Here is a 139,622-nt window from a genome sequence, read left to right as displayed (position 1 = left end):
AGCCCACCTCCACATCACTGTTCATATCTGCCTCTTGAGCAACTTCGGAATAAAGGCTGATTTTCTTCCTGCTTTCCGACGGCGGGATTTCGGAGGAGACAGTGCTTTCACTGCTCGGATGCTGGAGATTGAATAAAGTGTCTATTTCAAATTTGCCTTTGGCGGAGATGTCCCCTATAGCGCTGTGCAGGGAGGCGGCAGTCAGTCTCGGGCTGAGGCGACCACTGTGCGGAGAATTTTCAAGGGCCTCCAACATCGCATTTCCAGCTGAGTCTGACAAATTCGAGAGCCTTTTGCCAGCTGTAGGGCTGTGCAGCCCTCTCTCCATCAGGATCATCTCTTTTCTTATTCTTTCCATCATCTCAGCTTTATAAAAAATGTCAAAGTTGCAGGGCTGGTCCTGTGCTAATGATGAGCTGCAGCAGGGGCTAATTCACATTCAGCCCGGCAAGTGTCTCTAAATATTATTATCTGTTTTTGAGGGAGGTGTAAAAATTGTGGGATGCCAAAGCGAGGGAATGACTGGTCAAAATGACCCATACATCCTTTCTAGCCCGAAATGTCATTCATCAAAAAGTGGTGCTCGTCATTAAGGTACGAATGACGCTGTTCGAATAATCATTTATTGTAACAGGTTTATAAGCAAATAAATACAAGCTCCTGTCAGTGGATAATGAAGGCGGCTTCAGAGCAGACAAATATATCCAGGTGGAAAGAAAGAAAGACAAGAAGTGAGGAGTAAAGCTCCTGTCCTTAGCTTGATCAGATCCTGCTTGAATTGCTCTGGGGTTTGGCCTCTGGGGTGGAATTGACAGTCTGATTAATAAAATGAGCTGTGCAACATTTCCCCCTTCATTTAGGTGCATCATTATGCTCTGATTTTTGTTTTGTTGCCTTTTAGGTCCTAATGATGCAGCTTCTTTCTCATTTGTCCTCGGACAGAACTACATGCTAAATATTAGATAATACTTTTCTTTATTATTATTTCTGAGGCGAATTTTAGATCACAAGGCAGCGAAATGCTCAATAGGACCAGAGGATCGAGAACATCCTGCCGCTGATATCTCTTTACTTTTCCCTCCCATTTCCAGACCACTTTAGTACTTTTATTTAGGAATTTACAGTGACACCCCCACGCACCCCCTCACACGCGCGAACCTTATGGCCAGACTTTACAAGTTTGCTGCCCGGATTTAAGTGTACATACAGCAGCTACTTGGAGATTAAAATATTTGTTACAATGTAGTATATTACAACTCCATTATCTTTGTCTTCTTTGCATCCTTAAATATGATCTCATTTTTACTTTCTATAATCCTGCTTATCGACAAAGCTAGCCCGGGATTTTTCTTCCCTCTGGGAAAATACTGACTGTTTTACGGTATGATAGGGGAAGGAAATAACTGGAGAACATTAAATACGTTCGTGATTTAAAACACTCCGTGGGCATCCATTTCATTCTCCCTGCAGGTTTCACTCCAGCCCTTTGCTTCTTTCCTCCCCACCACCAATAAAACCCAAGCATTTGAAAATTTAAAAATAATCATAGAATTAAATGATGGATGGGGGGTTATTGCCTACAGGCTCCGTCCTATCAGAAACATCACCTTAACAACCTCTCGCCAAAGTTACCTGTGGCTCAGTTAGCTCATCCCTCCGCTCTTTGCCGCTGCCGCGGGGCGAAGCGTGGCCGCGCTGCTGGAGACACGGGCTGCCGCGCTCGGCAGACGTGACAGTCGGAAAGTCTCCCTTCAGTGGTAACTTTGCTAGTAATAATGACGCTGATGGCAACCATTTAAACGAAGATAAATCCTTTGTCGTTAGCATCTCTGGAGTGCGCTTCGATAGCTGCCCAACCTTTTTTCTCGCCGTGATTTTTTTTTTTCACCTACATCATCTAATGTTTAGACCCTGGGAATACGTGTTTCATCTCTCGGAGAAACACCCGAATGTTTCCTGTGATTAAACGCGGGTCTGATTTTTTTTCCTTTTTTTTTCTTTTTTTTTTTTTTTTAATGAGAGCTGCTCCTGCTAATCTTGGTCACACGCATCTCCTAAGTTCTTGTGCTCTTGCGCATGATGCATAGTTCGAAAATGGGATGCTTGTCAGTTTTTTTTTCAATAGCCTGTTAAAGTCCCCCTAAACGTTCCACCAAATATTTAAGAATCATTCTAGGCGTTGTTTGCAAAATCCAGCCTTCTATTAATGAGAGTTTTATGTCAGCCCTTTGAAATGTGAATTTAGACTGCAGCGTGGTGTTCTGCGTTTTACAGCCCCCAAACCAGACAAGAGTAAATGTCAACTTTTCCTCGCCCGCGGACGCGGCGGAGGAGCGGGCCGATGCGGAGGGGAGAGGAGCGGTGACACCTGCGGGGTCCCGGCCGGGCCGGGGCTGCGGCTCCGCGGGGCGCTCCCGGAGGGACGGAGCGTGTCCCCGGGGTGCCCCCGCAGAGCCCGGCCGGGCCCGCGCCCCGGCGGCGGCAGCGGCACCGCCCCCGCCCGCCCGGGGCTCCCGCAGCCCTCGCTTCCCCGCCGTGCCCGGCTCCGCTGCAGGCGGCGGCGCGGCCGCCGGCCCCGGCGGGGCGGAGGCGGAGCGGAAACCTGCGGCCGGGTTTATTGCTGTCGTTTGGCGCCCTCGTCTGTTTTCTTACATGCTGTAACCCGGCAAGCATCTTTCCCCCTGCTCTCTCGAAAACCGCAGCCGAGATACCACATCTCGGAGGCAATCGTATGTGTACACCACCAGAACCGGCACAGCTTTAGACTCAAAAAATGTTACTGCGCCACTAAAAAGGAGAGAACGGGTTTTATGTTATTCGGAGCGGATGAAAAAGACTATGTGAAAAGCCCCACTGTGAGAAAAATAAGTTACACTCAAGTGCGGCTATGAATGATCTTTACTAGGGTTATATTTTGCACCTTTTAAATAATACTGATTCCTTAGGTTATGTACAGAGTATCTTAAAATACAGCTAGATTCATATGCAAGGGTGATAAAATGTTATATAAGACGTTAATAATCTTCCACTAGGTAGGAGTGAGGTTACAAAACTGGTCCCTGCAATGCAGTTAATGAGTTCACCCCAGACCGTCAACCCCTAATAAACTAGTTGTCTGTTGTTTAAAATCCCAGAAAAGTAGAGGTATTTACTGCACTGATATTTATCTCTTTGCTTGTTGCTTGTGTGCATCCAGGAGAGCTTATGTTTTGGGATTGTTGTTTTGTTTATCTTGCTTTTTTTTGTTTGTTTTATTGTTATTGTTGCTTTTCTTTTGTGGTGTTCAGTTGGGGGTTTTGTTCGGTTGGGGTAGCTTTTTTCCAAAATCTTTCAGAATGTTTGTAGTTGTTCAAAACCAATAGCTAAGCCTGAAAAACCACGGACATTGAAGGGGCATTAGTGGGCAAAGAGGGAGGAAGTTACAGAGACCGCCGAGAAACTGCCGAAATATGTGAGCTTTTGTTAGACTCTGTTTACTCAGTTGTTCTTGTAAGTTTAAATAGCTGCTTAGGCCTTTGGCCAGATTTTTACCTTGAAAGTTATTGCTGGAGGCATCAAAGAATATTTCAGTACTTATTTATTAAATCTTACCCGGGGAAAAGAGGTCACATAGTTTAATTGAAGTGAAGTTTGTATTAAATGAGACAAACATCTCGGGCAACTTTTCACCGGTCGGAGCGTTCTTGGGAAGACGAGCGGGAATAAATGCTTCCCATCCCGCAGCGGGGCAGGCTGCCAGCAAGGCCCCAGGGCAGCGCGCAGGACACATCCGAGGTAGCGCAGGGACGCGGCCCGCGGGGTGGGAGAAGGCGGCGGTGCGGGGGTCGTGGGGATGCGGTGGCCGTGGGAAGTGCGTGGGCGCGGGGAGCCGGTCCCGGCGGGGCCGCCCCGAGGGACCCGCGGCGCGGGGGGCGCGCTCGGCCCGCGGCGGCACCGGCGGCAGGCACGGCGGCGACACCTGGCGGCGTCTCGGCGGCACTGGCGGCACTGCCCGGCCCTGCCGGCCCTGCCCTGCCAGCTCTGCCCTGCCCTGCCCCTCCTGCCCTGCCAGCTCTGCCAGCTCTGCCCTGCCCTGCCCCTCCTGCCCTGCCCTGCCAGCTCTGCCAGCTCTGCCCTGCTCTGCCCTGCCCTGCCCGTCCTGCCCTGCCAGCTCTGCCGGCTCTGCCCTGCCCTGCCCTGCCTTCCTGTCCTGCCAGCCCTGCCCGTCCTGTCCGACCAGCCCGGCTTCTCCTTCTGCCTGTCATGCCCGCCGGCCCTACCTGATCTTACCGCCGGCCCTTCCCTCCCTGCTCGCCGGTCCTGCCCGCAGGGGCTGCCAGCCTTTCGTCCAGCCCTGCCCGCTGGCCCTGCCCTCCCCTCCCACCAGCCGGAGGCCTCCTGGCAGGGCAGCTCCGCGCCCGCGCAGGGGCTGTCGTGGTGTCTGAGCGCGCAGCACACTCCTGTCCAGCCCCGACTGTCCCCTCTGCCTCAGGCCGCCATATCAGCACAGGGCCAGTCCCGGGGCGTGTTCAGTCTATATTGTCTGTGAAATGTCACTGGCGAATGAAGGACACGAGCTCAGCGTGTCCCCGAGTCCCGCGGGCCCTGCACACCGTCTCTCCCCGCGCTGCCCAGGCAGAAACCCACGGGACGCTGGGCGAGTGTCGCAGTTACATGGCTCTGAGTTTCACAGTGTCACAGTTCCACGGTGCCTTCTGAGGCTGCCTCTGCACACAGACGGGATTTCACTGAAACGGTAAAGCCCACGTCCGGTCACAAAGGGGCTCGGCCGGTGGTTCAGTTTATGCTGCAGCTGCGGCTGGCTGCAGAGCTGGTCCAAGGTCAGGGTCCCGAGGTCCCCGCGTTGCTTCAGAGTGGCCGGGGCAGGCAGAGAGCGGCCAGAACCAGCCCGTGACCCCAGAGCTCAAGTTCAACGCCCGCAGTGTTCAGCCGCCCGTGGCCGCTGCACCGAGACCATGCGGGCAGCCCCGAGAAAACTTTCTCCGTCTCGAAACGGATTATTTAAGGTTGAAGTAAATAAAGAAGTGAGAGGCTATGGGCATTGATCTGGAGGGGAAAATAGTTAAATAATTCTCTACGTGTTGCTGTTCAATCTATTCGTTATCATAACTGGCTATTTTTTAAAGGCATGGGGGAAAATGAAAGTTCTTCTGTTATGTTTAGCTATTAAAAGTTCATACAAATTAAAAGGTAACAACGGAACGCAGTGAAAATGGCATAAAGTTTGGGAGACATATAAATCGAGTGGTTTTGTTTGTGTTCTCTGTTTGTCCTGGATGAGAATTTTTTTCTTATACCGGACACTAACATAAGAAGCAACTTCCCATCGACAAAATTACCATCGGCAAATTCTGGCGATGGGACGAGATAAAAAATCGGGGGGGTTCCTGTAAGAGATGGATACTAGACAGATACTAAAAGCCTGTACTAAAAGTTTGAGTGGAATCCTAGCTGTATTAAATCATGGTAAATGCACTTGTCTAAATGAGATGATTTCAGGATTGTAAAAAAAAAAAAAAAAAAACAACAAAACAAACCCACAAGTTTTTCTTCTGGGGAAGCAAAAGCACGACTGCAGCGTTGCTTTCTAGCTCATGAATTCTGCGGATTCCCATGCAATTTGTCAATGGAAAATGCGACGCGACTCCTCGGGGCGCTGGCCACTCGTGGAAGCGCTGCCCAGAGAGGCCAAGGACGGCCTGGCAGGGACAGGGACCCGGCCAGCGCGGCAGGTCCTCCTGCCCCGCCCGACACGGCTGAGCCCCGATGGGAGCTGCTCTCCCTGGGCAAAGAAAGCTCGGGGCTGCTCGGGGCCTCCGCCCGGCCCTCCGGCCCGGGGGTGCGGGACCCATCCTGCTACTTGTAAACTGGGTGGGTGCTCTCCGAGAACCGACCTTTGCTCATGAGATCATTTATTCCTGTGTATAATATCCTGCCGTGCAAGGCGATGCTGTTTTCTACACCCTTCACAAAGCAGCTCATTATAGAATTGAAGTTGTTGGTCAGGAACCCGCCCAAAGAGGTTTTTGGTACACCGAGGGGCTCTTTCTGGAGCAGAGGTCTCGACAGGGCTGAAGACCTCTATGGGAGCCGCTGCGGCTGCACTGTGGTTTCCTTTGATGCAATCGACCTCAAAAAGCTCTGAAATCCTGCTCTTTAGATGTTCCTTTCTTTCGCGGTCTTATTTAAAGGTGCTGACACGAGAGAAATTTTTACTGCACTTATTGATAGGGGATACACAACAGAACGTGGGAATACACATAGAAAGATGTCCGGAAAAATAAAGTCCTTCGTTTCTCTGGGCTTCTTTTTATAGCAGCGTTTTCGGTAGAAAGTTGCTTGCAGCGACATAAAAGAGTGAGAAAGTTGTTCTTCGACAAAACTTCCTTCTAATTACGGAGCGTTTAATGTCCTGAGAGTAAATACTGATTCGGCTTTTAACTGAGAGAAACATGTAATCACGCCTGGCTCTCTCCTCAGCTGATTACGAAAGATTAATTGCAAATACGCGGTCAGAGCTAATGATCATGAACTCGTCTATGACATTCAGCTGTTCCGTAATTATGGGCACCCGTTTGTCATTCCAAACCCGCTTCCAGGTACCGCCGGCGATTATTAGACCGGCTACAAAGTCGGGCTGCGTGACGGGCGCTGCTGCGGGACCTGCGGCTGTCCCGCACAGCCCAGCGTCCGGGGAGCCCCGCCACCACCTGCCCGGGCTGCTCGGCAAGGGCACCCCCAGAGCCCCGCGATGGTGCTGGCACAGAGTTTCACCTCCATGGCGGCTGCCTCTCCTCTCATGCGCCTGAGCCTCCGCAGGGACAGTAAACACAGCCCCAGCCCTATGGTTTTCGGTGGCGCGGAGCTTCCCTGTCCTTCCCCGCCAAGCTGACACTTTTCTCAGCAACTTCTTGCCCTTCGCGCCCAAGAGAGAGCAAAGTGTGCAATACACAACTGCGGAGCGGCTGGACTCGGTCCAGAGAGGTAGGGATTGGAGTTGTGGTTGAGGCTGTGGTTGGGGCTGGAGCTGGAGCTGGGAGTCGTCTTCGGAGCTTTCTCCATTTCCAGTACTTCGCGCTCCTGCATTTCCATCCCGACTCGGTGTGAGAGTCGAGGGAGACGACAGAAGGATTTGCCACCGTCTTGGGAAGTGACCACGAGAACAGCCGTCAGCGTAAGAAAACTGTGCGTTTTAACTAGGCTGCCTTACCACGACATGAACTGACACTGCACGGGATAAAAAGCCACATCTAATGAGTGCCAGGTTCACCATCTTGCGCTGCGCACAGCCCCAGTGCATTTTCCCAGCCCGTAGCGATATCGGGGGGGGGTTGGGGGCGGTAAAGGGGGCGTAAAAGGAAGGTTCTCCCAGGGACCGACAGCTCAGTGAAGCCAGGGGACCCCTTTTCCCATAGAACAAAGCCCATTTACTCCATATATCGCCGGGAAGAAGGGAGGTGGGGAGGATGGAATACAAAGATCGTGTTGGGGTTTCCCCTCTCTTGCAGAGGCAACAATGAACTGGAGAAGGTCTCGCTGTGGATCCGGTGAGACCCCTGTCCGTGGCTGTAAAAAGGCCCCTGCCGGCGGCCTCAAAAGGTCCAGTGGTACTCGGCTGGCCTTTTTGAAGCCGCGAGCAGGAGGAAGGGGGAGATGAAGCAACGGGGGCCTAGGCTAGTCAGGAGGGGCATCACCGCTGCTCGCCCGCCCAATCTCCCCCCGCTCCAGCGCCGGGGCCGTGGCGGGGCGGGAGCGCGGCGGCGGGGCGGGGGTGGGAGTGGAGGGTGGGGGTGCCGTCGGTGCCGACCGGGGGGCTGCGAGGCGAAAGGGGCAGTGCGGGCAGCGGGAGGGTCACATGTTCCGACGGCAGCCTATGAGCAGCCCCCCGGGCTGAGGCAAACTAATCTGGGGCCGGCCGCCCCCGCCCCGGTCCCCCCTCCCAACCTGGACTTCGTTTTTATAAACGTACCGCCAGGATCCAACCTGTTGGAGGCAAATAACCATTCGCATCATGCCCGGCCGGGGACCGACGCCGCCGCCGCCGCCGCCCGCGATGTGCAAGGCCATGAGCAAAGCAGCGAGCTGGGAGATGGACGGACTGCGCGGCGACAGCAGCGGCGGCAGCGGCGGCGGCGGAGCCCCCGGGCAGTGCCGTAACTTTCTCTCCTCGCCTGTTTTCGGGGCGGCGCACACGGGCCGAGCGGCCGCCGCCGCCGCTGCCGCCGCCGCCGCCTCGGGTTTTGCCTACGCCGGCGGAGGGGAGCGCTCGGGGGCGGCGGCGAGGCCCGACCCCCCGACCAAGGACTGCCCGGGCTCCACCACGCCGGCCGCCGCCCCCGCGCTGGGCTATGGGTATCACTTTGGCAATGGATACTATAGCTGCAGGATGTCCCACGGGGTCGGGATACAGCAAAACGCCCTGAAGTCTCCCCCCCACGCCTCCATTGGCGGCTTTCCCGTGGAAAAGTACATGGACGTCTCCAGCTTGACCAGCACGAGTGTCCCCGCCAATGAAGTCTCCTCCAGGGCAAAGGAAGTGTCCTTCTACCAGGGCTATACAACCCCCTACCAGCACGTTCCTGGGTACATAGACATGGTCTCAACGTTTGGCTCTGGGGAACCGAGACACGAAACATACATATCAATGGAGGGCTATCAGTCTTGGACTCTGGCTAATGGCTGGAATAGTCAGGTTTACTGTGCCAAAGATCAGACACAGAGCTCGCACTTCTGGAAATCGTCCTTTCCAGGTACGAGAGGGGGAGAAATGGTCTGAGCAGAGCACCCCCGCGCCTCCTCCGCCTTCCCGTCCCCTCCCCCGCCCCCGGGCTGCAGGGGCGGCCTGCCGAGCTGGACACGCCGCACAGACACGCATAGAGCAGGGTGGGGGCGGTGGATACTCACTTTTTCTCGCTCCCTCCTCAGCCGTCTACCCCCGAGAGAATCCTCACCCTCCGCTTTCCATACCCGCGGGACTGACCCCAGAACCTCCCCGCCACCAGGGCCAGGGCACCCGACCCCCGGGCCGTGAGCGCCGGGGCGGCCCCGGGCTCCTTCTCCCGCTGCTTCCCTCGGTGGCCGGGTTTAGAGTCGCGTTTGAAGTTTGCAGGACGGTGGCTCGAAAGCTTGCTCTCCTCTGCCTTTCCGGCTGGCGACTGATCCGGCGGCCCCAGAGCACTTAAAGACCGCGAGCAGTGAGGGCGCAGAGGCACAAACCACATGCAAACAAACCCGGGGAACTCTCAGCAAAGCGATTTCTGTGTGTGCGCTGCCAGCAGCGAGCCGCTCTCAGCCCCCCAGCCAATGCCCCGCCGCCCTGCGTGCTCGGTTAGCGATGCATGCCTGAAAAGTGATGACAGTCCATCAAAGTTTTGGTGGGGCTTTACTAGAGTGCAAATAATGTGGCAGTGTAAATAATAATAAACTGTAAACAACCCTGCATTATTTATTTGGCCATGGGAACCAGTGCCCAACAAGTATCGGTTAAGCTTTAAAAGCCTGTAATAAAATTCTGATTTTTCACATAATGTCTTTTTCAATAGGGGACGTTGCACTAAACCAGCCCGATATGTGCGTCTACCGGCGTGGGAGGAAGAAGCGAGTGCCGTACACAAAACTGCAGCTTAAAGAACTCGAGAATGAATATGCCATTAACAAGTTCATTAACAAGGACAAGAGGCGAAGGATATCCGCAGCCACAAACCTGTCTGAGAGACAAGTTACCATTTGGTTTCAGAACAGGAGGGTGAAGGATAAGAAAATAGTCTCCAAACTGAAAGACAACGTATCCTGATACATTAATTGCGGACAGTGATGAAAATATAAACTCAATTTACCACCAGCTAAAGACTTTAGAAAAGACTTGAAAATATATTTAATTTTTTTGTCCTTCCAGGGGTGGCGAAATTTCGGGAATTGTTTTCCGTGAAAGTCAGCTTTTTTCTCTCAGTGTAAGGGAGTGTTGACAAGTCTTGAATTGAATTATAGTCTCTTCTTTTTGAAAATAATAATAATATTAATATTAATTATATTTTCTGTTCTTCCCTCTAGGCCAGTATAAACGAATTTAAATATGTTGAACGGTAAAAGCTATAATTTTTTTGTAATGCTTAAGTCTTTGGGGGGTACTCTGTGATTTTTTTTTTTTTTTTTTTTATTTTTTTTATTTCCTCTGAGCAACAGCCAGTGCCAGAAAGTGTCAGTTTTGATTTGGTATCGTAAACTTCAAAACACACCGAGTGAAAAAAAAAATCAATCGGAAATACAAGAAAGCCGGAATACAGACCCGTGGCAGCACCCGGCTTCTGCCAAACTTGCCTGGTCCACTGGGACCCGGAGAGAATTGAGTGGAGGGTTCCTGGCTGCAGCAGAATTTTGAATTACTTTGTCGAGGAAGGGAGAACCTCTCCGAGCAGTTGTGGGGCGCAGAATCGCAGGCGCGTCCCACCGCGCTCCCCGCTCCTGCAGGTTTGGGGTTGAGCTTGGGTTTGTGCGTTTTGTCCGCCGCAGTTTCGTTTTCAGTGCAAGGAGTCCGCGCTGCCCGGCTGCAAAAGGAGCCCCGGCCGGAAAAGGGAATCTCTCGTGTCCCGGGCAGGGCTGCGAGGCTGAGTGCTCCGCGGAGGCGCAGATCGCGGTGCCCCGGGGCAGCGCTTTGGGCAGGACGGCTTGGGCAGCTCGGCCTGCAGCCAGAGGAGAGGCTGCCCCTGCAGAGGTGTGTATCGACCTGCACAGACCTGGCGGGGAATGTCCCCTCTGCCCCGTTTGTCTGGACCAGCTCAAGATTCTTCTACTTCCTCACGCCCAAAAACTCCTTGATGGACAAGCGCAGGTCACTGCTAGGGTTTTAATTTACAAAACTAAACGGGTGTTTATGACAGAAGCAATAAATAAGGAAATCCAAAAGATGCCATAATTTATATGGGCCGAAAGGCTAAGATTTTGTCAATTTTTTTATTATTTTAAACCTAGTGTGCATGTTATGATATACACAGGGTGATCAGACACGCTAATCAACAACTAGGAGAGAGAAGGGGTGTCCTCTCTGTTAATGTGCCTCATCTAATTATTAAAATGTGTTCCAAACTAGTATTATTTATTATAATATACTATTGCTCTAAACATTTTGATTACCCTTGTATGTGGTAAGACATACGATAAACCTATTTCTCCATAAACGATTTTTTAAAAATTTGTCTTAAAGTCAGCTTTTACTTTGTGTTGGAAATACAATCTGAATTTCCAAACTGTTAACGATGTTGCAAATCTTTTCCTGAACCATCTTTAATAAAACGATTTCTTTTCGCTGTATATAAAGAGAGAGAAAGAAATTCGCCTTCTTTTGCCGCAGGGGGTTTCACGGGCTCCGGGTTTGCCTGGAATTCTCAGGGACACAGGATGCCGTTCCTGGCAAATGAGAGGTAGATAGACGGGTATTAAAGGATGAGGAAGAGCATCCGAGGGTGCCTTGTCGGCAGGGAAGGGTTTTAGTGAGAAAGAAATGCTGCCGGTGAGAAGCACAGGGCATGGGAAGCAGGCGAAGGGCTGTGTGTCCCCTGTCCCTCCGAGCCCCGCTCCGCCTGCCCTCGGCAGCCCCTTTGTTCTCCCTTTCCAAAACGTCCCGGCACTTGCCGCTTCCCCGGGCCAGCCCGGAGGGATGCTCTCCGTTTTCTCCGCAGCCGCCTGGCTCCATCGGGAGGTTATCTTCCGCCTCCTCCGCCCTCTTCCTTCCCCTTTCTACTCCGCTCGCACGTTCGTGGCGTTTGTTTTCCCTGAAAGGACGAAAAAAGTCAATTTCTGAGCAGTTCCGATTTTATCGCAAAGCGCATTTTTGTTGAATTCTAGTGTGAAAGGACACTTGTGCTGTTCTTCATTTACGTGCCTGGAACAGCCCGCTCTGCTGATGCAACCTTCTTTTCTCCGAATGTTTTAAATTCTTGTCTTCTCCCCCTTGGCACCCCCACTCACCCACACATACTGCCATTAATTCTTCCGAGTTTTCCTCCCACCGAGTCTCCCTGCAGACGGCCGGCCGGGCACTGCCAGACCTGTTTTGTTTCCCGGCCGCGGAGCCATCGCGGGCTGCTCTCTTCCTCCTTCCAGGCTTAACCTTTGGCTTTGCCGGGCTCCGCGCTTTCAGAAGGCGCAGTTTGCCGAGCCAAAGCCGCCTTCCTCGGGCAGAATGAAACCCGAACTCTCTGGCAAATCGGTACCAGATGGAGAGAAGTCGCCTTTTAGTTTCCTAAGAAGGTGCAGAATCATTAAGAAGCCAGCAGCTACAGGCAGGAGGAAGATGAGGCGCATATCTGCCCCCCTACCTACCGGCTGAAATTAAAAGGGTTTTCTAAGCCTGGAGCTGGGGCATTGGTGAGCCTTGTTCAAAACCTCCTCGGCCACAGCTTGGGCTCTTCAGGACATCAGCTGCACGTGGGCCGGGGCCGGGCTGCAGCCGCGCAGCCCCAGCCGCCCATGTTCAGAGAAGAGGATATGAAGGTTCCTCTGAAATGCAGCGCACGTTATTGCAGATAATTAACATGTACCTCGACAAAGCGAATTGCGAATGCACAGTGGCGCAGTGATGCATTGCTCGGCTCCTGTCAGGCAGCGCTGTTTCCCAGCCATGTCTGAGGCAATCCTGCCATCTCCTGGACAACCCCTGGCATAGGCAGGGGAAGCCTTCCCCTCACTCCGGGCGCCGCGTTTCCGAGTGATAAATGAGCGAGGGAGGCTGCTCGGTCACACGCAGAGCACCCTTCGTCGGTAAACGGGAAGACTTTGCCAGTGAAATTATAGTGTGTGGTCAGCTCTGATGTCCAGGCCTATCCGGACGCCTGGTTAAAAACCAGGGAAAAAAAAGAGCGGAAAAGAGGAAAGGAGCGTGTGAAAGCAGGCCTCCGGGTCGCCCTGTTCCTCCGTGGTGATATTTCCTGTACAGACGCAGGCGGGGGGACACCCGAGGCATTAACACGCCGCCCCCAAACCAGCAGCCGGCTGTGGCTGGAAAAAGCAGTACAAGCCCATACGAGGCTCTCCTTCCACTCCACCCCGCTCCCCTCGGCTCCGAGGCCAGCTGCCTCTGGAACATGATGTTTCTCTAAATGTTTTTCCATGTAGATTTAAACACTTTCCGTGAATGTGAGCTTCTCCGGCTATTTCAGGTTTTTATTATGTTATCTTTTTTTTTTTTTTTTTTTTTTTATTAATTAGCAATTACAAATGAGTTGAATATTAATTGAAAGCTCTGTTTTCTCTAACCCCATAAAAGTTAGTTTGAAGTGTCACCTTTCTTTCCGGTAACTGGGAACTCACATCCATTCCTTGTGTTTATTGCAGACAAAAATATAGCCTTTGAACTGAATGTTCCTTTCCTCTTCCAAGAACCGAAAATCGGCTCTTTCGTAAAATACGATCATGAAAAAAAATATTTCCCATCTTCTTAGGGAGCACAAAGTTAGAATACAAGTCAGCTAATAAGAGGGAGATTCAATTGGTAGACATAATTCAAACAATAAAAATTAAAGGCAGTGGTCAGCAATATCCTCCAGCGGTGCTTGTGTGGTCCTGTGTGGTCTAGGAGAGAGCAATCATTTAAAGATTTTTTTCCAGGCAATGAAATTACTGCAGAATTTCCCTCAATTTCCCATTAAACAGAAAGATGAATTTGATTAGGACAATGTCAAGAAGGGCAGCGTCTCTGATCTCGCCTTAGAAATAAAACCAAGATTAAAACTGTGATTAAGAGGATAATAACAGGGAAAATTAACCTGACATGCTAACTAGGTTCAAGTTTTTAAGCGAGGCAATGAAAGTGGCAAAGTCCGGGCATTACGGCTTCGCTTGACGCCGGACTCGCACACACCGGGGAGATCTTGGAAGAGAGGCCGGGGACAGAAACGCCCGCTCCTGGTGGCGGATCGGCCTCCAGAGTGTCCCGCGGATTTGTGGGTGGCGGGGCTGGGAGCGGCCGGGAGCGCGGAGCCCATGGGTACCCCGCTCCTTCCCCGGCCCCCCAGCTCGCTGCCAGGCTTCGGGCGCAGCTCACGGGGCCTTGCCTGTTCTCTGCCTCCCTAACCGCACGGTCTGGGAAAGGACACGAGCAATGTCCTGTGAGGATGCTCTCAGATATGATTTTAATAACTCTGGGGCTGTGGTGAAAGGAGTGAGATAATGGAATAAATGGACTCTTGTTTGATCAATCAAAAATATCAAAATATGTGTAACTCCCGAAAATAATACAGTAATAAAACAAATTTTATTTGTGAGGGATGATTTTCTTCTCATGAGAGAAAAGCTCCTCACACACAACCTGAGAGATGAGGCTGACTCTCCCCTCCCTCTGTCCGCTGCTGCATTCATACCCTCTCTGCTGAAGAGCAGACCCTGGCATTTTCTTTCTTGAAGTCTTCCGATTTTATTTATTTGTTTATTTATTTATTTAATCTCAGAGGGTTGCCCAAGTAATTCCGTGTTGTTGCTGTTGTTATTGTCTGTTTGTTGATGTTTGTTTGATTGTATTTCAAAGAAAAAACAAATTCCGAGTTTTAGAAGCGTTGTTTGCCTAGAAGCGCTTCCAAGTGAAGATGAAAGGCAAAAGGGGTAAAAAGGGCAGACGTGCGGACCTGAGAGAATGCTGGTCATTAGTGTGCCAGAACGACGATCTCGGTAATATCCCATCGATTAACACTTTATTTGCACGCATATGCAGATGCATATCATGCGGTTAGGGGCAGAAGTACACACGTATGCCCTAAAGATCCGCATCTCACAGACATCGCAAGTTATTTCCAGCCCTCGGTGCTCACTCTTACCGTGGGTATCAGGGTTCTGGCCCAGAGGGTGCTGCCAGCCGGTGAGCACGGCCAGCCGGGGGGCACGGCCGGCACGGGCTGCGCCGGGGCTGCCCTGTCCTCTCGGCAAATGTTTGTTTTCCGCTCATCCCTCTGGCGCCGCAGCTCTGCCAACCAACCCCGGCCACTTTCATAGAAGCAGAGACCGTGGTTTCCCCTCCCCCTTGCGAGCTCGATATTTTCATATTTCAAGTGTTATCATAAGACTTTTTAAAAGTGGGGGTGAAGAGAAAGGAAAAAAAAAAGGGTGGGGAGGGGGGGACTCTGTGGCTCGGTCGCTGGAGGCGGTGCTGAAATTACCGGCTTTGAAGAACCTGTCTGCAAAGTTTCGTCCAATCGTTTCAGGCTTTCCGCTTATTCCCTGTTGTAACTAAATACCGCTGTAAGAACAGCTGAAGTCCTTTGTTGGAAATGTGCGATCGCAGTCTCTACAGATCTGGCTACGTTGGTTCTCTCTTGAATTTGCAATCGCCAGATTCCTTTTATTTTCCTAATTTGCGGGCTAATGGCAGTCAATTGGCGGCTCTGCCCACCATTTCCTACCCCCGGAGCTCGATCCCCTGGACTTGCTCAAGTTCGTGCGCAGCCCAGCCGCAGAGCCACGCGTTCGGCGGCGCGGCGCAGCCTTACCTCCCCGGCTCCGTTCCAATCAACATCAGCTCCAACGGCAACAAGGAGTGCCTGGAAGACAACAATAAATACTACGCCCACGATACGAGCTCCAAACAAGAGGAGAGATGCAGGCAGAGGCAATCTTTTGCAAATGACCCAACTGTTACTCACACAGCCAACTTAAAGCCCGTAAAGTATGACCACTCGAGCCTGCAGAGAAGTCTGCATGGCTCGGCTACTCTTTTTGAAGTGAATTCCTGCAATTCAAGCTTAAAGGAGGACATCAAGAATCCCGTCAACTTGAACCTGACAGTTCAGCCCGCAGCAGTCCAGTCATGCCTCAGACCTTCAGTGCAGGATGGTATGCCTTAAATATCTCGCTTTAGTTAGAAGCGACCTAGCTATACGTTCTTTTTAAGAGATGCCTGTAATTACTCTGTAAACCTCCATGTAACTCTTTCGGAGCAAAAATCGCTTAATCTGACTCGAAGGTTAGATACAAATTGTGCTGTCAGATGTGCTTTGCCCAGTTTTCCGACCTAGTTTAGCTCTGATATCTTGCGGGTTTGGAGTTTTTTCTTCTTTTTTGGTTGGTTTGGGGTTCTTTTGGTTTTGGTGGCTTTTTTTTTTTTTTTCCTTCATATTCCTATCTTTTCATACCCAGACTTAATCCACTAAATTATCGACGTGTTTGTTGTAGGTTTGCCTTGGTGCCCCACCCAGGGGAGATCAAGAAAGAAACGGAAACCATACACAAAACAACAAATTGCTGAATTGGAAAACGAGTTTCTCCTCAATGAGTTTATTAACCGACAGAAGAGGAAAGAACTATCAAACAGACTGAATTTAAGCGATCAGCAAGTTAAAATTTGGTTTCAGAACCGGAGGATGAAAAAGAAAAGAGTAGTTATGCGAGAGCAGGCTCTTTCTATGTACTAGAGCAGAGTCCACCCGTTCCTGCATGAACTTGTGCCCGGAGTGTTCACCCCTAGAGTAGAGCGTACGCGCCAGTGAATCGCGGGGAGTGTGTCTTTTTACCATTTAAACCAAATTCTCGAAACGCGTAGGATCCCTCCTAAATAGGCAGCGCTGAGTTCTTAACCAAGATGAAGAAGACGAGCCGGACCAGCACGGAAACATGTATTATCAGCTTTTTACCTTTCTTTCTCCATTTATATAGATTTTGTCTTGCATCCCACCCTCTCTTTCCCCGGAGAACAAGCGGTGCTAAACTAAGATCGATTTCTTTTATCTGTATGTAAACACCATTTTGCAGCAAAATAAAGGAATAACGCCTAGTAAAGACGTCAGCTCTGTGAGTCCCGGCCGCTCCCTTCATCTGCTGCCCTGCACGCCGGGGCGAGCCTGCGGCGCCGGCTTGTTTTGTGGTTTGGAGTAACCTGCTCGAGCAGCGATGGGGAAAGTGGTTAGCAAATAAACCTTTTTCTTTAGTCTTTTTTTTTTTTTTTTCTCCCTTTTCCACCCTCCCCCCGCCAGCCCCCGGAGCCGCAGATCCGACCGCAGCCCGGCGGAGCGCGCACGTGACAGCCGCGCAGGGCCGCGCGTAACCTGAGCGCGCAACCGGCCCGGCCGCTCCGCTCCGCCGCCCGCGGCCCGCCCCGACGGCACAGCGCGGCCGGGAGGGCCCTCTGTGCCCGCCGCCCCGGGCGCGGCCGAGGGTTCCTGTCCCGGGAGAAAGCGCCCCTCTGCCCCCCGCCGTGTGCCAGCGCCTCCCGGGCAGCGCGGGGTCCCGCGGCGGCGCGGGGGCCGCGGAGTCGGGCGCGGTGCCTCCCCCGGGGCCGGGCCGGGCCCTGCCCTTGCGGCGCTCCTGACTTTGGCCTTGTCCAAGCGCTGCCCCGACAGAAGCACGGCGGGCGGTGCCCGGACAGAGGCCCAGGCTCAGAGCGGCTCAGGGGAGGCTGGGGCCCACGTCTCACCCCGAGGTGCTGCAGGCATAGGAACAAAGCGGAGGTTTTGGTGGGACTGATTGTTTCACCAGCCAGCCCCCATGGCCGTTTCTGCATAGATTTGTATGAGGGAAAAGTGAGAGAACGGGTTCGGGGTTTTGCCCAGATATAGTCCTCAGAGGATAACCCAACCAGAGGGGCTGGTAGCGGTGTCTAAGCCGTTTGATCACTGTTTTGGGACGAGAATGAGATCGATTTTTCCCGCATCTTGATGGGAGGCTTTCACTGCCGAGAGCCGCCGGTCTCTGCAACACCCGAGCAGTCAGACTGGCCAGAGCCCCAAGGCCTGAGGAAAATATGCATTGCCCTTAGTCTGATACCTCAGAATATGAATTCTAAAAGAAAGATCCCACGGATTTTTAGGTCCGTACTAAAATGCCTTTTGGCTGCAGTTTCAACCTAAGTCTTCGTTTCTTAACGAAGAGCGTTTCCACGGCTCCCAACAGTAACAATAATTAGGCTGGCAGAGGCTGCCTTCTTTTCTGGCATGTGAAATAGGCTCAGATATGGTTGGCTGTGGCATATACAAAAAGCCTAAACAACAGCAAGGAACGGCACAGAGCTGCTACCTTCCTACACAGGGCGATAGCCTTCCCAAAGGCAATAAACTAATTTATTTCATAAAGAATCATATTTGAACATTCCTCCTACTCACTCCTGTGCGTGCTCAGGAGGGCACGGTAGTCCAGATGAATTTGGAGCTAAATCCCGGATTCCTAGGCGGGCAGAGACGCAGCCATTTTCCCGAAAGCTTTCCAGGGAGCCCCAAAGGTAACGCTTGGGTGGTGTTTCGGGGGGAGAAGGAAAACCAGCCCAAAGCATTTGTCGCCACTCTTACCGCCCGCAGTGCCCAATGCAGACAAAACCCTACCTCGCTCATGGCTGCCAGTGGGAAAGCGGGGACGAAGCCTCGCCGGGTGACAGCTCCCCGGGGGCAAGGGATGCACACCCAGCCATCCACAGCCACAGGAACCACTCCTGGGTCCCTCCAAATCTTCGATACGTTCAGCCTCTGTGCTGGGAGTTGACGCATTGCGGACAATGATGGTCTCTTCATCCAGTGGCATTCCCTAATTAAAAAAGCTAGAAGCAACCCCAATGATGCAAGCCAGGAGAAGAGCAAAAACCAGATAAAGTCCCTTTTCTTACCCTCTCCTGGAATACTACTCAGACGGCTACAGTCCATGAGAAATTGACCCATTGCTGTTCTTCCCCATCCTAGTCCTGCCCAGTACAACCCGTCCCTTTATTGCATGGGTGATATGAAATCCGAAGAGGAACCTTGGATGAAAATACGTGAAAGGCAATATATTATTTATTAAACGCATCTGATCCACGATGATGGCTTATTGTGAAGCTCCTAGTCTAAATCGCCTACGGAAAGAGAAAAGGCAGAGGAGGTAGGATCTAAATAGCTGTTTGTTGAGAAAGTCTGTGTATAATGTGTCTCTGTGTGTGCTTGTGTATCCATAGATGCACTCCTTTCAGCGGTGCCCGTTGTGTGTAACCGCGTGTGCACACTCAGACGTGCGTGTTTGTGGGCTCATACTGCGCACAGACCCATCGGCGGTAGAAAATGGTGCACAATTTCACTGGTGCCCACACTCCAGGGTTCATCCCCTCCTCGGCAGCAGTGGGGGAGGACAGCGGTTCGGTGTGGGGAGGCACACACGCGTGGCAGAGCCGCAGCCGCGGGCGAGCCCTGCCTGTGCGGCTCTGGCTGCGCACACCCACCCACCCGCCCGGGCTGTCCCCTGGGCACACGTGTGCACAAGCGTGTGCGACACGCCGGCTGGGCGCGCAGGAGATGCGCCCGGGTGAGGGGGATGTACTCCACGCCCTTCCACTGGATTACTTCGGGTGTCTCATCAGGTGCCCCCTGTACTGGCTTTGCGGGTGTGTGCGGGGCGGGATGGAGCGGCGGGCACCCGCTTGCTGCGCCCACGTCCGCGCCCCTCCGCAGCACGCAGACGACGGTTCATCCCTTTATTTACTCAAACATAAACATCTTTGCATTTCCACCGCAGCCTAAACGTGATAAAGCCCTTCGAGGAGGCTCTCCATCCCTCCTCTTTTGATAAGGCTGCAAACGCAACTTGGTTTGTTGGGAATGGCTCTGGATGCCTTTGTGCTTCCTAAAAGAGCATAAATAATTAAAGTTTGGCAGAGAGGAAAAGCTTTCTTGCAGAACTGTAGTGGCAATAAATGAAATGACTCAGAATCTCTTCTCCAGTCGGTTTTTACGAGAGCTGCCAGACAGTGTCTGTTCACGTTCTCCAGATACTAGGGGCGCCATAACAAAGTTAAGGTCAAGTTAGTGTCTTATCTTGGGTGGCACAAAAATACCGCATCTTCTCCAGCCGGACCGGGTATATTTTTAAGCCCAAACGTTACGCAAGTCGCCTTAATTTCCACGGAGAGCATTTGGAAATGTCTCTTGGACCTGAATACTTGGTGATTCCAGGCAACGATTGCAGATGTTTCAAGACGCCTAACGGTAAAGTATTCGCCTGATTGTGTACATGATGTGCATTTATGTTTCTATGCTATTTAATCTGCGTAAGGGAAAAGAAAAAAAAGGGGGGGAAGTGTGTGTGGATGTTATTGTGATGTTCAGAGCTGGGCTGGTACCGACTCCGGGGTGAAAACGCTCTGGCAGGCGAGGACCCCCAGCTCTGCCTTATTCCAGCGGGGTCTCTGCCGTGATATTGGTCTCACATTTCTCAAATTAGATCGTTTCTTAAAGGACTGCTTCCTAAAAGAGCTTTGTACTAACAAATCGTCGCCATGTCTTTGAACTTGAATTAGTTGAAACCGGTTGGCTCCTGCGCCAAAATTTAACTGATGCTAGGCTTGTTGCACCGAAAAGAAGGTGAAAGATTCTGGCTAAGGAGCAATTAGTTGTTTGAACGGTAAAGAAAATGAAGCTCCATAGGTTTCCAGAACCATCTCTCTTGACGAGATGGGCGATCAGAAACCTTGGGGGGGGCACAACCCGAACGGAGTCCTGCCCTGCTTTGCTGCAAGGTTCAGGGTAATTAGTGACACAGGAGCCATTTTAACTGCGCAGACATCATTTTTGGGAGGCTGTTTTTTTCTGTTGCAGCAGAACGGAGAGGGCTCGGAAGCCGATTAAGGGAGGGAGTGGTGGTTCTGTGCTTTGATTTCTAGTGATAACTTACAACTTGCAAGAGTCTATCTGCTGGGAGCAATATGTGGCGTTTGAGGTGTTTTGCGAGTGAGACACCAAAGCAAAAAAAACCAAAAAACCCAAAAAACCCCCAAAAGCCCCAGAAAAACCAGAAAACAACTGTACAAAGAAAAGAGAAAAGGAAAGAAAGAGGCGGCGGTGGGGGGATGTTAAGAATGAGCTCCATAATATCTGCCTAGCTTTGGTCTTTGTATTTTTAGAAAGGGCTAGCTGGGCTGCGGCATGGAAGCCCTTGGGTAGCCCTGGACGGCTCTGGGGAGCCCGGGGATGCAGGAGGGGCAGTGCCGGTGGCGGTGGCGGCGGCGGGGCGGAGGGCAGGCTGCGGGGCACAGCCCGGGCTGCGGGGCTCCCGCCCCCGGAGCCTCTCCGCATGGCGTAGCCGAGGGCGAGCAGGAGGCTCCTGGAGCAGCGGAGCCGAGTCCTCGGCGGGCACGGCCGCCTCGAGGAGCCGGGGAGCCCACGGGCCTCGTCCCCGCTTGCCCGGAGCTCTGTGGGGCCGGCTCCCCACCTGCCGGGCTCTCCGCCGGCTGTGGGAGCAGGAGGTGCCTTTGCGGAGGTGACACGGAGGTGACACGGGCCCTGCCGCCTACCGGAGCCTCCGCCCGGGCATTGCTGGGGTGTCCGGAGGCGGCCGTGCTCGGCCTGGGGAGCTCGCCCAGATATCGGGGTTATTTGGGGAGCGCCATGCGATGGAGCTGACCTGGCTATGCGGTACAGTGGCGGAAAAAACCCATTCCCATGGAGAGCTGGCAAATGTTTCTGGAATGAGGAACTGGTCGAGTATAGGGCGATTGCTGGCGCGTATTCGCTATTCTCCTCTGTTTTCAACCTTTGCGGCCCTGTTTGTGCTTGTCTGTATAAAATAATATTTTAAGGAAAAAAGAAAAATTGGCAAAAATGAGCCCTCGAAGACAGGGCGGGAGCGGGGCTGGCGGCTGCTGTGCGTGCCGCCAGCTCCCAAGTCTTGCTTTTCCCTTCCAATGAAAATGAACATTTTGGTGGGAGTTGGAGGCAGGAGAACAGAGGTCACTTTGTCTGCTGCTCTGCTTCCCAAGGAAACCGTGCTTGGTGGACTTCTTTTCCTGCCATAGCCCTCTGCTTTACATAGAGCCCGAAAGTATCTCCCTTTCGTAAATGCGGCTGCTGAGAGATGTTCTGTTTGCGTATTTCTCATTTCAGTTTGGCGCCCTGACACAAGTGCGCAGTGTTTGGGCTTATAAGCGAGGGAAAACGAGGTGTTCGAAACTCAGGCTTTGAATTTCGTGACCGGTTTTGATGCCAACTGTGGATTGCAGGAGCCGGGCGGGCAGATCCGGTCGTACACTCGAATGTGTGAATGGGACTTGGCTTTCCTGAGTGAACCACCACCCACCCGCTCATCATCTGCTTGAGCGGCGGCCGGAGAGTATCGCTCCCTCTAAGGAGGCAGCGATCACGTTTCCGAGCCGGGGGTGCCGGTCCGTGAGCCCCCAAGGCTCGCTCCGGGGGCTGCCTTCCCCGGTGGTGGCAGAGCTCCCCCCTGGCTGCCCGGGAGGCCGGGCGGAGATGCGGGCGGGGGGCTCCGCGCCGGGCTCGGGCGGTGGGCAGGCGCCTGCCCGGGCGGCGCGGCCCCAGGTGATCCGCACCACCTACGTGTGTCTCGCATCGCCTGCTGAAAGGATGAGACTTAAAACCGGCTATATTTGTACAAACGGCGCGCTCGCCTCCCCGTGCTGGGAGGGCTCTTTGGAGAGATCTTAGGAGCCTTTCCGAGGGGCTGATATAGATATAAGGACATTTCTACATCGCGTCACGTGACATAATTACCACTAGAATCAATCAAGATGAATTGCACGTCAGCACACGGTGGGGATTTTTTCTTAGTTGATCCTGTCCAAACCCTCTTGTGCAATAGATGGATCTTGTTCAATGCATTGAAGCCTCCTGGTTGCTTGCAATCGCAAAAAGGAAGACATGACTGAGTTTGACGATTGCAGTCACGGCACATCCAATATGTATCTGCCAGGGTGCGCTTATTACGTCTCACCCTCAGATTTCTCGACGAAACCCTCTTTTTTGTCTCAATCGTCATCCTGTCAAATGACTTTTCCTTATTCTTCTAATTTACCTCATGTTCAACCTGTGCGCGAAGTGGCATTCAGGGAATACGGATTAGAGCGCAGCAAATGGCAGTATAGGGGCAGTTATGCTCCTTATTACTCAGCTGAAGAGGTGATGCACAGAGACTTTCTGCAGCCTGCGAACAGGAGGACGGAAATGTTGTTCAAAACGGACCCTGTCTGCGGCCACCACGGACCGTCTCCCGCCGCCTCCAACTTCTACAGCTCGGTGGGGAGGAACGGCATCCTGCCGCAAGGCTTCGACCAGTTTTACGAGACAGCCCCCGGACCCCCGTACCAGCAGCACTCCGAGAGCGAGGGGGACGCCGAGAAGGGCGACTTGAAAGCCCAGAACAGCACTTGCAGTAAAACACCTTCCAGCCAGGAGAAGAAAGTGACACCAGCAAACAGCGCCGATTCCCCTTCTGGTGAGGCTGTTGCAGAGAAGAGCAACAGTTCAGGTAGGTATCAGTAGTAAATTGGGGGCAAGAGTACAAGGCCAACACTTTGTCAAGCCGCATTTTATGTGCAATTTTATAAGCATCCAAAGGATTTTATATATCCTATAAGATTTCCTTTACCGTTGTAAAGCGTGTTTACGATAGGAAACCAATTTAGGTGGGCTTAAGGTATTCTTGGAAGAGGATATTAATTGTTATTAAATTGTTGATTCATCGGGGGGAGACGGAGAGATTTCACAGGTAGTGCTCAGAGCTGCCTTCGGTTTAGAGCTTAAGATCTTCGTTTGTTTGGGGCGGGGGGTGTGTGTGAGAGGAGTTTGAGAAACTTGGAATTTTTCCAGCCCATTTAAATATCTCTCTGTATTGCTCGAAGAGCTCTCTTTTAAGGAGAAGTTGGGAAATATTAGCTTTTCTTGCTAAGTCACCCGGAGATTATAAGAGTCCGGAATATTTTTTGAAGTGCTAGAGGGCTGCTTTGCAAGAAATGGGATATTATCAAAGTCTCTGATCAAACCCTAGCTGAGCATGTTCGTAGCAACAGCGTGAATCAGTTTCTTCTCTCTTGAATTTCAGCAATTCCCCAGCGATCGAGGAAAAAGAGGTGCCCCTATACCAAATATCAGATAAGAGAACTGGAACGGGAATTTTTCTTCAACGTGTACATAAACAAAGAGAAGAGACTGCAGCTGTCCAGAATGCTCAACCTCACTGACCGGCAAGTTAAAATCTGGTTCCAGAACCGAAGGATGAAAGAAAAGAAACTGAACAGAGATCGACTCCAATATTTCACAGGGAATCCCTTGTTTTGAAAAACAAAAAATTTAAAAAAAAAAAAAAAAAAGGAAAAAGAAAAAATAAAGAAAAAATAATATTAAAAAGCAAGAGAACAGAAAGAAAGAAGAAAAACAAAGAAAACGTCGGTCTCTCTGACCTACCATCTGAATGCAAAAGTTCATTTGTTTACTTGACACATCCACCCTGCGGAACTCAAAGTTTCATTTTCATGTGCAACTCCCCACACTGAATGGCCACAGGAGATTTCGGGGCTTGGCGGAGCAGATTCCTGATAAGGGGAAACTAGGGTAAATCCAACTGTCCACTCTCGAGTGTTTTTCGCCAAAGGTGCTTTTTTTCCTCTCCCACAGTGCCAGCAATGGACCTGCAGTGTGTCTGGTAGTTGTTGCTTACAATTCATTGAGTTCGGGGGGGGGCTCTGTTGTTGCTTTTGAGCTAGGATAACACTTTCCTCCCTTTAAGTGAATGCGGTTTATTTAAGAGATGGTAAATGTACGCTCGCTATATATAAAATATATATATATATGTTTCTATTGTCATCCAAAAGCATGGGCCACTGTCTTTTTCATGTGAATAAATGGTTTCTAGTAAAGTTAAGGTTATAACTTCCGTGCACTGTATGGATTTCCATCTCTGAAGGATCCTAGCGTTTTCCGGGCTAGAGCCAAGTTCAGTTAAATAATAATCTGAGGAAGCCTAGCCGGTTTTTTTAAAAAGCATTTTAATTAAGGAATAGTTCAGATGCCTAACTCTCCTTTGTAGGTATGCGTACCTTCCCGTTCGCTGTGAGACAGAGCCAACATGGCTGTCTGCAGACCATCACTTCTGATGGTGCTACCATTACTATAAACAACGAAAAAGGCTTTTCGTTTGACTGGTCAGGCTCCGAATAAGCCCAGAATCCCCAAAGCCCAGAATCCCCAAAGCCAATGACTGTTTACTTGTTAGTGAAGAGCAAGGCAGAAAGACTGAGGGCTCCGAGCGAGTCAGACAAGAGGGAGCTATAAACAATTGGCACTAGTTGGGAAAAAAAAAAAAAGAAAATTTAATTAAAAAAAAAAAAAAAAGAAAAAAAAAAGGAAAAAGAAAAACCCACCCTAAACCAAAACCACAAACCACCCCCAGCACTTTTGGGAGCAGAGGGGTGGTTCTAAACGTGCTTGCCGGGCAGGGCGAGCGGAGCGCGGCGCTGGCGGAGCGGGGCTCAGCGCGCTGCCGTTCGCGGCGGGCCCCGCCGGGGGCCGGCACCCGGAGGAGATCCCGCTCCGCTCCTCGCCGCTTTATCTTGCGTGACCTGGCTGGGCTGTTTACAAAACCTTGAACTGTCTAGACAACACCATAAAACCCGAGGTTCTAAACAGCTTAATTGGGTTATATTATACACCTTCTGGTGGGCGAAAAAGAGATTTCCGCAATGTGCAATAAAGGCGACGAGTGAGAAAAGAATTTGGCTTTTTTGAATAGGACGAGGTGGCTCTCGCTACTCTCGCAGGCAGGGAAGGCAAAAGTGCCAACTAAGTCAGGAAAAAACGGAGAATTCAAAAAATAGAGAAATAGAAGAGGAGGGAGGCATGACTAAAAAAAAATTTAAAACACTTTAGCAAGAAAAACATAAGTGTATGCCTTTGAACTTCCAAAATGTCAAGGTCATCACCTTTAACCTTTCTGAATAATTAGGCGCCTTAAGGTTCCTCTGTTATTTTCAACCACCACCCACTCTCTCTCTGTCTCAGTCTCTCCCTCCCTCCCTCGCTCTCTCTCACACACACGCACAGCCACACACACACTTTTTACCGCATAGCTGGCCATATTAGCAAATGCATCATAACGCAAAGAAAATCCCGGCTGGGTCGAGGTGAGCTCTCGGCGTCGTGCAGTGAGCGTGCCCTGCCCCAGTCCCTGCCAGCTGGAGCACAGGGGGCTCCTCACCTCCCTCTCTTTCTCTTCCGCGCCCTGGGAATTCGACCCCAAAAAAATTTCTCTTTTCCTCTTTTCCTTTTTCTAATTTTTTTTTTTTTTTTTTTAAGCTCATAAGAAAAAGAGAGGTTTGCTTAGAAAAAAAATAGTAGGAAATGTCTCGTAATTTAGGCACAAAGACCATATTTCTATGCGGTCTCCCCACAAAGCCCATTAATTAGAAATGCGCGAAGTCGCGGGGAATTCCTCACGGCATTTTGCCTGACCTTATAGCCAAATTCTCGCGTGTCTCCCGATCCTTAATCCACAGGGCGAGAACGAGCCGTTTGGTTTTCTGTTCCCTGCAGTGCTTTGACAGTCTATCTCAGCCTATTAATACGTCTTCAAAATGCCAAGACACCGCAAAAGCGGGCCGCGGAAACCGAGACACCCCAGCACTAATCTCGCATAAATGCTCAATGATAGCGGTGTTAAGTTTCTATTAAAAAGGAAAGGAAGAAGCCCATGACTGGGAAGGAATTGAGCGGAGGAGAAAGACCGGGAGAGGAGGAAATTCCCGGTGTGTGGCGGGCAGCGGCCACAGGAGGGCGCGCCCAGGCGCTGCAATGCCGCAGCTCTGCTGCTCCAGCTCTTTCCCCCTAATAATAATTCCACTGCTAATAAAATATCTAATATATAAGTAACGATAAGATTTCAGGGCCTTCCAAATGAGAAAATAAAGCATCAAAAAGATTTATTAAACAAATAACCCATAACCGTGACGTGCCGGAGAAATATGCCACTTTAAAAGAATTTTTTTTTTGGTCGTAATCTTTTATAATGCATCCGAGCTTTAAAAAAAATCCCATAATTTTAAGAAAGGAAAAAAATCAAACCCCAAAGATATTCAGAATTCGTTCCCTAGAACGAAAATCTGTCTACTCCTTTAAGGACAGCCGTAACGCGGGTGGAACAAAAGTAATATAAAAAACATACATTTCCACAATTTATCTTTGATTCCTACTCGCGGATTTTCTTAGATAAACCTCTAGGTACGGAAAACATAATGTTAAAAATGTATTTTATTTAAAGGCGAAATTAACATTAGCTCCTGAGTGTGCTTATTTTTAAAAGAAAGACAGACAGACTAAAGAGAAAAGATATTTTTAATATCCTAACATCACCTTTCCAAGACATTGCTGAATGAAGTCCCTCTCTTTAAAAGTGCTATGGAGATCTATTAAAATGAAAGTAGAGCTTACAGAATTAAAGTTATTCTTATGAATTTCTTGGACGTTCTCCAGCGACAGAGCATGTTCTGTCTTTCTGAGATTTTTTTGTTTTGTTTTAAGATTTTTTTCCTTACAGTGCGGACTTCTGGTTAGAACCTCAGGAAATAAAGGGTTTCGCTGCTTTCTGTTTATTTGCAGAATTCATAGAAATCTATTTCGTGTTGGCTTAGCCATATTCCGCATTTTTTAGAGCCCAGTCTCTCGCGAACGCATTTGTTGGCACTTTGTCTGCTGGATTGTTGGTGTGTGGTTTATTTTTCTCTTTCTTTTTTCTTTTCTTTTTTTTTTTTTCCTTTTTAGAAGTTCATTGTTAACACTTTCCTAGAAATAGCCTTTCCGGCAGTAATAAAACGGCATTGTACAATCCAAAATCCTTGGGATCCCTGACGCCAGAGGTAGCCCTTGCAGGCAGAGCCGTATCCCGGAGGAAAATGCCCTGGTCTCTCGGTGGACCTACACTTTCCTAGGGGAAAATGTTTAGCGAAGTTTTGGTGTTTGTTTTTCTTGGCATGAGAGGGCTCCTTGCGAGAGCCCGCAACAACCCCGAGCCCATCAGGCTTCATACGAGGTGCTTGAAACCCTCGCAATTACAGTGAGGCCGAAGTCAGGGAATGTGAACGGGTGATGGGAACCTGGGTGCACTGTTAATTTTGGAAAATTATATCTATACGAGTGAACATGGAAATGCCGCTTTCTTCCTTCTTTTTTTTTTTTTTTGGAACCATTGTGTAAATGTGATTATTCTGTGCGAGTCTGTAACCTCTTCTATTTTCCCTTTTTACCCTTTTCTCAGTTAAATTCCTCTAGATAGAAAAGATTGTGAGCTATTTCCAGATGTCCTTGGGCTTGTCCTTTACATAGAACGAAAAGGGCATTTGCTTATTTTCCGATTAAAATATAAATGCGGCAGGAATCCGCCGAAAGATAAATATGCAGCACAAATACCGAGGGTGAAGGCTGAAATGGCCACCAATATACACGCTAAAATCTCATCACACTCAGGCACCTTTGTGTGCACAAAAATATGGAATTTCAATAGGAGAAGGGCTGGGGTTTAGGGCGAAGCTGAGCGTACGGTCAGCACTAGTGTGTGATCCTTAAGCTCAGAATTAACACCTTTGAAGAGAAGATCAGCGTGCTGTTTTGTTTATTTTATAGGATTTCATATTTAGGAAAAACCATAATGTCATCAGTATGTCGTGTCTCTGCCCTTACCTCGGTCAAAAAAATCTAGATAATCTGAGCCCAGACGCCGACTCTTTCTATGAAAATACGGCACAGAGAAATCTGGGCAACGTGACAGTTGCTTTATTAAAAGAAGAAAGATCACAATATCGTACCCATTTTTTATTTTCTTAAATAAAACTATTCTTCAATGTCCCTGCAATTTAACAGCGTGGCATAAAATATACAGTCAGCGCGTTTAAAGACATCCTAAATAAAATGGTGAAATCAAGTAAATCAAAGGAAATTTACTAAAAGCTTCCGGGGTTCCAGCCTATTTTAAAAATAAGACATTTCTCGCAATACCTTTGTAACTGAAGGCATCTGCAAAATATCTGGCTTCTTTCGTACCCCTCTCCCATCCCCCTCACATAATGGGACACAAACACAGCAAATTGCAACTATGAGAATGCTCGGCACAGCCGAGACAAAAACATAATCATATCACCAGTAATAAGGTTCGGGGAGATAAGGCAGTGAAAATTAAGCCCTGCTGCCACGTCTGGTAACCTCCAGTTTTTAGCCCTGACATTTGCTAGAGGAGAAAACTGTAATGTCCACCTATGCTTTATTACAAACAGTAATTTACATCTGCATGGACCCATTGGTTGGGGCATTTTTTCACCCTCGTTCTAAAAAATATGGGGCTCTGAGAGCAAAACCTTTATATTAATGTAGATTGTATATCTCATTTATTGCACAATATTGATTTATTTATTAATGTTAATTACTTTATTCCATTTTAATATGATTTAAAACAATAGTGACATTAAATGCTCAGAGCCTAAGTCCCCAGTTCCCCAATGGCTCTCGCATGTTTATTCAACTTCTATTTACATCAAACTTAAACTTTCTACTGTTCATTTTCAATAAAAAATTGCTGCCCGTTTTTAAATCCCTCATGATTTACCGTGAGCGAAGGGTCTTATGGAGCCGTGTGCCAGTCCTGAACGCAATATTTAAATTACTATAATCACAACAGTCATCTGAGTTTCCGTGTAGTGACATGCATGAAATTAATATTTTCAATTACAAAAAATCAAAGAGCCCTCATGTCTAATCAGGAGCCCAGAATTCAGCTCCTCCAGCAGCAGCAGCAGCAGCAACAGCAGCAGCAGCAGCAGCAGCAGCAGCAACGAGGCCGGCGTGGAAAGCAGCTCAGCATTTGCTTATTGTTTTAACTTTACTGTTGGGCGAAACCCGCCGCAAACCTCTGGGCTGATACTTTCAGCCGGGATATTTCTGGGACCCCTTTTCTTACAGTGTAAATAAAGATTATGAAAGAACCATTTGATGGGCATAAAATTCCTGATTAGATTTAATAGTCAAGTCTTAAACTGCGTCAAGGAAAATAGTATTTTGTTTCTTTAAACTCTGTGGGTTGTCCAGGCTGTTGTTGAAGAGGAGGAAATTGCTAGAAGGCGAGGAGGGGGGGGACGCGGCGCTCGGAGGGAGCGTCGTGGGCTCCGCCGCGGCTTCTCCCCGGCGCAGGCGAGTCTTAGCCATGGCTCTGATCATGATCTTACGTGGCCACCGCGCCCGCGCTCGGCTCAGCCCGCGGCGCCGGCCAAGCGTGCCCGGGGCGGGCAGGGGCTGCGCCAGGCGCAGGGGATGCTGCCGAAACAGCCTGCGAGCAGCGAATATTACGAAGGTAATATTTAAACTCTCCGGCAACCCAGGAGCTGGAGACCGCAGCTATAAAAGACACTGGCTCTTAACCTGACAATGATGTTGTATTTGAACAGCTGCGATAAGGTTTTAAAAGGTCTGTCTCATTGCCACCACCGCGAAATTTTAAATAGGGTTATTGTTTCCAGCGGTCTAAAGTGTACGGTAAAGTACAAAAACCATCCAAATGCCAGGAAACAGAGGAAAATTCAAACCCACGCGTGTGGAAAATGCATGTTTGTAAGTGTGCGAAAGACGCATTTAAATTTTTAAAAATCCTTTCACGTGCTGCCTGCTCTTGGGGATCTGAAAGGGTGTTTTGATGGTAGAAAGGCCCAAAATAAACAGGCGAACGAGTCCCAAACAAAAATTATCAACAAGTTCACTTTGTGTGGATGAGGGTTCTTGACAACATTAGTCCCAGATAAGAAATACCCCAGTTTGGAAAAAAAAAAAAAAAAAAAAGAAAAAGGAAAGAGAAAGGAAAGTAAAACGATAAAGAGTAATAAACAGTTTCTACCGCCACTATTTAAAATGTAGTAGCTGCGGGTGCAAATACGGCTAAGGAGTGGGAGGAAAAACAATAAAACACGTTCAAAATGTTGGGACGGAAAACTCTGATCTGCCATGTAGACAGTTACTGTTGCCTTCTGTTGGTTGCTTTCTTTGCTGTTTGTTTGCTTTATGATACAGATGCATTCATCATTCTTATAAAAAAAGACAGAAAAAGTTGCTTAAAGGAGTTAAAGGAGTTGCAGTGAGGATATGGCTTTCTGCATGCTTTTTTGATGAGCAACACTACAGAAGGAGAAATTTCCTTTTTGATGCTTTCGATTTGCAGGGCAAGAGAAAAACCCACTTTTGTTTTCTTTTTCTTTTTTTTTTTTTTTTTTTTTTTTTTTTTTTTTTCCCAGGCGGTCGGGAGAGAGCATAGTAAAATAATTTTAGGAATGTGGCTTCCCTATAAAATTCGAGTTATGACAAAAGTCCACCTTTTAATATTTGACGATTTGTGTTAAAACAAAAATTGACCTTCTCGGTTAGCAGCTAGGAAAAAAATCAATAGTATAATTTTCAATAATTCATAACGCGAACGCCATTATGCTAAATCTTAACTATTAATCTTATCCTTTACAAAGTCTCGATTGATTTGTTAATAAAATATCTTCCCGTGCGCGGCAACAGAGGGTATAACTCTTGAAAAAGCTTCAGAAGCAAGAAAATTACCGAGTAGCCCGAGAATGTAGATGAGGGTTTTATTGATCGCCCCTGATTCTCCTTAATACGCATTAATAAATCCCGCAACCTTTTGTCCCCGCACTTGTCAGCGGCGGGGCTTTTACAGGAGCCATGGCGGGCGGGCGCGGTTCCGCTCCGCGCCGGGGGTTCCGCGGGCGGCCGGGCGGGCGGGCGCGGAGGGTGCGCGGCCGGCGGCGCAGCGCGGGGGGCGCGGTGCGGGCCGGTGCCGCAGCGCGGGGCGCGGCGCGGTGCGGTGCCGGCGCGGCGGCGCAGGGGGCGCTGTTGACCGCGGCGGGGCGCGGCGGGGGCGGCGCGGCGGGGCGCGTCAGCGGCGGGGCGGCGGCGCGCGGGGCGGCGGGCGCTGCCATTGGCCCGCCTGTCATGTGGTCGCGCGGAGGCATCCGCAATTACACGGGAATGTTTTCCTAGAGATGTCAGCCTACAAAGGACACAATCTCTCTTCCTCAAATTCCGCCCCAAAATGTCCTTTCCCAACAGCTCTCCTGCCGCTAATACTTTTTTAGTAGATTCTCTCATCAGTGCGTGCAGGAGTGACAGTTTCTACTCCAACAGCGCCAGCATGTATATGCCACCTAGCACAGACATTGGGACGTATGGGATGCAAACCTGTGGACTCCTTCCGTCTCTGGCTAAGAGAGAAGTTAATCACCAAAATATGGGTATGAATGTACATCCTTATATACCTCAAGTAGACACTTGGACAGACCCGAACAGATCTTGTCGAATAGAGCAACCTGTTACACAGCAGGTCCCCACTTGTTCCTTCACTACAAATATTAAAGAAGAAAGCAATTGCTGCATGTATTCCGATAAGAGATCCAAACTCATTTCTGCAGACGTCCCTTCCTACCAGAGGCTGGTGTCTGAATCATGCCCCATTGAGAACCCCGAGGTTCCTGTCCCAGGATATTTTAGACTGAGCCAGACCTACGCCACTGGGAAAACCCAAGAGTACAATAATAGCCCTGAAACGAGTTCAACTGTAATGTTACAGTTAAACCCTCGCGGCAGCTCCAAACCGCAGATATCTGCTCAACTTCAGCTGGAAAAGAAAATGAATGAGAACCCGAACAACCAAGACAGCACCGCTAAAGTCTCTCAAGTGGAAAGTCCCGAGCCCAAGTCCACGTTGCAAGAGGAGCGGAGCTGTCTGCCCGAAGGCTCCGTGTCCAGCCCAGAAGTCCAGGAGAAGGAGAGTAAAGGTCTGTATTACCGAGTTTAAGCCGTGCCGTGGTGTAACTCCAACACGCCAGCACCATAAAGCACGCTCGAATATACTAACGAGCATCACAGCCATCACATTTAATGCTAAGGAGTATCGGGCTGCAGGTGCTGTCTCTCTGAAGATTTTGGCAGGCAAAAATGCTACACAAAACGGTCCAAAGATTTTCCGTAGAGATCTGCCTCTCCCGTGCACGCAGACAGCCTCTGTGATGCGGGGAATATAGCCGTGTGCTCCGTAATGCGCTGCAGCAGCCAAAAGCAGCCCCATACCTCTAAAAAAAGCGGGTCTGGAGGTTGTAAAATACAAGCAGCTCAACTTTTCTCTCGTAGTATTTCGCCTTTTTTTTTTTTTTTCCACTGAGCCTTACTGCGGTTTGATTGCATTTAAAGTTAATTACGATCCTCTTAAAATAGGTGAGGAATAGGTGCTACCAGACTGGGTAAAGTTGGAAAGAAATGCACAGTGAAAGCAGCAGCCCGCTATCTGCCTGGTCCAAGGGTGGAATATTTCAATGTGGTGCTTTTGATAACCTTGGCTTGGTCTCCAAAAGTGCACCAGTATTTTGAAATGCTTTTGAAACCTGAAAGTGGTGGCACTCTGATTTTATTTTCCCTTTTAAAGTGCACTAACGCCTTTCTTTCAAACGGCGTGTATCGAAGAATCCCAAAACGAGAAATTTTCTGCTATCAAAATGTACTTTGCAACCTCTAGGTCAATTTTTACCCTCTGTGTGCATTGAGAATTTCTTTATCTCAATTATGTTTAGTAGTACAGGTCTAGTTTCATGTGGGGGAGATTTCTTTCTGGTGGGGAAAAGAAAATCCAAAAGGAAAATGAAAAAAAAAATCCAAGACAGGGGGTCGTATTTTCTTGTATATCATTTTGCCTGGGAAATGTCTATATCTGTTTATAGGTGTGCTTGGGTGATTCAGCTGATGTGTGTGGGGATGCTGCTTCAAAATACAGTGCGAGACTATTTTGTAATTGGAATATTTCCGTGGCAATTGTCGTGGGAGCCCGAGTCGGCCATGGCGAGGCTAGACCCGTTAAGATGTGTCCATGGGGCGGACGGCAGGTTAAATATTGTTGAAATGTTAAACGCCGGCCGAAAACTTGAGAGACCCTTACTGGCAGGAGCAGGAGAGCGGGGTGGCCGCAGGGCAGGGTGCCGGGCTGGGGACAGGCGAGCCCAGCCTGGCAGCAGGTCCCCTGCCTGAGCCCACACCTCAGCCGGGCGCTGGTTAATGCCCACATCCACCATATCTGCCAGACACTGCAGAGGAGGGGTCATGGCCAAGGGTACACTCTAACAGTCTGAGGTATTTTTGATTTTTTTTTTCTTCTTCTTTGATTTTGATAGAGGAAATCAAGTCTGATACTCCAACAAGCAATTGGTTAACTGCAAAGAGTGGCAGAAAGAAGAGGTGTCCTTATACTAAACACCAAACACTGGAATTAGAGAAAGAGTTCTTATTCAATATGTATCTCACTCGAGAGCGCCGTCTAGAGATCAGTAAGAGCGTAAACCTCACTGACAGGCAGGTCAAGATTTGGTTTCAAAACCGCAGAATGAAGCTCAAGAAGATGAGCAGGGAGAACCGAATCCGGGAACTGACCGCTAATCTGACCTTCTCTTAAACCCTAACCCCGGGGGGGGGCACCAGTGAGGAATGGGCACAGCACCACCACTTGATAAAGGCAGGAGAGACTCTGGCAAAACCCGGCATTTTCCAGTTTTGTTTTGTTTTGTTTTGTTTTCTGATAGAATGTGACTCTTCGTCCTTCTTTTAGCGCTGCAAGTGAATATGTATTACTATGATGAGTATATATAAAACCTAGCACGTGTAATTTATTTTTGTTCTCATCGTAATGCAGGGTAACTATTATTGAATATTATCATTTGGTCTTAACTTATTGGAACTGTCGAACATCCAAGCAATGTGACTTTTTCATGTTTTTACTAACAAAATGGTATTTATGTGGGGCTGTTACACGGGCCATAACATTTTGAGTACATTCAATACTTTCAGAAAAAGAGTGGGGGAAACTGTGGGGGCGGGGGGAAAGAGAAGCACATTATAATGTAACTATTCTCTCAAATGAACTTAGAGATTGTCCTTCGTAAAATGGAATATTTCCTTCTTCTCCATTGTAGACATTTCCTTGTGGTGCATATGTGGAATAGTAGTCGTTCAGCAGCAAATTGTCCTTCTTGTGCATGTTCTGTTTGCATGTATAATGCAATAAACTCTGTAAACTATTGCGGTTCCTTTGGTTTTCTACAAATGTTTGAAGCTCGGATACAGGTTTGTCTCCTGATCTTTCTCTATCAGCAGCTTTTTGGACTGGTGTACCTTTTTTACCATATTCTGGTCTTTGTGTGTGTCTGCCTGGCATTCTTTCTTTCTTTTCCTCCATTTTTCCCCCCTTCCTTTCTTTTCTTTTTTTTTTTTTCCCCCTACGGGGTGGGGTGGAGACTGGGCCGGGAAATGATGTATACCAAATTAATTTATAAATGTGTCTGTAAACAACTGATTACTTGATAAAATGTTGTGTGATGTTCACAGTCTGACAAACTGAATACAAAAAAAAAAAAAAACCAAAAAACACAAACAAAAATGCAAACCAAACAAAAAGAGAAACAAAAAGAAAAAAAAAAAAGGAAAACAAGAAAAAAAGATGACGCATAAAAAACGTTGTAAAATATTATGACTTAACTGGACATCCTCATCCAATCAACTCGTACAACTCGTAAATGGTAAGTGATAAAAATATCTTTCTACTACAAGCTGTCAGGAATATGTGTGTCATTTTATTTGATGTTCATACGCTGATTTAAAAAATATCACTCCCTGCGTGCTTACAATGTGCAGACTTTGATTTCGTGTCTTTGCTCACTAAAAAAAAAAGAAGGAAAAACCAACAAAAAACCTCCACAATAAATGCAAAGCTGGGCATAAGTGAACGTTAAGGAGCTCGGTTTTCGGTCGGCTCAACAGCTTTCAGAAGACCGTGGATGGAAAAATATTCCCTCAAAACATTCCCAGCATCTGGCGAGGTTGGCTTTTTTTGAGCAGAAGCCCTTCCAGGCGTGCTTACAAAAGTGCACCAGCCTCTTCAGACTCACTTTTGCCACCCTGCACCGTTTCTGTTTGCTCAGAGATCGTTTTATTTCGCGCAATTCCATTTTAGTAGCACACATCCAGCTAATGACGTTCACGACTCTTAACCCTTTCTGTACATAGCTGAAAAATAGCATTAGCAGGGCTCTGCGCTGGCAGCTGAGGAAGGGTACGTGTGCTGAGAGCGGGCGAATGCCCGTGTGAGCACATATACTCAGCAGAACTGCGAATAGCTTGCAAATGAACATGACTTCAAATTGAAGTGCAAATACTTGGGCATACTTTCACCTTCAAACGGGTACTGCAAAAGTAGCGTGGCTACTGCTGGCGCTGGGAAACCAGCTTGCTCACAATCAACGCCCATTTCTCCCCTAAGCTCTTTCTAAATCAAGAAATTAAACTCAAGATAGTGCCAATATGTGCGACTTGGTGACAGATACTGCTCATAATGCTGTTGGTGGCATTCTGTTTGCTCTTTCGTCGCTGATATTTAATTTAATCCAGTACTTCCTCATGTGCACATTTACTCAGAGGGAAGAAGCTATATATTCCTCCAACCAAGGCATCATCATTTTGGAGCTGCGAGAGCCGCAAGCACCTAGGTACTTTGTGCTCCTTCCCTTTTCGAAAACAAACATCAAAACGATGCTTTAAAAAAATCACCCCCAATAACCCCAAACCCCCAAAACAACCCCTTCAATATTGCATACATTCGCACGGCCTTTTCTTTTCCTTTAAAGGTACTCGCTACACCACCAAAGAAGTTTCGGCAGTGAGAAGTAAATAGCTGGTTCCATACCAAGAGTTTAACGTATGTAAAAATGAGGCTCACTCTAATCTGCCTGCTTTACCAATTTATATCTCTTTGAAGCGAGGGGCAATTCTTTGCCATATCACAAACCCTGCTTCTAGAAAACAATGTAATAGCAATTATAAAATGGCAGAAGAAAATGCTAAAATCAAAAGACACAAAAAAAAAAGTAAAGGAAAAGGAAAAGGGAAAAAATAAATTAAAAAACAAAAAAGGGAAAAAATGAAGAAAACAACCTAGGAGAGCAATAAATCATTAAATAAACAGGAATTTCAGTCCCTTCCTCATAACGGCCCGCGAGTAGGAAGTGTTTTCCCAGCGCTGCTGTCCGTGCCCCCGGCGGGCTGTGCTGCGGGCTCGCCACTAACTCTCTGCGTTTCCTCCAGATCCCGACACAGCCACCGTCCCTCGCCCGGGGAAGCAGGCGTGGGCAGAAGATCATGGGTAATCCATTTTTCAGTACTAACGGGGCGTCCTTTCGCTCGGGCAAGAAAAACCAGGCCGGGAGGGAAGGGTGGGGAGGGAAGGCATGCAAAAGAAAGCGAAGGGGGCAAAAAACCCCTCACGTAGGCATTGAACGTGGCTCCCCCTGAACTAGGGGCGGAGGAGACAGCTCTGCCGGCTAGCTGGGGTCAGCGACAGCCCCGCGCCTCCGCGGCCCGGAGCCCGCCCGCCCGTGCGGCCCTGCCCGCGGCCGCGCTGGCAGCTGCGGGGCCCGGCCGCCTCCTCCGCGCTGTCTTTGCGCGCGTCCCTCCCGGGCCGCACTGGACACCTTAAGGGGGGCTGTGTTAAGGCCTTGTAGCCCCAAAGTTCCGCAGATAGAGGAGCATGTGTTGAGCCACACGTCAGTCGTGTTCGGAGACAGAGGCTTTGCTGTTTCCATCCGTCCATTTTATTAGGGACACATTAATCTATAATCAAATACACCTCATAAAATTTTTATTGAAAGGCATAAAATCATTACAGAGGTCTTCCACCTGTTTTAAAAAAACACAATGGGCATCTCTTTTTAAAAGTGTATCCTTTGCAGGGAAACTTTCTGTCCGGAGGTGGGGGGAGCGGATAATAATACCCGCACATGCTCTGAAATATGGAAGTACCGCAATGTGCTTTTACTGTAACATTTTCCTGTTTTATGAGAAGTCGTTACAGTCCCAGCTTGCGATGGTTTGTTTTTACAGGCAAGAATCCCCCTTTCCCAGCGGGTTCCCTCAGCAGCTTGGAGTGTGATTAGCAAGCCAAGGCTGTTGGATTTATTTAAACACCCTGCCTCTCATTGATTAAGAAATGAATGGCAGAAATCGCTCAACGAAGGTGAAGAAATAGTCCGCACCCGCCGCGGCCGTGGGCAGCCAGCGCGGCCACGCCCGCCGCGCCCGGGCCGGCAGGACAGACAGGCGGACAGACAGGCGGGCAAGTAGGGCAGGCAGGCAGGCAGGCAGGAGAGCGGGGAGGGCCGGGCTGGACGGGCAGGCAGGAGGGCAGCGCGGGCGGGCGGGGGGCACGGCGGGCACGGCGGGCAGGGCAGGGCGGGTGGCCCCGCGCGGTGCGGGGGCGCGGGCGGTGCGGAGCGCTGTGCGGGGCCGCTGTTGATGATGATTTTTTTTTTAATCACAGCAGCCCCAGTTTAGCGGATTGATTTACTCGCAGTATTGGTAAATATGATCACGTGGGCTCCACAACCAATGGTTGAGGGTTGCAGTCTGCAAAATACTACGATTGTTCTCCGGGAGGGTATCATATACAGTTAACAGTGTAACCTTTTATATGACTAAGAGGGGAGCCTAAAATGTCGTCTAGTGGCACCATAAGTAACTATTATGTCGATTCTCTCATAGGCCATGAAAGCGAAGAAGTTTATGGGAGTAGATTCGTCCAGGGAGGTCACAGTGCGACCTCCAGGCCATCAGGTGTTGCAGAGAGTTCAGATTTTTCCTCTTGTAGCTTTGCACCAAAATCCACCGTGTTTTCCACCTCCTGGTCCACTGTTCACCATCAGCCGTCTGCGGCAATGACCGGGATCTACCACCCCTACATGCACCAGCCCCACTTAGGGGCAGCCGACGCCGGCCGCTACGTGCGCTCCTGGATCGAGCCCTTCCCGGGCTTCCCGGGCGGCGGCGGCGGCGGCGGCGGCAGCGGCAGCGGAGGCAGCAGCAGCGGCGGTTCCGCGTCCAGCTCCGGCTCCGCCAACGGGCGCCACTATGGGATAAAGCCGGAGACGGGAGCAGCCACCTCCTCGTCTTCCTCCTCCTCTTCCTCCTCCTCCAAAAGGACTGAATGCTCCTCGTCTCGGGAGTCCCAGGGGATCGGTGTGCCCGAGTACACGTGCAGCTCCTTCCTCCAGGAGTCCCGGGAGAAAGCGCCTGCCGGCAGCTCCAAGGACCCCGCCGCCTGCAGCCACAACCCCAGCCCGAGCAGCGATCTGAAAGAGGAGAAGCAGCAGCAACTTGACCCAAGTAAGTAAAAAAAACCAAAAAAACCCAACAAAACAAAACAAAACAAAAAATCAAAAAACCCCTAAAAAGGAAGAAAGAAAGACAAGAAAAAGAAAATAAAAGAAAAAGATAATCAAAACAAAATGGGGAGTGGGGGAGAGAGGAATAGCGGCAGAGAGAGAGAGGGAGAAAAAGAAAGAAAGAAAAAAGGAGAGGAGGAGAGAAGGAAGGAAGGAAAGTAAGAAAGGAAGCAAGGAAGGAAGGAAGGAAGAAAGAAAGAGGGAGAAAGAAAGAAAGAAAAAATTGCCCCTTTGATTTATTGCCGAAACCTGTAAGGCTCGAATGTGCAAAACTGATAGTTTTACTAACCTATAAAAACGTCTAGACGCCTACCCCAGCGCAAGCAGCAACAAGCACCCATAAAAGACTCCACATAACCACCTACCATCAAGACATCATTTGTACAGTAAACAGACTGGGGCATTAAGGCTTTTATGATAATTCCTCCAAAGTTGTGAAAACAGTCCATCCTTCGTTAAATTAATTTAACGACCTTTCTCTCCCCCTTCCTCCCCGTTCCCTATATACCTCCCTTCTTCCAGATAACCCTGCAGCAAACTGGATCCACGCTCGTTCAACGAGGAAAAAGCGTTGTCCCTACACAAAGTATCAAACTCTGGAACTGGAAAAGGAATTTCTGTTTAACATGTACCTCACCCGAGACCGCCGTTACGAAGTAGCTAGGATTTTAAACCTCACAGAGAGACAGGTCAAAATCTGGTTTCAGAACAGAAGAATGAAAATGAAAAAGATGAACAAGGAGAAAGGCAATAAAGGAGACTAACACTGGGGTGGAAACGTAGTTGGAGACTATTGATTTAGTTTTGAGTTTGGATTTTTAACGGGGGAGTGTGGGGTTTTGGTTGTTGAGGGGTTTGGTGGTTTTTTTTTGGTTTTGGGTTGTGGCTGCTTGTTTTTGTTTGGTTGTGTGGGGGTTTTGGGGGTTTTGGTTGTGGTTTGGTTTGTCTTTTTTTTTTTGTTTGTTTGTTTGGTTTTATTCTTTCTCTGCACCCTTACTCCCCCCCCATACGTTCCTCCTCCTCCTGCGCCACTCCACCCCAGGGATTTTAAATCAATCGCGCTTTTTTTTCCCCTTTTCTTTTTTTTTTTTTTTCCCCTTGGTAGAAGTGAAACGTGGTCTGTGTCAGGTATTTCCGGAAATTTTGTCTTGCTCGACAACGTGTTTTTCAGTCTCTTGATACTCCCCTCCTCCTTCCCAGACCATTTAGATGACAATATTGTGAGTGCACGTTAGCTTTGGGAACTCTATCTGGTGTTAAATGTTGGACATGCTTCTTAAAAGTGATGTAGACTAGATAGTTATTTTGCCAAAATAAAGGTAAGGAAATTAATTATAATTGCGGTAATAAAATACATACTAAATTACAGCCGCTTAAATCAATGGGGGTTGCTGTGCTGTCCACGACCTACTAAGAGGAAATCTTTCCCCAAACTTTTGCTTTCTAGGTCCGAATCCTTCGCAATAGATGCCACAGAGAGGCCACGAGCTGCTTCCCCCCCTTTAGTGCACTGTTAGGAGCTGTCTCACCCTCGGAGCCGCTCGCCATAGGCCTAGCCCTGCCGGTGCCCCGGCACTGCCGTCCCTGCCCGCGGTGCTGTTGTGTTCATTAACCGCTCCGTGTCTCCAGCCACGGACCTGTTGTAATTGTTGTCACTTATTACACAATAAAGTCTGCCGTGACCGAACGACAGCGCTGCGGTGAGAGCAGAAATCTGTGCGCCCCTCGCGATGCGCCCCGCGCCGCCCGCCCTGCGCGCAGCCCCGCGCAGCTCCCGCGGGCCGGGCCGGCGGGAAAGGCCCGGGTGGCGGGAAAGGCCGGCCGAGCTGCCGGCCAGCAGCACCTCCGGCACCTTCCCCCGGCTCCCTGGGCCGCAGCTGCTGCCACAGGTCAGCGCCGAGGGGCCGGGTGGGCGCGCCCGCCGCGCCGTGCCCGGGCCTCAGGTACCAGCGCTCCTACAAACACCAGCGATCCCTTGGGGTCGGTCAGGAAAGGCTTCCACACCAGTCCGCAGGAGCCAAGGAAACACAATGATGCCTATTCGGTTAAACATGCGTTTTATTCCTGGGTTTTTTCCTACTGGGTCGCTTCTAACCTCTGCTTTCTTCAAGTGGGAGGCTGGAAGCTCTGGAGGGGACGCGGCTGCTGCCAAACGCTCGGCTTTGTTGGCGAGAGCTCATTTAGCGACGCGCCTCATGCCTTCTGCATTTATAAACACACATGACTTTATCAGGATAATTGAGATGAAGTTCATTGTAAAAAATGCTTTGTTTAAAGAGCAACCATTAAAATGAAGGACCCGTAAATATTTACGAGCAGTTCGGTTAATTCAAGATTAAGGGGAGAGCTGAGAGACCTGGTGTTTAATGTTTTTTACCTCAGCGAATAAAAAAAAAAAAAAAAAAAAAAAAAAAAAAAGAAAGCAAAAGCATGCACCGCCAGGAAAAGGTGTTGCATTGCTTCCCATCCATTGTCGAGAAGATACCTATAATTCTTTTAAAACAGGAAGAACCGTGGTATAATAAAACCATTGAGATGGCTAGACGTCTGGACCTAATGAGTTTACGATATGCTATGGCACTTTTCTTTGAAAGCACCTTATTTTGATGTTTGTGTTTGTTAGGGGGGAAAAAAGGCAAAAAAATGCAGACAAACTAGGTCTTAAAACCTTCGACTATAAATTTCAGTATGTCAGCATTGGGCCAAGGTAACAGACTCAAAAGGGACCTGAAGGTCACGAAACAGAGATTTTACGAAGTCCACTTATTTGTTGAAATGTATTTTATTGGATATTCTGTTGCAATGAATCCTATGATGCCAGCCTCAATATTTTCGCAAATACCCATGGCGGGGGGGTTGAGGGGGTGGGGTGTGTGTGATCTGTAACAACACATAAACAATATCCTTGTACACAAAACTGCATTGTGTTGATCCCAGCAGAGGCTCTGTTAAGAAATTTTCACCCAGCCCACACCATCTTTCTAATATTTTATATCAGCCAGATTGACACATCTTACCTCGTATATTGTTTTCCTTATGTTTACCTGTTTTTAATATTGCGTGCATTTATTTCAAAATGGCAGAAAGAAAACCAAAAATCTCGATCGATGAAACGCAGTTCATCTATGGAAATTACCTTTAGTGTCAAACAGAATAATTTAATTCCTACCCGTTGGTTGTGTTAATATATGTTTTCACATATGCACGGTCTCGTGCACACGCATTATACTGAATAATTCACAGGCATGTGTGATGAAGGAGGGGGTGAACAAAGATTCATCTTTACTTTTGTTTACATAAATCAATCCATAAATACATAAAAATAACGGGCAAACAAAATAACATCTTCAATACAAAAACGTATAACTCTGAGACTACCACACATGGAGATTTCATGCTGTAATATGTGGGGAAACATGATCGAAAACGCGATAGCAGTCGTCTTCAAAGCTCAGGCGTCTTTCCTGGCTGCCATGTGTAAACGAGGCGCATTCTTTGTATGCAGTTAATTATAGCTCTGGCAAAAAAATAAAAGAGGGTCACCGAAACGTGCTAAGAGAAAATGGCACTGTAAACTCAAGGGGGGGGGGGGGAAGAAAAAAAAAGAAAAAATATAAAAAGGAGGGAAAAGGAAGAAAAAAGAAGGAACCCAACCCCAGACCAGGAGGCAAAGGAGGAGTCGGTCACAGTGGCCCCGCGGTGCTCCGCAGTTCGCGTTCCTGGCCGGCAGCGGGGCCGGGGGGCCGCGGGCAGCGCGGGCAGCGCGGAGCGGGGGCGCCGCCTGCCGCTGCCGCAGCGCACCGCCAGAGGGCGCCCGCGCTCCACCCTTGCGCGGCCGCCGCGCCCGCTCTGCGCGCCCGCGGCCCGGGCACCGCGGATCCGCCGAGGGCACCGCAACCCCGCGGGCACGGACGGGCTGCCCGCGGAACCAGCGCGCAGGAGGGGCTGCGGGGGTGTCTGGCGCGGATGCGGGAAGCAGCCACTGCCCTTCTGTGCCCCTCCGCAGGGTGAGGCAGTGTCTCTATGCCGCCGCTCAGCCCCTGCCAGGCCCGGCCTCCCGCCTTCCTGTGCTCTCTGGCGAAGGGCTTTAGCTGCTGTCTGTCCGTGTCCGTGTGCGTGTGCCCGGGCCTTTCCCGCCTCCCCCGCCTTTCCTCGGGCTGCACGGGGGTCGCTAAGCCTCCACGAGGTCCTAAAACCGTGAGCCCCGGGCCGCGGGGCCCCTGCCCGGGCAAGGGTGTCATTGCGGGCACAGGGCCCCTCGGGGTGCTCTCATGCGGGGCAGCCGGGCTGGTCAGCGAGACAAAGCGAGTTAATCGGCCTGGAGGCGGGGGGGTGGTGGAAGAACGGGGTGTGATGGGGAAGGAGCCTGAGATGCCTTTTATGTAACCACAAGGATTTTTTTTGTCGATTCGTATCGGACAGTCACACGTGGCTCTGGCTGGGCCTGTATTATATTTCACCTACATTTTTCGTCTCTCTCCAAAATAGGGCGGACTCGAGCTCCTGAGGGTGTCGCTCCAAAAATCTGATTCCCACTGCAGGACGAAGCGGGAAAGAGAGGACTGGAGACGACGCTCCTTGGGGCACGGGGGCCGGCCCGAGAGGGGGCAGCGCCGAGCCTGCTGGGCAGCGCTTTTCTTCCTTCCTTCCTCCCGGAGAACAGGGCTCGCTTATTTGGGACCGAGTCCCCGAGCGGTGCTAACCGTTCACCCACACATTTTTATTTTTTTCGCCCCCCTTCCTCTCTTTGCCTCGGTAATGACGTCCACCAAGGGTGAAATGATGGAAAGTATATTCATAGGCATGATTTCCATTAAGTATCAATTAACCTGGAGCCTCAGCCATGCGTGCAAGGCGTCAAGGGTAAATGTGCATCTCATTTCCCAGCGATCTGCTCGCCTGGAAGGAAATGACCCGGAGGGCCCGTTGGCAAGGGGGCCCTGCGCTGCACGCTGCCGCCCTACGGGCACCCCGCTGCCTTCCCCTGCACCCCGGAGCCCCTGCGGTGGGCATCGGCTCCCTCTGAGGGGCTCTGGCCTCGCCGGCCGGCGGTGCAGGCCGCGCTCCGGGCGGTACAGCCCCGGTGAGCCGGGCGGCGTCGCCCCGGGCAGCGCGCCCGCGGTTATCGCGCGGGATCTGCGCGGCCGCCTCGCCCCTGCGCGGCGGGGGTTTCAGCGGCTCCTAGCGAGCGCACACCGGAGGGGGGAGCGGGGGTGCCGCGGCCGGGGTGGATCCGGGCAGGGCTGGGCCGAGTTTTTTTCTTGCCCGAGGAGCGGCACATGTAAACTGAAGCCAAAAGTCCCCCCTGAGCTCATGAGCGTGTGTGTGTGTGTGTGTGTGCGTGCGCGGGCTGCTGTGTGCCTAATAGGAAATAGTAAAAGCAGTGAGGCAGGTCATTTTGGGAGCGATTATAATCCAGTCCTGGTCACCACATACACGGAGAGCAGGAGCGGGGAGCGCACGGGCCAGCGGCGGCGGCGGCGGCATGAGCGCGGCGTAGAGGCACCGGCGGCGGCGGCGGCGGCGGCGGCGGCGTGAGCAGCGCCCCGTGCCCCCGCCCGCCGCTGCCCCCTCCCCGATGAGCTCCTACTTTGTCAACCCGCTCTACTCCAAGTACAAGGTGGCGGCGGCCGCGGCGGCGGCGGCGGGGAAGCCATCAATTCCCCGTACTACGACTGTCACTTCGCACCCGAGGTGAGCGGCCGACACGCCGCCGCCGCCGCCGCCGCCGCCGCCGCTCTGCTCTACGGGAACGGCGCGGCCGCCGCGGGCTTCCCGCACCCCGCGCCCGGCGGGGCGGGGGGCGGCGGCGGCGCGGCCCCGGACTTTTACCACCCGGCCGGGGGGAGCCCCACGGCCGCCTACCAGCCGCCTCCTCCTCCCCCCGCCGCGCCTCCGCCTCCTGCCCCCTGCAGCGGGGTTACCTGTCACGGGGAGCCCGCTAAATTTTACGGATACGATAACTTACAGAGACAGCAGATTTTTACGACACAGCAAGAGGCCGAGCTGGTACAATATCCTGACTGTAAATCGTCCAGTGCTAATATTGGCGAGGAACCAGACCACTTAAATCAGAGCTCGTCTCCTGCTCAAATGTTTCCCTGGATGAGACCACAAGGTTGGACGCAGTCAAAAATTTGCTTCCATCTCACGTCTGAGTTTGAAACTTTCTTTTCCTCCTCCTGCTTCTTTCTCGCTGACTCTCGCTCCCTGCCTCTGTCTCCCCCACTCCCTACCTCTCTCACCGCGATTCCTATCACCGCGGTGGCTTGCGATAATAAAGAGACGCAGTGAGCAAGCAGAAATCTCTGCAGCAGGCAGCTACCGGCCCAAGAGTAGCCTTTGAGACGCCTGTCGGACGCTGAGGCGCAGCTGACACGCTCGCCTGTCTCCCGTGGCCGCTGCCTGAGCGGGAAGGGTGCGGGGTCGGGAAGGGGGTGGTGTACAAGATGACAAAGTGACCCCGCAACATGCTATGCAGGAGGACAGCTGAGGCGCTTCGTGCATTTACTGTCGCCGTGTTCCTCTCACTCAAGTGTAAAGCTCTAGACTCCCCTGTGCCCTCTGCTTTCTCTCCCTGCGGTTCTGTGGGGCTTCTCTCGAGGGCTTCCGGAGGCGCCGGAGTCCTCGCTGCCTGCCTGCGCCTTGTTTTGAACGGCCACAGCAACCTCCAAACCCCTGTGTTTTTGTTTTAAACAGCAGCGCCGGGTAGGAGGAGAGGAAGACAAACATACAGTCGATTCCAGACTCTAGAGCTGGAAAAGGAGTTCCTATTTAACCCCTATCTGACCAGGAAGAGAAGGATCGAGGTGTCCCACGCACTAGGACTCACCGAGAGGCAGGTAAAGATCTGGTTTCAGAACAGGAGGATGAAATGGAAAAAAGAGAACAACAAGGACAAATTCCCCGCTTCCAGACAGGAGGGAAAGGAAGGGGAGGCCAAAAAGGAAGCACATGATCTGGAAGAAGACAGAGCTGAAGGCCAGACGAATTAATTTTTGCCCCAAATGTCTTTAGTGAAAGTCAATCAAAAATAAGCAGGGCTAAAGCTCGACATCTCGGCTCATCCAAACCTCTACGTGGTCTTGTCGTGGGACGAGTGACCCCATGTCCCTCCGTTTGACATTTCCCTGCTTCGGGTGCTTCTCTTGTTTGTGCTTTTATTTTGTTTATTAGCGTATTCAGAACGATCTCTAAATTTAACATTTCCTCTACTTATTTTTTCAAATTTGATACAGAGTTTCTAGCAATAAATTTTTAATGATATACAATATATATATATATATATATATTTGCAATCTTAAAAGACGGTGATTGTGGGAAACGACATAAACTTCCTAATAATAAATATTAATAAGTAAGACATTTAACAATGCTTTATTAATCAAGACAAGTGCACTTGTACTATTTTAATAATTGTTTTTATCTTATGTTGAATAAATTAAATAAATTTAATAATCTTGAAGAAAATATCATAGGAATATATTTAACCTTCTTCTATAATATTTGATTAAAATAAACTGAATTTATTCAATTATAAAATGTATCGGCCTCTCTATATTCCTTTTGTAATCTACTCCTCAAGAAACCTTCAGAGTCTCCCCCGTCTCTCCTCCAATGCTGGGTGTTTCTGCGGGGTCTGGAAATGGCACATTGAGTACAAAACCTGCTTTTTGCTCCCTGCCCCGAGCGCTGCGGAGCCGCGGTCCAAGCAGAAGCCAGCGGGAACCGCGGCCTCACCTGCTAGCGGAGCGCAGGCTGCGGGCCGGTCCCGGTGTGCTCCCGGGCCCTGTTCCCGCCTGTTCCTGCCCGCATCCCGGGCTGCGGGCCGGTGCCGGCGTGTGCCCGGGCCCTGCTCCTGCCGCGCACCCCGGGCTGCGGGCCGGTCCCGGTGTGTGCCCGGGCCCTGTTCCTGCCGCGCATCCCGGGCTGCGGAACGGTCCCGGTGTGTGCCCGGGCCCTGTTCCCGCCTGTTCCTGGCCGCATCCCGGGCTGCGGGCCGGTGCCGGCGTGTGCCCGGGCCCTGCTCCTGCCGCGCACCCCGGGCTGCGGGCCGGCCGTGCGGGAGAGCGCTGCCCCAACCACGGCCCTGCCCTGCGGAGCATTTGCTGCCAGCCCGGCTGCAGGGACAGAGCCCGGAGAGCGTTCCGGCCCCACGCCATCCCCAAGGGCTGCTCCCAGCAAACCACGGCCAAAACGGGCCCAGCCTCCCCCGAGGATGGCTGACGAGCAGGGAAATACAAAGCTTTTGTGACCTTGCTTGGGGGTTTCTCGGGGGCTGTAATTCTTAGGAGTCCCAAACCATGCGTAGACCGAGAGAAAGATGTTTCTGCCCCTAAATATTATCATATGATGCGTTTCCCAGCGGAGGCCGCAGCTGGTGAGGGCAGAGCCTGCCTCACGGTTCCCGCAACTGCGGGAGGAAAGGTCCGCTCTGATTAACAAAAAAATTTAATTTCTCTCTCCTCTCCCTCCTCTCGCTCCCGTTCCCGGCAGGGTCCCGCAGCACGCGGTATCAAACAGGACGGCCGATAGCAGTCCTTTTTAGGAGTAGCAGGTCGAGGGATGAAGTATAAATCTCTACCAAGATTTTTCCGTCATTTTTTTCCCTACCGGCTGACGCTCCCCTGAGTAATGGCTCCGTGAAGGAAATCGAATGGACGCGCCAGAAACTGCGACAAACACGATATATAATTCTATTTTCTGCCCAGAAACGAGCGTGATTCCAACGAGGCCGGGGCTGAGCCGAGGCCTTGCTCGGAAAATCCCAGCCCGGTTCCCGAGGCGGTGCCGCCCGCCGCTCTGCCCACCCGCCGCTGGGCCCTTCTCTCGCACCCAGCGCTCCGCTCCGGGAGCGCACCCGGCGCGGCGGGAACCGCCGTCCGCGGGGATGGGACCTGTGGGGTGGGTTTGGTTCATTTCTTTTCCCTTCCTCTTCCCCGCTCCCACCACCGAGGCAGGCACGTTTCCACTGCTGCAAAGCGCCAGCTCTGGAGGGAGGCACGAGCGAGCGGAGCTATTGTTCTTGGTTTTATTTTAATCGCCTGGTTGACTAAAGGTTGTAAACAAGGGGAAGCTGCAACAAAGCAGTGAAATAAACATTTTTGCTGCATGGATTTGCATAAATACACCGGTATCCGTAGTATCAAGGGAGGATATGGGGCTGGTAGCTGAGCGTTTAAAGTAACGCGGTGGCCCGACACGCAAAACCCCCTGGCTTTTCGAAAAAATACTCCTGCTAGTGGCACCGACATATTTGGTCTCCGGGCAGGAAAAGCTTTTGCTGCGCTGGCTGGACTCAACACGGTTCCTGCGGCCCTGCTGCGGGAAAGCCGTGCCGGTGCCGCCCGCTGCCATCCCGGGCTGCCCGAGAGGCCAAGGCACGTCGAGAACCTTCGCACACCAGCGGAGCTCTCCTTAGGCTGGTGTTTGTCCGGAAAAGAGCTGCTGCGGTAGTTGTTTTTAATTATCAGACAAATAATAAAATTAAAATATTCCTGAAGAAGTTTCCGTTGCGTTGCTCTCCTAGGACCGACTGGGAACGCAGCCACGCAGGCAAAAACTGACTTCCCTGAGCCCGCGGAATTGGCGAAGGCCTAGTGGTAACTGGAATCGCCCCTGTCTTACCCATTAAGAATAACAAAACATCACTGTAGTTGTTAAGGCATTTACCCCCATGGCCTGGCATCTGTATCTCTCCCTCGATCTCACTTGGAAACTTGCTAAGAAAAAAGATAACGGAGTCAGGAATTGACCCAGGCGGCCATCGAGTCCCCTGTAAAACCGGAGCCATCGGACTTTTGGCCAGGAAAAGCCGTAGCTGCGCGGGTTGAGGCGGGAGCGGCGGCGAGAGGCCGCCCGAGGATGCCGCGGAGTGGATGTACCGCGCCTTTGGTTTCCGCGGAATTTCTCCGTTCCCTTGAGGAGCAGCTCAGCGCGGCCAGGAGTGCCGCAGAGACACCACGAGAGCTGCCGTAGCCTCCGCCGAGGCAATATTCAAAGGTGTGCAACTGCCTGAAGCAGCGTGTTAAAAAGATCCAACCTCGATCCTACATCTTTAGGCGTGTTTACTTTTGTTAGCAGTTACAACTGGCACGGAGGTCACGGATTGAGGGCTCTGGCTATTCCTGAAACAAAACTTGAGCAAGAAACATCCGCAGTACTCCGTCTCCGAGCCGAGTATTCCTAGTGGACACATCTAAATTCTTTTTTAGAATACTTTCTAGGAATCGGATTTTCCCTGTTGGTGCCCCGGGAAGGTTTTATCGGGGGCGGAGGCAGCCTGCCCTGGGCGCGGTGACAGTGCCCGGCGCAACCTGCGGGAACCGCACACTGCGGGGTGGGGAAGAGCCTCGGACCATTTTTATGTTGGCGACGGCTTCCGCTTCAGTAGTGGGCGCTAAAGCAGATGTGGTTTCTTTTAGTGCCCGGCGGAGCGGTGGGGAGGGGTGGGAGAAGAGGGTGGGGATGCGGGTTAAGCCCCCTTTCGTTTGGCAAGAAACGGATCCTTCGGCACAGTGCCCTGCCCCTCTTTATGCGGTTCCGAGACCGCTTGCCCCTCTCTCCGCGGCCCGAGCGGATCTCCCGCGCCCCCGCCGTGCTCGCGGGGCTCCGCCACCGCGCCCGTGGCGCGCAGGCCGAGGGCAGGCGGGACCGAAGCCTCTGTAAAAGCGCAGCGCGCAGGCGAAAGAAACATGGCGCTGGGAAGCAGTATGTGCAAAATCCGCAAGGAATTGCAGTAAATTCCTTTTTGTTTGAAGAAAATTTACAACTTGGTAATAGACCTTTTTATGACCTATTTGGGCTCGTCATTGGCTGCGGCTGGTCATGTGCAGGCAGCGAGCGCTTTCATGGCCTTTTCCTGATTTCCCTGGCGAATTTCCCCCCGCATTCTGCCTTCAGAGAGCCTCAGCCCCTCTTTTTCTAACCTTTGTCTAGGCTGAGGTGTATGGCAGTCGCCCTCATGTTTGTGTCCCGCTCCCCCAAACCCGCGGCCGGTCCCGCCGCCGCCGCACTGACACTTCCCCGGCCCCGCGCCGCCTCCTCTCCCGCGCCCACGGAGGGATGCGAGGAGACCCGCGCCCGCCGCCGCGCCGCCCGCAGCCCCTCGCTCTTCTCCCACCGTTCGATGCCCCCGCTGCCGCTATCTCCTCCGGTACACGGATTGCTACACGGGTGCAAAATGGATTACAGCGACCCTCCCGGGCTTCTCCGCAGGCAGGCAATGCCGCGAACTGGTAAGCACTGACTTCCCCTCGGGCTGGTGGCCGGTACTCCGCGATATGCGGCACGGCACCGGCTCCCCTGTCCTCCCGTCCCCCTTCATCACCTGTCCCTCGAACACCCTTCTTCTTCCATTTAGCATTTCTATTACTATTATTACCGCTATGATTGCTGTTGTTGTTATTGCTATTGTAATTATCGCTGGTGTTATTAATAGTGGTTGTGGGCACGCCGCAGAGTGAGAGCGGCTGTTGCGCGCCGCCTCTCGCGGAAAACGCGCCGCGGGCCACGATGTCTGGGTGTTTCGCTGTGAGGGGCGGAAGGCTGGGGCACAGTGCGCGCAGGCAGTGCCTCGCCTGCCGGTGGGCTTCTTCCGATATAAGGCCCTCTGCTTTTGGGATACTTTTTCCGCCCTACCAGCCTGAAGTGTGCTGTGGTGATGCTATAGGTTATTTCCCCCATGGCGGAAGGGCAGTCGAGTAACTTTAAAGCCTAACAGGTGTTTTCGCAGGAGAAGCGGGGTCAGAGCTCCCGCGGGGGCGGAGGGCGCGGGGCGGCTCCGCCGAGCCGGTCGAGCCGGGGGCAGTTCCCGGGGCCGGTCCCGGGAGCCCTCGCCTGCCCCGCAGGGACTTTTTCTCGCGTCCTTGTCCTGCTGCAGCGCGGAGCCAGGGCTGCGGCTCCGAGCTGCTCGCTGGGCGGCACACGGGCCGGGCTCGGCTGCCGGAACGTGGGGGCGGCTGCGCGGAGACACGGCCAGGAGCGCACGGCCGCAGTACGGTACTACCCACGTGGAAATCATCGGGGGCTAGATGGAGGACAAGCTCTCGGAAATAAACCCAACAGCAAATCCTTGGGTTTATTTTAAAATGTGTCAAGGAGACAGAATAGTTAACTATTCCTGCGTTACCCATATATGTATATACATCCATATTCACCTTACCTATATTCATACATATATATCGTATCCACACATCCATTTCTCTCTACAGAACACATATTCTTTGGGAGTACGTTGTTGTGAACGTATATATGCTTTACTCATTCCATCTTCATTTTCAAACTGTTAGTGCACGGTGGAAAAGCCGCCGTTTGGTGTTTAGCGTTCACATCGATGCTCGATGGCTGCAGTGCACCGCGCTGTTGCACTGCAGGAATTTACCCACTCGCCGTTTACCCCGAAAGCAGCCAGTTAATTAACGGCAAAGCAGAACGCCCGACTACACAATGCACGGTGAGGGTGGAAAGGTGTCAGTCGTGCCCCGAGTACATATTTTGAACCCACAGAAGAAATTGTTCTTTAATCCGCCCCCGAGAACCCCGCAGCCTGCTGAGCCCGAGCCCCGCTGCAGTCAGCGATAAGATCCCTGTCCCCCACGCTCTGCCTGTTTGCACGAGCCAGCCGCCCTGCGCTCCTGCAGGACTTGGGGATTATTTGGGACGAATCGTTTTCGACATAGCAACAGTCTTCAAGAGTAACGTGGAAAATATGCGCTGCGTTAGGTTTCGCTCTCAGAATGCCTCCTAGGTGACACAGTAATTATAGCTACTTGACTATAAATCTCTCCAAAAACTTCTGAAAATCTCGTCCTTGAGTTGTTTTGAAATTATTCGTAGCCTGGGGAAAAAGAAGAAAACAAAAGCAGGATGTTCTGACGAATTCTAATGTGTATGTGTGTGTCTGCGGGTCCATCTGCTGACACATACGGATATACACATGCATTTATGATTCCACTGGTTCATGTGGGAATTCGGTTTTTTTCTAAATGGCTTCCTTCCTGACTTGCTTTTGCTCTTATTCTTTTCCTTATCAGATGTATATACGTATTTATCTATTTATTATTAACATTCAAGTACACATAGGTCTGTTCATGTTCTTAAACATACCTATGGAATTGTAAGTGCTCGTAGCAAATAAATACGCCTTTATATATATGGCACATATATATATTTATATGTACATATTTTTATATATATGGCACATATGAGGACTGTATTTTTATATCTATTTATGCACCTCTAAACATGGTATGAGTTTGGATGTGTTGGTGTGCTGAAATTTTTGTAGTACAAGATTCACAGTCAAATTTCTTGCACTTGCTTCGTTTCCCGATGTGTTTGACAGAATTTGACTCATCTTTTTTTTTTTTTTTTTTTCCTTTTTTTTTTTTTTTTTTTTTTTTTTTTTGTGTGTGTGTGTGTGTGTGTGTGTGTGTGTGTGTGTGTGTGTGTGTGTGTGTGTTGAAAGGAAACAGCCGATCCCCAGTGCACCCTTTACTGACGCACGGGCAGTATAAAATCATCACAAAGCAGCTGGCAGGAAGCGGCAGCCCCCTGTCCCTGACAGTGCCGGGGTCCCGCTGGCACCCGCTGCCATTCGGGAAGCCAGGTTGGCTCCCGCTTAGCTGCTGCAGGTTGTCTGGAAGAGAAGTGCAGCCTCTGTTCCCCCAGCCTGGCAGAACTTCGGTGCAAGGAGAGGGGTTATGTTGTGAACTGAGGGCCCGGGAAACCCGATAAGACTAGGCGAAGATAGGCACGTTGGTTTTGCGTTCTTAAGAACTGAAAATCCCTCCGATTCATTTTCTCCTTTCCCCCCCCCCCCAAAAATATATATGATTCCCACAGGGTGTTTTATGTGCGCTTGGGACAGAAAAAGAAACCCGAACAAAGACGGTATTTCACCCCTCGGTTGGCAGGCAGCTGTTAAAGGTATTTACTGCTCTACTGCAGTGCGGCACTCAATGCTGCTGGAGCGGGAGAGGAAAAAACAGGAAGCGAAAGGAAAAGATGAGGCGCAATAAACATTGCAGCAGGTCGCGGAGCCGGGCGGGGCGCTGAGGAAGGGTCTCTGCGAGAGACAAGAGGCAATAAAACTGCATTTAGCGGCAGCAGGCTCTGCCCGAGCCCAGCTCTCGCCTCCCATCACCCGCGGGGGAGGGTGCGGCGGGAAGGGGAGGCGGCCCGCAGTGCCTGCCCAGTGCTCCACGCCCGGAGCCATCCGAGCTGGAGCCTGCCAGAGCGCAGCCGGGGGCGGCGGGGGTCACCTCAGCCGCCCGCCCGGCCTGGCTCCGCCGCGTCTGTCCGCGTGTGGGCGCACGCCCCGACGGAGCGGGACGCGGTCACCTGCCCGCTCTCCCCCTCAGGGCCGCCGGGCCGGGCCGCGGAGCGACCGCCGGGGGCGCGACAGGCCCCGGCCGCAGCCGCCAGCCCTTCTGTCTCACGGCCTCTTCCAGGAGAAGGCGCTGTAGGACAAGCCTGGTCGCTCTCCCCTCCGCGGGGCGAGGGGCCCACCGCCCCGCCGCCAGGCCCGGGACCCGCGCCCTGCCGCCCGCCTGCCCGTGGCAGAGGCCCGCGGGCGGGCGGGGGACATGGGCGGGGCTCCACCGCCCTCCTCGGGCGCCTCAAGCCGCCAGCCGGTTGTCTCACTCTCTCCAGCGCCGCGATTTCCCGTCTCACCCGGGTCCGCAGACCCCGGCGCGCCCCGGTGCGCGCCCTCGCTCTCCCTGCCTGACCCGCCGTGCCGCGGGGCTCCCCTCGTGTGCCCCGCTGCCCTCCCGGTCACCAGCCCGCGCTTTGATGTCGGGCACCCGCCTCTTCCCTCCCCGTTCCTTTGATGCGGGTGCCAGAGCACCCTCCTCCCCGCCGGCTCCCTTCCCGCGGGCACAGCCCCCGGCCCCCGCGCACCCTCCCTTGCCTCCTGCAAGCCGGGGCCCGGCAGAGCTCCCTGCCTCCGCCTCACCTGTTGCCTGCAGGCTTCACCTTCCCCAGCCGTGCCCGGACACGACCCTGGCGGCACCCACCCCCACGGGCCGTGCCTACCCCGGCGGGACGCTCCCACGGCCCCCGGCCTCCCCTCCCTGCCCCGCGCTCCTCGCCCTCTTCCCCCGCGGACCCGAGGTGTCGCCGCCGCTGCCCCCGTTTGATGTTGAGGCGCGGCTCGACGCCGCCCTGCCCGCTCCGGGCCTCCGCTGCCACCGGATCTGCCTGCGGGCGTGGGGTGCTGCAGGCAGGGGACTTTGCATGCCCACATCCTGCTCTGCGAGGGCATGGGCGACGAGGTGACTCTTGAAAAGTCGGGGTTATGATAAAAGTGGAGGGGCAAAATGCGTTGGACGCTATCAAGGTGCTTAGTAGGTCTTCAAAGTCAGAGATGGAGCCTGTAATTTTCTGGCAGTGTGGTCCTCGGGGTAGGATGCCAGTCGTCATGTCTGTCAAGTCGCACTGAGAGCAATGGCGGCATGCACATGTGATTCTATTCCCCCAGCCTCTTTATCACAATTACCAGAGGGAAACCAATTGTTACTGTGTAATGTCATTACACCTCTTATCTGTCTCCAGATCATCAGCCCCAAATATGAAAATTTGCATAAAAGCCTAGAGAATGAACTGGCCAGAGCCTCAAAGTCAAATTTCACATCTGCATTTTAGAATAGGAAATGTGAAAATCGTTCTAATTCCCACTTCAAAAATCTCATGGCTAGAATTACTCAGTTACTGAAACATTTGTCTTGTCCTTAACTGAGAGGGAGCTGTATCTCAATCATCAACTTCTCACTATCTCACAGCCTCATCTTTCACAGCCCCATGTCCTGGACACGTGTGTCTGAAGCACATGCCCAGCCCAGGCCACCCCGTTTGCCAGGGGCTGTCACTTCTGCAGCCTGGCTGCCATGCCACCTGCCTGTCCATGGCTCCTCTCCTCCTGCACATGCCAGGCAGTCTCTCATCTCCAAACTATGGCCTTCCCTTGCCCACAAGACAGGCCAAGAGAGCTGAAGCAGTCACAGACACTGAGGGAGGGATGTGATGCTCGCAGTACTGCACAGGGCCTGACCTCTGCCATACCCAGCACTCAGTGCCAGGCCCGGGGCAAACACACTTGGCTCTGCATCCTAATTCTTGTCCCAAACTATTTTCCCTACGTTTCATTGCACTTTCTCATTACACCCTACCCCTCCTGTCCCAGCACACAGCTTATTCTAGCCCCTTCCCAGGTATGGCCACTTTGGCTCCCTGCAGCTGCCTGCTGCTGAAGCCCATGTGCCAGAAGCCAGTGAGGGTGATGTGTTTGGGGAGGAGGGTAGCTGGAGGCTACTACAAAGCCTGATCCAGGGCCCACTGTGGCCAGGCCCAGGTGCCTGAGCAGGGCTCAGGGAGCTCCAGGGAGCTCCAGGGAGCTCATCCCTCTGCCTGCCCAGGACTGGGAGCACAGGCCGTGCGCCAGCTGAAAGAGACCCTGCAGTCAGACCCATGCAAGGCAACCCACTCCTTTTGCTGGGATGGCTGGCTGGAGCCTCTGGGCCTGGTAAAGCTTCTCAGACCATGCACTGTGTCTGAAATGCCACCTTGTGCACTGCCCCTGCCAGCTGTCCTGGGCAGGCAGAGGGAAAGGGCTCTTCCACAGCTTAGGCCACTGAAAAACCATGAAGGCAATGCCTTGTGAGTAAGGGGTTGCAAACAGCAAGAAAAACACTGGAATGCAAAGCCACTCTGGATCATAAAGAAGGAGCAGGGAAGGATCTCGGGATGCCTCTTGTTGTCTGAAGGAAGAGAAATTGCTCAGCTGTGACTGGAGCCATCTAAAAATATAGCGAGAGCTGAGCTGGCCCTTTTGGGTGACTTCATAAGTAAGAGCAGACTCTAGTGTTAACAGGCACCACTCAGTTGGTGCCACCACCCAGCAGGGAATTGCATTTTGCTCGTTTTTCAGAGCCGAGCCCCCGGGCGGAGGCGCACTCTCACCCCCGGGCCGGGCGGTGGCCGTGTCCCCTCTGCAGGCGGCCGGTCCCCCCCGGGGCTGACACAGCTCCTCGCCCTCTGGCGAAGGCACGAACCCTTCCTGGGATGCACCAGGAGCTGCTGGCCGCTCCGACGTCCACATCTTAGCCATGATAGATTGGGAGCTGATGTCCGAGTTTCTTCATGCTGTGTGACTGCCAGGGACATTTGACTTCCTGTGCTCGGGCCCCTTGAAATTCTCATTTGCGAACTCACACCCTGCTCCCTTCACACCAGGGCTCTTTTATTGCTTTATAACCGTCCTTAAACTTCCAGTCCTCAAAGATCTCATTGTGGCAGGCTTCACACTTTCTCCCTTTCCGAAGCCCTGTGCACTCACTGTTGGCAGCAGTTTGGTCACTTACAAAGGTCCCTCGGGTGCCCGGCGAACCTGCAGCCCCTGGCACAGCTCTCCCAAGCTTTGAGATTAATGACTCAAAGCCATTTTGCAGGGGAGCCTCACCAAAATGCCATAAACACCAAGGAAAGGGAGAAAAGGTTCCATCTTTCAGTTGCTTTGGGGTTTTTTTTTTTTTTTGGGGGGTTTTTTGTTTGTTTGTTTTGGGGTTTTTTGGTGTTTGTTTTTTTTTTTTTTGTTTTTTGTTTTTTTTTTTTTGTGGTTGTTTTGGTGGGATTTTATTTTCTTTCCTCCTAAAGATGTCCTTCCTTGTACCCTAAGAGCTATAAAGGTTTGAACGGGAGTACCCACAGAAAACACGCCCGGCTCCTTTCCCAAGAGCACTTAGGGAGTGCTAGGTCCCCTTTGCAGCTTTTCCTAAACACGCTCCTCAAAAAGGCCGGCATAACGCCATGCAGCTGAGCTTCCACCCATCCCCGCTATTTCGACCCGGTCCCGTTTTATAGGACAGATTCAGAGAACCTTTATTTAGCGAATAAAAGTTTAAAGCTGAAGGTTATTTATGGTTCCACAGAGATAAGTCCTGAGTGGCTATTTAGAAGCACGTGATTCCAATAAACTTTGTTTTATGGCTTGAGAGTTGACAAGCCAAAATATAATTCCCACCATAAATTAGTTTAAGAGCATACAAGTGCAGATGCTTTCGTTCCTGGAAGCAGTAATCGGGAAAGTGTTAGCAGGGAACCGTCGGCGGAATGCGACCGCGCAGGCACCTCTGCTCCCGGGTCCCCCAGGCCGCGGGGGGAGCGCACAGTAAGTCCGCTATCCGCCTCCCTCCGCCGCCGCGCTCCGGCCCCGGGCACTCGCCGGCAGTGGGGCGGCAGCGCTGCCCGGCCGGCGCCGCTCCGGGGGCAACGGGCAGGTACCCTCAGGTGGTGCGGCTGCGCCGGGGCCAGCCGGCTCGCTCCGGCTGAGATTTCCGAATTTAATGGCATTTCTTAAATGGAGATAAGCTACTACTACTACTACTACTACTACTATTATTATTATTATTATTACTATTATTATTATTATTATTATTATTATTATTATTTTTTTTAAATAAAAACATTTATTTTAATAAAAATGGAAGATAAAAGGAAAGGCTCCGTAAGAGGTGCTTAGTGCCAAAATGCTGATATTAATCCACTCTCCTCACAGGCTATGAATGTTACCTAGAGTGGGCAGAACTAAAAAAAAAAAAAAAATTAACAAGAAATGTCTTGGGAAGCTCTATGCAGTGAACTATTGATACCGAGGCAATTGCTCTGTGTTTAATACAATAACTCGCCAAGATATCGCAGGAAGGCAATACAGGAGATTAAAAAAATCGCTTACAGAAAAGAACCTTCCAGTAGTATTTACTTTTAAATATTTGGCGCGTTTCAGGAGAATTAGACCAAGCGTGTAGGTTTGTTTCCCTTATGTGATCTTTGAATAGATTTAATAAAATATTTGAAAGAAAGTTGAAGTCAAATCTATCCTTCTATAATGCAAACAAAGGCGCATGTCTCGTGGTTACTGAGAGGTTAATTAGGTGATCCTAAAAGAGAACTATTTTTGAGCAATCCGATATTTATTCTGATAAAATTATAGGTCTTTCTGTGTTTAGCACGGATATAATGCTGCATGGCGTATTTTGTGGGTGATGGTTTGGCAAAGGTGATCTGAATGTGACTGGATTCCCACAGAACAACAACAAAAAAAAGGCCTTTGTTATTCTTTTCCATTAGTGAAAGAAGGAGGTCTGGCTCTTCATTTCTTTAGAAATTATCCCGTATAAAATTTAGACTATGAATATTAAAAGTGAAAGATCACACCCCAGGCACAGGGAAAGCGTGTATTCATAGAAAACTGCCTGAACGCAACGTGGTCCTCATTTGGAAGGGGCTTCCATCCCATCACTCCTCTGCTTGCAGGATTTACCACCAGCTCCTCTCTGCCTTCATCTATCAAACGTGGTTTGTAATTGTTCTCCAGAAATATCACCCGTATGTGGAATACAACAGTAACAAACGTTTTTATTGCAACAGGTTCTGCAGCATGGAAGAACATCCACAGTAAGTAACCTTTTATTTCTTGTAGAGTTTGCGTTATTTGAAAATCCTGGTCCTTCCCTCCAGACCTAAAAAACCCACAAACTATGACTCCTGATGGATATTTCTTCCTTCTCCTCCCCCACCACCCATCCCCCCCAAAAAAGAAAAAGAAAAAAGAAAAAAAGAGAAAGGACTATGTCAGCATATGAAGGTTCTTGTGGAGTCAGTTTGTGGTACCATGTCATAATCCTGGCCAGCATTAAAAGCAGAGGTGCAGTCTCCTGCGGGTTTATTACAGGGCTGTACAGGTGTCGTCCTGCTTTTAAGCACTCCAAAGCAATTAGCAGCGTTTCCATTTTAACTCGGCAGGACTGTACAGCGCCTCCCTGTGCAGAATCCAGACGGATCACGTTGTATCCCAGCACCTCATAACCTTGGCTACTCCCACTCTTTTCTGGAGAAGGGATCCCAAGCAGAGCTGTGCCTGCTTTCTGCTGTTCCCCTCGTTTGGCACAGACGGGTGGCTGGGTGAAGGAGGCGGCAGGGACTGGGGCGGTCAGCGCTGGCGAGGCGGGGCAGCCCAGCTGCAGCCCGGTTCTGGGGGCAGTAGAGCTGATCTGCTGGTGCGAGAGGTCTCGGGGCAGGGGAGACTCTAACGCGGATTTAAATGCTGTGAAGGCACGGGATAGAATGGGTATCAGAGCTTAGGAGGGCAATCTTTTACTGTAGGGGTTTTCGCATCCCAGATGGTCCTGCCTGAGCTGCCAGGGGGAGCGAGGGGAGGGCAGAAGATCAGTGTGCATCAGGAGCTGCTGTTGAACCTTTCTGGCTCCAGTGAGGAGCTGGGTGCATTGGTCCTGGTCCTCCAGGCTGAGACCGGCTTGTCTCTCAAAGAGGGAAAGAAGGACTGCGGTATTTGGAGATTCATTAGGTTGTACATCGCCCTTCCCGTTTCTGCCAGCCCGGCTCTGACCCGGAGCATGTAAAGGAGAGAAGTGTTCGCGTGTGCGTTTGTTTGCATTTCCCCGCTTCCTCTCCTTGTTTCCTGATAAATAATCTATTTCACTATATGTGCCAAGCTTCTCCCAGTCTTTTTGTCTTCCGTTGCAATATTGGTTTTCGAGTCCTATAAATACGAGCTAAAGAATCGCCTTCAGCGTTGCAATTTTAATTGTGTTCCATAGGTAACTTTCCTCCCCCCATAGCTCAGTCCTGTGCTACGTAGACGCCCCTGGCATTTTATTGCAGGGTCGGCCTTAAATGTATGGATTACTTGTTTTCTGCCAACGTACATTTAGCATACTGATTATAAACCAGAATACAAAAAGCCTGATAGATCAAAAGTATTTTGTATGGGCAGTTGAACAGGAGGTGAATATATAACGCTTTTGTTCATCAATAACTCTTTGGCTTTGACCTGTCTGAGCAAGTCGTGCAATAAGGTGAAACGCAGGTCACAGCGTCTAACAAATATGAAAATGTGTAGTATTAAGCAGAACGGGGAGCTGCTGCTTCCCCAGCTCCCTCGCTGCTCCCTGGGCAGCCCTAGGCGGGCTTGTCCGCTCCCGGGGGCTGCCCCAAACGATAGCTCTCTTTGGGGGGCGGAGGGGAGTTACCCTGCCAGTTCAGCCGGGTGCTAAATAACCCCCGCGAGGGCGGGGGGGTATCCCCTCTCCCCTCAGAGAAAGGATTCGAAAACGGGAGAGATGCTGAAAGTAGCTGGGTAGGGATTTGAAGAATCCGGGGGGAGATTAAGGATATAAAGTCGTTTTGAGTTGCACTTGCTGTGAAGGAGTCACCGCCGCAGTGGTCAGAAAGCAGACGTTTGAAAATAGCATCTCCCAGCTCAGGCACTTGGGAGCTGGAGGCAGCCAAACAACCCGGTACACATCGCTCGGATAAGCGCAACACCCCCAAATCTGCCCTCCGCAGTGGTTGGATGTATCACACCCGCACCATTATTTGTCCTTATGGTGCCTGTTTTAAATAGTGGAAGGAGAAGAGGTTGACCGCAGGACAGCAGTGAGGAGCTGGGTCAGACACAATTCATGAACTTTTGTACTCCTGTGTGCCGCTGTCGACAAAGTAAAAATAATGAAACTTTGTGATATGTTTGTAAATGATTTCGGCTGACCTCTCGCCCTGCCCTTCACCATAAACGCTACGGCAGGGAAAACCTGGGAGGGTGCGAGGCTAAGGCTCGCAGGCAGATCGCGGGGATAATAGCTAGACCAGCATAATAGGATGAAGGTAAATTTGGAAACTCTCTTTTTCCCGAGAGCAACTAGCTCCAGCTTTTAATCTCATCTTTTTCACCAACTGCTGTTTCTGTTGTCGGCTGTTTTGCTTCTGTTTCGATTTTTCAGAAATTCTTTTTTATTTTGGGGGAAATTTTAATTATGGAGAATCTTTTCAGATTCGTGTTAGCCTAAATATTTAGACTCCTAGCTAAATTACTTTAACCATTATCATTCTAAATAGCGCAATTTGACCGACCACGTCCATTTTCCATAGCGAGGACGTAAGTGGCAGAGAATTTAAAGAAAGCGGCAGGTCTTTCTGAGAATTTGGTAGGCGAAATTCGTCGCTTTGAATTGATGGAGGGTCGTAAAGCTCTATTGCAGCAATAATAACAAGCGTGAATCTTTTCTGAAATCCCACCTTCCTGCAAATCTGTATTTCAGAACTGAGTCCCAGCAGAATAGTTTGCATTCCTCAGAAGACAGTAAGAGACTAAGAGAATTGCAGAGACCTGCTATATTGCAGATGAAAACAGAATGTTATTACGTTGTCTATATATACCCTGTAGAACCGAATTTGTGTGATATTCATATAGTCACAGATTCGATTCTAGGGGAATATATGGTCGATGCAAAAACTTCACCTTTCTGCAGATGGTTAGAAGTTAAAATACTGGCGGAATCAAGAGGCATGTGCGTGCTGAACACTCAGAAATTATAAAAGTTTTGCTGCCTCGCTCCTATTCGCTAGGTTTTAGGACGTTTCTTAAAACTTCGGTTGTCGTTCAGTCCTAACTCTCACTGACAATCTTTGAATTTAAACAGTTAAATTCACCAGAAGTTACAAAATTTCTGGGAAAAAAAAAAGATATTATCTACCAATCAGTGAATGAGTCTTTTATAAGATACTCATAAATTAGCTAGATATGCCAGACGTTAGCAAAATTTCCCTGTCAAGGGTCCAGATCGCATCAAAATATTTACGACAGCAGCAAAAGCAGCATTCGCCTCGCTGGAATGTATTTACTTGTGCTCCAGGAATGATATTGATGAATGAAGACCGAATTTATCTCATTAAACCCGTGATATTTTTAACCTAATTAAATGACGTCTCCAGTTCAATTGATTGAACTTTAGTGGTTAAAAGTGAACTCTTTCTTGCCATCTGTAAGATTTTATATACATACATGTGTAGATTTATAAATATACATTGGCGTTTGCGTCTGTGCACGCATACGTTTGCACACGTATATTTTGAGGCTTGAAGGTGAATGAGAAGTTACTGATTGCCTAATTTTATTCAGCAGAACTAAATTCTGGTAACTTTTGGATGACCTCTGCTAGACAAAGACAGGACAGATCTATTGTACATCATATTACCCTCTTCTTTGATGGCTTTTCTTTTCCTCGCCCGCTTATCAGTTTCTTCCCTTTTAACCCCACTTCAGCTCATCGCTCTGTATATTCCTTTCGATTCTTTTTCTTATTTTATTTAAAGCGAGGTACCAAGCCCCGGTGGCGATCCTGGCTAGTAGCTCAGACGGCAGGGCAGCGTCCCCCGGGGCTGGGGGAAGCCGGCTCAGACAAAAGGCTGTGGGCAGGGCAGCGGCCGCCGCCCCGGGGTACCCCTACACCTCCGGTACCTGGTTTGCGGGTGCGGCCCGCCGGAGAGGGGGGTCATTCGGTTAGAGGGATGTTATTGAGTGGAATCGCTGGAAATGCGGGGAAATGCGGCGGTGGGCGCCCGGCTCCCCATTGGCCGGGCCGGTCACATGCCCGCCTAACTTTATTCAGTTGACAGCAAGTAGGAGGGCTCTATGGCAGGGGAAAAAAAGACAACACGAGAAAAATTAGTATTTTCTACCTTCAGAAATTAATGGCCATGAGTTCGTATATGGTGAACTCTAAGTATGTGGATCCCAAATTTCCTCCTTGCGAGGAATATTTGCAGAATAGCTACTTAGGCGAGCAGGGGGCCGAGTACTACAGTGCCTCGCAGGGCGCTGATTTCCAGCACCAGGGACTCTACCCACGGTCAAACTACAGCGAGCAGCCCTTTAGCTGTAGCAATGCCCAGGGCTCTGCCGGGCAGCCGCGGGGTCACGGACAGGAGCAATCCGGCCCGGCGAGCCACTTCCCCGGCCCAGCAGAGCATTGTCCACCGCCTCCAATGTCCAACTCGCGAGCCTGCAGCCAGCAGCCGGCCCTCAAACCCCCAAACGGCTCCGCAGTTAAGCAGCCGGCAGTAGTTTATCCCTGGATGAAGAAAGTCCATGTTAACTCGGGTAAGGATCCTCTTCTTACTTTGCTCTTCTCCCTTGCTTCCGATCGGCCTCAGCGGCGCTCTGCCGAGTCCCTGCCAGGCTCGTGGGCGAGCTTTTTAAGCCGAGGTGGCCAATTACACTCGCCATAAATTTTTATTGCTGAGGAAATAGGCCGTTGGCCATGCGGGGCTTTGGCGTGCAGGAGAAAACTCCATTTTAGGAGCCTTCTAGAGGCTCCCAGCCTACCTAGCTGCGTGTGCCCGTAGTGCCTGCCTCAAGCGAGGGGGGAAAGCAGCCCGGCCATTGTAAGCAACTGGGACGAATCCAGCTCGGCCACATGCTCGCAGCTCGTAAGGTTTTCTTTTGTAAAGTCGGACCGGCAAGTCAAGATTAGCTTTGTAAAAGTTCTCCGTATTTTTTTCCCAGTGAATCCCAATTACAACGGAGGGGAACCTAAACGCTCCCGCACAGCTTACACCAGACAGCAAGTCCTAGAACTGGAAAAAGAATTTCATTTTAACAGGTACCTGACCAGGCGCCGTCGTATCGAGATAGCCCACACTTTGTGTCTCTCTGAGCGCCAGATCAAGATCTGGTTTCAGAACAGAAGAATGAAGTGGAAAAAAGATCACAAACTGCCCAACACGAAGGGCAGATCTTCTTCCTCTGGTTCAAACCCCCATTTACAAACTGGTTCCAAGGACCATCAGACTGACTTGACAACTTTGTAGAAGAGGTGAAATTTTCCATTTCATCCTTCGCTTCTGACCAGTACTGTACATAACTGACACTGCCCAAGCAGAACCTGCATGTAGCAGCTAAGGACACGAGAAACTGTCATCTTTCTTTAAGGTACTGTTGTACAAAGGAGACAAAATGACGCTACTTTGGACTTTATTTTATTTGCCTCTGCTAGCACAACCTAAAAAAGGAAAACAAAAAAAAAAAAAAAAAAAAGGAAAGAGAGAGGGAAAAACAAACAAACAAACCATGCAGGCAGTGGGAATTGGGAAAATATTAAATGAGACCTTCTGTCCTTAAAAAATAATAAATCATTGAAAATGAAACTGTCCTGTGTTTCAGTTTTGAATTCTGAAGTGAAGATTGGATGCTTTATTCTGGGATTTATACTTTTAATTGTCTTTTTATCCCATGCAATTGCGGGAGAAAGCATTTTGGGCAAGTTGAGGACAGGAAATTCATAGCATAGTCTTTTATTCGAACATAAAGACTAGTAATTGTGAACTTTTTTTTTTTTTGTGTGCTGCTTTACCTTTCTCGGTGTAATGAAAATTCTTGCTCATTTCCATAACGTCTCAGAAAGTGTGCATAGAAATGAAGTGAAAACGGGTTATTTTATGTTCTGGTAATGTTAGTGTATTTATTTATTTGTTGCATAGAAGAATGAAGACAAAAAGAAAAATAGTCAAACCAAAAACGAGGAAGGGAGCTGAAATACAGCATTTTTCCTTCCCAGTCTCATGAACACATATGTAATGTTTACTTGTCTTGAACGTACACAACTTTCTTGTTCCCCCCCCTTGTTTTTGAATTTCCATCTTTGTGAATAGGAAAAGTGTCCCTGCTTCTTACCGTGTGCCATCCAGAGCTAACAGGCTTGAAATCTGTTTCCAAAGTCTGCTCTGCTCAGCGCTGTGCTTTAAACCATCGATACCTCATTTAAAAATGGAAAGAAAAAAAGGAAAAAGAAAGAGGCGAGACCACAAAAAAAAAAAAAAACTCACAAAAAACAACAGCAACTCACACTGGAAAATTAATGTAATTTCTGATATAAGCTGAGCCATTCAAAGCTGAAAGCTGAACACATTCTTTCAACCAGATTTTAAATTTCTTTTCTGCTAGAGAGACGTAGTCTATGTGAGTTGCTGGTTTGTTTTGTTTTGGGTTTATATTGGGTTTTTATGGCTTTGGTTTGTTTAGTTTTTAGGTTTGGGTGGGTTTTTTAAGATTGGGTAGGGTTTTTTTTTGTTTTGGTGGGGTTTTTCTGGTTTTGGTGGGGATTTTTGTTGCTTTTTTTTTTCTCTTTAGAACAGTGATTGCTTTTAAGCAAACCATGACACATGACTGCAATGGCTGGAAATCTCAGCAAGTTGCTTTCAGGAAAGATGAAAGGCTTGGATGGGAGCAGAGCTGGTCTAATACCCACGAATTTGTCCCTGACTGCTGGTTGCCAAAGTTTTAGCGCTCAGTAACTACCAAACCAAACCAGCTCCCTGAGCCACTTACACCTCTGCTCAGGCGGTTTTAAAGCTCAGCCCTTATCTCCTGTACCCTCAGGGCAGCCTAGGAAAGGGACCACAGAGCCAAAATTGTAACGAGGTGATCCCTTTATTAAAGAGAAAAGTGGCGAGGAAGGAAACTCAGCAAACACTGAAGGGAGGTGGAAAGAGCAGGGGGTGAGTTAACGTGCCCTGCTGCAGGCTGGATGCTTCCCACTGAGAACTCACGGCTCTCTGGGCTCGCTCGGGAAAACGCTGGCCAAAATGGGCTTGAATTAATTCGAAAATAAAAGGCGAGCTTTTCAACAAGAGTGTATTCGGCAACGTTAACTGTGGCCAGCAGTTAATTTCTGCCCTTTTCTCATCCCTTGAAGTCCGCAAAGTGTCTTTAGGACTTGGTCTTTTGTTTTAGAGCCTGGAGAAAACTCTTTGTTCTTCCTTAGGGTTAGCCCAGTTCTCAGACTTGCACATGGCAATACTTGAATATCTCCACGTCGTGATATTAAAGATGGATATTCCCGCATTATTCGCATCATTGTTTCTATGACAAAAAGCACCGAGTTCATACATAGTAAAGACGTCTTTTTTCTGACGCCTTCACGTTGAGAAGCTGAAAAGGTATTTTACTGAAGTTCGGCTAAATTGCAGGAACAGGTTCACCCAGAGGACAAATTTTCTATTCGATTAGTTGTATTTCAGCCGGGAAGAGTGACCTCTAAACCCTTAACCTTTTGGACCCAAACTACCCTTCCCTTTCTCTAGCATGGAGAGCAGCTAGCAGCAGCGCTTGAGGAGGGAATTCCTGAGCCAAGTTTTCAAGTTTTGTTACACCAGGTTCCTGCAGTAGTGGCCTTTCCTCTCCAGAGCTGCTCAAAGTCATCCTTCTGCTCTTCATACGTAGCTATTAAAATAAAGAAGAAAAAGGGGTGTGGGGAAGTAAAGTCCCTCTAGCTACTCTTGAAAACCCTCCTCCCGGACCCCCGCTGTTTTCCTAAAGTCCGATAAGTTGGCTGCGAGCAGGGCAAAAGTGTTATTCGAGAGAGAGCTACCAACTTTGGCATCTGCGGTACAGTCCTGGAAAATACTGGCCTTGGATAAGCAAATCCTTGCTTTGTGCTTCTAATCAACCGAGATGGCTCCCGAAGTTAAAGGACCAACTTCTGCTCCCAGATTTCCTTCCCCCGCCCACTGAAGTCAAACAGGCATGTAGCTGCGAGCAGAATTTGTCTCATTGTCTTTTGAAATGTTAATAACTCCAGGACGAGTGTTGGCTTCAGCAGGCACAGCTCTCACAGCCCTGTTTGCACGTCCCCTCTGAGCGAGGCTGGAGCACTATAGGTCTACATAGGTGTGATTGCACCCTAAGACAGGACAATACGTGAAGCGGAGGCAGAGAGTACCAAACAGAAATAGTTTCCATCTGCCATTGCTCTGAATGGTCAGAATGTCTGTAATAGTGACCAGCAGCACCCACTGGTCGTTATCTCCCATGCAAAACGAACCTGGGTTGGTTTTTTTTTTTTTTTCCCAATGGTTGTAACCCTCCTCCAGAGTTATTTTTTGTATGAAGGGAAACTGATTATTTTTGTTTATCGCGGGTAAATGTTGTGCATTGGAGCCTTTGTTAAACGGTCGCATTGTCCAGCGCCACTCTCATCTCTGTTAAAGTGTGATGCTTTTTATAGACTTTGCTGATGTTTTGCTGCCATTGATTAAAGCGTTATTTATACTAACTGTCGCCTGTAGTTTTGATGTAAGCCCTCCACATACTTCTGAAATAATAAAAGGTGTAGCGAAATAGATTCTGGTTTGTACCTTGAACAATCAGTCCTTACAAGGTGGGTCTCTCTTCTGTGAAAATGCTGGTCCCTCCCATCATCACAGTGTTAAAAGATGAGTGACTCTGCATAGCATCCTTCCAAATGTCCCTTTGAACAGGTTTGCTGTTTGCCTCAGCCATAATGGTGTGACTCTAGGCCAAGCTGGAGTCTATATTTACTTTTGGGCTGCAGTTAAAAGTGCCTGTCATCCATTTGCTGCTGCTTTGCATTTAACAAGCCCTCCTAGAATGACTCCTGGATTTCTGCATGTGTGGTAGGAGGCGAGGAGCCACACCTGAAGTCACCTCGATGCCCACACAGATGTGTCTCTTTTAGGTGAGTCCTAGAAAGAATCAATTAAATAAAGAAATGGAAATTCGAAATTGCAATTCAGAGAGTAGTTTTTTCTGAGCAGTAACTCCCACTTTGACAGTGGATACAAAAGAAATCACAAGAAAAGACAACTTGGAGACTTGAAACTTTGCCATGCACCTACGGCAAGCATATTTTTTTTCTTCCCAGCGGTGTCTCAGACGATAACACAGCCAGGAGAAGTCGATTGCACTATTTTTGTCATAAGTACTTGTTAGTGAGGGCTTGTCCTCTCCTGGAGCGTGGTCAAGGCACGAGTCCAAAAATCCAGTCTCTGGCTCGTGCCGGGCAGGGAGCAGGGTGCCCAGCAGAAACCATGTGCTCTTACTGCCCAAGCGCGCCCAGGGGAGGCTGGGGTTGCCTTTCTAAGCACACACTCGCTAAGTTTAAATATTGAGGCACATCTTGTGATTATAGTTTCTCTCTGTGCTGTTTAATGGCTCCTCCTGTTACTCCCGATACATCAATACAGTTCTGTATATTATATCACCACTAGTCGTTAAGGTAAGAATGAAGAGGAAAGGCAGAGTCAATAGCAAACCCCACTCACTGTACAGTACAGTAAATAGGGACCTCTCGGTGCACAGCCACACCGCTTCCAACGGCCATGTTTGTTAGCCCTTTCCCCTGATTCTTTTTTCCTTTTTTTTTTTTTCCCCTCCTTCCCCCCAAGCCTAGAGACCAAAATAATCTTGCTAGGAACAGTCATAACAGGCAGAATTTCAAAGTGCAAGGAAGATGATAAGAATAGATTTCTACAAGTCCTGACCACGTGATTTGCGAAATAATTAATTCAGCACGTCCCTTAAGAAACACGGAGTCGTCATTAATCTGCCAAGCAAAGGACTCTATCAGACTTGAAAACTGAAGAGATCCCAAGAATATAATATACAAAGGGTGCCGTCCCTCTCCCTGCACACCTAGCTCTTGGGTAGCTGCTGAAAAAGAGACGCCCGGTACGTAAATATTTTTTACTTTTATTCCTCCTTATTTAAGCCTTAATGAACTCAGCTGTCAAACACTTGACAAATAGGGCACGCTGCTTCCTGATTTCCAGCGCGGCAGCGGCCGGGAACCGGACCGGGCGCAAGCGATGACCTTTGCTTCCCAGGGAGCGGGGGAAAGAGGACGAGCGCGGAGCGCCGCGGAGCGCCGCGGAGCAGGGAGGCTGATGGCCACACCGCCTCCCGGAGCGGCGGCTCGGCCGCGGCTGCCTGCGCGGGGAGGCGCGGAGCGCCGCGGAGGAACAATGCGGCTGTCAGGGCAGCGCTGCCCGGTCCCAGCGGCGGGGAAAGGCCCTCGGCTCCCTCGCAAGCGGGGTCGTAAATTTTGCCGTGGGTCTGTGACAGCGGGGCCGGAACCAGGGCCGGGCGCGCCTTCCCCCGCCGCCCGCACAAAGGCCGGCTCCTGCCCCGGCCCCGCTGCCCCGGCCCCGCTGCCCTGGCTGCTCCGGCCCGAGCCCCGGCGCGGGGCTGCAGGGGAGCCCGGCCGCGTCCAGCCCCCGGAGCGGGCACGCCGGCTTGCAAGTCCCCGATCAATAGCTCGGACTGGGGAAAAATAGCATTTTTGTTTTTATACAAAGCCACTCTCTAAAAAGTCCATAGAATACGGACGAGTGTGAGATTTCTCTGTGAAATCCCAGTCAGCTGGAAATGCCTCCTGCAAACAGGATATTCTTTATTATCCCTTGCTGGAGTAATTTCTAAAAACCCTAGATTGTAGCTTTTTATTGCTTCCGTTTCGGTGGCAGGACAGAGACAAAGTTTCCTATGTTATGAATTATACATTCAAACAATAACACATTAATTCAATTATTCAAAAATGACAAATGTTTATGTGCTGTGGTAGTGACTAAGGAACAGATTCGCTACTTCACGAGAACTCCTACATTTTTATCAATGAAGTTTTATGTTATCCTATTGGGCCGGGAAAGAAACCAAACTCCACCAAGACACGCAGTAAAATGGACCTGAACATAAATCGCAACCCTTTCATAAGAGCGTTTATTCTCGCATATAGCCCGGGCTATTTTATCAGTTTGACAATTGCCGGAGTTGTTGTTATAAATCATCATAAGTAATTCCTGAAAGGGTGCGAGGCTGCTGGGGGGCGGGCGGAGACTGTAAATCTTTCTGTTTTATTGCTCTATGAACATATGCTCCGATTGAAGAAGTCTTAGATCCTTTACTGGAGACAAATTCGCGCAAAGCTGGAGTCCCACCAGCCAAGGGATTAACAGTTCCTTAATACTTTTTCAGTCCCCTTTACGATATCTTAATTCTGGCGTTGGTGGCAAAGGTGCTCCTTTCTTTCAGTCGTCCTCCATTTTCACGTTAAATGTGCCTGTGTTTTCTTTTTCTTTCTATTTTCCCACTTTTTCTTTTTTCCTTTTCTTTTTCTTTTTATTTTTCTTTTTCACTAGACTCTGAAAAGGCACCAAAGGGCTGTGAGGCTTTCTCCGGGGGGTTCCGAACTGCCCTCCAAAAAGGCATTTTCTTCTGAATCCTCTTCGTGTTCTTTGCTCGTGTCCAGCTTTTCCCCTCTCACTTTTGTGTAGGAAGCTAAAGACCTCTCCGTCATCCAAAATGTCTAAACAGCGGCCAGAATTATGTTCGGCTTTGTGTGCATGTACACAAGTATGCAGAACACGCTGTGCGTGTAGGGGTTCTGTATGTACACACAGACACGCGAGCGCGGGGGGCTCGGCAAAACTACCCAGACACCAAAATACATGGCTGACTGAAAAGGACATAAAGAACCATTACCTCTTACTTGAGGCGAGATTTAAGTGCATCGTTTCGAAGAAATATAGGATTATAAATCCGAAGCCATACACAATAATTTACATTGAACTTATGTTTCCATCACTGGACTCCAATCTTTTTATAACTGGTTTGCAAAGTCAGGAAAAGCAATGTAATTTAGATAAATGTTACAATGCGCTTACGGTTAGTATTGTAAGGTAATACGTTACTGTCACATCCCCATGCTTCGGATGGTAATGAAATCATAGCAGATGTTAGATTAGGTGTGGTGTATTTATAGCTACAGATATGTTACAAAAAATCAAACAGAGAAGCTAATACATATATATTTTTTTCTTTTGCCTAACTGGTGGTGTTGGGGAGCTTTGTGGGCACACATGACAGATATACACAGGGTTTACTCCATGTCTCTTCATACACACAGAGCAGGGAGGCAGGCTCAGGGCAGACACACACACGCACAAATATCGTGAGGGTTTTTTCCCCCAGCGTTTGTTTAGCTTCCAGACAGGGGTAGTCCCCGCTGCCCCGCATCTTCCCGGTCCGGAGAAGGAGAGAGCAAAAAGTCGCGCACGCCAGTGGGCCCCGGCGCCTGTCCGCCAGAGCAGCGTGGCTGCGGAGCTGCCCCCAGCACAGGCTCCCGGCCGCAGCTGGTTCCAAATACCTCCTCTGTCTCCGCTGGGAATTTCTGCGCGCTGGGATCATCCCGCGGAATTCACCTTTTTCCCCTGCTCCGCCGGCCCCGCGGGGCGCGTAAGTGCGCGGGCCGCGGTGCGGAGCGGCGCGGAGCGGGCTGGGCTGGGCTGGGCAGCGCGGGCGGCGCGCGGGGCTTTGGGGGCCGCCTGCCCGCCCCACGGGGCCCGGCGCGGCTGCCCCGCTGCGCGGGGGCGCGGGGAGCGCGCCAGCCTCGGCCCCGGCGCGCTGCTCGGCGATCACGTGGGCCAATATGCCTGTATTTTAAGGCAGTGCCTATATTTCTGATTATAAAGGGATTTCTTCTGCTCGCCCCCAAAATTCATCAATGGCCGCACGATTTAAAACCAAAACAAAACAAGAGCCGGCCAATTGCTGTCATTGGTTCCAGGAGGCTGATGGCTAAAGGGTTGTGTGTTGATTTTTTTTTTTTTAAAGCCCAACAAATTCCGATTTCCACTCGCTCTCTTTTGTTGGTAGTTGAGCCTGAGCCTGTTTTCGTTCTATCGGGAATTCTGGTGTATGGAAATATTTGTAAAACCGCAAGATCAGGTTTAGGAGAGTATTGTCTGCAGACAAAGGGTGAAGGATATATTCTAAGAACTGCAAGCGCAGATCCTGAAAAGTGAGGAACCCAGGTTTATGATAAATTGATCCACAGGTAAGCAACTGCATGACAGAATGGGACGTTTAACCGCAGGGGCTGTATTATCTCCTTTGCTCAGAGACGGTCTGGAATTTGTTTGCAATCTCTGCCCATAGTGGCTGCAAATGTATGGAGTGGTCTCCACCTACTTGAACGTTTTAAGCTGTACCTTCTTTTTATTATGTTCTTTAAATAAAAAGTGAAGTAATTTCCAAAAGCTAGGGGGGATACGTTTAACCCTATCCTTTCCCCAATTTTCAGTGGAGGGGAATTACAAATAAGCAAAAAACGAGGGAGAGAACTTTGCTAGATGCTCCCATTGCCAAAGTGAGATTGAGCATCGCGTTAATGCGTTGCCGGGGTTAGCCGGGCAGGGGGTAGCCGTGTTGATTTGTAAAGGGCGATTTAAAATAGGCTCATCGGTAATGTAGCCCCTACATAGGATCTCTCAAATGTTCGTGCCAAGTGTCTTCCCGAACCTTTTTCCCTGGCAGAGCATTCGTGTTCCTTAGTGGCTGTTGTGTTCCTTCCGCAGTTGTTTTAGTATTGCTGTTACCAGTGTGCTCATGCCTTCGAGTTACACATGCGATTTGAAGCACGGCTTGATATTTATCTACCGAGAAGTTTCTTGCCCTGCATTTGTGTGGTTTGATCAATAAGGCGGTGGGAAGGTGCCTGGGGGGGACCGGTGCCTCTCTGGGCAGACTGGGGGTCTGGAAGCGGCCACACAGCCTCCCCGCAGACACTTACAGCTCAGCTCCCGCTTGGGCTGCTGCAAATAGCCCGACTCTCCCAGGAACGCCTGTTTCTACTGACTGGTGGCTCGCCTGGAGCCCGGGTGAACTCTCGGTTATGGCTGTTGTAAAGCCCCTGCATAAAGCCCAGCGTTGTGCTGTCGAGCAAGAGCGAGTGTAAGGTTGGAACGGACCCTGCCCTCCCCGAGTCACCCGGGCGAGTCCTCGGCGGGGGTCGGAGTGCCCCGAAGGAAATAGGGTGGGAGGCCAGGGGAGAAGGAGAAAGTTAGGGTGTTTATTTATTTATTTATTTATTTATTATTTTCTGTTGCGTGTTGCTCTGCTCGATCAGAAGTTAAAAGCACTGAACATTTTTCTTAGCTGTATGCCTCCAAGCTGCTGGCCTGCCAAGTTAGTCAGCTGAATCCAATTACTGCAAGCAGCATTTCATTTGGCTCGATGGAAGCACTCACTTATAACTTCACCTAAAATTTCAATAATACCTATATTGGTCCCATGCCTGAATAATTCTAAAGACTTCCCTGGGTTCAGCTCTGGGAACGTCTTCTCCAAGTGCTGGGAGAGGAGCACAACCCCAGCGTGCCCAGACTCCTCTCTCCACAGTACAAACTTTGGGGGTTATTCCTGTGGTCGTGCAAGTCTTGGTATTTGGCCAAGCTCTGGCAAAATAAAGCATGTCTAGAGCTAGAAGGCTATTGCTTATGAGGCTGAGAAGCTGCTTCGGAAAGGGATGAGAAGTCGATAATTAATTAGGCACAAAATGAAAACTTACCGTGTTAATCAACAGCGGCTAACAATGACTCGGTTTGCAATATTATGATCTCTCCGCTCAGGGGCTAAGGTGCAACCCACTTTAGGTTGCCTCCATACACCGTGTAAAGTGCTATTTCTAATGAATTCTCTTAAAAAAAAATAAAGCACTTAAAGTTGACGTACGCCCACGTGAATACATTATATAAGACGTTACCGGGACAGGCCTGGGCCAGGAACCTGAGCGAGCATCATGTGTAATCATGAAGCTCCACTTCCCTAACTCCAGTTTGCCAGCATAAATTAAGGTGATTTGGAAGGGGAATGTAGCATCCTACTGAGTTTGGTTAGGGAGAGAGAAGACTTGGTGGAAAGTTGTAAGATCTGTTGTGTTGTGAGCTATCGGAGGCGCTTCCGTTGGTTGTTCATTAAGTGGTGAGTTATTGCTATATGAGCCAAAGGTCATTTCAAAGGCTTACGGTGGCTTGATATCGTCTTTATAATGATCTGGGCTTCTTTGTGGGGGATTTTCTAGCACTCTTAAGTTCTTAAAGTCCTGAATCGACATATTGCACAGACAAAGGCAAAATACTAATTTCGAGACGCAAATGCTTGCAGCGCATTTTCAATGCTGGGACTTCTTCGCTTTTCTTTCTCTCGGTCTTATTCAGTATCTGAGGGAGAAATGGAGAGAGACCCGTGCTAGCTTCGTTTCCGCGGAACTCCTCGCGGGCCGCGGGTGCGGGCGGTGGGAGAGGTGCTTGCGACCCTCGAAGGTGCCCGCAGCTGCCCCGCAAAGGCGCTCCCTGACCCCCGTGCTCTGGCTGGGCTGTCTGCTCGGGAAGGCAGGCATGGGTGCCGGGGCCCGTCGGAGCGGCTGCCGCAGGCCGCCCTGCCCGGCTCCCACCCGCAACCGGAGTATTTTGCACGTTTGTTTGCTCCCCGCCTCTCTCAAAGCTCTATTAATAAATGAAGAGAAACATCTACCCTTTGTCTGGTAAAAGATCTGACGCGGACGGAAAGACACGGTGAGGGGCTGCGGACGAGATGTGAATTTATTAACAAAGTCCTAAGGAATAAAGTCCAAAACAAAGCAGTTTCCGCTGAGAGTTATCACTTCTGTTGCAGGTCCGTGCCCACGGATTATCCAAAGGAACCTGAAGATCCTACTCACACAGTTAAAGTCAAAAATCAAGAAAAAACGTAAGTTTGGTGAGTTCTCTACATTTCCTTTTCCATCCGTCTCTCGCTTTCCCTATCGCGACAGGCCCGTCGCAGGGAGCGCAGCCCGGCCCCGGCCCTGCCCCGGCCCGTGCCCGCCGAGCGGGGAGAGCTGCTCGGTGGAGCCCGGGCGGCGGCGGCACCCCGGGCGCGTCCCACACGTCAGATAAAGAGCGGCCCGCAGAAAGCCCCGCTGAAAGCCGCCCCTGTTCCGCGGAAGTCGGGCCCGGCTGGGGAGCAGCCAAGGCCCGGACCCAGCCGCGGGGAGCGGGTGGCTCCCGGGGGGCTCCGTAGCTGGTTTGAGAGGCCCCACGGCGGCCACCGCTCCGTGTCTCGCAGGGCCCGTTCGCGCTCCCCAGAGCTCTCAAAGACGGGCCATGCCCGGCTCGGGCGCAGCCCCAGCGGTGGGTGCCCGGCTGCCCTGCTTGCGGCCGGGCCCGGCGGCGGCCCCAGCGCCTTCCTTATATACAGGGCTGCCCCGGGCCGGCGGCCGGGAAACGTGCCGAGCGGGGGATTCTTTTGCCGGGCTCCCTCCTACGCGCCGGCTGCTTTGCACTTCTGAAAGTGCCGGGGCTTGGGAAGTGTTTTCCTTTTCATTCCTGGCCGGAGCGTTTACTGCCAAGGCGCTAGCAGTCATAAATTTTGCTACAACCGCAATGACAGGTGCATTGATATGCACCCTGAGAGCTCCGGCTGCTTTAATAACCGCTTCGCTGGCCGCTCTCACCGCCTCTTATTTATTCGGTATCATATTAGATATTGATCCGAAGCAGAATTAAGTGTAGTGGAAGTTTTAGTAGAGAACTGCTTAATATGAAAGCGTCGGGAGGAGAGCGGCTGGCAGCGGCGGGCCGGTGTCAGCCTGGGCCAGCCGGGGAACGCCGGGGCTCCCAGCTGCTCTCCGGGCACAGCCGTAAGAGGCTCGGCATCCCGCAAAGGCACTGGAACCAGTGGCAGGACAAAAAGTCCCATTATCATGTGCGACGCCTAACAGTTCAGATGAGGTTAACATTTCTGGAGAGGAAGAAGGGAAATCTGAAACACAGACATGGATACTTTGCGGTTTCCTACCCTCGGTGCCTCCAAGCCCACCTCCCACGGCTCGGCCTCACCATTTGGATGTCACTTTTTTTTTTTCTTTTTTTCCCCTGTAGGCTCTTTCTGGCCAAACCACCAAGTGTTGAGCCCTTGCTTTGGTGTTACCTATAAAAACATCACCCCGGGCCTTTCACTCGTGGAAAATCAAACCCTGGATAGGTCTCCCTCTCCCTCTTTCTCTCCCTCTCTCTCTTTTTAAGATCTAAAGATGAGCTACCAAACAGTTGAGCATTGTCCATGTGATTTATGGCCCATAGCCTCCTTTTTAGGTTCAAGCAGAGTTCACAAGCAGTTGGTATTTCAGAAAAGAAATAAGGCTTTTAACAGCTTAACAGCAATATTCTTTCTTAAGATTCTGTGTATTCTTTTGGGAACTATATTTCACAAGGCATATAAAAGCCTACGCTTAAGGCAGTGTTGTGCTAACAAAAGTCTTCAGTCCAGACCGGTCCCGAAAATGTAGATGACAGAAGTGGGAAAAGACAGACAGAGTTATTTGGACAAAAATACTTCCAAGACTCGTCAAGATTATCACATCGTATTAAAACTCATTTTTACCGCCACCGTCCATTTCTGCAGACTTTTTAAACAAAAATTTTCCAGGACAGAAAAACAGCTCCCGTTCTGTCAGCTACACAGATCATCTCAAGCTTTTGTTTAGGAAAGAAAAGGACCCCGGCGGTCTGTGACACGGGATGAACCGCTGAGAGCGGCCGTGAATCGCAGCTCGCTGAGGTTATTTTGACTTACAGAGATGTGATTCCCAGTGAATTTTAGGGAACAGATCAACGATACTTGGCAGGACCAAGGGTACTTACGAGAGAAGGAAGAGTACTCTCCTAATATTGCATAAGTATAGGCAGGAGAACTATAATTGTCGGACATCTTTCAAAGATTTCTAGCTACTTTTCTCTGGTGTGTTAGTAGGCTTAAATTCTGCAGCAATACAAGGAAGTCTCAAGATATGTTGCTTTGCAGACTTATATTGTCAGGTGAAGTATGTGCTAATTTACAAAATTACCAAAAGTGTCAGAGAAAACCCCTATCCCACAAGAAAAATAGGAGCCGGGAATATGAAAAAGCCGCACCAAAATTGCAGAACACTTTCCATCTTGTACTAAGCACGGGGAAGTTTTGGGAGCAGCAAGGAGAAAGGTAACAGCACCCTGCCTCAAAACATCTGCCCTGAGGGGACCGTGCGCTTTCGGTGGGAGCAGCCTCATGTGGGAGCCGGGGGGCGGGGAGGGGAGAGCCATAAGTTTGCAGGTCGAAAAAAGAAAAGAACCCTCTAAAAATTATCTCAAATTCTTTCTACTGGGTACAAATAAAAGGGACGAGAAACGTTGGGTGAGGGAATTTAATTCATCACAGAATTAAAATAGGGGAGCTGACCTGCGACTTCCTTTATAGTGCAAAGTAAAGGGAGTGAATGGCGCCGGTTATACTTTAACTCTGGAGGAATCCGGGGAAAGAAGAAGGGCGGGTTTACAAAGGGGACGGGATTTTTCTGCCTCTGCCCGGCCGCAGCCCGGGCTCCATCCATCATGTCAGCCGTGCAGGGCCGTGCGCACGCGTGCCGGGCGGGGGGCGCGATGCTCTCGGCCGAAATGGGCCACTGGCTCTTTGGGGACACCACCCAGCACAGTCGCTCACTGAGAGCCCTTGCCTACAACCCGATCCAGCCAAACTCGAGCGGGAATTGTCCAAAGGCAAAACAAAGCAAATAAACCATCCCCCAAAAGGCTTCAAAAGGTGGCCTGTAGGATGTCCCGCCAATGTGCTCCGTTCCCCCCCGCACCACGGCTCTCGGGTGGCTCTTTCCCTACAGTGCCTCGGGTCCTTCCCTGGTGTGCTCTGCTCTCTCCCTGATGTGGCCCAGTCTGCCCTAATTCCTGCCTGGTGACCTTGCTCCTACCCTTTTGTCCCCTGGTCTTTCTTTAGGTCCCCTGCTCCTTCCTTGATGTCTCCCAGCCCTCCCCTGGCAGGGAGGCCGAGGCTGAGGGTGCCGGAGTGCGGGGGTGCCGGGACCGGCCCGTGCCAGCCGCCACCAGCCGGTTTCCCCCTCTAAAAGTCTCTTTTGTGTCCCTGCTGTTTCCCTGCCCAGGTGGCTGCGAGTGGCCTGGGCCGAGGACGTGAGGCGTGGGGCGGCGGTCAATGTTATTTGAGCGGGGGCCGCGGGCCTCGGCGATCGCAGAGCAGAGGATGCAGAAAGCCGCCTACTACGACAACGCGGGGCTCTTCGGGGGCTACACCTACAGCAAGGCCGACGCCTACCCCTACGGCGCGGCCCACCAGCCCTACGGCCAGGCCGGCCTGGACGGCGAGTACCCCGGCTCCGCCTGCTCCGTCCAGGGCTCGGCTCCCGGCCGCGCCCCGGCCCACAAAGGCAGCGAGCTGAGCGGGAGCTGCATGCGGCCGGGCGGGGGCGGCCCCGGGGGCAGCCAGCCCCCGGGGATCGGCGAGCATCAGCCCCCGGCCCTGCCGCCCTCCTCCCCGCCCAACCCCCCTCCCAGTGTGCCCCCTCCGAAAAAAGCCAAGGGGGGGCCCAACTCCTCGGGCTCGGCCAGCGCCACCCTCAGCAAGCAGATATTTCCTTGGATGAAGGAGTCCCGGCAGAACTCCAAGCAGAAAAGCACCTGCGCCCCCCCAGGTAGCACAAAACCCCCGCCCCGACGCACTGCTCTCCCGGGGAGCCGGGCTGAGTCCCTCGGGCTGAGTCCCTCGGGCTGAGCTCCGGCTCAGGGCCTTGTCTGCTGCTCCTCTAGTTGCCATCGCCCTCCTGTCCCCCCAGCCCACCCCGCTGAGGGGTCCCAGCCCTGCCGAGCGCTGCAGGTGGGACAGGCTGGGGGCGGGGTGCCGGGTGGCCGCCGGTGTCTCTGGGGGGCGGCAGCTGCGGGAGGGTGGGCATGTCGGGCAGGGAGGAGGGGGAGGCCGCCCCCGGGCCCTCTGCACCCCCTCCCCGGGCGCCGACAGAGCGAGAGGGTATCGCGGGTTTCCGAGGGACCCCGGGAGGAAGGGGGGGCTGTCTTTCGTGGGGGCAACCAATGTCTCTTTGCGCCTCTTCCCCGCAGGAGAGAGCTGCGAGGACAAGAGTCCCCCCGGGCCGGCCTCCAAGAGGGTGCGAACAGCCTACACCAGCGCGCAGCTGGTGGAGCTGGAGAAGGAGTTCCACTTCAATCGCTACCTGTGCCGGCCTCGCCGCGTGGAGATGGCCAACCTCCTGAACCTGACCGAACGGCAGATCAAGATCTGGTTCCAGAACCGCCGGATGAAGTACAAAAAGGACCAAAAAGCCAAAGGCATCATGCACTCCCCCGTCGGACAGTCCCCGGACCGCAGCCCCCCTCTAAGCGGCCCAAACCACGTCGGCTACTCCAGCCAGCTCCCCGGCGTCAACAGCCTCAGCTACGACGCGCCCTCGCCCACCTCGTTCGCCAAGTCCCAGCAGAGCATGTACGGGCTGGCCGCCTACACGGCGCCGCTCAGCAGCTGCCTGCCGCAGCAGAAGCGCTACGCGGGCGCGGAGTACGACCCCCACCCCATGCAGAGCGGCGGCGGCGGCTTCGCCAACCCCAGCCTGCAGGGCAGCCCCGTCTACGTGGGGGGCAACTTCGTGGACTCCATGCCGGCCTCGGGCCCCATGTTCAATCTGGGGCACCTGCAGCACCCCTCCTCCGCCAGCGTGGACTACAGCTGCGCCGCCCAGATCCCCGGCGGCCACCACCACGGACCTTGCGACCCCCACCCTACCTACACGGACCTTTCCTCTCACCACACCTCTCAGGGACGGATGCAGGAGGCGCCCAAGCTCACGCATCTGTAGCGGGGCGGCGGCCAGCGGGCCCCGCTCCCCTCTCCATTACCTCACTTTTCTGACGGGACAGTGTTACTGTGCTCTCGAGTGCCAACAGTATTAGTGGATTTGTCTCCCTTAGCAGCTCCCTTCTTTCTTCCGCAGCCCCGAGTAGGTCCGTGAGCAGGAGCCTTTCTCTTAGAGCTGTTTTAAGCATGACAGTGCAATATACTGCCAACCGAGGGACTGATAAGCTGGTAATGATGTACTTGAAGGTAAGTCTTAGAGATGCTGTAGTGTTAGCAGCGCGTCATGCTGAGGTGTTTTAGACCAGTCGTGAGCCGTCGGAACTCGCCCGCGCGTAAGCTTATTTCAGAGAAGTTAATTTATGAGTTCTTCCGTAACGTAAGGATCGCATTGGACTAAATGATATGTATTTATTATTTTAAGCGAGACATTTTTTGTATCACTGATTATTTATCCTCGTCTTAATGTATTTATGTGGGTATTTGTAGAGTTTCTTCACCAATACTTCGGGAGAGGGATTCAGGTCCGTGGTGACTTACATTTCACCTATTTAGTATAATCGGTCTGAGCTAGTTGAGAGAGTAGTCTTGAACAGTTGTAACAGTGGCTGGTGTTTGTAGTTTATGTAAGGATTAATTAAGACAGCAAGTCGTAAATCATTAATAGAGTAAAACAAACTGTGGCATCACACAAAGAGCCGTTACACTTTAAAAAAATATTGAAAGTATTTTTAAAGTATTTATTTCTAATCGGCTGGCCCCACTCGAGCGCCTCGGTGGCTTGGCCGGCAGCTGGCTCGGCCGCGTGAAGCCACCTTTAGATGGAGGCGCAGCCGCTTTGAGGAGGCGATCTACAAAGAGGGGCTCTTGGCCATCTTGTTTCAGATCAAATCCTGCATATAAAAACCTCGGTGAGGTTAACATTTATTTATTGGCTGGGTATGTATCGCGCATATTATTTCTGTGGGCTGTTTTCTTTTCTTTTTTTTTTTTTTTCTTTTTTTAAATTACACTCTGGCTATCCAAAATAGAAAAGAAATTAGAAGCTTAGAAGGCAAAAAAATTAGAAACCCTCTGATAGTGCTAATTTCATTAGGGTCTCCATAGCAATCCGTGCAGCAGCTGCCACCTCCTTTGTTATTTTTATACTGTTGTCTTTTACTAACCATAAATCAATTTTTAGACATCTTTGGAAGGCCGAGCTTTTCCTCTTGTGTATTTTTTTTTCATAAATATAAACTTTGAAAGAAAATTGACAATCAGATACACACAGCCGAAGGGAGACGCTGAGACGGGGCGCGGGCAGGGGCTGGGCGGTGCCGCCGCGCTCCCCCGGTGCCCGGCAAGGACAGTCCCACCCGGCCTGACCGCGGCAGGGGGCACCGCCACCTCCCCCTGACACAAACAGGACAGTTAACACGGGGAAGAAAAAATTAAAGTAACGAGAAGATAAAAAAATAGGAAAAAGAAAGGGAACGGTGCTCTGAACCCTCGTGTTTCCTCCTCTCTAGTTACACGGCTGTATGGAACTCGCTGGATTTACAGAGATACTTCTTTTGTAAACGCTGTGATTAAAGTCTCTTCCTGACAGTACATATTGCTCTGAGAAGACTGTTCTTGTCTCTTTCTAAAAGTGTCGAGTTAAATATTAATCCAAACTTCTATATTCCCCACCAAAGCGTCTGATGCATTGCTTTCCAGTTTGACAAACACTGCAGCTCCTACTCCATCCTCTAATGACAGACCTGGCATTCCTATTGTGAGAAATATTTTGCCACCTCCCATCCTGGTCAATACAGACAAGTTTTCTTTTGTTTATTCTTCTTTTCTTTCCCATCCCTGCTTTCTTCCTCGCCATTTGGTATTTTTGTTCAGCTGAGCACTAATGATTCAAAATATTACTTAGCGTTTTGTTTTCCCCTCTGTGAGATTTCAACAATGCTGTGCTACAGTGAAAAGTGTAACTTTTGTTAAATTCCACTTTTAACCAAGCAAATTTGGATATATGTGTTACAGATCTGTAAACAAAACAGAACAGAATAAACTTCTTTGTTTGGAGACATATTTTAACCCTTTTAAGCCCTAAAATTGTATCCTATGGAAATTTTCACACAAATTGTTTCTTAGAAGCACCACCCAGGAGTAAATAAAACATACAAACAACACAAAAAGAAATGCTAGACACCACTTGTGATTTATACTTCTGTAATATGCCATAAATATATACATGTGTTTGTCTCTCCAAAACTTTCTGCAATCAGTGTGTCCACAAACAAAATTCTCCATGTAGGTTTTCGTGTGTTCTTGAAACACGATATATTTTGCATCACGTGCTTCTATCTGTGAAACAGCAAGGCACCACCATTTCTGCAGGACACCCAGTGTCCTTCTCCCCTTTGCTTTGTGCTGTGTAGGCTGTTAGTCAAACAGTGTCTGCCCCGACTTACACTATTAGTCCTTCATTAAATCTGGTAAGAAAGAAAAGGCTGTTTAGAGATCTGGGGAAGGAAGGGAGTTCAGAGGAGCCCTGACCACAACCACGGTGTTACTGAGGCCCACTGCCCTGAATTACTTTCATGTTGCCGGAAGACAGCAGCCATGGTTTCCAGGAGGGGAGGAGGAGGAGCTTGTGTGAGGGAGAATCTTCTTGTAAATAAACTCACTTTCTTCTCTGTGACTCTGGCAGAGGTGTCTTCTTTGTAATGCAATTGAAGTCCATGATGATAACCTAATTATTAGAAGTAATGTAACTTTAGCAAGATTGCTGGCATTTTTACAATGTTTGTACAAGCATCAGCAATCTAGAGGAGAGATACACTTTGGCACAAGCCAGACTTTTTCTTGGCCCATCATTCAAAACCTATAAATTATAAACAACCCCCTTTTACACTCATCGGGAGCTCAGATCCTTGGAAGAGCATCTGATGTGATGAACTCCAGTCACCTATTTAAAACACAACTAGTCAGCCAAGGCCAGGCTTGGGGCTGATCTTACCTTTGCCTTTCTTTACAAATAGGAGGCACAACACCCCTTCCTCTCATTCTCTGCTCCAGACCCATAAAAGGGTCAGTGAGCCAGGCCCTCTAAATGCTGGCAGTGATGTTGCACTATTTGGGATAGGCAGCTGCTGAGAGCACTGGTTGAGAGGTGTCAGGGGTGCACAGAGCTTCAATGAGGCCATGCAAGTTACTCTGTTCAGATCAGTGGGGTTTGGGTCTCCACTTTCTGGTTTGGCATTTACAGTAACCCACCATTTAATGGCATTCCAACAGTGTCCCCAGTGCAAAAAGGAGTTGAGGCTTTGTGTTATCTCCATGCAGTGAGTGCAGGGCTGAGCCACTCTTTTGCATCCTGTTTCTTTTTGAGGGGGGCCCATCAGTGTCCCACTGTGCATGGCCTGGTTAGCAGCACCAGGGCAGGGGAACCTAGACAGGCACAGCCAGGGGCTTCCAGGGATGCCACAGTTTTGTAGGTGCCACTTGTGTTTGGCTGGAAAAACAAAGCCAAATGCCTCCTGCTCCATTAGCGAGTGCTTCCTGAGCAGACACTGCAGGCTCCCAGCCCTGCTCCATGGGCAGGCCAGGGAAGGACTCAGGGCACCCCCATGGCTTCCACTAGGAGACCACACCAGGGTCATCTGGGGCTGCAGGCAGCCTTGGCCAAAGGTGAAGAGGATGCAGCTGGCTGCACACCCAGGAGGCAAGGGCAGGCAGGGAGGAGGCTGGCTAAGAAAGAGAGAGCCCACCAGCATCAACTAGAAGTCCCCTGACTTTCTTGAGGGCCAGCTGGGTCTTTTGGGCTCCATGGCAAAAAGTCAGAAGGCAGGATCCACCTCTGGGCTGTCTGCACCCCTCCAGCCCCATGGGAAGCCCTTTGAAACAACCTGCAGGGATGTCCAGGCACTAAAAGGACTACTTGACCAGAGGAAAAAACAGGGTAAAGGGGATGGGGCTGCTGGTCTACCACTGGGGGGGTGCCCTGCTGATAGCTGTCAGCTGAGGAGAGAGGAAAGGAGCTGCAGGTTGTAATGCCATCCTTCTACATGCCAGCCTGCTGTGCGTGCCCAGTGCCACACACCATGGCAGCCTGGCAAAGGCACAGTGTGCTGCACGGTGGGCAGCCCAGGTGTCCAGCACTGCTCTGCAGACCTGCCTGGGAACACAGGCTGGAGCTGGGTGGGCAGCACACAGGGGCTGGTGCTGCCAGGGCAGTGAGGGCTGTGGTGGTGCCTGGGTGTCATGTGGTGTTATACACTGATGAACAACATACCTCTGCTTTTAAAAGATGCAAGGCAAGCCGGGCCAGAGCTCTGTTGGCTGCAGCCACCTTCCAGGGATTGATTGGCAAGTCTCTCTGCTCCCATGTGAGAGGCAGCAGTGGGTACCCTGTGATGCTTGCTTGGAGTGGGGCTGCTAGGGGGTGACAGGGCTGGCTCTATTAGGGGTCATCAATCACATCAAGAGCACTTTTTACTCGACAGTGGGTCCTCCTACTTCTGCTTGGACCTGAGCCAGCTGGGACCAGAGCAGAAACTCATCCAGCAGAATGCAGTCCCAGAGCCTGAGAGCCACGGAGTAACAGGGCAGGACTGAACCCCTTGGGTCACATAGACTAAGATACAAAATGGGACTCAGTGAGGTACCTGTGCCTGCACATCCCTAAGCCTCTGCAGATGCTGCTCAGGACCAGAGGTGAGTCTTTGTCTCTCCTTTTGGAGCCCAGGGTCCTGAAGCTTTCTGAATGTTCTGGGATGAATTACAGAAAGGCTCAGCTGCAATGACAATAAACACAAAGCAGAGTGAAAACAACAAGGAATTTGTACTAGACAGGATGGATGTCTTCTGGGTAAAAATACTCATGAATGTAGGATTTGAACACTTCATTTTTTTATTTGCTAATATGCAGTTTTTCTTGCAACAGGTGAAGTTTTGGGACTGGTAGGCAATCCCATGCTGAGTGAGGTACACAGCCTCAGTCTTTCCTCTAAGAAACATTTTAGGATCTTTGGGAGCAAGAAAGGCAAGAGAAGACAGAAATCTTGGCTGCAAACTCATTGACACCCATTTTGCACACAGCAGCATGGCTTACCTTGACCCTCTGGGTTATCAGTAGTGTAATATTTCTGTCCCACCAAATTCACAGCCATGGGACTGGAAACAGGGCTCTACATGGCAAGGGGCCAGCGTGGAATCACTCTTCAGAGCAAATCTTCACAGAAGAAGGGACAGACTGACTATCCTCTTCTCTGTGTATATATAGACGATCTTTGTTGTTAATCTCACATACTGGGAGAAAAGAGGTTCCTGTCGCAGGGGTCAACAGGGAAAGAGGAACTTGCGGCAGGGATACATTGATGGCAGAGGGAAACCCCTTCCTGAGGGTTGCTGTGGCTGCCTGTGCTAGTGCAGGAGCTGAGGATGGCTCCCCTAGAGTGCCAGCATAACTCCCCATCTCTGCCCTGGTGTGTCTGTTCATCCCTGGGTTTATTCCCATTTTACAAAATAAACTCCCAAGAGCTTCCTCTCCTTCTGTGATAGCCTTTCTCATAGGAGCCTTTGGTGGTTTGCTAGTGCTAACAGGGCCACTGCTTAAATGCCCAGTGTTTGCTTATCTGCCCTCAGGATGCCCATCCCCACCCTCGCGGTCTCCACACCATGGATGTACATTCTCCCTTGGCACTGAGAACCAGCTTTGCCCAGCTGGCAGTGCTGTAGCAGCAGAGGGGTAAGGACAAGGTAATGCTGAATCACACCTTCCAGGCTGGGGGCTGGGGAGAGATCTGCTGGATCTCCTGGGTGTTAGCTACAAGCACAGAGGGTGGGCTCCTGCTCTAGGGAGACAGGCCACATGTCCCAGTCCCAAAGCAGTGTCTGTGGCTTGGGCTGCCATTGCCTTCAACACACACTGCTCGAGCAGCCTCCCTAAGGTCAGGGGCTGGTGTCTGCACCCAACAGGACGCAGGGCTTTTTGGATGGACTTTCTCCTACATCTCCTTGGTTCCACAGTGGCTTTCTCAGGCTTTGTAGAGGCCCACATACTTCTAGAAACATGGTGACACAAGGACTCATTTGGTCCATTGCTGTTACAGAAGTTTTTGCCCCAGCAGCTCCCCTGTCTTGCCATCACTTGACTATTCACACAGGCATCCCTAAACCTCCCAGCTATTCTCAAATTGTTTCTGACAGCATCATGTTCTTCACATTCCTTTCCTCCTCCACTTTTCTTTTCCCTTCTTTTGGCTTCCAACGAGTCCATCTTTCCCATTAGACTCTTTGTAAAACAAGAGCTTCACTCACTCTGTTCTCTATCACTGGAACTTAACTTTTTAAGTCTGAACCCTGAAATTCCTGCATGTAGAAAAAGCTCTGTCTCTAAAGCCAGAGCATCAACAAGAGATGTTTTTCCTGTATTTAGCCACTGATTTCTGCTTTTGTCACCCTTGAACAGTCCTGCCAAAACAAACAGGTAATGAACAGGAAACTTGTAACAGCATCCAGCTGGGTAAATGGAAAGATCGTATGTTGGTGCGAACACAGACAGCTTTTCTAGCATTTAGAACAGTCTTAGGTGTAATTAAACCAGTTGCATTCTGCAAACACAAGACCCAAGTAAAGCAGCAGCCCTGTTCCGAAGCCAATTTTCTTTCCTTCACTGCAGGCAGGAAATTTTACAGCAGGGGAGACTGAAGAGCACAGATGCTCTGCTGCATGGACAGCCATTCTCTGCTAAAGAGAAAACCTGGTGTTCCAGGGCTTCTGATTTTTCAGAAGATAACATTTTCCAAACTGCTCTGATTGCCATGGGAGAGCTGAGAAAGTTTGCATCATCCAGAATTTAACCCCTTCCTCCAAATGTATGTTTCCTGACAGAGCGCATTTGATTTAAACTGTTCTTCTAATTCATACCCGCACCCCCTGAAAATAGAAATTTAGGTGATAGTCCATTATCAGAGTATAAGGGCAGCACAGCCCATCAGAGTGAACAAGTCTATGCCAGGAGAACACCAAGTGTCAGGACTCTGAGATTTCAGGGACTGCTTGATTCTGTAGACTCAAAGTTCAAGGGCCCTTAAGACATAACCTGTACACAGCAGCCTTTGGTTTATAGTAGATCAACAATATTAGCTGGGGAGAAAGTGGGGCTGATAGGAGGCCATGCCACTGATCAGAGTCCCTTTGCAGGGAAACGCTCCTGTACCTTTGCAGGATGTGCATGCCTGTCCTAGCAATGTGTCCTCTCAGGGCCCCTGCAGGAAAACCCCAACAGATCTGCTCTGAATTCATCAGCTGGGTATAATGGTGGAGCTGAGCTCCAGAACACAAATCTCCATGGGAAAGAGTTGATACTGAGGCAGTGAAATGGTCTGATTATGTCTCCCCATTATATCCTTTTCCTGTCACCAGGCTGGCCCTCTGAAATCCACAGGAGATCCAGTGGAATGTTTCCTTCTCTGGGGATTCTGGCTGCCTTCATGAGGTTGACATCATGCTTGGTCCTTGCAAAATTTGTGGCCTCTTCGTGCCCACAGCAAATGGCACTTTTGCCAAGAGCTTGTAGAGCTCCTTGAGCTGTTGAGTGGAAGGCACTGGATGATGGATGAAGGCATATAAGTTTCATGCTTTTATTTAGAAATAAAATATATTTTAAAATAAAGTACAACCCTTGCATTTCCCAGTTGACTTCATATCCACCTACTAAGAATTAGAAGGTTGCAAGTCTAATTCAAAGCATCATGATGTAGCCCTTCTTCGTGTTCCTTGTATGTCCAGTGCCAAGTCACCAAAGCCCAGATGTACTCTGCCCAGCACACCCTTCTGCTCTTCTGAACTGCACTGACACATGGTTATCAGCTGAGACATTGGATGAAACCGATCATTACCCAAATCAAACATCAGCGTGGCTCACACCGGATGGTCAAATGTCACTTGCAGACGTTTAGGGAAAGATGATCACGTCGGGACTCTTGATTTCACCTCCTTCACCTTGTTGCTGTTTCCTGCCATTCTGGGGATTGAAAACCAAGAGAGAGTTGGACGATTTGGCTAGGTAGAGCAACTTGGCGCTCTCTGCCAGCTGTAAACACTCAGTAAACAATGCCGAATTGCCAAGGGAAAAATAAAAGCCCATTAACGGTGTGAGCCTGTTAACGGTGAGGAGATTCATTTTTGAGAGGCTGCAGAGCACTTATCTGATGGAACGAGACCATTAAGCGCCATGAGGTGCAGTAGCACCCCGCCCCTCGCCCCAGCCTCCGGGTGGGGAGGCCGGGGTGTGCCCGCGTGGGCTCCCGTGGGAGGCCCCAGGAGTCTGCCCGCCTGCAGGGCAACGGAGAGCGCAGACGGGCGCCCGGATAGCGGGAAAGCGCCAGCTCGCTCACCTTCGAAACTCCCGGCGAACGTCCCAAGTGTGTGGCGACTCCATCGAGCCCAGGGGACGGCCTGTCCCGGGGGAGTCCCGGTGCGGCGCGGCAGGATTGCCCCCCTGCAGCCCCGCTCCAGCCCCGGCAGCCGGCCGCGGGCAGGGGGGCTGGGGGCGCCCGGGACCCCCGGCTCGGGCTCGCCCCTCCGGGCTCCCATTGGCCGCGGGGCGGGACGTGCCCCGCTCCAGGGCCTATATTAGGGCAATATTGCCCTGGCGGGGCGCGGTGCTGCCCCGTGGGTCATGGAGCTGGGGTACTTCGCTCTCGCCTTTCCGCCGGGGCTGTGCCGCGGTGCCCCGCAGGCCCCGTACCCCCAGCGAGGGGACGGCGCCTTCCTGACGCTGGGCACCACGGCCAGCGCCGCGTCCCCCCCGCAGGCGCTGGGCTACGCGGCCGCTGCCCCGGCGGCGCTGGGCCCCGGCTGCCGCCCGTCCCGAGGAGCCGGACCGCCAGGCTACGCCTCGACCATCCTTCCCGGGAGCGGCCGCTCGCCGCCGCCCGACCCCGAGCGCCCCTGCCCCTGCCCCCTGCCTGGGCGCGGGCGGCGGGGGCCCGCGGCACCTCTCGCCCTGCCCCGGGGCCGCCCCCGCGCCCGGCTGCCCGGCTCCCGCGGCGGCCCCGGCGGCGCCCCGCACCTTCGAGTGGATGCGAGCGAAGCGGAGCCCGCCCGGGAAAAGTGAGTGGGGCGGCGGGAGCGGGCGGGGGCTGCTCCCATCCCGGCTCCCCTCTGCCCTTCTCCTGCCTCCACCCCTGCCTTTGCCCCCGCTGAAGCGCGGTATTTTTCGGCGTTGCAGGCGGTGCGGCGCCGTGCGGGGGGGAAGCTCCCGCCTGCTCCGCACGCACCAGCTTCAGCACCCGGCAGCTCACGGAGCTGGAGAAGGAGTTTCACTTCAGCCGGTACCTGTCGCGGGCCCGCCGCCTCGAGGTGGCCCGCTCGCTGCGGCTCCGCGACGCCCAGGTGAAGGTCTGGTTCCAGAACCGCCGCATGAAGCAGAAGAAGCAGGAGCGGGAGGCGCTGGCCGCCCCCGCCGCCGCTGTCCCGGGCGGCCCCGCCTGAGGCTCCGCCGCCCCCACGGAGGGGCCGCGGGGACGTCGGGGCTGGGCTGGAAGCTGCGGTCGGGGAGCACCGGGTGTGCCTTCACGCGGCACCGCCGCTGTGCTGTTCCGCTGCTTGTTCTGTTGCAACTTTATGTACAGTTTTATTTATGAGGATTCAGGGAAAACCGGCGGCCCGGAGCGCCGCTGCTCGGTGTCGGAGCGGGCCGAGGCAGCGGGCGGGTGCAGACGGGAGTTAGCGGAGAGCGCAGCTCCCCCAAGGCAGGGCAGCGAGCGGCTCTGCCAACTGCCCCGGGCTCGGGCGGAGGTGGGTGCGTGGAGGGGCTGCCCCATGCTCCCGAGCCTTTCTCCGTTTTGCATTTAAAAAGGCAGATCCATGGGCTCAGGCAGCGTTGGTAGAGAAGGGGAGAAACCCCGAGAAGGCAGAGCAGGGGAGAACAGGGAAACTTCTTCTTACAGGAAGGGTCCGGGATGGTCATGGCATGAATCAATGATCCCCTTTTGAAAGAAGCGTCCTTGTCTTCTGCCCTGCCCTTTGCTAAATTGCTGCAAAAAAGAGGCTGGTTTTGCTTGTATTCATTCATTCATTCATTCATTCATTCATTCATTCATTCATTCATTCCTGTTTCTTTTCCTGATGTGACTGATTTAGTCAAAAATTTGTTTTTGACAGAAAAAACTGCGAGGTAAAGTGTAAAAAGAAATAAACTCTTAAGAGGAGAACCTCTTCCCATTTGAACTGCAGAGGTGCTGGGATTTCCCTTGCAGAGGCTCTGGGCAGCCCAGGACTGGCCAGTGGCCACTCTGCTAACTCCCAGCTCCACTCACATGTCCGCAGACAATATAAAGCCTCTTCCCGCGTCCAGGGCCAGAATTAGTTCATTTAGCCCTCTCAGTCTTCATTGTATCTCATGATTAAGAAATTGCATGATTATAAATCTGTTTGCAACAAATCTCACTGCATGCAAAACCTCAAGACCTGTTAAAGCTCAGAAAGATGCTTGGATTTGACCAAAGACTAATGCTGGCAAAAGGGAAGAAGATTCCTGGGTCTTTTGCTTGGATTGCTGCATAAAAAAGACTGGCAATGTTCCCATAGATAAAATAACAATATCAAAGTGGACAAAGGAACCGGGCTTAGGCTTTTTCCCCATTTCTGCCTGGGAAAGCAAAACAGCAATGTGGAGAGGAATGACATCTGGATTTACGTGAAGGTGATTTTATTTATTTGTGGACAGGACTTTTATTTTGGACAAGCCTCTTTCAGCCCTGGATTTCTGCTGAGTGTTGGACTTTGGGGTGAAAACCCAATTGTGGGACTAGGGGAGACAGACTTCAAGGAGACCTGTGGAATGCACTGGGTCCCTGTCTGGAAGCCAGCCCAAGACACCAACAACTATTTGTCTTTCTTGGATGCTTGCTGGGTAAAATGAACACAGAAGGAAGATGAAGATGGATGTCTCAAGTGAAAAAGTCTGCAATGAAGAAGATTCTTACTCTCTGTAATACTTTCCATCCCCCCAGGCGCCCTTCTGCTTAAGGCTTTCTTCTGAAGATTCTGCTGAGGGACTGGGAAGCCACTCCTAACGGAAGCTTCAGCAGAGGTTGATGGGAACCTTGGGAAACTACTCCCAAAAGCTGGGCAGGCAAGTTATGATGATATTGTGGCAACAAGTCCATGGCTAAACAGGGCCAGGAGCCTCCTTGGCAAGGAGGTGGATGTTCCCCATAGAGAACATCCAAAGGAAGGGACTTCCCAAGACAGAGGGAATGTCACACATCATATCCTGACTGTACCAGCAAAGGACAACACTGCTAGAGGCTCATGGCTGTGCACGCACACAGGCACATTTTTGTTCTATACATAGAGTTATGGTTCATGTCCCTTGGGCTGCTTCACTTCATGGCATAGCCCTAAAAATTCCCAGGACTGAAGTACTCATGTGAAACTAGCTGCAACCAAAGTGTGTGGTTTGCAGTTCTTCATTAAAGTAATGACACCAAACAAGTGTTTATACTGCAGGCTGATCATTCATTAAAAACCAGGAAATAATATTTCTGCCACCTTTTTTTTTTTTGAAGCGGCTACTTAAAGCAGAATAAGCAAAATCTGGTAAAATTAATGAAAATTTGAATAAATCAAATTTGTTTTGCAAGTTGAATTTTAAAGGCAAGTACACTACTAACCAACTCTTTTCTGCAGCTGTTTTAAAGGTCCATTTTTATGAACTACTCTCTTACTACTCTTGCATTTGTTTTTTTTAATACTACAAGTGAGCATAGACATACATCTGGAATAACCCATTTTTCTCAGAACACGTTTCACACACAAACTTTAGAAAACAGCTGTATTTTCAGTTGCCTCCAAATTTGTTGCATGTCTATGGGGTTGCTTGCTTGTCAGCCTTTTATTTTCCTAATGATTTTGACATTTGTGCCAGGCACTTCAGGCCAGAGGAGTGCTTTCTGTACTGCTGGCACACTCCTGCACTACCAGCATGGAAAGAAAGATTCTCATTGATTTCAGTGGTGCTGGATCAGACCATTAGAGCACACTAAGTCTTTTACAATGAATGTTTTTGTGACATATATTTTCCTGAATAAATAAATACATGTCCTGGCCTTGTAGCAGTGCACAGTTCTGTATCCATCAAAGTGACATAGACCAAATTCACAGACATTTACTCTGAAATTAAGATGAAACCTTATGGCTCTCTTATGGCAGTCTGAATTTGGTGGTAGGAGCACAACTACATTCTGTACTAAGAACCAGTACTTTGAATTAATTGTGATTTCTGCTCACATGACAGGGCCAGTTTAATAGGATCTTTCTCTTCACAAACAGTTCTAGCTGTATGAGGATTAGATATTGCTCCTTTGCACTATTCTGTCAGCAAGCTACCCAAAGGAAGGAGCTAATGCAAGTCACGTGCCAGTTCTTAAATAATTAAATAAAAATTCCTGTGATTTCTGTGGGTGCACACATGACACAAATAAATGATAGATAAGGTCTAAGATTCACTCATTTAAACTTAATCCCAAGAGTTGTGTCTCACACATGCTCAATTTGATGCCTAGCAGTTGGAAACAAGTTTTAGGTTTGGCAGGCAGTTGTAAGAGCACAAGCTGCAGTTTTCACTGCAATTGGAATAAAATATTCCAGACTGGACTCAATAGATACCCACCACCATATAATTTTTCACAAATTATGAAACTGCTATTTCCTGGCCTTAGGTTTCCTCAGCCATCATCAGAAACCACAGAAAGACCATTCTCTTTCAGTCATATATTAATTTTTGCCTACTGACTGTTGCTCAAAGGGCCCCAGGCTACAAAGGGATATGAACAAAGTAATTTTTTATGTGTTCCCATTTTGCCTCGAACAGAACAAAAATATTGATTTGGAAGCCTTCCAAGAGGAAAAAAAAGTTGTAAAATTACTGTTCCTAAGTGGTATATGTGAATGTAGAGATTTAATATCTTTTGGATAGGTAAATGATAACAGAAGAATGCACCTCTTTGAAAACCAGGTTTAGGCAAGAACGCAGGCTTGCCTGAGTATCTGTCTACCCAAGAGGACCAGATTTAGTATGTTACTGCTTGGAATTACAGCACAGGGAACACTTTGCTGAGGGTCAAACCAATGACTCTGTTTTATGCTATGAGCTGCATATCCAGGTTTATTTTGACCATGCAAGTAGCCGGCAGTAAGCTAGAAAACAAAAATACGCAACCCAACCCCCACATTTTAATCTCCTTTTGAAAGTGTCCCTCTCTATTATTTATTGGTACAACCTGGATCTGTGGTTTATGCTAATAATGGTACAGATTGCTAGCAGAGGAGAACAGACTGTTATTTCTTCTAAGAAAAATCTTTGCAGACAAAATTACAAATTGCAAACACCTCCTTGGAGTTCCAAGAACTTGTCTCTAGCAGCTAAGAAATCATACTTATGATTTGTCCTGCACCACTCTGTTAGCCTAAGTGCCAAGGAACCCCCAAGAATGCTTGCAAAATCCTGACAAGTGAAGAGAAATAGGTATGGAGAGAAACCCCAGATGAGACATGGCTGTTACCAGTTTGTCATTAAGAGGTGACTGAAGTCTAGGGGACACACATTCTGTTCTATTTGCAATATATGACTACATACAGCTATGTGTTTATGTGATTCACTCAATCTCAACCTTGTTTATTTATAACTTTTCCTAATGTCAGTGAACTAAGGAGTCTTTGGCAAAGGGAAGTCACCCTGATAAATAAAGAAAGGTGAACCAAATGACAAATCATTCTTCTCCCTATCATAACAATATCTGTTATTCACGTCTACTTAACCACATCTCTAAAATGCCCCCACATAATTCTGGGAAATATATAGGGAAAAGATGCTTCACAGAGCCAATGTCTTACTGTAGTTTAGCTTTATCTGGAAGTCTTTTGCTGTTCTTGATCATCAGCCAAGTGAACAAAGTAACCCTCAGCTGTAAATCTTCCTTGGCTGTTTAAGCCAATTTACTCTTACATAGAGTGTTAAAATCTCTGCTGGAGATAGAGTCCTGAGAACTTTTTGTAAACTGGACAAGACTTCCTTTATACTGAAAAAATTTAGACCACTGGTCCACGAAAGAGCTTTTCATAAACAATTTTGGTACTCTTGTGTTTTGTTCTTCAAAAGACAACAGCCGCTGGTGATTAGCAGATTGAAAACCACTAGTTTAAGTAAACAAACAAACACAGGAACAAATCCAGTCAGTTTCTTCTCTACTTGCTTAGCAGACTTCCCACCACCTGGAAAATAGATCTTTTTTAGAATGCTTCACCAGAAAGCATAGTGTTGCAAATAATAACTCAAAAAAATTCATTTTATTCTGAAAAATGTGGCATTTTTAACCAGGATGGTGTATCATGCCTTATGGAAGTGTTTAACAGGTCTAACTCAATCAGTCTGGCCTATGGCCCTGACCTTAGAGCGAGACCCCTACACTGACCAGCACGGGGGACACACTAACCTGGGTGCTTGAGCCCTTACACCGAGAACAAAGACCTTAGCAATGCATCAATCCATGCTGCTGTGGGTGAGCATAAAATGCCACCCATGTGTGAATTCAGTGGATCAGGAGACCTGCTTCTGTGGGGCAAAAAGAACCATTCCTTCTGCCCATACAGGCAATGAAAAACACCTGTAACCCAGTAATATGATTTTGGTGACATTAGCATAGCAGGAGAATCTGAGAGCTAAGGCTTTCCTGCCATTACTCTTCATCTTTACGGCTGTGCTACACTAAATCTACATTCCTAATGCCTCTTTTTATGTTCCTTTAACAAGTAAGCTAGATTAAACACTATAAAGTTTAGAGTGGTATTTGAAATCAGATAAAAATATCACTAAATTTTTTAATGACTACGCAGATCCGATTTTGCCCAGTTACTGTTCAGATAATGGAAACAGTTTCTAATCCTGGCAACCTCTAATATTTGATCCATATCTTAAGCATAGATATTGGTATAATTATTTTTAATACACAGACATTTATAGATTTATAAATTACCCAATTTATGTGGAGTGACATTTTCTTCAACATCCAAGTGTATCAAATCCAGTGATAATTATCAAACAGTGTTAAAAGTCTATCAATAAAATAATCTATCTTTCCCTTTAGAAATCCAGCTGAGGAAATGTGTAGTAGGTCCATGACACCAATGAGCTATCAGCCCCATTTTCTCATGCTGGAGAGAGCAGCCCCCAACAGTGCATGTAACAGGGTGACATCTTCTAATAGGTCCAAGATTATGTAAAATTTTGTAATTGTAACCAGCACTGTGAGAACGGTGACTTTAATTTCAATGTGACTAGGCAGAAAGTTCAAAAAAATAGGACAGGACTGGCTGAACATTCTTAATGTCATGTCTCACTTAAGAAATGGACCACCTGGTGCTTCTGATTGCTTTTCAAATGTAGCACTAAATCAAATAGATTTGTTAATCTGATTTGGGACTTTACATGTGCCAATTGTTACAGCAAGAGTTATACAAGAAAATGGCTCTCACAAATCTGGTGTAAGAATAAATTTGAAAGAAAAAAATAAACACACACCCAAACAAGAATTAAACCTTTACATCCTGTCTGCAGGTTGTCAGTGCCATTCATCTGTGGTGCTGTTGTGTCCTTCACCAGTGACCTAAGGCCTGCAACAGAGCTCACCCATCCCAGAGGCAGATGGCCATGCTTTCAAGAATGGGAAGAACATGGTTTTGGCCTGTTTTTCTGAAGAAAAAATTCCTAAATTTGAATTTCATTGTATTTAATAAAAAGATGATGGTGTGATGGCATATCTAGATGTTGTTGGCATCAGTCACATCCAGAGACACCCAGATCTGTGGTCATTGCCAGCCTGCAATTTGTGCCCTGAAGTCTTCATCAGCTGCAGCCTGAGCCTCACCAGTGGCCACATGACGTACAAACAGCGTCACCAATTGCTCACATTTGCTGGATTTGTCAGTCTCAGGGCTTGTTCTGCATTGGTCCTCTTTGCATCCAACTCTGCTGAAAGTTCAGGCAGACCAGCCATCTGACTCATCACTGTAAGTCTTCTATACCAGCATTAATTTAACTAAACACATTTAGTTCTAAACCTCTGACTAAGAGGGTTTCAGATCCTAGCAACATTACTCTTGTAACTTTTGCCAGCCTCCAGGGAACTGAGAGGAAGTAAGGGATTTGGAACATCATGCATACACACGATTTTAGCTGGACTAGGCTGGAATTTAGCTGGATTAAGTTGAAATTTAGCTAGCCTGTGCTCCCTGCACACTTATGTAAACTGAATATGGCTCACGTGGCTCAAAATATTTCTCAACCAGGCATTCCTTTTCCATGTCCCAGTACTCAAAAAGCCAAAAAGTGCATCTTATTTGCAAAATGTTCTGAAATCATTGCTGCACAACTTTTTATTTCTGCTTGCTCTGTCTCTAGAAAGACCAAAGAAAACACCTGGTGCTTTTCTCACATCCTTCTCCTGGTGCCAGGAAAAGGATCAATCTGGTCTGCCATATCTCCTCACAAATCTCAGGAGGTACCCAGCCACACCAACTCATACCTACAACCAGAAAGACCATGTGTTTTTAATGTATATACATCCAAGTTATTTCAGTCAGCATATTTTTTTTCCTTACCACAGTTGTACCCTGGGGAGAAACTATGTCAAGTATGAACTTCTACAGCTGTAATGAAGATATGGCAAAGCTTTTCTTGTTCCTTTTATAGAACAAGACAATGATTTTAGATGGAATAGATTCAACTTCTGAAGTTTCTGCTGTGTTGTATTTACTGAATCAGTTCTCAGCCTCCCTTAAAAATATAGAATGGCACTCTGATTATAAGGCTATGTGTCTAAACTGGAGGTGTTGGAAAAAAAACCCAACAAACCCCACTTTAAGAGAAAACTTCTTATTTATGAGATACATGGGCGAAATGATTCAGAAAATAAAGTCACTTCCATGTAAGCTTTTTAAAAGAGGAGATTTCCCATCTAGAGGTGAAAGTTTTATAAAAGATCATTCAGCTCTGCTGCATTTAGCTGTAAAAATGGAAAAGCCCCTATAAACAATAGGTTTGTTCTACAAGGACTAAGTAATCAGGCAGAAGCAGTCACAAGTCTTTTGCTGAAGTGAAATGAACAGCATGAAAAGCCAAGACCTAAGCCCCATCCTGGCTCAGCAGAGACAGCATTCATGCAAGGTCAGCAAGGCTCATGTCCCTGCTCCTGCATGTTGGTCTCCCTAAAGCACTCCCCAGGGCTTTGGAGGTTGAATGGGATGGCTTGGATCTGATGAATTCTCTACCAAACTTTCTTCTCAGGTGTTCTAAGAGCTCCACACATATGACTGATGAAGGGTTTTGTAAGTGGGTCTTGCTCCCTCTCCCTTTCTTAGATCATTCAAAGGGTTTTGGTTTTATTCTGGTGTGGAATTGCAACACATTCTTAATCTCAAAAATCTTTTGGGACAAGGCAACCATTTCCCGCCCAGCTCTATGATAATTCACAGCACATCCCTCTTACAGTGTGTTGCAGATAAATGTTTCACTACAGTTACCTCATGCAGGGTAGGCAGTTTTGATCATTTCTAGAGGAAGAAGAAGAAAGTACTTTCTTTCTATGCTGGCCTCCAGAAAAGGATTTAGACCCTCTCACAAGGAGCTTTCATGAATTTATAAACTTCCTCCGTATTTACCATGCTTGTCCAGAAACTGAATTCAGTTGCAGCTCCTTAATTTTCCAGATAACATCTGTAGGGTTTGAGAAGACTTGCCTAACCAGTGCCTACAGTCAAACTGTGAATCATTATTCTTATTTTCATTAACAAGATGGATCTGGATTGTGCTATAGTATGAGCTACACAAATATCAGGATGAACCTTTACAGACATTGCTGCTGCAAGCTGGAGTCATGATTGCTGCTTTGACATTTGTGCCATTTTGACAATGCAGTCCAGATCCATGCTTTAAAAAAAAGACTTGTTGGTGTCTGGTCAACTAGGGATTAAAGAAAAGATAGGCAAGTATGGAAGCAGCCTGTTAACACAGGTTGGATCCAAGGAAACCACAGGCAGAGTTTGGCAGGAAGAGTAGTGGACTGTGCAGTAGCACAGGCAGGGAAACCAGGACAAACCTGTTGTCTTCCTTCTGGAAGCTCCTGCTTCCAGGTCCCTCTGATCTGAGATTTTGTTTAAAAGTCAAAACCTGATCACATAAAGCATAAGATGTGTGAAAGCTGTTGCTCTAAATCCACCACTGGCATGGAGAAATAAGCTCCATGGGGAGCTGAGACACTGTCATGGTCCTGGGCCCCAGCTGGGACAGCCTCCCCTCCAGTGACCCAGTGGATCTATTCAAAGCACAGTCCAGGTCATTGCCCTCTTTGCCTAGCCATGGCTCCTCCTTATTTAGACTCTGAGCTGTGAGCTGATGTCCCTGTCCCTGTGGAAGTGCCAGATGCCCTGGGCTGAGAGCACTGGGATGGGCTGTAGAGGCTGTGCCCTGCCCACCTGCAGAGCTCCTCTGGAAAAGCTCAGGTAAAGCTGGGAACATCAAGGTCTGACTTCAAGATCTTAACTATTTCAGAGCAAACTTTCTCAGCAGCTGCTGGGAATGTCAGGGATATGCAAGAGCCTGGGGGCTGGTAACACCTTCAGTGAATAACAGTGAAGTTTGGGTTTCTGTACAGCTGCTTTGATGTCTGCTCAGTGCAGCTGCAGGGATGACAGATGTGCTAAAGTAGGCCTGGCACCCCTGAAAATCTCACCCTGCTGAATAAAAGAATGCAGAAAAGAAGGTGAGAAAAGGTGAAGAAACTGATTAATCAAATGGCATTCATACAGTTTGTGATTCCCTGTTTGCTTTCAGAAATGCTATTCTTGTATCTCTTAACAAACCCTTTCTGCCTTCATGTAGGTTGCTGTAAAATGCATCAGCATTATTTTGTTTGTCAATTAAGAATGCAGTATGTTCCTTAAGTGTGAAGTGATTAATGCTAGTACTCTATTGCATTTTTATAGACACGTTCCTAGAAATCATATCTTATCTTGTTTACGCAACAATTAAACCCTTTTGAGCCTATCTGATTATGAAAATAAGAGAATACTGTCAGCAGCATGCAATTAATTTTATTAGTATGAAAATCAATTGTAAGGTACACCTGAACTTTCACAAACCCAACTTTATTTCTTACTCCATCAGGGACACTCCCACTAAACATTTACACCAACTTCCCAAGGAAGTGCATTGGAGCTACAGAGGTGAGTTTGGCCTCAGCTTTGAATTCAGGTTCTATATAATGGTATCTCCTTAGTAAACTCACAGGACTGTGTGTGTAACTGAAAAATTTGCATCTTGGCTCATGCTTGAGTAGTTTTGGCACCATTCCTCATACTGAACAGTGGATTGCATTAAATGGCTGATAGGCAAACACTTGCCCTAATGGTATACCAAATGCCCTATTAGATCAATTTGATCATGCTAGTCCAGATTCATCTCTTTCTGTTGGTCTGTGTACCTTGCCAGACTGTTTAGTGTACGGAGAACCTCTGGCACGAAGTCATGCTAAAAACACCCTCCTGCTGCTGCCTGGCACTGGATGTGTTGGCAGGGAAGGACTTACTCAAGTCTTCCTTCATTGTAGAGATTTCCAGCAGCCATAAAAGTTCTTTAAAGACTCTGACAGGCACCATAATGTTGAGCAGCCCCCAGGATGCCCTAAGTTACACCAGAGGGGCTGTCTGACTGTGGGCCAGGCAAGGAGAAGGCATTTCAGTGCTGGTTTTTTTTTCCCTTGTCTCTCTACTTCTTGGCCTTTTCTCAAAACTCCAGCTGTACCACACAAGTAGTCTTCAGACACTTTGCCCATGCACAAAATTTCTGCACAGTTCCCTTTTACAGAACCATTGCTAATTGAATCTGTGACTGTCAGCATTCCTCCTGTGTCCTGGAAAGGCCTGGCTTGTTAGAGACCAGCTCTGTGGAAATGCAGAGCGGTGTTTTGGGCAGACATCCCCAGCTGTGCACCAAGAAAGAGCTCTGATGAGGCCTGCTGAGCAGCATGTGGCCCAAACTTGCTGTCTTGGGATGAAGAAAGGTTATACTGCAACACAGATCAACTCTGCAGTGTCCTCTACCACCTCAACAGTTCTCTGAAGAGGAATATTTGCAATCAGTGTTGGGCTGATACAATACTCTTGTATCCACCTTAAACTGGACTTAGCCCATAATGCACCTCATGAACTTGAGAACTGCACGTGACACGTAGCAGCATTCTCAGTTTTGGAGAAACTAATTTAAATGCCTTCATTTTCTGGTGATTTGTTTAATCTTATCTACTGTCATCCATAGGTCTAGCTAGACTGTAATTTGAATGGCCAAAAATTGTGTTATAAAGCAAAATAGCATTATAAAGCTTGAGAAGATGCACAAGACCAAAAGTCTTTTGTTGTTGTCTATCTCACAATTCCTTCTGTAAAATGTTCCTAACAATTGTATCTGCAAAGGACTCATTCTGCAGATAAAGGTATTGTTATTGTTAGCCATACATTTTGTAAAATATTAACAGAGAAAAAGAGATGTTAAAAACTGTCTAAATAATATTAAGGGAACTAATAAGAACAGTTGCTTTTTCCTAGGCAGAACATTAATCCTATTCAAGTTCCATACTATTTAAAATGCAATGTATGTATATGTGTCCTAGTCCTGTTCCACCTGCAGTCAGTTTAACCCTAGCAACTAAAACCTTACAGGGTAAAGGCAGCCCAGCAGAGAGATGGGCTATGAGAAAACTGAACTCCATCTTTTTGGTGTGCCTGTGTAAGCATTCCTCATTGAGGGCTGACCTTCTAATTGCAAAGCCTAAGGGACAGTGTAACTCTGCTTTTAGTTTCCCTTGAAAACCCAGCTGAAAGCTCATCCTTCTCTGGACTGAAATCAGAGGGACCAGCACCATGAGATCTGCTGTGAAGCCTTTGAAATCCATGGAAGCTAGGGAGCTTTCCACAGCATGGAGCAAGAATTACCAGAAAGAAGTTTGTTAATAGTGAGGCCATCTGAAGAAACAACTCACATGCAGATCCTGCAGGAAGCCAGGCTCATGAGACTGATGCATTTCCCTGAAAAGCTGGAGGAGAGAGGCATACTGAATAAAGTTGAAGGTGGGGATGCAGTCAGTTTCATTGCTCCCATCTATTGTCCCTGAGATCTCCCTGGAGGATTTCCTACAAGGTACTCTGCTACAACAGTCCTTTCACTGGGAGCAGGGAGGAGGACTGGGAATGCAGAAACAAAACTACTGCCCCAATCTCCCGTCCCAGAGACAGCAGTTCTGTGTTCTTCTGCCACTTGTTGGAGGCATGGCCTGGGCACCACTCAGTTTTCCTCCTGTTTTGGCTAATTGTTTGGATTTGGCAGCAGATTTCTGTTGACATTTATTTGTTCATACTTGCTAGATTACTTCCTGATTTTTGTACCCTGATTTATTTTGCATCATCTGCCTCTATTTCTGCAGATGACATCTTTGTATCAAACTGAGCTCTTCAAAGAAACATTATTTTTAATTGGCTGCTAATATATGGATTTGGCCTAGCCTATCCTTAGTTCAAGCTTGGCCTTTTGCCCCATGGCTTGTGTTTTTAGCCTTCTAAGTAGTTCTGATGATGAAAGGATTCAAACAGCACAAACCAGCTTAATTTAGACTCTTGCAATCTCTTAATGCAAAGCCACTCAGCTTCTCAAGACTGCTCAGAGTTTCTGTAATTTCAATGCTATTCAACTTACAGCTGTAATTAGAAATGAAGCTTTCGTCAGCATTTAAAAATAATCAGTTCTCTTAATCTTCGCTGTTCTAAGTCCTCAGTCCATTGTTCCAATGTAGCTGCTGGCTCTTCTGCTTTTGCTGCTGCTCTAATAGCATGCTTCCACTATCATGTGAAGAATATATTCAATATATTCATGTCAAGAATCATTCCATAAGTGTCACCAGGGGAGTTTCACATACTTACAAACATTAATACATATTTATGTCCCATGTCCTTTGTACATAAAATATTTAAGATTTTACAAGACTGAAATGTTGTGATGTCTGTCCTTCACAGTGGAGTAAGTCATACTTGATAAAATGAGATATTCTAATTCTTATTAAAGTGTGGCTAAAGAAATGAGGATCAAGAGGGGCTACAAGATAATGAAACAAGTAATTCACATATCCTTTATCTTCTCTGCAATCAACATACTGAGTAATTTTATAGCATTTTCCAACACTTAAGTAGTCTTTATATTATAGAATTAAAACCAAGAAATTTATGGCTGCTTCAAGGCAAGGTGTACTTTCCAAAAAGTAGAGTTTGTCTTCTGGAATTAAGATTCCCAACCTGGGACGAAGAAAAGGGAGCTATACCCTTTATTTCTAACCTATTGTCCCCGAGACGCTTCGGGAAGCATTTGGAGCTCCGTTCCCTTGTGCCCCACGTCCAAGCTAAGGGGGCAGAGGCTGAGCAGGCAGTGCCCCGCCGGGAGCTCTCGGGGCTTTGCCCTCGGGCTGGGATAACGGAGGGCAGTGACTGTCGCTCTCAGGCCGGGGTGCTCGGCAATTCCCCCGGCCGCATCCCCGGCGCTCCCGCCCGGCCGGCCCGGCGCAGCGCCCCGCGGGCGGGGGAGCCGCGGGCCCCGCCCCGGCCCCGGATGTAGTCGCTGCCCCGCCGGCGGCGCGGCGCCCAGTTCCTGTGCGTGCCCTCGGCCCGCCCGCCCTGCCGCCCTCCCTCCGCGACATGTCGCTGGTGGCCGAGGCCTTCGTGACTCAGCTGGCCGGTGAGGGGCGGGGGCGGGCGGGACGCCGGGGCCGCGCCGGGCGCCGCGCTCCGAGCCGCGGGGTGAGGGGCGGCGGCGGCGCCGGGCTCCCGCGGCCTCGGTGCCGGGGTCACCCCTCGGATGGGGCCGCGGGGACGGGGCTGTGGCAGGCGCGGGGCGGCCGCGCGGAGCGGTGCCGTACGGAGCGGTGCCGTACGGAGCCCGGCCCGGGGCGCGGGGCCAGGTCCCTCCGCACGACTCCTCTGCGAGCACAGCCGTGCGCGGCCACCAGGTCCCCTCTATGGGCTCCCTAACCCGGCTGTGCCGGGGCGCGTCGTTACTTTCATTTAATAACTTCTTTGGAACTGATTCATTTTCTTCAGTGGCCCAGCAAACCATGTCTATAATTGCGGCAGCTGGCGCTGAGCCGCGCTGCGTGGGAGGGCTCGGTGCGGCGCCGTGCCCTGCCCGTGCCCCGCGGTGCGCGCTGCGTCCCGGTGTCCCCTGTGTCCCCCGGTGTCCTCTGTGTCCCCTGTGCGGGGAGGCTCCGGCGTGTGGCGGGACCTTTGCTACCTGTCCGTGCTCCCGGGAGCCGCTGCAGCTGCGCCGCCTGCGCCGGACGTGACCTTGAGCTAAAACAGAAAGAAGTGTGTGTCACTGTGGAGCTATTTAGCAAAAAATTATAATAATATGCTCTCAAGGAAAAAACCAAAACATGAACCTTAGATAATGCCTGGCTAGGAAGTTCAAAAGCCAGTTAGTGTGTTGCATGCTTAAAATAAGTGCCTAGGTCAGTTTCTCCTTTCTTCTTATTCCCTGTTTTGGAATTTTTGCTGCTATGCAAACTGCCAGACAGTAAATACTGCAAGGGAGCAGCATGTTGATTAATACTGACCTGTTGAGGAGGATGCTGGAGTTTTGTCTCAGGAGCTGGGTCTTCTGCCACTTGATAGAGGCCTCCACATAAGAATCTCTACTATGAGTGTACCCTGACTTGCAGGTCATGTGAAGGTGGTGTGTCTTCAGTCTGGTGGGTCTCTACCTGTAGAGGTACCCATGGACAAGCTTGAAAGTTCTGCTGGCCTCTTGAGTTGGCACTTGCTAATACTCAGATGTTAGCACAAGCCATGCTTATGTTGAGGGCCAGAGCTCTGGATCCTTGGGATGTGGAGAATAGGGTATTTACTTGCCTTTAGTATATTTTATTTATATTGTGAAATACAAGTATAATGGTGTACATGACTGAATCTTGATACTCCTGTCTGCTCTATAACCTTTATGAATATTCTAGAGTGACAGCTTCCTAATACTTATTTTTTCTGGAATTACAAACACAAACTCAAGACTATATAGGCATCTCATTGCTCTGTTATTAAAAAAGCTGTTGTTTCACAGTTTCAAAAGCAGTTATCTGCCTTAAAAATAAAAGATACATTTGCAGTGCGTTGTGACCTTTGTAGCTTGTCTGTATTAAGCACCAGGTCCAGACTGAAAGTAAATAATGGCAACATTGCTCAATTTGTTCACACGAAAGAATTTTCAAATTTAAAGAAGGTTAACCAGGATCTTGGCCAATGCCCACCACACAGCTGGATTTCCTGAGATGTTAACACAGACCTAGAGAGTATTTAATTCTGGTACTAAGAAGATATCCCCCAGCTCTAGGAATATTTGTGAGGAAGAAAAATGGTGTGTCTGCAAGGAAAGAATACTGCTTAACAATGACACTTGTTTTAATAGCATCTTATCCCATATCTGTGGTTGAGAATGATTGAGAATATTTTCCATGTTCCTAAAAATGAGATTTCCTTGGCTTTTCATTGGGTTCCTGTTCATGAAGATGTCCCTTTGTCACAGCAGGTGCAAGGAGCTGCTGCTCTTGCTCTTAACATATAACAGCTATAATGCATAGGTCCTTACATACAGGTATTTAAGACAATCAGCTCAGCATAATTAGTTTTCTAGAAATGCTTTAAAAGCTTAGGAGAGGGTTTTAGTAGAGAAGAGGATCATAACTTTTTTTTACGCATTGACTTTTTGTGATTACCTATCTTCACTTTGTGTGTGCCTTGTGCATTCACTTTCACCATCTCAGCACAAACTGAAACACAGAAAACAGCCTCTGAATGTAAGAAAACCTTCTTTCAGTGTGAGGATGATTTAACATTGGAGCAGATTGCTCAGTGCAGTTGTGGAGTCTCCATCCCTGGAGGAGAGTGGAGGTGGGCAACCCATGGACATCCCAGAAGTACCTTCCAGCCTCAGTGGTTCTGTGCCCATCAGTTCTCAGCTACTTGCAGTGCTGCAGTAATTCTGCATCCTCTCTGAGCAACGTGCATTCACCTGACCATGCTGGGCACAGCCTGCTGCTCTAATGCATTAATGATTAAACACAAGGCAAAACATGAGTCGCCTGCCTGGAGTGTCATGCTTGCATTAGTGGCATTCAGCCATTTGCTCACTCAGAAATACAAAGAGGTTGATATTATGTCTCAAGGAATAATAAACAAGTATTTCCATAGCCTCATGAGTTGTAAGCATTCATGAAAAAGAGGCATCACAGTTTAAATCATCCATTTCTAAACTGTAGAAAATATTAATTGAATGGTATGGTAGAGAATTTATTTAGAGTAGCTCAACATCAATCACATATTAACAGGATAGGAAATGAATGTTTATGCTGTAAGAAGAATTAGAGTGCCAGCTTTCAAGTGGTCTACAACATTAATCTAACTCTAGTAGTTTTGAGAAGCTGACTGCTCAAATAATCTCTAAATGATTGTTGAACATACATTTAATTGATCACTGAATTACTCAATATACTTTATTTTTTCCCCCAAAATACATTAGTTTTAGGTCAGTGATCAAAAGAGAGAGAATAATAATTGTTGCTTGTCCTTTGATCTCTGGGAAATGACTCCTGTTTATTGCTGTTATGTCCAAGCGTCTTAGGCTGGTTTTGATACTAAGGGAAATGAATGCAGTGTGAAAAGCAGGTGCCCTTCTGCCTTAAGGTGTTTTATGTTCACAGTGAGTCTGCCTCCAGTGTGGCATGCCAGAGTACAAATAAATCTTTGACATGCATGTTTTGTGTATTGAGACAAGCTTTAATCTGACTGAGAAAAAATTCGTCTTTCAAAAACCTGGCCATCTAAATTGTTCCCATACATGAAGACACGATATTTAAACTGAATAGGCATTTTTTGCATCAAAATGCACATAGGTAAGTGTTAGCACTTCCTCCATGTGTGAGGTGAAAAAATAGTTATTCTTGCTTAAAATAGGTTGTTGTCAGCAGAGATTGTTTAAACCTGCTGCAGAGGTTCTTGTAATGAGAAATTCGAGTTTATTTGAAAATACCAAATTTGTCAGGCTACATGATTTTATCTTCCAGAGTCTTTTACATGTGTGCTTTTCATTTGGTAATCAAGCTGAAAGGAATCCCTTTTAACTCCTGTTCAGTTTCAATAAGCAAGTTTCTTATGCCTCTCCTGCCAATTTATGCTCAGACATGTTTGATGACTTGGTTTCCACCAATCCTTTGAGTGGATTGCTTATCCAATCTATTTTTTTAGGTCGGGGAAAACATTACTTTCACAATTATTGTAGCATAGTACATATTTCATTTTGAAATATTGTTATTTCTTGTTTTTAAGCAGCAGCATAATTACAGTTTATAATAGAGCATGCTTCTATAATTGTTTCTGTCTCCATTAAGACTAAGCAGTCTTTCTCTAATCAGCATTTTATTGTTACATGTTTTCTGTTAAAGCAATGTCTTCTTTTCTCATTCCAGAAATGAGATTGCTCTAGAAATAATGGTAACAAAATTAGTAAACCAAATGTAGCACCTATTTTGATATTGTCCAGTTTGAATTGGAAAGTAAACCTTCCTTGGTTGATGAAACCGTGGCAAGTGGTTTGGATGGGAATGCTGTTTTGGAGCCTCAGCTCAAGAAGTCATAGGAAAAAAAAAAGCAAATAATGGGAGTGACTTTGGAGAGGAATCATATTTTTCTTCTCTTTCTCACTCCTTTTTTCTCTCTGGTCCTTGGATGCTCTGTTCTCTGACTGTCCTCAGGCATTAACCTGGTCTGTAGTTTCCTGTAGGTTTGGACCAGGTGAGTCACCTTTTTTTCAAAACAAGAATAAATGAAAGAGCTTGGTTGCTGTTCTTTGCTCTAGTTGAACAGGCATCACATGTTGTACGCTGCTGGGTATTTTCAGCTGTCTCTTTTGAAAGGGAGTGAGAAACTGCAGCTGCATGCAAGCCATGGTGAGGACAGAGGGAAAGTACACACACCATGCTCTCAAATTTTTATTATTATTACTTTGACATTCTGGTCTTTAGTTATTAAGAAGATGACATAGATATCACATGAATATTGATGTTTTAACACAAACCATAAGAAGTTATATGTAGTAATAAAACCCATGAAATGCTCAGGAAGTATTGGAAACATCAAGGGAAAAATTCCAATGATGCTGCAAAGAATGCAGGACAAGTCTCATTGGGGAGAATGGGAGCTCAACTAAAAAAATTGGTTTGTACATACCAAATTAGAAAGTAAAAATGCTGAGAGGTGGGAATTTTTAACAGTTCTGCCTTCTAGCTGTGGTATAATGACAGTGAAGCCAATGTAGTGTTTGCATTCCTAGCAAGAACTTCCAAAGCTCAACTGCATGTGTGGTTTTTTTGGCATTTGAATGCTGTATTGGAGAAACTCTGGATGCATTGGAGTGTTCTCACTGAAAGCCTTGGAAAAGAAATGAGGGAGACTGTGTGGGTATGATTAAGAGAACAGAATAAATGGTTTCAGGTTCTGAATCAGGGAGTGTGCAGTGTTTCCCAGAGGTGAGGGAGAGTGTGAGAGGTGCTATGGCAAATGCCGTGATCTGCTGTGGCTGATTTAAAGGCCCAGAGCCCTAAGGCAGCATCTTCCCCTTGCTGGCAGCAACACCTGGCTGGCTGCACCGTGCTGACTGTCTGCACTTGTGCCCTGCAGAGCTCTCCTGCCTGCAGATCTCAGCTCATCCGGCACTTCTGCAAGACTGGTGCTGCTGTGCTCAGGGCTATGGGCAGGACAGGGAATGAGACAGTGAAGGGGAGCCTTAATGAAAGGCCAGAGGGCTGGGTGAGCTGGAATTGTGTGTGGGAAGCAGATTTTGGAGCAGCTATGGGATGCTGAGGTCCTGTCTGGTGGGACAGATGTGTGTGGACCAGAGCAGGAGTGCTGTGAACGAGGGAGCTGGGAACTCCTTGGGGCACTCTAGAGCAGTGCCTGCCAAACATCTTTAGGGGAGGAAGAGTTCAGACTACCACAGAAAAGAGGGGTCACAATCTAGGAGAGCTTTCAAAGGACTGGTTTAAAAATGTACATATCTACAAATGTAGATATCATGGCTAAGAAATGTTCCAGTCCAATAAGGCATTAATAAGCATCATATCTCCACTGTCCTGCTCTTCACAGCTCCTGTGCTTGAAGTTTGACTTCTTGGGTCAGGACCAAAGAGGAGCAAGGGAGTTAAGTAGCACAAAGGGAAGGGATTGATTTAGAGATCTATAAAAAGGTAATTTTAAGAATTACAGAGCTTCTTTGAGATGGAGCACTTATGCTGAATATCAGAAATAAGTAAAACAACTCCAGCTTGTCAGGACTTTATAAATAAATCTTTTGAGATCATTTAGCTGGCACGCTGTCTCATTTTTCTGAAGAAATCCAGATGTTGATTTAGGAACAACTTTTATTTATGGACTTGATTTTGTTGAGATCTTTTTGGCCTCATCTCATGACAGGATCTCCCTCCTGTGGCCTGCCCGAGCAGGAAGAGTGCAAAGCACCCTAGAGGATTGAACCACAGATGTGTACACTCTTGAAAGTCAACTCAAAGACAGTAACAGAATTGGACTAATGCTTGAATACATGCAATTAATAGCTTTCTTGGAGGGTGAAGAGTCAGATTATGTCATGTTAAATGGCTGCTGCAGTAATGTCTCATGCTGACTCTCATAGTGGTACAGCTCCAGGAAACTCAAGTTTGAGAATTGCTGCTGAGATTGAGTCTTTACATTGAATATCTGCTCAATCAGTAATTACTGGACAGTCATGTTTTATCTGAATTGTAATATTTCTACAGAAGAGGCCAGGGACAGATTTAAGCAAATGATGTAATTATTTGATACATGATTTAATGCAAAGTGTTTAACTAGTGTGAAAGTTGGTTTTCTTTTGGCAAGGCACTATGAAACATGTTTTGGTCCTTTGTCAGCAGAGCCAGGGAGTTGCTGATGCTTTTGTTTTTTCTTGGCCCTTGTTAGTTTACAGGATCAGGCAATTACATGAAATTGATGTGTACTCAGTGTGGGTGGGTTGAACTGGTAGGTCTTAAGGAAGCTTATTCACAACTTTCCTGTACTTCCTTTATTGATCACTCTTAATGTACGAGATGTAGACATTTAACTGCTTTGGTTCAAGTGGCTGCAGCTTCACTGTATTAGTCAAAATGTACCCCCTCCACTTATTTCCTGAACACTAGAAACACACCAGCTCCTGGCATTTTCTTTTTAAACAATGTATTGTTGCTTGAAAATACAGATTTATGTTAAAAGAGTATGAACTGCTTCTTTTTTGATGCATTTTAACATCAAGTGTCTTATAAATCTTCCTTGTTTCTGCAGTCTGGGGAATAGCTTTCCATGTGTTTTTCTTTATCTTACTAAATTTAGAACATTGTGGTTCCTTCCAACTCAGAATATTCTGTGATTCTTTGGTATTGAGCAGCAGGTCCCCACCATATCACCAGTCTTTGGAAACCAAAAAGGGTAACTTTTCCTGCTGATTGTTGTGATGTTTGCTTTGTGACATTTAGAGACTTGTAAATAATATTGTTGAATATAGATGTTGCCCAGATGTAAGACTGAATTTCTTTTTAGTGTTTACTCTTGTGAAAAAGCAGTTTTGAGAATCCTCATTATATTTTAATCAAATCTGTACCTAGGGAGAGGCTAAAGGAAACTGTGTGAAAATAATGTGGAAGTTAATCTCTCCAGCTGTAATACTGCAATACAGTGATTCAGATTAATGCCAAGTATTTTTGTTTGCTTGTTTTTAATAGAGGGTATCTTGCCTCTTGGCTCTTACAGCAGGCCTTTAATGCCATGTGAACCAAACTGGTAAATACAGATGTTTTAGCTTTCCTCTTTTCCCTATCAAAGTGTTGAAGAAAATGTAACAAAAAGGAAAGTGATCCATGCAAATGTAGTGATTTTAGAGAAGGAGTAATCTTTATTTTTATATGATCCATAACAACTTCATAATATTTCATAAAGTTGCTGTGTTAAAGAAGGTCAGATATTCCAAGGCCAGGTCCTAGCCTTGCCTACACAACAGCCCACAGTGAACAGTGTGAAAGAGATTGTTAGTCAACTGAATACTGCATTTACAGAAACAGAAGGTATCATAGAATAAACTGGTGACAAACTGAGAATACAGTATACTTTAGTTTGGAGGAGATTTGGGGCAGTAATTATCTTGATTTACTGTTTATTAGCCTTGATTCCTATTAGGCATAGGCTGCTTTTATAACAGAAAAATATTTCTATCTGCATTGCCTTCCAAAAATATTTTTGTCCCAACAGAATTCTATGGTATTGCTGAGAGCTGGGAACAGACTAATTTCAAGTTGAGTATTTTCCTAAAAACTTTTAACTTCTTGATGACTTCATTTGTCATTCAGGAGGGAACAACTTGATGCTTGGATCTAGAGCTCTCTGGCTTTTGTCTGTGGCTGGTATTCAAGAACGCCGCAGCTTGCCAGCAAGCTAAACTAGTGGCAGACTACAGGGCAAATCACACTGCCTCCCTACTGCTGAAACTGGCTGTTCTTACTAGACCACTGAAGTGGCTAAATTGTTGTTTAGCATATTCCACAATTTAACATGCAAAGTATTTTGTCTTCTCATTTTCACAGTCACAGTCTTATTTTTTAAGTAAGAGGATTAAAGGCATAACTGTAAACCATTTATTTCATTACATCTCTTTCATCATCATGAAGCTGCTGGGGGAAGTTGGATAAAAATGTTTGTTTTCCCCATACATCCTGGCAGCACTGACACAGGTTGAAGAGTTTCCCAGTAATTCAGTGTAGAAGTTGAAATCAAGTTTTGTGCACTCATAAATAGATTCTGACCACCCCAGCCAAGGAACTGGTGGGGCTGAGGCACCGCAGAGCATTTTAGTGATATGGTGCTTCCTCTTGAGCAGACTTCACTGGGGGAATGTTAGTGCAGCCTCTCATTCTTTGAATTAAGGCTCACCAGTGCCCAAGTGTAGTATGTCCTGTTTTGAGAGCTTTAGTTGGAGCTGAGATGTGTAGGCTTCAGGTGAGCTGCTGATCCCCTGCTGGTAGTGGGGTTCAGTGCTCTTGAGTCTTCTTGCAGCATACTTGTGTTCTTTTCTCTTTGTGTCCCAAAAGTATTTGGGTAGGTAAAGTCCTCTTGTTGAAATGTAAGTCTGAAATGTCTGGAAACATTGAAATCAAGTTGTTATTTGAATGTCTCTCAAATTGTTACTTGAATATCTTAATGTTGCTCAAGTAAAACATTTCACACTATGTGAAAGTCTGAAAAGTGCACTTAATGCAATGCACCTTCAGTGGCAAAGAATTTGATGTGACTGTCATGACTCATTCTGTGCTTTGGAAGTTTTTTTTAAGAGCAAAATTTATGTTTTTTCTAAGTCATTCTCTGATAGGACAGGTGAGGAGTTGGGAATATGTTTCAATAGTTACAAACCTGAGTACTTAAAACTCTACTGGGAATGTGCAACACTCTAGTTCACAGAATTTTCTTCTAATTTGACAACTAAGAACCCTGTTATCACTTTGAAATCTTTAGCATTTTCTATGCTAAACTGTTAATAAGTAAAACACTTAGACTAACAAATACATTGGGCTTACTGAAATTTCCATGCATTTTTAGTCATCTACAAAACCAAAGAAGATTTGGTGTAAGTTTGCTTGCTGTTTGACTTCCCCATTTGTTGGGGTGCTGTGTCTGCTGAATTCTCAGCACCCAGGATTACAAGGCTTATGTAGTGATGTTTTCTGTGTCCACATCTTTTAAATTCTTATTTCCCTGTTACTTTTGAACTCAAGCCCTTTTCAGACATTGTTAATGGAGGGGGGGTAGAGGAGGGGAATAATCCCACAGATTGTTTCCCATAGGCTGTTTCCTATAACTGGCATTATTGTTTTAATCAACAAGCAGTGTGGTAGAGAAGTAGGGAAAGACAATAGTATGAGATTTAATTGTCCTGAACAGCAGACAATCCACATGAAAGACTAAATATTTGAATTTGTTAATCATGGGAAAAGTTTCAGTAGGGTGGGAAAACAATTTTTACTAAAGACTGCAAGCCTGCGAGACAGACCCATTGAAAACCACACAATAGTAATTCCTCTGATTATGGAGGCAGAAGGAAGAATGAAATAGTTCCTTATTTCTAAGAAATGTAGAGAAGCTATTCCTGTAAGGTATGCTTCCAGGCAGTTATTTCATCCTGTGAGCAAGTAATGATAAAAATGTCTGTTGCGTAGGATCTAACACATAAATGTGATTCTGTGTGGAAAGCTTCTGAAGCTGAATTGACATCACATTTGTTAATTTTCTCTTTATATACCGAGTGCCACAGTAGCCGTGGTTAGCAGGGAAATGAACATCTACAGACCAGAAGATTATAGTTGCCGAAGGATAAACTGGATTTGACTTCATTAGTGCACAAATGATAAGTTTGTGAGGAGTTATTATAGCATTAATCAACTTGATGGATTGGAAATATGACAGAACTGAAGCAGCGTGTAATATTAGTGCCTATTATTCTACAAATTATGTCTTCACCTACATTCATAAGGCAAGAGTCATTGCTGCACATTAGAGATGTTACACACTTTCTCCTCTTGTGGAGACATGTGACAAGCCTTCAGTGATTCCTGCTCCTCTCTTCCCCAGCAGGGCTCTGGTGTCCCTTGGCTGCATGTGTGCACCTTGGAACTAACCAAAGGCAGCATGGGAGCTCCTGCTTGAGTTTAGCTTGTACCTGATGAGCCTGGACCCCTTACCTAGCAGTGTGTATTTCAGCTTCTTGCTTCATCAGAAAGAAATGTTTCATATTCTAGACATCTTGGACAAGGGAGAATGAGTAGAAATTGCAAGGTATGGGACAGATAGTGAATGGGTATTTAATTATTTGATTTCCAGAGTATTGCACAGGATCTGCATGCAGTTCTGAATGCATACTGCAGAAGTTGTTTATTTTCTATGATATAGGTAATAACATGTGAACCTTGATGTGAAACTGATCATTTTAAAATCCAGTCTGTACAGAAATAGTGAAATCAGTTACCTTTGATCTGCTTTGCATACAAAGAACTGAAGACTTTGGTTCAAGGCTTGTGAGCATGTGTCTGCCTCATCCAAACATGGTCAGAATGGTGACCTCGCTCTGGAGACTGTCAGGTGCCAAGTGCAGGGTGTATTATTAATTTTCTTACAACAGCTGAAATCTGGAGTTCCAGGTGTACTCATAATGAAGGCTGAGATTTTCCTTTGGCTGTTTGTCCTTGTTTCATTTACTCATCAGTAACATATATTAGGACACAACTAAACTGTGTGTAAATGAATGCAAAGGCTTTAAACTTTCCTTGTCCTTTCCTTCCCTCAAGTTGGGTGTCTGCTCTTGTGTACTAGGACTGTGGGATAAAGACTTTGTGTCATCACTAACAAAATTAGGGTCAGCAGATACGGTTCATGAAAATAAGTATGTGATCAGTAGATTGTGGAAGTAAGATTTATGCTGAAAAGGGCAAAAAATATACAAACAATCTCGTATTTTAGTTTATGGCATGGATATGGCATGCCTTAGCAGCAGTGTGGTTTTGGGTTCTGTGTGCCAAGAAGCTGTGTGTGTGTGTGTGTGTGTGTGTATTATATCTCTGTATCTCCATGGCTGCATTATAGCTGAGTGCCAAAATCAGACTGGAATTAAAATCTGAATTTCTTGGAATGTACTTGGCTCTTTTGTTTGATTTTTGTGGTCCAGAAATATTTCAGCCATGTGTAAAAAATAGGCAACTTCCAGTTTAGGCTGGAGTCCAAGAATTAGTTATAAATCTGACATTTCAGTCAGAAGAGGATCAGGCAGAAAGTTTCATTAGGAATGGGCCCATGCAATTGAAGCTCTCTGTACCCTTTTGGGCATGTAAAAGGATGTTTCCACTGTTGGGCCGGAGCATTTACAAGATCATTGTAACTTTGTCACTTAGTTACTTCTGTAAGTATCTCAGAGTCCAGAACCGATAATTTTGCTAAAATACAGTAATAACATTCTTATTTTCCTCCTTCCATTTGCTCCTGCAAGACTTCAGTGGACTTGAAGAAATGTATATTAGATAAATTATTTTAAATACTTAAGGTTGTAGTACTGCAGACACTATCTTAGTTTCTTTTTATTTAAAGATGTAGATGTACTTCCACCTCAAGAATTTTTACTTCAGGGCAAAACTTTAATGGCGGGGTGTAAAACCAATAACTGCTACAATAAAACATAAAACATTTTTCCATGACACTTAAATGTGATTAGTTGCTTTCTCATGCCCATACTAGTATCACTCTGATAGGCTCTATGCCTTAATGTTAGAGGCAGTGACCTTCACAAAACTGTGTACAGTGTTTTAAGCTTTACATTCTGTGTGACTTCCATAAAAGTTAATACTTCATGAGTATCCAAAAGGAATGATAGTTAGAAAATTGTGCACTTTTTCAGTTTGAGTTCTGAAGGCAAAGATGCAGAGCCTTACTTAAGCTGGTGACATATTTATGCTTGATCCACGCATAGCTATTTATATACATTATTGCTTTAAAAAATAATTTACATGATTACAGCATAAATTTTATTTACAAATGGCTATTTTGGGTAGAATGCAAGGTTTGAACTGATATTTTAAAAACAGATTTTTAATCAGACATTAACAAGGAATGTAATGGATACAAAAAATGGGATGAACAGTTACCTTAATGCTACCATTAACAGTAAATTGGTACTGATTATTATTTTTTCCTTCCCTTACATTCATATGGTGTATGATTGATTACATGCAATGGTTCTCAACTGGAGGATGTGATTGTCTTATTTCTTTGCCTCATTTTTTTAAAAACTGCTCAGCTGTTTGGAACTGATGATTCAGTTTCTTGAATGCATATTGACATTCCCATTTTAGGGTTGAGCAGTACATGACTTAAAGCTGTAGGCAGCTCTGGTCATCCTGGTGGGCAGAGTTCTGACATGCCTGGGCTCCTGGCTCTGTGGGTATTACATAGGATCCTAAGAACACAACTTGAAAAGGCAGAAAGCTTTTCCATTTCCCTGAAGCATTCTTCACACATTGGAGGTTTGTGCTTCTTTCCTCTGTGTCTTGTTCTGTTCTTTCCAGAATTCTTCATTTAGTACCTTAATAAATAGTTGCTCTTGGGAGTGGCCAGAATTAGGATGGGAATGTGCACAAGGATATCTTTATGCTGAAGGGAAAATAGCTGCATCAGTTGCTTCAGAATTACATGGCCATTCTGTAATGTAGCAGGAATTTTAGCTCTTCCTGCAACATTACATTCTGGGTCTTCCTTCTCCATGATGTACCCCTGTGAGCAGGAGAGAAGTACAGCAGGAGAGCTTGTCAGTGGGACATTTTTAGGGCAGGCTAAATATTGCATCATCGTCTTTGCAGTCTAAATTCTTGCTCTGGGTAACACTCATGTTCAGTTAGCATTTATAAGCACATTGGTATTCAGCTTGCTAAATTAATTTCTTCTCTTTCCACAGCCGCAGAGCCTTGGCCTGAAAATGCTGCATTGTATCAGCAACTGAAGGGTAGGTACACTGGTTTGGGCAATTAATAATTACCTTATTTTTAGAAAACACATTAAATATGCACTAAGATAATTAACTGCAAGGAAGCACAGAAACTGTTAAAGTAGTCCTTTGTGTTTTTTTGTTTGGTCAGAGGTTTTAGTTATGCTTGCATCTGCCAATATAAACCAGCTATTCATGGCCTATAAGGTCCTTGGTTTATTATTGACTCATTATATTGGCTGCTGTAGCCAGTGTAAAATGATGTGGTTGCAGGCACAGTTGGCAGATTTACTGCACCAATAGCTGAGGCAGCAGATTTTTGAAGTCTTGTGGTAAAGTGGGCTCTCAGTAAAAAGGAACTGTTAAAATGTATAGGCTAGGATGGTTCACTCTCCCTTTAGCAGCTCTTCATATATCATCAGATCACATTATGGCCCCCATTTGGGGCTCAGCAGCCTGCTACAGTTGTCAGAAGACTGCAAAGTAATGAAGACTAATAGGTAGCAGCTCTAGTCTTCTAAGCATGGAATTTTTATTGCAGTGAACTTGTCATCTTTCTTTTGTGTGACAGACCTAGACACAGTGTGCAATATTAGCTGCAAGCTGCTTTTATAGGTTTCTGAATACTTGTACTTTTTAGCCAGAGGAGGTATGAAGATGCGATTTTATTTAACTTTGATTAGAAGGAGAGTAATTGGCATAAAAGTCAGGCATTTGCTTTTTTCCTTGTAGTGTTTTTTTTTTTAATTGAACATGGGTGATAATATATGGTAAGTGCAATTGCATTTGCGGGAGAAAAATTCCTGGTATTTTTTTCCTGTTTTTTAATATTTACGTTATAGATTTTCTAGTCAGCTGCATAATAATTATATATGTTCTCCTTGTTTTATTCGTAAGAAATGCAACCCAGCATCGTTTACAGTTACAGGTCAGTAGCTAAATGGGCACTGGTTTTTTGTAATTATGTGGTTTATTTTTTCTTCTTTTTTTTTCTTTCAACAGAGGACCAAATTTTGCTTTCTGATAATGCATCTTCCCTTGCTGTTCAGGTAAAATATCATATTTTCTAAACTAAAGATGTTAATGCAATTGTATTTTTAAAATTATTATCTAGGTAACATAACTATATTTAGCTAAAAGATTAATTCAAGAATTATTTCTGCCAAAATGTATGACTTACTTCCTGCCTCTGATTTGCTTTACATTGTCATTGAAGTGCCAGAGCCTGAAGGGTTTGAGGATTTTGAAAGTCCTGTGTAGAGTTCTGTTCCTTTATTCCTGTTTATATTGGTCTATATACAGTATCTGCTTGCCTACTTACTCTGGGAACTGTGCATGGTTCATACCTTTTGTCACTTGCTATGCATGCTTGTCTTGCAGCATCTTTCATGATGTTTGCCAGTCATTTAATTCTCATAGCTAATACTATGCTCAAATATGCCAAAACTGAGGGCATATTTGCTTCATGCTGTGAGCATCACGTCTTTCTGTGTCTCTGGTAGGTTTTTTTTCAATTTCATCATGTGTACAGACTGGAGCTCCAATGTGGTTTTTAGAAATAGTCCATATAATTGACAAACTTGCACCTCTAATTGACTTAATAGCACCTCTGTGGCTGTGAAGTCCGTGTAATCTCCATTAACCTGTTAGGTTCAGTAACCCCAAATCTCAAGGGGACTTTTTCCCCATTGGTAGCAAAGGCCTGGCTGTCAGAGTGGTGGGGAGCAGGATGTCTGTAAGGTTCTTGTCCTTCAGAGCAGTTTTGTGGCTGCTTTGATTAGCAGGGAGTTGCGCTCTTCTCCTGTCTTGCTTTTTGCGTGTGGTCTAGCTCAGAGAAGCTTCAGCCGGCAGTCTTTGAGGGCTGTCCAAAGAGGTCATATTTCACTTACCAAAAATGGGACACGTGGAGATTGTAACTGATATTACTGGTGAAAAGGTTAGGATCACTTGATCATGGTAGCTACTTCCAGGATCTCTTAACTTTTCCTTCCAGTCTGGCACTCTAGGAGATGGTTCTAAGAGTAAATTCCATCACAGAAAGAAGATAGCTTTATCCTTTGCTGGAAAGAGGAATCACCTCTGATACACTTAATAAATGGGGCAGTGTGTATTGGTTTGAGTAGTATGTTTTATATTGATCTCAGTGTTCCTTTTTACCCCAACAACTGTATTTTTGGGGGTTCTCATGAATTTTCTTCCCATCTAGCAATACATGTATATGTGGCTTGTATTTAAAACGCACCCCCCCCCTACACCAACAAAATAACCCTAAAATTTCCTTTTCTAATGCATCATTTTTCTTTACTGTTTCTAGCATATTGTTATCCTACACATGTCACTTAGATGATAAATTAACTATAATATATTAAAAATCCTTGTTTTTCTTCAATATTCTCTAGCTGGACAGCTGATAGTAGCCATGACTATAAATATGGCTCTGGTGGATATCTGATCTTAAACTTTATAGAATAATTCTGTGTTGAGGAATTGTATCAATTTTGAAGAATCTGTGTAACATGGCTGTGACAGGGAAAGGATAACTATTCTTGGTGTCTTTGGTCCATTTTGAAATGATACTAGGATATGTAGTGATCAGAGAGGTTTAAATACATTAGTGTGTTTTGCATAAGGATTTGCTTTCTATTTTGTTGAGAGATTGTTTGTCTGTTTATTGGTTTTGGTTTTTTTTTAAGAGGTTGGCGGGAGTTGGAGGATGTGTGTCGTTCTCAAAGGAAAATTTGGGAATGAGGGATAGGAGGAGAAATAGGAGCTGGTATCTGGGACTTTTTTCCTACTACTGTCATTCTTTTTCCCCCTGTTACTGATTAGAGACACATCAATATCACCAGAGCAGATACATAGCTTGTTTGAGGTTGTTGAACTTCCATGTGGTGAAAACATCAGAAATTTGAGTCAAAAGAGCATGTGGAATCAGCCACCATCAAATCTTTAAGAAACATGGTTTAACAGCAAGACTCTGAAGGTGCTGCAGCCAGTCTTTCAGGTATTTTATAAAATCTCCTTGTAGCACCTCTTTGTAAAGCTGCTCTCAGGTCTCAGAGGGACGCACACACTGATATCTACACATAAAATAACACATGCAATCTAGTGCCATAGTAAGTAATAGTCAGAGTAGAACTTGACTATTTCACAGATGCCAACCCTGCAACACAGATGGCATTTCAGGTACTGCTGGTTGAGGGAGCAGATCAAGCAGACAGCAGAGCAAGCTGCTCTCACTGCAGATGTAATTAATGAGTAGAGAGGGCTGCAGGTTGAATATAGGAAGTTGGTTGAGTCTTGCTGTTTTAATAATGATTGGACTTACAACTTCTCATTGTGCAATAAAATCTGGACCCTTAATAGCCACATGTCAGATGAGAGAAGGGATGAGTCTTCTGGGAATTGCTGAGTAACTGTGCTAGTGCCTATAGTAGTTAAAAACCAACCAAACACAAAAATTGTTCTCATCTTGTGGAACTTCTCTGGTAGGGTTGTTTATTTTTGTTTGTTTGTTTTTTAATTCCTCTTCTGCTCATTGTTTATTTTGGAATTAGACTAATTTAGCAATTTATTTGGCTTTTACTGGGTTCAGATTCTTTGTATTTTCTGAAAATACAACATAACTTCAAGTAGCAAGTGCATTATCTCTGGTACATCTTGGTGTTTGCACTTCTTGCTTGTTAACTTGAAGTAGTGTATTATACAGCCAAGTCCACTTGATCTTGGGCTGCAAAGCCTTGGTATTGAATGAAATTTTATTTTCACTGCAAATTAATTAAAATCAAGGGAAAATACTAATCAGTAATGAATATCCAGCTATTGAAAGGAGAGTGTAAAAGAATGAAGGCCTGTTCTTGTGGTCACTCAGCCCTGTTCCCATCAATGTTAATGAAAACACACCTCCTGGGTAACATGACACATGGTTAAAACCATTCTCCATGAGCAACTACCATTATACAGCATTCCTGCTTATCTGGCTTATCACAGTGAAAAAAAGCCACCAAAACCAATACACAAATATATTTCAATAACAAAACAATACTACAACTTAAGAGGGATAAATGGAGTTTCAAGTAGATTAAAACTGAATCGCCATAGGAGAGTGTATTTCAGTCTGAAGCAGAGGGTGTGTCCAAGCTCTTTCTCTCCTTATTGATGCCTGGTGCAGGTAAAGCCATTTTATTTAGTGCCTGGCCAAGTAGGAGGGAGGGGGTTAATACAGCTGCACTCTGCCAGGCCTCTTGCCTCAAATGGCAGCTCAAAGCATCTTTTGCACTGTTCCAACTTGTCAGGAAGAGGAATGTGGATGTTGAGACTGCCTCTTTTATTACAGGTTCTTCTGGAATCTTTATGCAGTTAGTCTCATAGTCTTGCTCAAAAGGCTGTGTAAAATGTTCAGAATTCTGGAAATTCTGACAGCTGTCCTGAGGTTAGAGAGCCTGCAGCTCATTTTGTTAAGATATGTATTAATTGCTTGTGCAGTCAATGTCCTTGTAAGTGGTCTTAACATATTCCAGGAAAGCGCTTTTAAAATTGTCTGTTCTTAGGCCTGAATGACAGAAGGAAGTTTGGGCAATTTAAAATTGTGTTACACAGACCAATTGCATATTTACTTCAACAAGTAATCAAATAAATGTGTAAATCATACATGATTAATTGTCCTTGACAGATTTGTGATTTTTTTCTCTGTGTGTGTATGAATTGTGGTTTGGTTTTTCTCTAGACAAAACATTAGCAGAAATTTGAACTTGTTGCTGAGTCTTAAACAAAAGCTTGGTACTGAAATGAAAATCTGCCAATCCCTTTTTTTAAAAGAGAATAAAAGCTGGAATTTTTCATGATGAGGAATGCAGTATCAACATGATCAATCTAGCAGCATTGTGTTGTTGCTGAAAACGTTCTTAAATCCCAAGCTATACAGGTACTCTTTGTGAGTGAAACATCTTTCATATAGTTCTAAGATGAAATTACCTCTGAATGAATAGAATCTTCATTTATCTTCAAAACCGCTGTGCTACCAGTGAATCCACTCTTTCTACATTCTACAACAAGAATTACATTATACCATTAGAGGTAGTGCCATGATGCAGTATAAAATAGATTGTTTTGGAGAATGAACGTGGCTTTGCTATAAATTACATTCACAGGTACAGAGGAATTTGTTATTTTGTTTAAAATAGTCACAAATATAATTAAGATCTTAATTTATGTTAAACTACCCATGTGGCCATTACCATAACTGGATTAGGAATTTAATCTGTCACTCAAGCAATGATACTGAACAGTTTTCATTTATAACCTTAGACACACTATTTCAGTTACAGGGACTGCAGCTGTTTGATATGAAAACTGAATTATTCTGTAGATTTTTTCATAGGTTTTAATTTTAAAATGTGTTCCTGCAGTAAAGTAGAGAATAACTCTTTAGTTGTCATCACATACTGTCCATTGTATGCTCATGAAATAACATAAAATGAAAACAGAAAATGCATTTCACTCCTTCTTCCTAACAGTATGTTGTGTGAGTGCCTTTAGAAGGGCTGCTGAGTAAGATATGGCTTGGGATGGCTCGTTCTTTATTAAAAACTAATCATGAATATATCTTCTTCAAATGAAGCCTGGACTGTGCCATCTGAAAATAGTGTTCCTCATGTGGCGACGTAAATTGTGAACTATTTGAGTCTTGGCATAAGTAATTTAATTCTTGCCTCTGATCTCAGAAACTGCAATCTGGATATGATTTACTTCAAGTTGTAACTCATTTTTAATGAGTGTATGTGTTTGCTCATATGTGTTTTTCTGGGAGGAAACTGTAGGGGAAGAGGAGAGCATTGTGGTGGAGCTGTGACAGGGTGATTGGCTGCCCAGCGCGTGTCGTGTGTCCGGCTGACGGTGTCCTTAGCTGGCAGGGCAGAGAGGATGGGAGAGCAAGAGTGAAAATCACTCCTAAACCAATTAACTCTAGTAATAAATAAAAAACCCTCCTCTTTCCCTTCTCCTGTGCCTTCCCATTGTATTTCATGTACAGCCACTTCTCATACTTGTCATCAGAGGAGAACACAATGGCACCACCCCTTTCTTGCATTGTTCTGGGGGTGGCAGCAGCAGAGATGACAATCAGTCAGTCCTGTGAGAAGAGGAGGGTGGGGAGGCAGGAGGAAGGGAAGGGTGGGCAGGGTTGGCCCGTGTCTGGCTGTGGTTTCTGGGCTCTGGGCTTTTGAACTATGCCAAATCAGCACAAAGGTGATTGCTCTGATTGGTTTTTTAGATAATTGAAATCCAACATCCTACTTATATTTTGAATTTTAAATTGGGTGGGCTATAAGAAGAAGCAAGCCTTACATGGATTGTGTCCTTTAAGCCATGCTGTTGTAAATATACTCCATAATTCTGGCAGGAGGTGTCACCTGCCATGATTGAAATGAATGATAGGCATAAGATATTTGATTAATTTTGTAACAAGTATCACCTCAAAGCTTCCTATCAGCCCTGTTCACATAGTTGCCAATACCTCTCACAGCAAAAATAAGAACTTGGTTGTTCCACCTGATTTTGAAAACAGAGTGGCTCATGCTTCTCTCTGTGAGTGTAAGGCAGTTCAATACAAACCACAGTCACTGTGCAATGGGCAGGAAAGGCACTGAGGGGCTTCCCCAGACTTTTCTTCAATTCATTGTCCACAACTCTTTCTTCCCTACTCTGTAACAGTAAATATTGGGAGGGTAGGGGAGGGCAGACATTGTTCATCTGGTTGCTTCTGTTTGCCTCGCTCTCATCCCTTTCTCCTCATGGATGCGAGAAACCTTCTCCATCTCTGTCTACAGCAAAGTCTCCCATTAAAAACGAGGTACACAGGGGCAGTAGAAGCACTGTAGACTCAATGCTTTCAGCCTGGAAAAAGAGACATTGCTAAAAATGTTTTTTTCATATTTCTTCCTTCACTTTCTAGGTATTAGGTAATGCTACAGCTAGAGAGGCTGGAAGAGTGCGAGAGAGGAGACTGTTAGACTGCAAGAAAGAGGCAGAGAGCATGTGTGGGAGAGAAACTGACAGACCCTATTAAGCCAAATCTTTATTTTTTAATGCCTTTATCTGTTTCTTACGTTAACCTCATCCAAAGAAAGGATACACTCTGTTCCTCTGGTGCTGGAGGAGATCCAGCTTGAGGCCTGTAGGGTCACCCTCTTTGTTCTTTGGTAGTACACTTTTTTTTTCCAGAGGAGAAGGGAGCTGGAAGTGTAATGCTGTTGGAACTACAGGCATCTTTGTGAGGTGGGACAGGCTGTGCTCAGTTAAATATCTTGTTTCTAGTTTTGCTGTTACCGTCTTGGTTGCCATTTTCTGGTGAATTTTCACAAGGGTGTCATTAACTAGATTGTGTGTTACTTGGAATTCATTTGGCCCCTTTCAGTCCTTTTTAAAGTTGATCAGCCAAATTTAGGATGTTAACAATAATCTCTGATGTACTAGAATGAGCCTGGGCCCTTGGTCTTTCAGATTGCTCAACTTTTGATACCTTGTCTTTGAAGGGGTGTTGATATCTTCATAAATCTTCATAAATCTCAGCAAAACTGCACTGAAGTGGTTTCAGCCTTCAGTCTCTTGCCCAAAAGCACTCAGAGGAGCTGAGCACACTCCCATTTGCTCACAGAAAAAGATTTCTCTCACAAGAAAAGCAAGCAAACTGTGTATGTGAGGTACCCAAAGGGAAACAAGATGTTCTGAGCTGAAGTAATCAGTGTTCCATGGCATCTTTTATCAGAGTTGGAAGCCATGGTGGTCTCATACCATCTGCACACCAAATGTGCTGGTTCTTGACATTCTGTGTGAGTGGTCAAAAAGGGAACAAACTCTCCCTTGATCACTGGGCTAAAGCGTGTAATGAGATAAAGACTCAGAGAAGTTGCTGCTTTGTTCTATATTCTCTCTCAAGATTTCTTTGTTCTGTTCCAGTTTCAACTATTTTGGTAATAGTTCGTGCCACTTACTGTCTAATATCAGTTACTGTCTTATATCTAGCATACCTAGTTGAATGCATCAGAAAAAAATTTCTGGCAGTGAATACTTATAGGAATGCATTGGTCATGATCCTTGTCCATGTTTTTTTTTCTAAAAGAAACTAAAATTTCCATAAATATGGAATGCATTCACTGTGCTTGAAAAGTCAAAACCACCTGACTTGTTAATGCTAATAATTTCCAAAGCCTGTCATTTACATCAGTGAAAGAATGTAAGCACTCATAGTAATGCAAATTGCAAGGCTTGTTTCTTAGACTGAGCCCTCCTAATTTGGGATAATACTGTTGTCTTTTGCTGATACACATGAATATTTGAGTTGACATGACGGGTGTCCAGTGGACCATTAGTTTAAGCTGAAGCAGGAAGTGGATACTGGCCTACTTCTCTAGTTAATGATTAGTTAAGCAGTGTAGATTCAATAAGGATTAAAATTGTCTTGTACTGTGGACCTTTCCTTCATTTTGCTGCAGAACATTATGTAAGGAGCACCTAAAGTTGAGCAGGTCATACTTTGGATACAAGTTACAGCTCATAATAGACAGATATACTGGTCTTTGTATTCCCAGGGCTTCTATCTTTTAAAAGATGTAATAGCAGGGTTTGTTAAAAAATTCTTTTCTTGGGTTGATTGTATTTTATATTTATATTATACTATTAATATTACATAGTATATTACGTATTTAGGTTTATTTCATCACTCATCTTAAAGGCAATCCTAAATATAGCCAAAGACTGAAATGGAACAGGTCTTGGCATGGGGATGCTGAAGGGGATGCTGCAGGAAGCCTTGTGAAGCTGCTGAAGGGGCAGCTCCAGTGGTCAGTGGTCACTGCTTCAGAACCTCGCAGGAAGACTGATCTGGTAAATTCAGCACTGGATGGGTTTATCCAGTTTTAAGCATGAATCATTCTTTTCAGTGTCAGTCCTAATGAAGCTTTTATCAGAACTGAAGATGACTATTCCAAGAAAGTTTTCTCGGGTTTTTGATTTGGTGTTTACTTTAGGGTCTTCTTAAATTTATTTTTAATTTTGATTTTTTTTTCATGAGGGCAGACTAAATGGTTTCTAACATTACTAGAATCTGTGCTTTATTATGAAGAGTAGCAAATCTTAAGGTTAAGGTTTAGGTTGCTTTCATGTGTGTGATTAGAGTCTGAGCAGCTAAAGCTGTGAGAATGTGGTTTACTGCCAGATCCTGCCATCCGAAGAGCAGGGAGGAGGCTTGTGTAGAAAATGCTGTGTTACAGCACTGTTTTTCTTCATGGTGGGAGTCTTGTTGCTCTAGGCCTTTTTTATCTCAAGTAACATTGTATAAGAAGTTAATAGAATAATTTTTGAATCTGGGCTTGTGACCTGTCTAATTGCAGAGACAAAATGAATTATAGGACTGAGCTGAGCTGTGAGAGTCTCTAGCAAGTAAGAGATTCCTTATTTGCCATGTTCGGTCCAAACTACAAATATTTGTCTTGACATTTTGGTATTTCAGCAGAAACAGCCTATGGATTTTGTGGTAGTGGCAGGTGCTGACAGAAATTTGTATCCTCCTGAGAAAGCTTTGAATCCAAGTACACAGATAGAAGGAAATGGTAAATCGATCACTTATGCTCTTCATGAATCCCATAAATTAAAAATAATACTTTGTCCCAAACCAGACTTGTGCTTTGACAGTATCACAGAGCAAAATTGTAATTATAATGTGGAAAGGTGCCATATGTGTTTGCCCTGTTACGTAACATTACCTTGACGAGCCAGCTTTAGCCAGGAGAAATGAGTACTGTGGTTTTTAAAAGGGGCAAAATGTCACTCAGTTTTGTACAACCACAGCACTAATTGTTTCTGTCAGATACTGCTTCTTTGCCCATCTTGGACAAACAATAAAAATAGATGAAACTGCATTAGAAGAATTCCAGTCAGCATTCGAAAGATAAACAGGTTTCTAGAGAAGTCAAGATTCTTTTGTTTTTCTTTTACTTACCCTTCTTCTTTCTTCCTAAGAACAGTATGCAGGAACTATACTTCATAAGAGTGTGCTGGGAGCCAGCTAACACAGGCAAATGCATTGAGAACACCACATTTGTTTGCCCCCGGTGTATGAATGCTTTTCAAATGCGACTCTTTGTTTCCAGGCCTTTTTGCAAATGTGCAATCTGCCAATCCGGGTGATTTGCAGGGCAAACGCTGAGTACATGTCCCCATCTGGTAAGTGTGGCCTTCATTTAGATTACTGTGTTACACCTCCATTTTGATACCATGGCAACTAGGCCTTGTCTTGCTGATAACAGGCAGTGCTGCTGTGTGTGGGATGCCTTTCCCCCTCCTCTCCAGAGCAGTTTCTCCTCTGCAAGCAATCAAAACAGTGAAATGCAAAATAACATTGGCACGATGTGTAACAGTACCTGTGTAAAGTGTTCACACAGCTCAGTGCCTGGTGGAAACCTTCTCTCAAATGCCCTAAAGCAGAAAGACATATGTGTCCAAAAGTGGCTTTATTCTGCATCCAGGGAATATTCCAGGGAATGCTGTTATATTTTCCTATTGCTGGAATGAAACAATGCTGGAGAAAGGTTCTCTTTTGTTTCTCTGTGTGGGAGTTGATTGCCAGGATGCAGGAGACCAAAGGGTGCATTTTCACTGTAAAGGGTGACAGGTGATTTTAAATCTTCCTCAGATCCTTGAGACTGTCTGGAAAAAAATCCAAACCCACCACCAAGAAATTAAGTATTAGAAGGGTACACAGCCTGGTTTTGTTGGAAATGACTGCCTAAAAATGCCCAGACACCAGCTTCAGAAAATTGCCTAAAAATCAGAAAGAATTACAGAACACAAGGTGCCAAGATCCTGGCGCTCTGCCCCAGATTTTTGTTGTGTGAGGAGGTCCATATTTACTGATTACCTGGCTCTGGCTGATGACTGCCATATGGAAGTGCCTGTCAGTGTATGTCTGCCAGCTCTATGGGTTCTACTGCTGGTACTGATATTTTTGGTAAAAGCAGTAAAATAAGGTGATTTAAAAAATACCCAAAACCAACAGTTGCTTGGGAGGAGTAAAACCCCTGCAAAAGCAAAATATGCAGGTATATGAATTATTTGTTAGTAAATAGAGCTTTGAAAGGCACACAGGAACATCTTGCATGTGCAGGACTAGGACTGGTGACACTTACATGCTATGGCTTCTCTGCCACTCACACCTCATGTCCACACTTGCTGGCATCTAATGTTGTAAGTTAGGTTTGAACACTTCCTTCTTCTTCTAAAAACAAGGAGCACAAGAGGGAAAATTATACTGCTTCAATTTTAAATGTAGGCAGAATTACATGTATTCTTTTTGCCCTTACTCCTGGAGTCCTTTACTGTTTTTACTCACCTTGTTTCCTTTCTTTATATTGGTTTAATGATAATTCAGAGAAGGTTTACATTTGTTCCCTTTTCTTGCCCCACCACCCTCTGTCTCATTACTCCAATGCATTTCTCCTTTTACAGGAAAAGTACCCTTTATTCATGTGGGAAATCAAGTAGTATCTGAACTTGGACCCATAGTCCAGTTTGTAAAAGCCAAGGTAATAGTTCATTGTTTTCATTAATTATGAATGTTAATCCTGCTTAGCATTGCACTGATTTAGCGTGCTTTTCTTGAATCTTACTAAATTTGTTAAAGCAATATAGGAATCTAGTACTCTTTTAAAAGACAGATATCATGGAACAGGAGTTCATGAGGTGAAAATGTTTTTCTTTTTAATTTCCTCAAATTCTCCAAGTAAATTCTATGCAGAATAGCTGCATTCCAGTGCCAGTTTCAGAGACTGTTTTCCTACATGCCTTTTCTCTGGGTCTCAGAGGTCTTAAGCCTAGAATTGACTGTTTTAAATCCTGAAATGTCAGATACTGTTCAACTTTGCCTTTATTCTCCCACCCCCAGCCCTCCCCTCTATTTTAAAAAATGCCATATTTTCACTGAGAAGTTGAATCTGTGTCGTGGATGTAAATTTGTGTTTACTTTGTGCTATAGGGATACACGAACCAGGAGGTTGTGTGTTCTAAGTGTGCTCATCTATAACTGATAGTAGTCTAAATTTCTTGTAGATTAGCTTAGATTCCTTATGGATTAGATTAGATACATAATGATGATTTAGTTTTAATTGTAAAGGATACTGTATGTAAAAATTCCACATGTAATTTTTTATTGAACTATGCAAGAGAATAGGATCTGAGCCAAAGCTCATTGATGTTTAAGGTCTTTGGGTCATATGTTGCTGAATATTCCAATACCCATTCTTACAAGTGTGTCTTTTTTCTTTTCCCCATTAGGGCCATTCTCTCAGTGATGGGTTGGATGAAGTCCAAAAAGCTGAGATGAAAGCCTACATGGAATTGGTCAATAATATGCTCTTGACAGCAGAGGTACAGCAAACCCTAGTAACTCCACACACTGTAGGCAAGGAAGCTTTAGGATTTTTCCCTGTGGTGGAAATAGCGCTGTTCCTAAATTAGGTCATCAGCTTTTGAGGCGAAATGACAGGAATAAATTCTCCTACTGTGGATTGCTTGCTGACCTGTTCCTGTAGCCATGTGGGATTCCCCTCACCTATGTCAAATGTGGCACACAGCTGTAGAAGTAACTGACAGAAAATGTCAGTGGTTCTTGGGGTCCTACTGCACCCCTGGCTGGCCAGGCACCCCCTGTCACTGTCCCCACTGGGATCCTCTGTGCTGCCTGTCTGTGGCCAGTTCAGGTACCTCAGTCCTGGTGTTGGAAGCACTGGGAGGATGCAGATGACTGAGGAGTGAGGGCTGGTCACCTGTGCCTGGAGCTGGGTGTTATGTGGGCAAAAGGAACAGGCTTTTGGTCTCAGCCTAGTTTTTTTTTGGTGCTGGTAAAGTAAGGACTAGCAGCTGGGCTTTTGCCTTCCAGTTTTAATTTCTTTTGTACATCAAAGGTCTATGAGAAGAAATGAAATGGAAATTTTAATCTAATTTAGAAAAGAAAATTCTACTAGTGAAAAATGATTGTCTCTGTATTCTCCTTTATTAGGGAGTTTTAGTAAGTGTTCTTTCTTTTCCTAGCTCTATCTCCAGTGGTGTGATGATGTTACAGTAGAGGAGGTGAGTGGTTCCGCAGCATTCATCTTAATTAAAATTTAATGAGAAAACACTTTTGCTCACAACTGCAAGTCCCTACTCATAAATGAAACATGGGGGTTTATACCATTAATGATAAAGTCTTTTCACTTTAATTTCACTTGCATACACATTTTAGGGAAGCTGTGTTACTGGAGGGAGCTGACAGCAGAATAGATACAGATTTTGTTCATGTTTCTGAAATAATAGCTTTAAATAGTTGTGCTGCAAACAGTGGATTCTGTGCAAATAGTTACAGCATACACACAGCTGCTTTTCTTTTCTGCAGCTCCTTTTCTGAGAGAAATATTTAAATATCAGCTGTTTTGTTCAAGAGGTATCTGTATTTCTTGCATTATAACACAGTGCCTTTCTGTTTTTAAACACAGATTACTCACCCGAGGTATGGCTCTCCTTACCCCTGGCCTCTGAACCGCATTTTGTCCTATCAGAAGCAGTGGGAGGTTAGAAGGAAGATGAAAGCCATCGGATGGGCTGGAAAGACACTTGAACAGGTGAAAAGTGAACCTTATTTCTTTACCCTGTTTCCCTTTTGATTTCTTTTTTTTTTTTTTTAATAGGCATTGGAGAGTAGTATGTTCCTGAAACAGATGTAGTGAAATGCATGTTCTGTACTTTAAACATTATCAGGAGTCAGGTATTTGCCTCCAGCAGCAATAAATTTTAAATTATGTGCAACCTGATGGGGTCCAAGGAAGGATGTTTTGCCACAACTGTACACAACTCTGTCAGTGTTAGTTTAGGCCATAGTCCTGAAAATAGATTGTGAGTTCTGTGCCCTGCTTCGTGTATGATGCTGATAGGCACTCTGTGGGATTGTGGCAGGCTGTGGGGTTTAACTCAGTACCTTTCATTAAGCTTAGTTGTAAATGTTATGGGAAGCACTTAATCAGAGTTGCCTTACATCAAATATTAGATTAAGCAACACTTTGCTACCTGCCTGCTGTGTAGGTTTGACTGACTTTAACAGCTTTTGATATTCCAACATGTTACATTCCTTGTTCCCACTGTCAGTGCAAATAGAATAAGGAGGTTATTTCTTGCCATGGCGTTACTTCCTGACAATATGGATCTTTCTTTCTTTCTTTCTTTCTTGTGTGTTTTGATAGGTACTTGAAGATGTAGATCAGTGCTGTCATGCTCTCTCCCAGAGATTAGGAACACAACCATATTTCTTCAATAAGCAGTAAGTTACTCTTCATTGAAATACTGCACCCAGCAATATGAGATATAGGTATATACCCACATACATACAAATGTATTTATATGAAACTCCTATTTTATTTTAATGCTGTGTGAGTAGTTGCAAAAATACAAATGTGTGACTGGAATCTAAACATGAAATTTCAGGAATAAGTATTTAAAGGTTTTAAAGGGAAAGCTTCTGTAAGTTTGTTGTATTTATGATTTCATTTTACTTCTGCTTGTCGTCTCTACAGATTCTACCACAACTTATGTAGGCTACAAATACACATTTTTATATAGTTAGTTTCCTATTAAAAATGGTACATTTAGAGCTTTACTTGTATTTCTTGGGTAACATTCTCTGCTAGAAGGAGTGAATGTATGTTATGCCAACCTGATCAGGGCAGCTTGTCTTAACACAAGAAGCAGTTCTGAATGAACTGAATTAGCAGCATTAGGGGGTCTCTGAGTTCTACGAACTGGGGGAGAAGCTAGGCGATCCACAAAGAACTAAATGCAATGTGAAAAACAAGATTCACATTGTCAGGAAAGAAAAAAGAAATTACCTGACCTCCATGGAATGTCCTCTGTTCTCACCGGTTTCTTTCAATTGCAATATGATATTTTTAATTTTTTTTTTCATCTCCAGTAATTCACAATTTTGGGAATGTTACACACTTAAATAACATCACATTAGCTCCCTCTTGTCTCCTGTGCATAGATCAGTCTAGAAATGCTCAGGTCTGGATTTCAGTTTACTGCATTTGAGCAGGGAGATGTCTTCAAATGGCAGCATTTGGTTACTTCTCTGCATTGTGGCTTTGCCCCTTAATCTATTCCTAGTTGAGACTAGCTGGGTAGTCTTAATTCAGAGGATACAGAAATATGCCTTATAGAAGATGACTTTAATGTGCATCTTCTCCTTTGATTATTAAACATAGTATCTCCTAATTTTTCTTTTGGTATTTCTAAAGAGTTGTAACTTGGAGAATTTGTCTTAGTTGGTTGTTAACCAGAGTTTTTTGGTAGTTTCAACCTTTAAATTTTTTAGCTGTCTGAAATATTACTAAGAATATCTGTGGTTTTAGTCCATTAGTTTTCAGTCTGTGACTTCTGTGAGTCTTTGGGAGGTAAATAAGAAAAGCAGTCTGTTTCTGACAGATTAAAGTTTGTCATGCAGGGGTCCACATCTCCACTGGAGAGTGCTTAGTGATCCACAAATAAAAAGGCAAAAATTTTACCAGTTAGGAAAGCTTCATGCTGCATACATTGAACGTTAGTAGAGGGGCACTCTGGAGTTATTAACAGATTTGGAAAAAAAAAATTATTTTTACATGGACTACTTACATACATGGACTACTTAAAGGTCCAAGGTGACAATTCAGAAGGGTCATCGTCCCTAAAACATTCCCCAAACACCTGTTTTCTTCTGTGTAATCCCCTTTCAGAAAAGGGATGTTTCCAGCTGCTGCCGCCATGGAACTCCCTTTTTGGTTGGCTGAGTAGTTCCAAACTGTTGCAGAGCACAAAAAAAGGAATGGGAGTCATAAGCTTCCGCTCGTCTCCTTTTTTTTTTCCTCTTGTGAGATAATAGTTGGATTTTTTAACACACATCTGCAGAAGAAAAAGAAGAGCCACAAAGCACCTGATAAGCATTTGCCCTTGTTACAGGACTGAAAGGTGGAACATGGTTTGAAACTAGGTCAGTAAGTTTCTCTGATCTAAGAGATGTTATTTCCACGTTTCCAAGCTCCCTAAAGCAAGGAAAATGCCATCCTGAGAACAAGCAGAGTTCTTAATATACCCTTTAGACAGGTTTCATACATTTGGTTTAGCCTTGCTTGATTTCATCCCAATTCTTAGGCTGTATGGCTTGCTACAGGTTACTCAGAACAGCACGGTTTTTCTTCATCAAGACTTGTCTTCCAAAATACCTGTTCTTTTTTTTCTTCTTTTTTTTTTTTTTTTTTTTTTCCAGACCAACTGAATTAGATGCTCTGGTGTTTGGACATCTGTTCACAATCCTTACTACTCAGCTAATCACTGATGAACTCTCTGAAAAAGTGAAGAACTACAGTAACCTCACAGCGTTTTGTCGGCGGATAGAGCAGCAGTACTTTGAGGGTCATGAGAGAGACAGCGCTGCAATTGCAGCCCAATCTTCCAAGAGGTCCCTGCTGAGATAAACACGGTGCTTGGGGTGGATCATGTTGCAGTTTTGGGTTTATCATTGCTCTACAAATGGATTTTGAGAATGAGAATGTGTGATAGCTTTTTGAAGCTGCCAAGTCATTCTGGAGCAAGAAAAAATGTTCAATACAGTTTCTGTGTTGTAGAATATACTGTGCACATTTAAGCTGAAATGTCTGTACAAGTGTTTCCATTTTAATAGCCTGTGTGCCACTTACTGTAAAGTGACCTCGGAAAAATATTGTATCTGTTTCAAAAAATAAAACACTGAAAGTTGATCTCTGATCTTTCTAAAAGCCTTTTTACTAAATTTAATTTCTGTGTAGTTGATGAGTGGGATCCTTTTGACAGGACACTTGGAAGAAAGTTGTGAACTAGTTACAGTTACTAGGCTGGGAAAGAAAGTGTGCATTAGAGATCTTAATGTTTGTCTGCCTCAGCTAAAACTTATTCAGAAATTGGGTGAAAAAAAATGTCTTGGAGCTCTGTAGCACGCAATTAATGTGATCTTATTCAGTCAGTTACTATTTTTGTGTCAAAGTACCTTCTGGCTGTCAGTCCTTCATCTTGTATGTGTCTTGCCTCTGCTTTTATCTTTCATTCACCTTTGGTTTTTTGATTATAATTTTTTTTTCATCCTGTAGCTTCCCAGTTTTAATCCCCAGCTTGTCCTGCAATGCATTTAGGAAACTAATTTGCTAGGTGTCTGCCTCACTGTTTCCACTTCCAGTATGTTGACATTGCTTCTGAACTTTGATCTATCTACCAGATGTGGTTCTCATAGAAAAAGGAGTCACTGTGAGCCTGTGGCTGTCATGTCTTGGTCCTTCTGCCTCCATTATTCATGGTACATGTAGCTGCAATGATACAGGAGTAAACAAAGAAGTATCACTGTGGTGCTGCAAAAACCCTGGCAACTTGGAACTTTTCAAGGGAGAGTTCTTGTGTGCAGGCAAGGACTGATCTTAGTATTGTTTCAAGTGCATTAAATGGTACTGCTCTGTTCTGCTGTATCAGTTGTACTTGATGGTTTTCCAAAAGCACCACCAGGAACATGCTGGTGGCAGAAACAAACCTTGTGCACTCAGGAAGTCATGGGCACAACTGGGAACCAGCTCAGGCTGTTTGGCTTGTTGGAACCATTGTGTTCTTACTTTGAAATATGTTCATTTGACTACATGCTTCAGTGTAAGAGCACTTAATGGCTTGAACTGGTTATAAATGGTTATACAATGGTCATGAGGTTTTGGCTGCCATTTCCTTCTCTCAAAAACTGAGCAGAAAGCAGCTGCATGCCTTGGACTGGCTGCATCTCCCATGACAGGCTCCTGAGCCACTCCTGCTTACTCACTGCTTTTGTGGGGAGCCACTCTTGCCAGCTGGATTGGAAAACAGAGCTGAATTCTTACTGCCTGCTTTTTGATATAACAGTCCTAAGTCCTACTGCAGCCAAACCCACTAAGTATCAGTGTCTTGGTCTTTCATCAAACCACTCTTGGCAGGAGAGGCAGATTGCCCTTGTCCTGCATTTCAGTCTTAGAATTTCACACGTCTCTATGTTGAATACCTTTTGAAACTAAACCCCATCAGCTGTTGACTGCTTAGTGGCCATTTCCACTATCAAAACAGTTGGTAGCTGAGAACCCAGATATTTCTTTCAAACTTGCTTTTTCTTTTTTTAATTTGGAGAGAATATTGTGATACATGCTGCTTTGAGCACTCAGACTAAAGTTAGCATGCTGCGGTGATGAGGAAATCCTGTGTGAGAACTCAAGTATCTTACTCCAGAGTAATTAAACTGGTCTTTTACCCTCTTGCTATTTGCAGAGCACCATTCACGAGGAAATATTTTAAGCTAGCTTCTGTTGTTTTCACAATTCTGCTACCAGTGGACTGAACTACAGGACTAATTTACTTAATGGATTTCTAAACCTGCCTATTAATTTTTATTGGTCTGAAAAAGTGCAGGTAGACACGTGTTCCTCCTCTTTCAAGGCTTCAGTGGCCATTAGCCACCTTGTAGCCGAATTTCAGCAATTGCTTTGAAACGGCATTGAATGAAACTTTTTGTATTCTGGCAAGGTGAGGCAGAGCAAGCTCTGGTAATACAACACCTTGAATGCTGAACAGCAAGTTATTGCAGATTTTGTGCAGTAGCATACAGTGAGCTTTATAACTTCAGAGTAGTAAAAAAAAACCCCACAGAGTGATATGCATTAACCTGCTTTGAATGTCTCATCTAGAAAATAGATGCTGTGGAAGTGGTTGGGCAAAAGATACTGATCTCTTGCAAACAAAGTTTGTGTAAATCCACCTGAGCTGCTCAGACTCCACTTAAAGATACAGAGACAGGCAAATCATATCGAATTTTCAATATTGAAGTGAGCGGACAAGCAGAGACTGAGCTCTCAAGTTACACCGAAGTTTCTGAAAGTTTAACCACCCCTCATTCCTCGTGTGTGACTTTGATAATTTCATTTAAATGGAAAAGAGCATTCCTTACTTCCTTGACTGAAGAGGATTCTTTCTGTATGGCATATTTGCTACAGAGCTGGTTTGTAGTTCAGGCTGCATCTCATTCTAGGTGATATCTAAACTTAGAAGGAAAATCTTGGCTTTGCTACCCGTGTTGAAAATAGCTATTAAAATCCTAGCCAAATGACAGACTTTGTACCTCACAAATACAAGAAACCATTATGCTTTTTAAAGTGACATTGGTAGCATGACTGGTGCTGTGGAGCAGACTGGGCTGAGCTCCAAGGACCAAGGCTTGCTTGGCAAGCTGTGCTTTAACTCATTGAAGCTGCAGTCCTACAAAGGACACTTAAACAGATTGCTCCTGAAATGCTGGGCACAGCTCAGGAAAGGGAATGAAAAGTTTTAACAACATCAGCAATAAAACAAATTAAGGGCAGAAAAAATCCCAAACCAACCCAAACCCAATAGCCTTTATCACAAGGGGATTGGGCAAGGGCACTGAGCTGCCCTCTCCCAGGTGTAGTAGCAAGGGCTTTCTGCTGGTCTGAGTGGCCCTCTGGTAGACAGGGCTGTGCATGTGCAGTCTGTGACAATTTTACTCTTGAGTTGTGGGTGTTTCTGGGAGATCTACCATGCCTAAAGCACAGCTGCTGCACCAGACAGGAATTGGGCCAGGAAGACCTATGGTTTGTCTCACACAGCAGGACACTGGGGATGATGGTTTTCTTTCCTAGCTTTTCAGGCTCAAAAATACAAGGTTCTTACAGGCTATTTTGAGTGGAGACATAGCTGGAAATTCTAAAGTTTCCCCAAATTAAGACAAAATTTAGATTTCCAACAGAAAAAAATGTCAGAAGCAACTGTACCATGGATTATCATTCACCTTCCAGGAAGTGCAGGAGTTACCCAACTGAAACAGCACACAAAGTTACAAAAGCTCAGAGCTACAAGTGAATAGACATAATTGAATCTGAGTACAAATCACCTGACCACTGTGGTTTGCTTCTCATAGCCATTTCCTTCTACAAGTAATTAGCTTCAGAGGCAAGTGCTCAAGTTGGAAAGTAGCAGATACTTTCTTCACCTGATGGAGCTAAAACAACTAGGGAAGTCCTGATGAAAACAGGACTGCTTCTTCATTCCTAACATGCTTCTTTGGGACTATGGAGTGGACTAATCTTGCTCAGCACAGATTCCCCTCAGCACAGTTACCTGCTCATGTTCTTGTTGGATTTTGGTGTCTGCTCCTATGAGAAATATGCAGGGTGCCAGTTCCAGATGTGGAGGTCTCGTTGGCCTGACCAGCACAGCACTGTACACACAGCTAGACTGTGGATCCTGTGTGCCCTGTGCCACTCTTAAGTACAGCACAGGAAAAGGAGCAACCACCCTGCTCCACCATGGGCTGTAGCAAGCCAGCTGGTGATTTGAAAGTGGCCAGACAGCCACAGGCTGATTTATGGTATTGGAGCATTGTTTCCAGCTGACAGTCCTCCCTGATCTTCTGGTTTTCCTGTTCCTCTCTGAAGCAAGTTCTCCTTGACTGGGTAGCCTCTTGATGCTGCCTTTTATTATGTGATGAGATTTCAAGGGAGACATGTGAGAGGGTTTTGCTGGGAGCAGTTTTTGCTAGGACCTATCACTTTTCACATATCAGTTATAAAAATTTTAGTACTGAGTGGTGTTAATGAGATATTAAACTGCTGTTTTCTCTGCCTTTTATTTCTCCTTTTCCTCCCCAGGGAAAGAAAAACAACCTGGCAATCTCCTGCCTCTCAAATGTACTTAAAGCTCAGTGTTGTGGAAAAAAAAGAGGCTAGCATAGCCTTACACATGGAGAATGCTGCTGAGCTGCACTTAATGATGCCTCTCAGGATCAGCTGTGCTGCTAGAAAACACTTCATTTCCTGTGGCTTTCTTTCTTTATAAGCAGAGTGCAGCTCCAATGGCTCTCACAACAATTAGCACCCACTTGTTCTGCAGGTTTGAAGTTTTTGCATTAGTCAGGTTGAGAAATTCATGGTATTAATCATGACTGAAGTTGTTATTTATCACCTGCTGGGTGAGAAATAATAATTTTGGCACTACTGGGGCAGCAGGCCAGAAGTACCAAATTAAGTAAAACATCTAAACACCAGCAAGGATCATTTCTCTGATTAATGAATTGTTACAAAGAAAAACTGCTACTCGTTATCTGATCTTAGGATAAAAGTAGGAGTAGGAAGTAGAAAGCATGAGCAAAGTCAGGCTCTAGCCTGATGCAGTTTGAAACTTCCTGGCTGATCTACTCTGTCATTCACTGACTAACACATGCTTCATAGGTTTGTGATACTTGGCTTACATCCCCCATGCCAACTTTGTAAAAAAACAGTGTTTGGCAGGGAGCTTGAGGCCTGTTGTGTAACTGCCTCGAAAGAAATGAAAGACTTGAAGCTTTTAGGGCTTGTCTAGGCTGGAAGGTTTTGCCACAGGAACAGCTACCAGCCTGGCAAAATACCATTGTGTGAAGGCAATAAGAGGCGTGCAGGAAACAAGCTCGGAGACATCAATGGAGTGAAGTTCACACCCTGGATCCACACTGGGGCCGTTAGGATCCCATGGGATTAAAAGGGCCCACAAATGACAGCTGCCTCATCAGGTGTGTTTCACATGTACCTCACCTACAGAAAGGGTTGGCCTACACAGAAGTGGTTGCATTGGAATGAGATCTGTGTGTGCTGCTACAACCCCAAACACCCAGATCACTGTGACACCACACCCCCTCCCTGACAGACCATTGTGGGCAGCTGAGGGGATACTGTGTGCCCACAGAAGTGCTAATTCCTGAGTTCATAAATGAGATATAAAAATGGAGTGTTAGCCTTGACTATGGTCAAAGAACTCAGCCTGGGGGAGATGAAAACACCTCTAAAAACAGTGATTGTTGAATCTTAGCTTGTTGAGACTTACAAGAAAAAATTTAAACAGTGAGAGCTCTAGACACCCCTTTTGGCTCCAAGTAATTCATTATCTAGAAAGAAAGGACAGGCTTTTTCCATAGAGAGTATCAACCATTCCCATCTATTGCTGCAGACCTCAAATTTGGTGCTAGTTGAGAAAAAGAACGTCACACTGTTGACACAGATGGACTGCCATCCATGCCACACATGACATCTATGGCAGCCAAAGTAACTCCTGTCGACAAGACAGTGTGCTCAGAAGCTGACTTGAAACAATGAGCTGACATGAGAGGTCAACACGAACTCCCCCCTCTCCTGACAGTGGCTGTGGGTTGATAGTACTGGGTTGACAGTAACCCAGTTTGTCAATAAAGATTTTTTTGTAAGTGTTGTGTCACATATATGTTTTCTCATCCAGATTTTTTTATACCTGGAAGTTTATTCTGCACTTAAGAAGAAAATGAAAGACCTTAGGAATATAGGGCATAATGGTCACCTTCCCTTCAATCACTGCTCAAATCATCAGTCTTCCAGGGTTTATATTCCCAGTTCACATAGAAAGACTTGAAACAAGAATGAAAAGGATGACCATTCATAGAAAACATAAATGGCAGCAAATTACTTGCTGCAAACAAAAGACCATCTTCTGAGGCTAAGCAGGAATCACCAGAATGTGTTTGAATGAACCTTGGTACTGTGGGGAGGAATCACTGAAGCTTAGCCATGACAAATTCTGCAGACCAATCATCACCCAGCTGGTCTGGCCAAACTGTGGCATCACCCAGTCCCCAGAGCATCTATCTCTTCCAAGGCTGTCTTCTCTCAGCATGAATTTACATTTTCTGTCATTTCTTCCTGCCAAGAATTTGTCAACAGCAAGTCCACCTCCCCAGTCATGCATCTCAGGTTGCCCCGCCATATTCTCATGGCTGGTGACATCTCTTTCAACTTTTGGCTACAAAGTACAGTTTTGTCCAGGTTTCTTGACTTTTAAGGCATCTGTTTCTGGTTATAACATTCTCTCACTGCTGACATCAACAGTTTTTTCACCAACACATAGGATTATTACATGAGATTATCTTGTGGAAATTATCCTTCATCTTTCAGTTATCACTTGCACTGTTAGATAAGAGCTAACCACTTTCTTTTCTTGTCAAGACACTGAAAACTTTTCTTTAGGTTCACTGTTTCTAACTTAATTCCTGTGAATTCCTCCCTTAAGTTCCTCGGCAGTTTTTACAGGCTCCTTCCCTCACAAGTGTGTAGCACCTTGATCTACGATGCCTCCTAGCAAAGAAGTGTATAACTGAGATTACTGGCTATCACCATGATCTCTTTCATTTGCAGCTTTAAGTCTGTGTTGTGGCATGTTTAAGGAACCAGTTGATGAAGATCAGTAGTTTGGGGGCCATTATGGGAAGGGTAAGTTTTTAACTACTTAAATAAACTTTTCAGCATGTTTTGTTGCAGGTTATGACATTTTGCAAAAGACAGGTAGGTTTCTGCATGTGTGTGTGAAGACCACAGGCCTGACCATGACTTGTGTATTACATGGAAATGTGAGTGCAAAGGTCTTGCTTTGTGCCAAAGCACATTTGAGGCAAAGCCCAAAGGCACTGCTGTGGAAAAAGCTGCCTGTCATCTGATGGAAATGCTTGTGACACACTCAGGACAGCTCCTGCAGACCTGTTTCTATGGAGGCGCTTTCATTTGGTTCAGTGCATCTTCCTGGGGCCCATCCTGCTGCCTCTTCTCCCTGTTATCCTTTGTGATTCCCCTGCCCTTTCTGATCCTTCAGGGTCTTCCTGCACTGAGAAAAGGAAGGGTCTCACTCCTGGGAAAGGTTTTCACACCTGTGGACTCTATTCCTCCCTCTGCTTCAAAAGAGATTTCTTGTGCCAGTAAAATCCCTTTAGTGTGAGTAGAGAAACAAGCATGCTTTCAAGGATTGGTTTAGGCAAAGAGAGTCATCCTACAAGCTTACATCCTTCTGCTCTGTGCATCTATTGGGAGTCCAAAAGCTGCTGCCACAGGAAATACATTTTGTTTCCAAGAAATTAAAATGCCTAAAATTTGCTTTCTAACTCAGTAATCAGAAACAATTGCAATAAGAAGGTAATTGGTGTTAACTAGGTTTTTTTAAAGCTTGACAAAATTCAACACTGAAAGAACGGGAAGTAAGATTAAAACTCATATAGATAATGCAGTTCTCTCAAATTTCATTGGCATTTATGTCTTATAAGACAAAAAAATTATCAATGTAGTCATAAACTCTGATTTAATGAGAAACAGGCTGAGAAAAGCTTGGAAGGGCAAGGAGAAGATTCTTCACTCTTGAGGGAGTTTAAAGTGCAAAATGCTCAAATGAGGCATCCAAAAGAGGAAAAACTAGTAGCAGCAAGAGAATGGAGCTCCCTTCCAGTCCTTAGCTCAGAGAGTTTGTCAGTGCATTGTCCTTCTCACCGCAGTGATTTGGAGCCATCTCTTGCACTGAAGCCAACAGAAACTATGTGATGCATCTTATTTGAAATGTCACTGATCTGCAATCAAACGAGTGATTTCCAGCTGAGGATTATGAAATACTTGGAGAATTTAACCAACTGGATGAGTCACACAGAAAAACCTGCCTGACATAAGAGTAAGTCAAGCCACAGCAGTTGCAAGTAATTTGTCCCAAATGTGAGCAGGGCAAAATCTAGAGCGGGAGGCTGAAGGCTCCTTTCCCAGCTCCACGCTCCAACCACCACACTGCATTCTTTGCTGCTTTTTTAACCACAACAGCCTCTGAAAATCACTCTTCAAAGGCATTTCTTGGTAGTAATAAATGAACCATCAAAACCTAAACAAA

The 139,622-nt window shown here is 47.1% G+C and overlaps 10 protein-coding genes across 12 annotated transcripts in view; 9 read left to right on the top strand and 1 right to left on the bottom strand.

Annotated features, from left to right (window-relative positions):
- Positions 1-361, bottom strand: part of EVX2 (even-skipped homeobox 2) — a 3,045-nt gene extending 2,684 nt beyond the window's left edge. The window contains 1 exon segment of the mRNA XM_030952650.1: positions 1-361. This exon segment is cut by the window's left edge and continues 63 nt beyond it. Coding sequence (XP_030808510.1) covers positions 1-361 — 361 coding nt within the window.
- Positions 362-8,031: 7,670 nt separating this feature from the next.
- On the top strand, positions 8,032-11,163 carry HOXD13 (homeobox D13). The gene is made up of 2 exons (XM_030952510.1): positions 8,032-8,750; positions 9,543-11,163. Exons 1-2 carry the CDS (start codon positions 8,054-8,056, stop codon positions 9,791-9,793), a joined length of 948 nt encoding a protein of 315 aa, XP_030808370.1. The 5' UTR covers positions 8,032-8,053; the 3' UTR covers positions 9,794-11,163.
- Positions 11,164-15,179: 4,016 nt separating this feature from the next.
- HOXD12 (homeobox D12) lies at positions 15,180-16,911 on the top strand. The gene is made up of 2 exons (XM_030952517.1): positions 15,180-15,816; positions 16,156-16,911. The coding sequence occupies exons 1-2, from the start codon at positions 15,255-15,257 to the stop codon at positions 16,392-16,394; spliced, it is 801 nt and encodes a 266-aa protein (XP_030808377.1). The 5' UTR covers positions 15,180-15,254; the 3' UTR covers positions 16,395-16,911.
- A 5,597-nt stretch (positions 16,912-22,508) lies between these two features.
- HOXD11 (homeobox D11) lies at positions 22,509-24,059 on the top strand. The gene is made up of 2 exons (XM_030952471.1): positions 22,509-23,193; positions 23,767-24,059. The coding sequence occupies exons 1-2, from the start codon at positions 22,587-22,589 to the stop codon at positions 24,000-24,002; spliced, it is 843 nt and encodes a 280-aa protein (XP_030808331.1). The 5' UTR covers positions 22,509-22,586; the 3' UTR covers positions 24,003-24,059.
- A 7,693-nt stretch (positions 24,060-31,752) lies between these two features.
- HOXD10 (homeobox D10) lies at positions 31,753-34,805 on the top strand. Its single transcript, XM_030952475.1, has 2 exons — positions 31,753-32,530; positions 33,914-34,805. The coding sequence occupies exons 1-2, from the start codon at positions 31,789-31,791 to the stop codon at positions 34,189-34,191; spliced, it is 1,020 nt and encodes a 339-aa protein (XP_030808335.1). The 5' UTR covers positions 31,753-31,788; the 3' UTR covers positions 34,192-34,805.
- Positions 34,806-38,243: 3,438 nt separating this feature from the next.
- On the top strand, positions 38,244-39,887 carry HOXD9 (homeobox D9). The gene is made up of 2 exons (XM_030952452.1): positions 38,244-38,945; positions 39,527-39,887. Exons 1-2 carry the CDS (start codon positions 38,276-38,278, stop codon positions 39,766-39,768), a joined length of 912 nt encoding a protein of 303 aa, XP_030808312.1. The 5' UTR covers positions 38,244-38,275; the 3' UTR covers positions 39,769-39,887.
- Positions 39,888-44,582: 4,695 nt separating this feature from the next.
- On the top strand, positions 44,583-46,334 carry HOXD8 (homeobox D8). Its single transcript, XM_030952467.1, is given in 3 exon segments — positions 44,583-44,646; positions 44,649-45,122; positions 45,704-46,334. Coding segments are annotated over 3 exon segments (834 nt in total). The 3' UTR covers positions 46,000-46,334.
- Positions 46,335-49,769: 3,435 nt separating this feature from the next.
- HOXD3 (homeobox D3) lies at positions 49,770-80,081 on the top strand. Of its 3 annotated transcripts, XM_030952674.1 has the most exons (5): positions 49,770-49,779; positions 49,943-50,241; positions 74,112-74,195; positions 77,407-77,952; positions 78,374-80,081. In XM_030952674.1, the coding sequence occupies exons 4-5, from the start codon at positions 77,457-77,459 to the stop codon at positions 79,123-79,125; spliced, it is 1,248 nt and encodes a 415-aa protein (XP_030808534.1). In that variant the 5' UTR covers positions 49,770-49,779; positions 49,943-50,241; positions 74,112-74,195; positions 77,407-77,456; the 3' UTR covers positions 79,126-80,081. The 3 variants fall into 3 exon arrangements, with proteins under 3 accessions (XP_030808534.1, XP_030808536.1, XP_030808535.1); XM_030952676.1 differs by lacking the exons at positions 49,770-49,779; positions 49,943-50,241 and adding an exon at positions 68,132-68,330 and having other exon boundaries at positions 74,112-74,186; XM_030952675.1 differs by lacking the exons at positions 49,770-49,779; positions 49,943-50,241 and adding an exon at positions 68,132-68,330.
- HOXD4 (homeobox D4) lies at positions 62,347-63,855 on the top strand. Its single transcript, XM_030952677.1, has 2 exons — positions 62,347-62,963; positions 63,369-63,855. The coding sequence occupies exons 1-2, from the start codon at positions 62,555-62,557 to the stop codon at positions 63,671-63,673; spliced, it is 714 nt and encodes a 237-aa protein (XP_030808537.1). The 5' UTR covers positions 62,347-62,554; the 3' UTR covers positions 63,674-63,855.
- Positions 80,082-101,806: 21,725 nt separating the features above from the next.
- MTX2 (metaxin 2) lies at positions 101,807-131,642 on the top strand. The gene is made up of 10 exons (XM_030952918.1): positions 101,807-101,940; positions 114,795-114,842; positions 115,827-115,873; positions 124,973-125,045; positions 126,327-126,403; positions 127,152-127,244; positions 127,908-127,946; positions 128,351-128,476; positions 129,092-129,168; positions 131,146-131,642. Exons 1-10 carry the CDS (start codon positions 101,901-101,903, stop codon positions 131,351-131,353), a joined length of 828 nt encoding a protein of 275 aa, XP_030808778.1. The 5' UTR covers positions 101,807-101,900; the 3' UTR covers positions 131,354-131,642.
- Positions 131,643-139,622: the final 7,980 nt, after the last annotated feature.

Source organism: Camarhynchus parvulus, chromosome 7 (genome assembly GCF_901933205.1).
Source record: "Camarhynchus parvulus chromosome 7, STF_HiC, whole genome shotgun sequence".
Taxonomy (NCBI): Eukaryota; Metazoa; Chordata; class Aves; order Passeriformes; family Thraupidae; genus Camarhynchus; species Camarhynchus parvulus.
The sequence above is the reverse complement of the archived record's forward strand: the minus strand, read 5'-3'. Positions and strand labels throughout refer to the sequence as shown.

Bases quoted from the DNA above. Each gene is read 5' to 3' on its own strand.
- HOXD3 (XM_030952674.1), top strand. From the start codon at position 77,457: ATGTTATTTGAGCGGGGGCCGCGGGCCTCGGCGATCGCAGAGCAGAGG. The intron at 77,953-78,373 runs GTAGCACAAAAC...TCTTCCCCGCAG, and splicing joins AAGCACCTGCGCCCCCCCAG to GAGAGAGCTGCGAGGACAAG.
- HOXD9 (XM_030952452.1), top strand. From the start codon at position 38,276: ATGTCGTCTAGTGGCACCATAAGTAACTATTATGTCGATTCTCTCATA. The intron at 38,946-39,526 runs GTAAGTAAAAAA...CCCTTCTTCCAG, and splicing joins GCAGCAGCAACTTGACCCAA to ATAACCCTGCAGCAAACTGG.
- HOXD4 (XM_030952677.1), top strand. From the start codon at position 62,555: ATGGCCATGAGTTCGTATATGGTGAACTCTAAGTATGTGGATCCCAAA. The intron at 62,964-63,368 runs GTAAGGATCCTC...TTTTTTTCCCAG, and splicing joins GAAAGTCCATGTTAACTCGG to TGAATCCCAATTACAACGGA.
- HOXD12 (XM_030952517.1), top strand. From the start codon at position 15,255: ATGTGCGATCGCAGTCTCTACAGATCTGGCTACGTTGGTTCTCTCTTG. The intron at 15,817-16,155 runs GTATGCCTTAAA...TGTTTGTTGTAG, and splicing joins CAGACCTTCAGTGCAGGATG to GTTTGCCTTGGTGCCCCACC.
- MTX2 (XM_030952918.1), top strand. From the start codon at position 101,901: ATGTCGCTGGTGGCCGAGGCCTTCGTGACTCAGCTGGCCG. The intron at 127,245-127,907 runs GTACAGCAAACC...TTCTTTTCCTAG, and splicing joins ATATGCTCTTGACAGCAGAG to CTCTATCTCCAGTGGTGTGA. The intron at 128,477-129,091 runs GTGAAAAGTGAA...GTGTTTTGATAG, and splicing joins CTGGAAAGACACTTGAACAG to GTACTTGAAGATGTAGATCA.
- HOXD11 (XM_030952471.1), top strand. From the start codon at position 22,587: ATGACTGAGTTTGACGATTGCAGTCACGGCACATCCAATATGTATCTG. The intron at 23,194-23,766 runs GTAGGTATCAGT...CTTGAATTTCAG, and splicing joins AGAGAAGAGCAACAGTTCAG to CAATTCCCCAGCGATCGAGG.
- HOXD13 (XM_030952510.1), top strand. From the start codon at position 8,054: ATGTGCAAGGCCATGAGCAAAGCAGCGAGCTGGGAGATGGACGGACTG. The intron at 8,751-9,542 runs GTACGAGAGGGG...CTTTTTCAATAG, and splicing joins CTGGAAATCGTCCTTTCCAG to GGGACGTTGCACTAAACCAG.
- HOXD10 (XM_030952475.1), top strand. From the start codon at position 31,789: ATGTCCTTTCCCAACAGCTCTCCTGCCGCTAATACTTTTTTAGTAGAT. The intron at 32,531-33,913 runs GTCTGTATTACC...TGATTTTGATAG, and splicing joins CCAGGAGAAGGAGAGTAAAG to AGGAAATCAAGTCTGATACT.